General features: G+C 41.3%; 2 protein-coding genes and 1 long non-coding RNA gene across 5 annotated transcripts; 2 read left to right on the top strand and 1 right to left on the bottom strand.

Annotated features, from left to right (window-relative positions):
* Positions 1-125: 125 nt before the first annotated feature.
* PROC (protein C, inactivator of coagulation factors Va and VIIIa) lies at positions 126-9,195 on the bottom strand. Of its 3 annotated transcripts, none has more exons than XM_070381486.1 (8): positions 9,126-9,195; positions 7,536-7,702; positions 5,946-5,970; positions 5,682-5,827; positions 5,454-5,523; positions 2,943-3,091; positions 1,892-2,009; positions 126-761 (listed from the first exon to the last, which is right to left on the bottom strand). In XM_070381486.1, exons 1-8 carry the CDS (start codon positions 9,193-9,195, stop codon positions 184-186), a joined length of 1,323 nt encoding a protein of 440 aa, XP_070237587.1. In that variant the 3' UTR covers positions 126-183. The 3 variants fall into 3 exon arrangements, with proteins under 3 accessions (XP_070237587.1, XP_014333279.2, XP_070237578.1); XM_014477793.2 differs by having other exon boundaries at positions 5,454-5,588; positions 5,690-5,827; XM_070381477.1 differs by having other exon boundaries at positions 5,454-5,588; positions 5,690-5,827; positions 7,536-7,696.
* A 16,933-nt stretch (positions 9,196-26,128) lies between these two features.
* Positions 26,129-35,155, top strand: LOC138984700 (uncharacterized). Its single transcript, XR_011461971.1, has 3 exons — positions 26,129-26,427; positions 27,747-28,769; positions 30,458-35,155. It is a non-coding gene; the product is annotated as an uncharacterized lncRNA (long non-coding RNA).
* A 13,202-nt stretch (positions 35,156-48,357) lies between these two features.
* Positions 48,358-138,823, top strand: MAP3K2 (mitogen-activated protein kinase kinase kinase 2). The gene is made up of 17 exons (XM_070359768.1): positions 48,358-48,847; positions 97,294-97,362; positions 100,844-100,962; positions 101,598-101,638; positions 103,358-103,457; positions 108,785-108,898; positions 109,280-109,367; positions 112,631-112,761; positions 113,981-114,060; positions 115,273-115,340; positions 115,509-115,601; positions 116,293-116,499; positions 118,316-118,464; positions 118,839-118,970; positions 122,968-123,097; positions 127,277-127,454; positions 129,915-138,823. The coding sequence occupies exons 2-17, from the start codon at positions 97,356-97,358 to the stop codon at positions 130,138-130,140; spliced, it is 1,863 nt and encodes a 620-aa protein (XP_070215869.1). The 5' UTR covers positions 48,358-48,847; positions 97,294-97,355; the 3' UTR covers positions 130,141-138,823.
* Positions 138,824-144,179: the final 5,356 nt, after the last annotated feature.

Genomic DNA, 144,179 nt, shown 5'->3' with positions numbered 1-144,179 from the left:
GGCACGCAGTAGATGCTCCAAAAATCCTTCCCTCCAGAGCAGCCCAGAAAAGGGTTGAAAAGACAGAGCCATAGCTGGTGTGCTTGCAGCAAGCCCTTTTTAATGTCCACCATCTTGCCATTCAACAATCCAGCCCCTATCCAAGGGTGTCCTCTGGGGCCCAGACACAAGTGACGGGGGATGCTAAGGCACCTGGCTCTCAAGAGGGGCCTCCTGAGCTTTGATGTGGCCGTAGATCCAGTCAAGGTAACGGCTGACTTTGGTGTAAACGCCGTAGTTGTAGAGGCGCCCACAGCCCTCGCCCCAGCTCACCAGGCCCACCAGGAACCAGGTGCCACGGAAGAAGGTGACCATAGGCCCCCCACTGTCGCCCTCACAGGCATCCCTCGGGTCCCCGAGGATACCAGCGCACAGCATGTTCTCAGAGATCTTGTTTTCCATGGCATGGACACATGCATTGTACGGGACCACAGGGACCTTGATGAAGCTGAGGACGAAGGTGCGGTTTCTCTTGGTCTCGTCACGGTAGCCCCAGCCTGTCACCACAGTCTCCTGGCCGACCTGGGTGAGCTTGCGCTCAGAGAGGCCACTATCCGGGAGACAGATGGGCACAATGGTCTGCGAAAGAGTGGCAGGCTTGGCCAGGCGGAGCAGGGCGATGTCGTTGTCACTGGTGCTCTTGGTATAGTTAGGGTGGATGATGACCTCCTTGATGTCCAGGTCCACCTCCCAGCTCTCCCAGCGCCGCATGTCATACTCCCCTGCAGGGCAGTGGGGCTGTCAGAGTGAGCCTGGGGGAACGTCCTTCTCCAGGGGCCCCACTGAAGCTAGCAGGACTGCCCTGCTCCTGTGGGCCCTCGTGGATGGCAGGGAATGCGTCCACAGTGGGAGTGGTCACCATGCATTCCTGGCAGGTCCTGGGCCACAGGGCTGTGCCTCAGGTCCCTATCAAGGTTAACAGCCCACGAGTGTCCATCATAAAGGGGCAAACACTGGTCTGAATTCAGGACTGGCTCAGAGATGCAGCAGTGAGGCTTGGGCAGTGACCAGCAGTGGGCAGTCAGCAGGGAAGCTCCCTGGAAACCTGGGACATAGACCAGAGCCTCAAAGAGAAAATGGGGTGCCTGCTGAAGTGGGGGCAGGGCAGGAGCAGCAGGACCCAGAGGAGGGCCAGCTGCACACAGGCTCTAACCAGGGAAGAAAGATCTGGATCACACATAAGACACAAGGTCTTCTCAGGCGAGGCAGGTGGCACCTAGTAAGTGGGGGTGGGGCTCTTATTCCAAGCCCAGCCCCATGGGAGCCCACTGGCCTTTGGTTGTGCTGGACATAATGGCAGAGAGTGTGGGTCTGGTCAGTCATTCTCAATACATATCTTTTTCCTTCTTTTTGCATGATGGTTGGAGTGAGAGCCGCCACCCCCAGAAATTGGTAGAGTGGGACCCAGGCTTGGGGAGCCCTGGGCTGTTGCAGGGGAGCAACTGGCTGCTGTGGCAGATGCCAGGGCTCCCACTGCACAGTCGATCCCTGTCAATCCGTGTGAAGTGCAGCCCTGAGGCCAGGCCATGTGGACACCTCCTGGGTCTCTGCACCCAAGCGTGCTGTAGATACATACACAGAGCCTGCTCCACACAGTGAGAGTGAAGACACAGTATGTGTGTAACCCCCTCACTTGCAAACACACATATGTAAACACCTGGCCACCAGATTCAAAGAGAACCCCTTACGTGCAAACTTACCTGGTGCTGTGGTGTCTAAACTCCCACCATGGGAGGGGCGGGCTGGGAGCACACAGCCCTCTTCCCACCAGATGCCTTCTTCATGGGTTCAAGCCCCCCAGAGACCAGGCTCCCCAAACCCGGCCACCCTCCCGCCTGCTTCCAGCCCGCACCGAGCCTGACGATGAGCTTCTTGCGGCTGTCCAAGCAGTGGGCCACCGTCAGCACCCAGGAGACGTGGATTAGCACTGCCCCACAGACCAGCTTCTTCTTGGAGTCCAGCAGCACTGCCTGGAAGAGTCGGCGGGGGGGGGGTGGGCAGCAACTTCACAACACAGCTTTCTGACAGCTCCGCTTAGGCCTCTGGGGTCTTGTCACAGCCCTATGTATGGTTCTCAAGCTCAACACACTGGCTGCATAAGTAGGTCTTTCCTGGGTTCCCTGGTCACACAGCATGGACTTTTGGGCACTTTCTCCTCTGCACGTTTGATAAGAGTTTGCCTGCTCCAGGGTGTCTCCCCACATTTGCCCATGCTGTTCCTATAATCACCCTCAGCAGCATGCAAAGAGTCTTTCCTACCCTTGATGGCTAAGGCTGGGCCTCGAGTCCCCCGGGTAGCCTTTGAGGCCCCCCAGAGCCCTTGGGGGTCCCCCTCCAGGTTCCCTCAGCCCCTGTCCTGCCAGCCATCCCAGCTCTGGTCCCATTGGGTTGCCGTGTGTTTAGGATCCTGACCTTCCTAGGGGTGAGATCCCCAAGACCTACCAGTCCCCAGGTTATTGATCTCTGGGGACCCTAACCCCCAGTGCCTGGGAGTCAGACATCAAGTAAGTGTTAGTTTCCATGGGGAAGCTGGAGAGGGACTCAGGGGTCAACCCTCCCTCCTAGCCTTTTGCTATGCAAACGCTGCTCCCCTCAGGCAGGCCTCTGCCTGAAACACCACCAGCACAGCATTATCTTTCCAGCTGATTTTTAAAGCTATACTTCTTCCTGATTGCTCTGCACCCAAGGGTGCTGTAGATACAAACACCTGTGCCCACTCCACCCTGCCCAACTGCTCCTCTCTCATCAGGTTAGCACCATCTTTCTTTGGGACCCTCTACCCTTAGCACTGCCTCTCCCCACCCCGAGCAAAGGCTCACTTCCCTCCCCACTGGTGCCTCCAGAACAGGAACTGGGCTCAGTGACTCCTGACCCAGATGGTGGACTACTGCCTCTCCTCTCACCTGCCAGGGGCTCTCTCCCCATCCAGCCTCCTGCCCATCGACAATCCGTGGATCCAACTGGTCTTTTTGGTCGACTTGGTTTGTGTCACGTTTCAAGGTCTTGCGTTTCTTCTCCATTCGCTTCCCTAGCCTCCCACAAGGGAACGTCACTGAAAGCAGGAGAAAGCAGCTGAGTGCCTGCCAGGCAACTGCTCCCAAGACTGCCCCCCATGTCTGCCCACCTCCTGCCAGCAGCCTCATTTGCTGCCTTGTAGGATAAATGGAGAAGGCAATGGCACCCCACTCCAGCACTCTTGCCTGGAAAATCCCATGGACAGAGGAGCCTGGAAGGCTGCGGTCCATGAGGTCGCTAAGAGTCGGAGACGACTGAGTGACTTCACTTTGACTTTTCACTTTCATGCATTGGAGAAGGAAATGGCAACCCACTCCACTGTTCTTGCCTGGAGAATCCCAGGGATGGGGGAGCCTGGTGGGCTGCCATCTATGGGGTCGCACAGAGTCGGACACGACTGAAGTGACTTAGCAGCAGTAGCAGCAGGATAAATGATGCTTAGACATGTAGTTCTATCAACTTGCAAAGCCCCTCAGGTCAGTCAGTCGGTTAACAAACAGTGCCACTTAACGGCAAGAGTCAGACCAAGCAGCATCTCTAACCTGTGGCCTGTCCTGAGGCAGCTTGTTCAAGTTCTAGGAGTTCAGTACACACCAGGGCTGTTGGGAGTAATCCCTGGGACGCGCAGTGAGCTCTCACGCTAGGATGTTACCGAGCTCCTAACAGAGGTAAGAACTCATGGGTAGGTGGAGGTGGGCACTCCTGGAGAGCCTCAAAGTGGCTCTGAGCACAGTTGTGTGGTCCTCTGCCAGGAAGAGAGAGCATAGAACAGAACTGAGGCCAGGGCCCTTCACACTGGCTGGAGAGATTCAGACTTGCAGGAGCAAGAGGAAGCCATCAGCAGGGAGACTGAACAGTGACAGCAAATGGAGATGAGACAATAGCAACAAAGCTCCAGAAGCCGAGGGGCATTGTGACTGACTTGGTCGTCTGAGGAAGCCGAAACCTCAGCCAGTCGTAGGAGATGCAGTAGCAGGCTGCTTAGCCCCAGAGATGCCCAGGAAGCCTCCATGTGTGTCTGAGGAAGCTGTGCAGGTAGTATGGCAGGAATGTTGAGAGTTTGTCAAAGAAACTGCTAGAGCCCTAGGCTTCTGTCTCGACCCCTCATCAGTGACTTGACTGTCCTCTCTGATCCCTGCAGAAGACCCTAGGTATATTCTCTGAAGAGGGTGAACCAGAGACTGTGAGCTCAGGACTCAAGGAGACGCCACAGGAAAGACTGATACACAAGGCTGGCCAGAGAAAGTCACGCAGACACGTGCAGACTGGGCAACTGCCAGCTCCTCTCCCCTGCACCCCCACAAGGGGCTGGAAGCCAGGCTGGGACCACCCAAGCATGAGTTTGGATGATTCCTCTCAGAAAATGGCCTAAAGACCTAAGAATCTGAGCAACAGGGTTTTGTCAGTGACCTGAGCCTTCAGATGGTCTCACAGAAAAGGCCACTGGCCAACAGGCTCACCAGGCATTTCTTTGAAACTTCCTGTGACTCTCTAATTGCTTCAAAAGGAAAAGTTAGATTTTCTTTTTTTTTTTTTTTTCTTCAGTAAAAGGACTATAAAAGGACTGGACTATAGAGTCCTGGTAAGTTCTCCAAACGAAGAACACAGAATCAAAGAGATGGAAAATAGAAGAGATCATAAAACTAGAAAATCAGCCCCGGGGGAAGAGATCCGATTAGAAGACGCAGAAACGGAGAACAGAGAAAGCAGGAAGGTCAAGCCATCAAGAAAATAACGAAAGAAATATTCCTAGAAGTAGAAGATGTGAATTTCCACATGAAAAAGGCGCTACACAGTGAATGAAAGAAGATCCACACTGAGGAACGACCTGCTGAAATTCATGGTAAGAGTCGCCAAACTCCGATTGTTGTGTAAGTATATAACTCTGATAGAAATTAAAATGTATAAAAAGGAAAACAGAAAAGAAGGTTGCGCTCTCTTCAGAGAAGCCAGCGGTAAAGGGAGGTGTAAAGCCATCCAAGACGGTGGCTCAGCTGGTGAAGAATCTGGAGAAGGAAATAGCAACGTGCTCCAGGATTCTTGCCTGGGACAGAGGCAAGATTCTTCCAGGGACAGAGGAGCCTGGTGGGCTACAGTCCACGGGGTCGCAAAGAGTCAGACACGACTGAGCACACACAGGATAGATGCGGAGGGTGCTGGAGGCGCGCCCTCTACATCCGCTCATCCGAGGAGCTACCTCTGTGCTCCTGCCCCAGGAGGCGTCCCCCAGGTGAGCAGTGGCCCCTGGAGAAAGTTGGGCAAGAGAAGGAAAGAGCGGGCAGGACACCCGCGACACCCGTCGGGGACACCCTCCGTCTCCCACTCCCTTGCCTAGGGCTCAGCCCGGTGGCTCGCTCACCGCCCGGGGATCCCGTGCGGTCCCCGTTGAGGGAGCTCACCCTTGGACACGCAGAGCTGGTGGTCGTCCTCCAGCCGGTAGCCGGGCGCGCAGCTGCAGTGGCGCCGGCCCTCCTCCTCCATGCAGTAGTGGGCGCAGCCGCCGTTTTCCGCCGAGCAGTTGGAGAAGCGCACCTCTGGGCAGACACGGAGGGCACCGCGAGGGCGCCGAGGCTCTACGCGCCCCGCCGGCCAAGGGCCTGGGAAGGTCCCCGCCCCGCCGCCCCCGCCCCCTCACCGTGCAAGCAGAAGCGGCCCTCCCAGCCCTCCGCGCAGTCGCAGCGGAAGCCGCCCAGGCCATCGATGCACTTGCCGCGTCCGCAGCATGGGAGGTCGCACGGGCTCCCTGAGGGCCGGTCCTCGCACTGGTCCCCGTCTGCGACGAGGGGTGAAGAGGGCGTCACCCGGGCCGCCAGCCCGCTCCCGGTTCCTCAGCGACCCGGAGACCCCCGAGGGGCACAGGTATGGCGGCCCGAGGACTGGAGCGCACTCACCGCTATACTTGGACCAGAAGGCCATCTGCGGAGAGAAGTGGCAGCATCAGGGGCCGTCAGCCCGCCTGTGTAAATGGGGAGCCCCTGGGACCCCTCCCCGCGCTGGCCCACGTCCAGCAGAGCAGCCTCTAAGCGGGCAGGGGAGCGATTATCCCACACAAGGAGGAGTCAACCCCCTTAGCCGAGGAGGGGCGGGGCGGGGAGGCAGCTGTATCCTGAGAAATGCCAGGCTCCTCCTTGCCTCTCTGGCGATCTCCACATCCCATACCTGACCCCCGTGCCCTGGAAGCTTGCTCTGGGCAAGCCACCAAGGCAGCCACTGCAGCAGAAGGGACCCAAAAGCTCCCCCACCCCCGGAGTGCCCTGCTCTGTCTCTTTCCAGCCCCTCCCTCCTTTCTCAGCCTGTCTGGTCTCCCTGAACCGGTGTGCTCAGAGCTGAGTGACCAGAAGGACATTGGAGGTGAGACACAGCTTGCTAGTTCAAGAAGTCTGCTTTTGTAACCAGGCTTGGGCTTCCCTGGTGACTTGGTGAAGAATCTGCCATGAATTCGGGAGACCTGAGTACGATCCCTGGGTCAGGCAACCCACTATAGTATTCTTGCCTGGAAAACCCCATGGACAGAGGGGCCTGGCGGGCTACAGTCCATGGGGTCACAAGAGTTGGACAAGACTTGGTGACTGAACCACCATCCTGGTGGCACTTCTGCTGCTGGGCTGGGACCACCATTCCCTGAGATCCACTGCTTGATGCCCAGGCCACAAGCCCCCAGCTGGAGACTCGGGTTAGGTGGGTGTGATGTGCCCAGGCCATGCCTGCAGAAAGCCACCTAGGCGTCTGCTGAAGAGGCCATTTGAGGAAAGAGTCCGTGGGGATCTAATCAAGGACGTGGTAGAGGAGGGCAAGAGAAAAAGCCGCCCAGAGTTCCCCCTTCAGCCCTGAAAGCCCTGAGTGGGAGGGCATGCCTACAGACAGCTCGAGGGCCCCCCAGGTGATGGCACAGCCCCCAGGTCCTAGAAGCTAAAGTGAGCTCTTGAAGCTGGAGAGGGTCTGAGCCTTGTATCAGGAAGCGACCTCCCCTACCGAGTGCGCCTCAGGGTCTCCACCACGGAGCTCTGGGGTACAGAGGACAGACCCTTTCTTTAGATGCCCTGAGCAACCAGATTTCAGCCCTGGAGATTCTGAGGCACAGAGTGGGTGTGTGTGCAGAGACATCAGAGTCTTGGGTCACCTGATGAGCAGTTAAGCAGGGGTGCGGCGTGGAAGCAGTGGTGGCCTTTTGGCCACAGGGAGAGAGGAGAAGGAGGCAGTGGTGGCCAGTTGCAGGTGAACAGGGGCTGAACTGCCTCCTGTGGGACTGAGTGGGAACCCAGCCCAAAGCTTCCCAGACTCTTCATGCTCATTGCAGAGTTGTTTTTTGGAGTCCTGTGTGCCCTGACCAAGACCGTAGGGCCATTTACGCCACGGCTGCACCCCAGCAAGCTGGGAGGGCAAGGGGCTGGCATCCACTGCCCACCTCCCAAGGACCCCAGGCTGCTCCTCCAGGTCCCACCCCTGAGCCTCATGCTCTGCACCCAGTCGGGCGGCCTTACTGTGTCTTCCGTGTTTTGGAAAATCTCCCGAGCTTCCTCGAACTCACAGACCTCCTCTGAGCACTCACGCTCCACGTTGCCGGGCCGCAGCTCCTCCAGGAAGGAGTTGGCACGTTTGCGGATCCGCAGCACTTGGTGGGCACGCTGGCTGCTGGAGAACACTGAGTCTGGGATGGGGACGGGGAGCTGACTTTGGTGGGGGGCCTGCCGTGAGGGGCCCCCACTGGGGAGAGACCCTGGGCAGGTTTGCATCTTGGTTCCCCTCCTTCCCTGCACGCTTCCTTCTCCCGAAGGAGGTGACAGGTCATCTGAGGACAGGACACTTGACCATTCGGAGTGCGTGTGCTAAAACAGACAGACCCAACCCAATCTCCATGTGACCTTGAGCAAGCCTTTACCTCTCTTCACTTTGGTTTATTCATCAAAAGATGAGGATGAGATAATCAAGTAAAACACTTAGGACAGTGCCAAGCGCAGAAATGAGCAGCCAGTGACCAGTGCCACGTGCTACTACTATTACTGGGCTTCCCTGGTGGCTCAGCTGGTAGAACCCGCCTGCAGTGCAGGAGACCCTGGTTCCATTCCTGGGTCAGGAAGATCCCCTGGAGAAGGGAAAAGCAACCTACTCCAGTATTCTGGCCTGGAGAATTCCATAGACAGAGGAGCCGGGCAGGCTATAGTCCGTGGGGTCACAAAGAGTCTGATGCTACTGAGCGACTTTCACTCCTCTTGGTATTGTTCAACTGCAGAGTTAAATGGGCCTCATTGTTCTCCAAGTACCCCTTGAGGCACCCTATCTTGACTCCCTCCCTCCAGCCTCCCTGCTCTCCCCTCCCCCACCCCATGATGACTTTCCCATGCCCTTCCCCTTGGGCAGGAACACCTGGACAACAGCAGCGCAGCCACCCAGGGAGCACCATTATATCCCCAGGCTCTGAAAGGTGTCTGCCTTGGATGCAGGGGGATAGCTGCGGTGGAGGGACCGAGTTGGGTAGTGTAAAAGAGAGACTCCAGGATGCCGTGGCCAGGAAGGGCATCCTTGGGGAAGGAAGATGTGCTGGAACTGAGTCTGGCCTTAGGAGCCACATGGACCAGGGTTGGGGGTGGGGAGGAAGGCACCCCAGGCAGACCAGCCACTCAAGAAGAGGCAGAAATGTAAGAAACAGCCTGTTGCGGCCCCAGAAGGTGGGGGAATGGCTTGCCTAATAAGCCAGGCAGCTCATTTCTCCCACAGGCCTCCCCTCCCCCTGCATTCTGGCCTCCAGTTCGCAGGGCAGCAGATGAGCATTTTAGGAGGAGAGACTGCCCTGGGGTAGGATGGGTGGCAGCTGGGCCTGGAGTTTACACAGTTGAGGGAGGGAGTAGTGGAGAGGGAAAGCCAGGGGACTGTGTGACCACTCTCCCCCAGGGAGGAGGAAGGGCGTGCCCCAGGGGGTCATCATCTCAGTACTCAGACCCTGCATGCCCTGCTGCTCTTGCCCTCACTCACGTCCTCCCTGTTCACACCTCACCCTGAGGCTCAGAGGAGATGGAGAAAGGTATGAAGACCCCGAGGGTCCCAGGGAGCGGGGAAGGGGAGCATGGCCTTACCAGGAGGAGCTGGTGTGCTGGAAATTCCCCAGATGGTCACGAACAGTAAGAGGCTTGTAAGCTGCCACATTCTGAAGCTGCAGCCACCTGTCTGAGGAGGACTTCTGAGCTTCCAGCAGCCCCACCAGGTCCCACTCTGCCCACCGCCACGCCCTGCCCCCACCATGGGAGCTGAGTGAACAAGCCTCTGTGTGTGTGTGTGTGTGTGTGTGTGTGAGCGCTGGTCGCCAGGGCAGAAGCTGGGGTCAGGGGTCCCAGGGGTCCGCTTCTCTATACAGAGCTAAAGTCACACGCCCTGAGTCTGCAGGGTGAAGAGAGGAAGTGGAAGGGGCAGCAACCTGGGGAAGATCAAAGGGGACTCGGCACTGAAGGGTTTGTGCCCTCCCCTGATGAGGGCTTGGGGGTGGTGCCTCTGCCAGTCTACAAGTCAGGCCAAGAGTAATAACTAACATTTACTGGACACTCATGGTGCCTTTCAAGCAATTTGTACCTGGTTCAGAGGGCGGGTCACCAAGTCAGAGCGAATCCCAGCTCCAGGACAGGGTTGCTGGGCAAGACCCCTTACTGCTCCTCCGTCTCCTCGTTTGTAAAATGGATGGGAAAACTGTATTTCTGCCTTATCTGGTTCTTGTGAGAATTAAATGAGTTAATCTACATAAAGCTGTTGAATAGGTTTGTGCATAGCAAATGCTCAGTAAGCTCGAGCTACTAGTATGTCAGCTGAGGCTCACCACCACTCGAGAGAGAGGTGTTCACGGTGTCACCCCATTTCACAGAGCGGGGATTGAGGCTCGCAGGAGAGAAGTCACACATCAAACACTCCCAACCAGGAAGTGGAAGAGTTAGTACTCAAGCTCAGGCCCGTGTGGCTCCAGACCTGGAACTTTAACCCCTGCCCCAAACCACCAGGCGAGCCCCAAGGCCACAGATTGGGGCCACAGACATAGCACTTCAGGCCAGAAACCTAGGCGCCCCGCTGCCCCCCAGGCTGAGGGGGTGCCCCACCAGCACCCCCTCCCTGCTCACCTCCCACCTTCCCCTCCCACCTTTGCTGACTCCCTCTGAGGCTAGTTCTGACTTTTGTTTAAAGGGTTTAGAAGTAGAAGTGGGGGTGGGACGGGCACCCCTGGTCACCCCGGGGCTCCAGCTGCCTCTGATGATGGCTCAGATCTGGAGGCCCTCAGCCAACTCCCACCTCCCTCAGAGTCTGGGAAGAAAGCCCCTGGGAACCATGGCACCCAAGCCCGAGGAATGCCAACCAGAGCTTTGGCCTGGCTGCTGGCAGAGCTGCGATTTCCTTACGCCAAGCTCCAGCCAGCTTCTCGAACCCTGGCGAGAAGATCCCACCTTCAGGCCTGCTCCCTTCCTCCAGCCCCTGTCACAGACCTGCCTCGAAGGGGACTTACTGGGGTGGGCCACGGAGAAACTGCAAGGTTGCCCTCCTGCCGCCATGACAGCCTGGAACTCGAGTTAATCCACAACCACAAATATTTGCTTGGCCCTTGGTGCAGAGGCCTCCCCCTGCACAGATAAACAAACAAGTTCCCGGCTCAGGACAGCTCTGTTTGCCCCAAGCCCCCTGTGCCCCAGCAGTGGGAGGGAGGCGAGGGCAGGCACCTCCAGCCATGGCCTCGTTGTAGCCTCAGAGCAGCTGGCTAAAGGAGGGACACTGTCCCCTTTTCACAGATGAGGACATTTTTACCCAGTGCTATTGCCGTTTGCCTCAGATCAGCACAACTGATAATGTTATTTCACCAAATCTAAGATGCCACTGGGCTTCCCAGGTGGCGCTAGTGGTAAAACACACACACACACACACACCTGCCGATGCAGGAGACATAAGAGATACGGGTTTGATCCCTGGGTTGGGAGTGTCCCCTGAAGAAGGATATGGCAACCTACTCCAGTATCCTTGCCTGGAGAATCCCATGGACAGAGGAACCTGGCGGGCTACAGTCCACAGGGTCACAAAGAGTCAGACACAACTGAGCGGCTTAGCATGCATGCAGGATGCCATTAGTTACAAGATGCGTCTATTTTATGTGTCAGCATAAGAGAAACATTGTTACTTATTCAATGGCCTGCCTTCCTGATAACATCGTGATGTGATGTAAAAACAGTAAAAGATTTGCCTCTCAGGCTCTCTACCACATGGGTGCCAATACTCAGCTAAACCCTCAGCTCCAGCTGCTCCCCTAACTGTCACCCTCTCCCACCACACACAGCTGCACATTGCTACTTCCATAACCTCAATTTTGCAGATGAGGACACTCAGAAATCTTTTGTCATTGGACCAAATTCACGGAGCCTGTAAATGGCAGGTCTGGATTAGAACTCAGGTCTTTCCAGCACTTCGGGCACCTCTCACCTACTTTTGTGAGCAAGTGAGAAAAGTCAACAGAATTGTGGAAAGTCTGCAGTCCGTTTGTGACCAGTATGTCAGAAAGGGCAGGAGCAGAAGTAAAGGGTTTGACCTGGAACCTTGGCCCTGGCGCTGCGGTCCATCAGCCCTTATCACGCATCTTCCTTCCTGTCCTAGAAATACCCCGCTTCTTCCAAAGCCCACTTCCTCCTTGGAGGACTTGACCACACTCCTCAGAGTCCAGCCCTTGCACAGCTCATGTGACTCTGCCCTGCTGACCTCTGGTGAGAGTACCAGGAAGTCCCCTGACCCAGGAGTCAAACAGATTCTCTCCCCAAGCCTGCAGGAGTGGGGCATCAGTCTTATTCCACTGAGCACAGGACTCACAGGGTTTGAAGCCAGAGCTTAGATACACATGTCTGAACTTAAAGCAGAGGAGGCTGATGAGGAGAAAGATGTAGACGTACAGAGACAGACAGACCACGAAGACCTGGAGAGTCAGGGCAAGGGGAGCAGTAGCAGCCTACTTCATCATGACTGGGGCACAACCTATGTTTGGCTTCATGGGGGTCTCCCTGCCCTCGTGGGAAATCCCCTCTTTCCTTAAAGTCTCCTTGCAACCAGACACCTCCTCCTGGGGTACAGCACTGTTCCTGGTTGTGAAGTACAAGGCCCTTATGCTGCCCACACGGCCCACTGGAGAAAACCAGAGAAACAGGATGAACGTCTAACAAGGCAGACGCACTGTGCAGAGGCCAAGTGGCTGGTGAAGATGGCGATGCTTATGAAAGAGAGGGAAATCAGAGCGAGTAGGGTGACCAGGGAAGGCTACCTGAAGGAGTCCAGCTTCAGCTGGACATCAGAAGGCAGGCAGGACCCAGGTAAGAGAGGAAGGGCCCTCAGGCGGGGAGGAGGAAAAGACAGAGTTTGGGATGGAGCTTCTGGCAAGAGGAGAGTCAGTGGCTGTTTGTAAGGTCTGGGGCTGCTGCATGGAGAAAGGAAGTCATGGTCCTGATGACTTGGGCAGGAAGCATGAAGACCATGTGCCCAAACACACAAGAGGGGCGGCTTTCACAGCCAAGGAATGTATAAAGATGCCCCCTGCACCCCCATGCTAGCTCCAGGATCCTCCCCCATGAGTCTGCAGCATCACTTTTACCCCATAGCCTGCTATCCCTCATTTCACCTTCCAAGTGCAAGGCGCTGTGCTTGTTCACGGGGATTCCTGCCCATCTTCTCTCCCCTGCCATCTCCTTGCCTCCCGCCTGCTCCCCAGCCTAGCCCAGAAGGTCAGCTCCGTGTGAAGTTTACTTAGGGTCCACCACAAACCCTGACCAAGAATAAGGGACTCTGCCAGAGGCGCCCACCTCCAAACCAGCCGAGATGCCAAAGCATCAGTACCTAGAAGAGCCAGGGCATCTGCAGCCAGCGCAGGAGACTCGGGTCGCCTCCCTGAAGCAGAGAAGGTCAGTGCCACCAGCTCTTACCAAGTTCTGCTGACTCTGAAAGGCAGGCATCACCTGGAGTGTCCGGGTGAGTCCAGGTATGCGGCATCTCTGCTCAATTGCGACAGCCTTCCAGCAGGGGGCGCTGCCCTGGTCCCGCGGAAGGGTTCCGGCCCGGGCAGCTTCACCCGGCGTGGTGGACGTAGCCGACTGACCTTATCTGTCTCTGGGGTTGCTCTTCCTAGGTGTGAGTTGGTCCGATTCAGTCAAGTTGAGTCAGATGCTAGAGCAGAACTCAGGCATTCCGGTTAGAGACGGTTGAGAGACGGGAAGGAGTCTGCGTGCAGGGAATTGCCCGAATTTGTGAGGACGAGGGAGAAGGTACGGGAAGCAAAGGTGTGAAGTAAAAAACAAAAGCCAGAATTATCAGGTGGCATCCAGAGGTGGGACGTTCAAAAACCTCCCCTTTGGGATCAGGCTCACACAGGTTTAAACCTCATCTTGGTTCTTTCCTGGCTGGGTTAACTTCCCTGGGCCTTAGTTTCTTTTCTGGAAATGAGGCCAAGAAGAGCATCCACCCAGGGGGTTGGTATGGGGATCAAATAGTGTGTGTGTATATAGATATACGATAATATGTATATAATATATAGATGTATATTATATATGTGTGTTTATAGTTTATTTCTGGCTGCACTGGGTCTTTGCTGCTTTGCGCAGGTTTTCTCGAGTTGCAGCCAGTGGGGGCTACTCCTCACTGTGGCGCACGGGGTCCCCCTTGTGGTGACTTTTCTTGTTGTGGAATACAACCCACTCCAGTGTTCTTGCTTGGAGAATCCCGAGGGATGGTGGAGCCTGGTGGGCTGCCGTCTCTGGGGTCGCACAGAGTCGGACACGACTGAAGCGACTTAGCAGCAGCAGCAGCAGGGTACATGGGCTTTCAGATCGTTTCTACAAGGTGGACAGGGCCTGGGACTTAACAAGTGATTGAAAAGTCGAAGTGTTAGTCGCTCAGTTGTGTCCCGCTCTTTGTGATGCCATGGACTGCAGCCCGCCAGGCTCCTCTGTCCATGGAATTCTTAAGGCAAGAATACTGGAGTGGAAAAAAAAAAAGGAATACTGGAGTGGGTTGGCATTTCCTTCTCCAGGGGATCTTCCCGACTCAGGGATCAAACCGGGTCCCCTGCATTGCAGGCAGATTCTTTACCCTCTGAGCCACCAGGGAAGCCCACGTGACTGATTAACTGACAATTTTCTCTTCCCTGCTCCCCAAATATGTCAGAGAGAAGGGGAAGATCAAAGCCCAGCAGGAATGGGGTCCCCTTTCACAACTGCCAGTGGAGGCGGCGGTTAGCAGGAGAGGAAGGGCAGCTGCCATCTGTGTTGCAGGTTACCAGCCATCAGCTCTGAATGCTGAGTCACCCCAGATTCCCAAGGTCTGGCGGGCGTGCCTACCTAGTATCGGCCAACTCTGGAAACAGGTGTCAGAACCCAACGTGAGCTCACGTACTGGCGAGAGTGATTAGAGGTGTGAAGGCTTACAGGGAGCCTCTGCCCTCACCCCCTGCCTCTCCCCTTGCCTGGTGTCCATTTGTGTCTTCTGGCGTAGAAGCCAGGCTACTCAGGGCTCACCCTGGGAAGGGTGAAGAGAGGAGACAGTCCTGGGTAGGTGGGTTCCCGTTAAGAAGTGGAGATGAATAGATACAGTCCAGTGTCAACAGCACAATGGCACATTGGTTCTTTTTAATTTTATATTGGAATACGGTTAATTCACAATGCTGGGTTAGTTTTAGATGTACAGCTCATCTCACACTCTAGTAAAGTAATGCTCAAAATTCTCCAAGCCAGGCTTCAGCAATACGTGAACCATGAACTTCCAGATGTTCAAGCTGGTTTTAGAAAAGGCAGAGGAACCAGAGATCAAATTGCCAACATCCGCTGGATCATCGAAAAAGCAAGAGAGTTCCAGAAAAACATCTATTTCTGCTTTATTGACTCTGCCAACACCTTTGACTGTGTGGATCACAATAAACTGTGGAAAATTCTGAAAGAGATGGGAATACCAGACCACCTGACCTGCCTCTTGAGAAACCTATATGCAGGTCAGGAAGCAACAGTTAGAAGTGGACATGGAACAACTGACTGAATCCAAATAGGAAAAGGAGCACGTCAAGGCTGTATATTGTCACCTTGCTTATTTAACTTATATGCAGAGTACATCATGAGAAACGCTGGGCTGGAGGAAGCACAAGCTGGAATCAAGATTGCCAGGAGAAATGTCAATAACCTCAGATATGCAGATGACACCACCCTTATGGCAGAAAGTGAAGAGGAACTCAAAAGCCTCTTGATGAAAGTGAAAGTGGAGAGTGAAAAAGTTGGTAAAGCTCAACATTCAGAAAATGAAGATCATGGCATCTGATCCTATCACTTCATGGGAAATAGATGGGGAAACAGTGGAAACAGTGTCAGACTTTATTTTTTTGGGCTCCAAAATCACTGCAGATGGTGACTGCAGCCATGAAATTAAAAGATGCTTACTCCTTGGAAGAAAAGTTATGACCAAAGTTAGATAGCATATTGAAAAGCAGAGACATTACTTTGCCAACAAAGGTCCGTCTAGTCAAGGCTATGGTTTTTCCTGTGGTCATGTATGGATGTGAGAGTTGGACTGTGAAGAAAGCTGAGCATCGAAGAATTGATGCTTTTGAACTGTGGTGTTGGAGAAGACTCTTGAGAGTCCCTTGGACTGCAAGGAGATCCAACCAGTCCATTCTGAAGGAGATCAGCCCTGGGATTTCTTTGGAAGGAATGATGCTACAGCTGAAACTCCAGTACTTTGGCCACCTCATGTGAAGAGTTGACTCATTGGAAAAGACTCTGATGCTGGGAGGGATTGGGGGCAGGAGGAGAAGGGGACGACAGAGGATGAGATGGCTAGATGGCATCACTGACTCGATGGACGTGAGTCTGGGTGAACTCCGGGAGTTTGTGATGGACAGGGAGGCCTGGCATGCTGTGATTCATGGGGTCGCAAAGAGTCGGACACGACTGAGCGACGGAACTGAACTGAACTGAAAGTGATTTAATTATACATATTCATATATCTGGGTTTCCCTGGTGGCTAAGGTGGTAAAGAATCTGCCTGGGTTCGATCCCTGGGTTGGAAAGATCCCCTGGAGAAGGGAACGGCTACTCACTCTAGTATTCTGGCCTGCAGAATTCCATGAACTGTATAGTCCATAGGGTCTCAAGAAGTTGGACATGACTGAGCATCTTTCACACATTCATGCATCTATGCTTTTTCAGATTCTTTTCCCATATAGGTCATTGCAGAGTGTTGAGTATAACTGCTGGGCTCTACAGTAGGTCCTTGTTGACCTGTTTTCATTTTGAAAGAAAGAAAGTGAAGTCACTCAGTTGTATCTGACTTTTTGTGACCCCGTGGACTGTAGCCTACCAGGGCTACGTGGGATTCTCCAGGCAAGAATACTGGAGTGCGTTACCATTTCCTTCTCCAGGGGATCTTCCTGACCCAGGGATTGATCCCGGGGCTTCTGCATTGAAGGCAGACGCTTTAACCTCTGAGCCACCAGGGAAGCATTCATGTGCCAGTCCCATCCTCCCAATTCATCGCTCTCCCCAGCTTTCTGCCCTGGCAACCATAAGCCTGCCCTCTAAGTCTAGGAGTCTGTTTCTGTTCTATAAACAGGTTCATCTGCACCATTTTTTAAGATTCCACATATAAGTGACATCTTTTGCTATATGTCTTTCTCTGTCTGACTTACTTCACTTCGTATGGTAATCTCTAGGTGCATCAGTATTGCTGCAAATGGCATTATTTCATTCCTTTTTTTAAAAAAATAGGTGTGCAGTATAATTTACAAGCAGTAAAATTCACTCATCTTGAATGAACGGATCTGTTCTGACAAATGTATGTAATAGTGTAACCAGCAGCACAAGCATTAAATGGGTCATTTTTAACACCCTCACAAAGTCACCCTGTGTCTTATCCCCAGCCCCTAGCAGTCACTGATCTGATTTCTGTTGTTTTCTATAGAATGATAGAAACATGGAATCCTTACAGTATGTAACCTTTTAAAACTGGCTTTTTCATTCACCGTGAAGCTTTTCAGATTTATCCATGTTGATGTGTATATCAGTAGTTTCTTTCGGTTGCTGAGTAGTTTCCATTATACAGAACTGCCACATATTGTTATCTGTTTGCCTGTTATGGGCTATTATTAAATAAAACTGCTAGAACACTCACCGGAGAAGGCAATGGCAACCCACTCCAGTGTAATTGCCTGGAGAATCCCAGGGATGGGGGAGCCTGGTGGGCTGCCGTCTATGGGGTCGCACAGAGTCGGACACAACTGAAGCGACTTAGCAACAGTAGCAGCACACTCACACACAGGGTTTTGCGTGGGTATATGTTTTCTTTCCTTGTAGGCAAATATCTAGGAATGGGATTGCTGAGTCATATGGTAAGTACATGTTCACTTAAAAAAAAAAAAAGAGTGAAAGCAAAACTGTTTTCAAAAGTGGCTTATACCATTTTGCATCCCCACCAGCAACACTTTGTTGTTATTGTTCAGTTGCTAAGCTGTGTCTGACTCTGCAACCCCGAGGACTGTAGCACACCAAGCTCCTCTGTCCTGCACTATCTCTTGGAGTTTGCTCAAATTCATGTCCATTGAATTGGTGATGCAATCTAAACATCTCATCCTAACAGAAGCAGAAGAGCTTAAGAAGAGGTGGCAAGAATACACGGAAGAACCATGCAGAAAAGTTCTCAATGATCTGGACAACCATGGTGTGATCACTCACCTAGAGCTGGACATCCTGGAGTGTGAAGTCAAGTGGGCCCTAGGAGGCATCACTATGAGCAAAGCTAGTGGAGGTGATGGAATTCCAGCTGAGCTATTTCAAATCCTAAAAGATGATGCTATGAAAGTGCTGCACTCAGTATGCCGGCAAATTTGGAAAACTCACAACATACACATGTTCTAATTGCTCTGCATCCTCCCAGCATTTGGTGTGGTCAGTTCTTTGGGTTGTAGCTTGAATTTTTACTTCCCTAATTACTAATGATGGTAAGCATCTTTTTCATGTGCTTACCTGACATTTAGGGCTTCCCTGGTGGCTCAGAGGTTAACGTGTCTGCCTCCAATGCGGGAGACCGGGGTTCGATCCCTGGGTTGGGAAGATCCCCTGGAGAAGCAAGTGGCACCCCACTCCAGTACTCTTGCCTGGAGAATCCCACGGACGGAGGAGCCTAGTGGGCTACAGCCCATGGTGTCGCAAAGAGTCTGACGAGACTGAGCGACTTCACTTTCACCTGACATTTATATACCTTCTTTTGGTTATGTGATGGTTTAAATCTTTGACCTATTTTTTATATTGAGTTTTGAGAATTTTTATATATTCTGGCACTAAGTCTTCTGTCACATAAAATTTTCTTTCAGTCAATGGTTTGTCTTTTATTACTTAACAGTGTCTTTTCATGAGCAAATATTTTTAATTTTGATGAAGTCCAATTATCAATTTTTTTGTGTGGTTTTTGTATCCTACCTAAGAAATCTTTGCCTTAGATCATGTAGCTCACAAAGGCTTTCTCTTGTTTTCTTCTAGAAGCTTTATGGTTTTAGCTTTTGCATTTGGGTCTCCAACCCATTTGGAATTTATTAATTTTTATATATAGTCTGAGGCATAGATTAGTGCTTTAATTTTTTTCTCTATATGGATATCGAGTTGTCCCAGCAGCATTTGTGACAAACTCTGTCACTTTCCCATCAGTGTCATCACTTGATATTTTGTTAAAAATCAACTAACCATATATACATGTGTCTATATCTGCACTATATTTTTAAAAAAGATTTTATTTATCTTTGTCAACGCCAGGTCTTTGTTGCTTTGCGGGGGCTTTCTCTAGTTGCGGCAGGTGGTGGCTTCTCTCCTTGCAGAGCACCGACTTCACTTAGTTGCATAGCAGCCCCACAGCACGTGGAACCCTTTCACACCAGGGATCGAACCCACGTCCCTTGCCTTGGCAGGCGGATTCTCATCCACTACGCCACCAGGGAAGTCTATATTTTATTCTATTGATCGATCTGTTCCTCCTTATGCCTGCATCATATTGTCTTAATTTCCTGGTCACTGTTACAGGACTCTACTGAATTATGAAATCGGGTAGTGTAAATCCTCCAGCTTTTTTTTTTTTCAAAATTATTTTGGCTATTCTAGGTCCTTTGCATTTCTACACACATTTTAGAATCAATTTCTACACACATTTTATTTTTCTTAATTTTATTTTATTTTTAAACTTTACAAAATTGTATTAGTTTTGCCAAATACCGAAATGAATCCGCCACAGGTATACATGTGTTCCCCATCTGAACCCTCCTCCCTCCTCCCTCCCCATACCATCCCTCTGGGTCGTCCCAGTGCACCAGCCCCAAGCATCCAGTATCATCTACACACATTTTAGAATCAATTTCTACCTAAAGAATGCTTGCTGGAATTTTGAATGGGGTTGAGTTGACTCTATAGAACAATATGGGCAGAAGAGACATCTCAACACTGAGTCTTCTGATCTATTAGCATGGTATTTCTCTCTATTTTTTTAAAAGTCTTTGTTAATTTCTCACGAAAGTTTGATAGTTTTCAGTGTGCAGGTCTTAAATATATTGTTAAATTTATCCCTACTTAATTCATGTTTACTGCTACTGCTAACTCGCTTCAGTGTCCAGCTCTGTGCAACCCCAGAGACGGCAACCCATCAGGCTCCCCGTCCCTGGGATTCTCCAGGCAAGAACACTGGAGTGGGTTGCCATTTCCTTCTCCAATGCATGAAAGTGAAAAGTGAAAGTGAAGTCGTGTCTGACTCTTAGCGACCCCATGGACTGCAGCCTACCAGGCTCCTCTCCATGGGATTTTCCAGGCAGGAGTACTGGAGTGGGGTGCCATTGCCTCCTCCATAATTCATGTTTAAGATTTATTTATCTCCGGCTGTGCTGGGTCTTTGTGACTATGGCCTTCCTCTAGTTGCAGGGTGTGGGCTTCGCATTGTGGTGGCATCTCTTGCTGTGAGCATGGGCTCTAGGGGACCCAGTTTCAATAGTGTGGCCCATGGGCTTCCCAGGTGGCTCAGGCAGTGACGAATCTGCCTGCAATGCAGGAGACCTGGGTTCAATCCCTGGGTTGGGAAGATCCCCTGGAGGAGAGCACTACAACCCACTCCAGTATTCTTGCCTGGAGAATCCCCATGGACAGAGGAGCCTGGTGGGCTACAGTCCAAGGGTTCGCAAAGAGTTGGACACGACAGAGCGACTAAGCACAGCACAGCACATGGGCTCAGTAGTTGTGACACACAGGTTAGTTGCTCTGCAGCGTGGGATATTCTTCGACCAGGAAACAAACCCCTATCTCCTGCATCGGCAGGTGGATTCTTAACCACTGGACCACCAATGAAGCACTTATGTTTTAAAAATGTTATTATAAGTGGAATTCTAAAGATTACAATTTGGAATTGTTGGTTGCTAGTATATAGAAATACAATTGATTTTTTAATATGGAGACTTTTTTCAGTTTTATTGAAATACAGTTAACATATATTAGTTTAAGGTATACAATATGATCTGACATATATGTACATTACAAAATGATGACCACAATAAGTTTAGTAACCATCTATCACCTCATCCAGTTATAATATTTTCATTGTGATGAGAACTTTTAAGATCTAATTTCATTGCAACGTTCATACATGCAATACAGCATTGTTAACTATAGTTACCATGTTCTACATCACATCCCCAGAACTTATTTACTTATAACTGACCTCCTTCACCCATTTCTGCCCCCATCGCTTCTGACCAACCTGTTTCCTTAATCTATGAGTTGTTCTTTTTCAATTTAACACATTAGGAAGAAGCAAGAGAGTTCCAGAAAAACATCTATTTCTGCTTTATTGACTCTGCCAACACCTTTGACTGTGTGGATCATAATAAACTGTGGAAAATTCTTCAAGAGACGGGAATACCAAACCACCTGATCTGCCTCTTGAGAAATTTGTATGCACGTCAGGAAGCAACAGTTAGAACTGGACATGGAACAACAGACTGGTTCCAAATAGGAAAAGGAGTACGTCAAGTCTGTATATTGTCACCCTGCTTATTTAACTTATATGCAGAGTACATCATGAGAAACGCTGGACTGGAAGAAGCACAAGCTGGAATCAAGATTGCCGGGAGAAATGTCAATAACCTCAGATATGCAGATGACACCACCCTTATGGCAGAAAGTGAAGAGGAACTCAAAAGCCTCTTGATGAAAGTGAAAGTGGAGAGTGGAAAAGTTGGCTTAAAGCTCAACATTCAGAAAACGAAGATCATGGCATCTGGTCCCATCACTTCATGGGAAATAGATGGGGAAACAGTGGAAACAGTGTCAGACTTTATTTTTCTGGGCTCCAAAATTACTGCAGATGGTGACTGCAGCCATGAAATTAAAAGACGCTTACTCCTTGGAAGGAAAGTTATGACCAACCTAGATAGCATATTCAAAAACAGAGACATTACTTTGCCAACAAAGGTCCGTCTAGTCAAGGCTATGGTTTTTCCTGTGGTCATGTATGGATGTGACAGTTGGACTGTGAAGAAGGCTGAGCGCCGAAGAATTGATGCTTTTGAACTGTGGTGTTGGAGAAGACTCTTGAGAGTCCCTTGGACTGCAAGGAGATCCAACCAGTCCATTCTGAAGATCAGCCCTGGGATTTCTCTGGAAGGAATAATGCTACAGCTGAAACTCCAGTACTTTGGCCACCTGATGCGAAGAATTGACTCACTGGAAAAGACTCTGATGCTGGGAGGGATTGGGGGCAGGAGGAGAAGGGGACGACAGAGGATGAGATGGCTGGATGGCATCACTGACTCGATGGACGTGAGTCTGGGTGAACTCTGGGAGTTGGTGATGGACAGGGAGGCCTGGCGTGCTGCGATTCATGGGGTCGCAAAGAGTTGGACACGACTGAGCGACTGATCTGATCTGATCTGATCTGATACAGTATTTACCTTGAAGCTGAGTTCTTGATCCTGCAAGCATTTGCTATCATGAACAACCAACTCAGTTTGTCCGGGATTCTCCTTATTTTAGCAGTAAAAGTCCTACATCAGGTAAACTCTTCCCTGGGATGAGAAAATTCCAAGTTTTCAGTAATGGGCACAGAAGGTTGGGGGAAAGGTACAGCCCCCAAAGGTGACCCCAAAAAGAGAGGCTGAAAGCCATACTGATTTTAGTACCAAATGAACATGGCACTCTCCCTAGTTTCTACCACTGCTGATGGCAACCACAATTTGCAGTTCCTGATAATGGATCATTCATTATAACCATCCTTCCTGACCCAGGGATTCAACTCAGGTGCACTGTAATCTAAAGCATGAACATCCACTTTGCCTGTGAACTGACTGTTGTGATTTGTGTTGAGACAGTGCTAGTTCAATTTTTAACACGGTGAATATTGTGGCCATGTTTTTTAATAGTTCAGTTAATGAAAATGAGAATGATGACAATACCAGTCAGTGCCAGCAGGAACCAGACATGATGATCATTTAGAAGTCCAAACAACTGTAACGTTTAAAAATTACATTTATTTATTTATTTGGCTGCATTGGGTTCCAGCTGTGCTACACGGGTTCTCTGGTTGCAGTGTGTAGGCTTAGCTGCCCCACAGCATGTGGAATATTAGTTTCCCCACTGGGGATTGAACTCATGTCCCTTGCATTGGAAGGTGGTCCACCAGGAAAGACCCATAACTGTGTTACTTTGCTGACTACTGGCATAACATTGCAACTGGTTTAGGGAGGTAAATCAAAAAGGGCATGCTTCACAATATGCAGAAAAGAATCTGAGGTTGGGCATGGTTGAGAAGGCTTCCCAGGGGGCTCAAGGCAACCCACTCCAGTATTCTTGCCCGGAGAATCCCATGGATAGAGAAGCCTGGTGGAATACAGTCCATGGGGTCCCAAAGAGTTGGACATGACTGAAGCGACTAAGCATGCACACAAGCACATGGTTGAGAAAGGAATGTAAAAGTAGAAACTGATATTCACAACTCTTCAGTGAGATAGACAAGGGCTTCTAAATTCATCAAAATTGTTTTTTTGTGTGTGTGTGTGTCCCCCAACCAATTTGCAGTTGAGTATAGCGGCCACTGGAGGAAACATGCTAACTTCAGACTATACTACAAACCTACAGTAATCAAAACAGTATGGTCCTGGCACAAATACAGACACAAATCAGTGAAACAGTATAGAGAGCTCAGAAATAAACCCATTCCCTTATGGTCAATTAAGTTCTTACCTGCTGAGTGTCTTGCAAAATTGTCCACAGCACAACTATTGGAGTGTGGGTTGTTTCCTGGGATACTGAGGCTTTCACAATAAAAGGTGTGGTGACTTCTGTTTCCCCAAAACACGCAAAAGCAAAAGTTTCTAGAAACTCCAGCCACTTGGGTTTCTAGAAATGGAAGACGAGGATCTCCTACAGACATATGCCTACAAGACAGCTCTGACTGCGGTCAGTCATACACCACAGTTAACCTGCCATAGATGTGGACAGGCTATACAGAATGGATAGACAACAAAGTCCTACTTATAGCATAAGGAGCTATATTCAATATCCTGTGATAAACCATAAGGAAAAAAACATGAACAAGAATATGTATATAAAACTGAGTCACTTTGCTGTAGAGAAGTAATTAATGCAACATTGTAAATCAGCTAAAGATAGTGAAGATAGTGAAGTCACTCAGTTGTGTCCAACTCTTTGTGACCCCATGGACAGTAGCCAACCAGGCTCCTCCGTCCGTGGGATTTTCCAGGCAAGAATACTGGAGTGGGTTGCCATTTCCTTCTCCAGGGGATCTTCCCTACCCAAGGATCGAACCTGGGTCTCCGCATTGTAGGCAGACGCTTTACCATCTGAGCCACCGGGGAAGTCTTATCAACTATACTTTAATTAAAAAAAAAAACTTAGCCTTCTACAAAACCATCTTTTCAAAGTGTGGGACAAGAATAATGACTTTCTCTAACATGGGGATAGACTGAGAATGAGAATGGAGAAAAGGGTTGCAAGCAGAAATTTCTCAACTGTTCCTCTAAAACTGTTTGATCTTTGAAGAGGCCATCCAGACACTAAAAATGGGTGAGCTGACTGCACCTGATTTGTTCAGTGTGATATGTAGGTAGTGACAAAAACTCATATAACGAAAAATGACTCAGTTTGGGGGAAATAAAACAAACATCACCAGAAGAGGAAAACCAGTTTAAGCAGGACTTGATCATTTCTTTACTAAAACTGGAAATTATTTGTCATTCAACTTTAATTTCCCAAGTTCATATATCATTGTGCTTTAAAACCATTTTTCCTAACAAATAGAGGTTTCGCTTATGACATCCAGAGTGCTTCAACATGTTTAAAAAGAAGGCTATTTTAGACATGGATATCCTATACACTGAATTTATAGATGCAAAGGAGCTCACAAACAGCTGGTCTACCAAAACCAGCCTGTAGGTACAAAGTGGATGCACATTTTTGGAGAGCTGGAAACTAATCCCTACAGTCTAAAAACCTGCTGTTGTTAGTAAGACCCTAAGTATTCCCTGCTCAAATGATTTGGTGCCATCAATGGTATCTTGATGCCATTACATTGGACTGACAGCCGGAATCAGTATAAAGTTGGCTCAATAACAGCAGAGTTGCAAGTCAAAGAATTTTATGTTTAACCACATTCAGTTGGATCACTACATAAAGGAAGTGTTCCCTAAAGGCTGCAGGCAAGGAAATAGAGGTAAAAAAAAGCCTTTGTATCATAGGACAGAAATGTCACTGTTATTTTTTAACTTAAATATTGGTAATTGGTCCTATTATATTTGCTTTCTCTTTTTCAAAAGTCTTATATGTATCTTTTTTAAAAATTTATTTTTGTACAGCAGTTTTAGGTTCACAGCAAAATCCAGGGGACCCCCACACATGCATAGCCTCCCCCATTATCTACATATCTGACATAGTGGTACAATTGCTACTATGAACCTGCATTGACCCAACATCATCAGCTAAAGCCCAGAGTTTACATTAAATTCACTGTTGATGTAGTGCTTCACCTACTCATCCCTGCCACTAGCCCCACCCCCAACCCCTGGAAGCTACTGATCTTTTCATTCTTCTCACAGTTCTGCTTTTTTCCAGAATGTCATAAAGTTGCAATCATACAGTACATAACCTTTCATACATATGTATTTAATACAAAATTTAAGTAACCCATAATGGATTAAAAAAAATTGCCCTATCAGAGGACAGAAACATTCTAAAACTATTTGTATATTTCTTTCTCCTGCATATTATTTGTTTAATTCGTCCTACTATGAATTATTGCCATTGTGACTAATCCTATTGTTTAAACAACAGCACTTATGTAACAGAAAAGTAAATACAGAATATATAATTTCAAATAAACACCTATTTTTCATATTTTAATAATGTGTACTTCTAATTGTATCATTTCAAATAAATGATTTGGTCATTTTCACAAAGCGTAGAATATTTTTACATATTACTAAAGTGAAAGTGAAGTCGCTTGGTCGTGTCCGACTCTTTGCGACCCCATGGACTATATAGCCCACTAGGCTCCTCTGTCCATGGGATTTTCCAGGCAACAGTACTGGAGTGGGTTGACTATGGGTATAAGAACTGCATTTTTTACCTATTACATTATCATGGGTTTGGGCGATCTGGTACGCCTGTGTCTCAGGTGGGATCACTAAAGTTGGTTGCTCCACTACAAGTCTACCTCCTCCTGTCCCCGGGCGCTGTTTAAACCCCAGGGATTCAGAGCCTTCTGACACCCGGTCGCTGCCCTCCAGGGGCTCACAGTCTGGTGACGAAGCCAGACACAAAACAGGCAGGCGGAGAGCGAGGTCGAAGGTGCCAGGAAGGATGCCCCGGCCACCTTGAGGCGGACTCTATCTAGCTCCTAGCAGTCCGGGTGGGAAGGCTGCCTGGAGGAGACCAGCCCAGGCTGGACCGCGGGGGAAAAGGCCGGGACGGGGACGTGTGATCCGGTGGGCGGAGCCGCCGCCCGGGCCTCTCCTCACCCAGGACTGGCTCCAGGACCTGCGCAGCGGGGGTCTCCCTCCGGGTCTCCGCCCCTGTGCGCTCTGGGTGTTACGCGCTTGAGTTGCGCCAGGGGCAGTCGTAGTCCTTCCGGGCCCAGCTTCTAGCGTGGCTACTGCGCCCGGCAACGCGGGTTGCCCGGCCCCACAGAGGTCAGGATCCTGCAAAGCTGCTCCTGTGGCGGGACCTGCGCCCGGGCCCGCGCCGCTCCGACTCCCGCGCGGCAGCCGCCACGCCCCTACCTCCGCCGGCTGCGCCGCCCGCCCGGCGCCCCGCTGCCCGGCCGAGGCGTGTGCTGGATGCACGCCTGCAGCTGAGTCAGCCTGTGAGTCAGCGCCCCCTGACCGCTGGCCGCTGCGTCTGGGCTGCAGTTGGGGACCGGCGCGGGGAGCGGAGGAGGAGCGAGGGATGGGGGAGGGGGAGAGAGCGGGGAGGATAGCCGCTTCCAAAGCAAGGGTCTGCAGCCCACGGCCTGCGGGCCGAATCCGACTGTCTCGTGTTTTTTGTTCAACCCAGGAGCTAAAAATGACTTTTACATTTTTAATGGTTTTGAAGTACCAAAAAAATGATTTATTTTGTAAGAAACAAAATGACATAAAATTCAAACCTCAGCGTCCATGAAAAGTTTTATTGGAACAGCAGTGCTCATTTGTTTCTGTATTGTCCGTGGCTGCTTTGCAAGACAGCTGCAGAGCTGAGCACCCGTGAGGGGCTGTGTGGCCCCCAAAGCCTAGGCGCTTCACTTTCCGTACGTTCACAGGAGGCACGCTCAGCCCTGGCTGTTAAGGAGGTCCCTTGGTTTGCAGAGAGCAAGTCTTGGGGTGGGGGTGGGAAGGGCAAACTCAGGCCCGAGGGGGATTACCACCCTGGGAAGCTTTCCAGCCCAGCTGAGCTGCCTCAGGGTTTGTCAGCTGGCGGGAGAGCCCCCAGGCCTCTGTGGTTGAACTTGCTCTGGGATAGAGGGCTGCAGCCCTGGAAACCAGGTTTGTCCCACAGCACCCCTGGGAGCCCTAACTGCGCTGTAGCAGGGTCCCCCACGGGGCCACAGACTCCCAGCGGAGTGGTTTCTGCTCCTGGTTACCCATTAACTGGCTAGTCCTCACGTAAAATTTCAAGGAAGTCAGGCCTGCTTGTTTATTGCCAGGTGGATCCCTGGTGACGACCTACCCTATCACTTGCAGCCTGGGGAAAAGCATCCTGGAGAACCTTTATGACAGCTGTGGCTCCAGGCAGTGCTTTTCAAACTTTAAAACAAAAACAAACTCAACCCTCAGTAAGAAACATATTTTACATGGTAACAAATTTGCCCTTAGTACAGTTAACCCTTAATACAAGTTCACCCTTAATACCTTGATGCATTCTTGCCACTGTCAGTTCCTTTCTTCTTGCATCTCTCTTGAAAGAAAAGCTTGCTAGAAGATATATTTTACAGAGACTATTGTGGAAAGTCTCAAACACAGAAAAATAGAATAATATAATTGGCTTTCATGTACCAGTCCCTGAGCTTCAAGATTAAAGTTTTGTCCAACTTGTTTCATCTCTTCCCATCCTTTTTTCCCCAGAATATCTTTCCTATTTTTCAAAAATTATGATAATGAAAAAAAAATCATGAAACACTGAATTGATTTTTTGACCTACTAATAGGTTGCAGCCTGTTGCATGTGCGTGCAAGTCCCTTCAGTCATGTCCAACTGTTTGTGACCCTATGGACTACAGGCCACCAAGCTCTTCTATGCATGGAATTCTCCAGGCAAGAATACTGGAGTGCGTTGCCATGCGCTCCTCCAGGGGATCTTCCCATACCGGGAATTGACCTCCACCTCTTACATCTCCTGCATTGCAGGGGGATTCTTTACTGCTGAGTCGCAGGGGAAGCCCTGAAACCTTAGTGCAATATAAATGTGTTTGATGGCATCCAGACATATCTGTCTCTTCTCTTTTCAGTTCAGAAAAGGTCCTCCTTCGCTTACTGGAGGAGGCTTCTGGCTCTCAGTTGCCATGACCCTCCTTGACTTCCTTTGACTGAAGTCAGAGCCCTCAGCCTCTATGGGCAATAAATACATGTACCTGTTTGTTATTATCTGATGTGCATTAAATTCTTGGTAAATAACTCTGATAACCTGGGAGAGCAAGGATTCCAGAAATACATTTGCTTCATTGACTATGCTAAAGCCTTTGACTGTGTGGATCACAACAAAATGTGGAAAATTCTTAAAGAGATGAGAATACCAGACCACTTTACCTGCGTCCTGAGAAACCTGTATGCAGGTCAAGAAGCAACAGTTAGAACCGGACTAGTTCCAAATCGTAAAGGAGTACATCAAGGTCAAGGCTATATATTGTCATCCTGCTTATTTAACTTATATGTAGAGTACATCATGCAAAATGCCAGGCTGGATGAAGCACAAGCCAGATTCAAGATTGCAGGGAGAAATATCAATAACCTCAGATATGCAGATGACACCACCCTTATGGCAGAAAGCGAAGAGGAACTAAAGAACCTTTAGATGAAGGTGAAACAGGAGAGTGAAAAAGCTGGCTTAAAACTCAGCATTAAGAAAATGAAGATCATGGCATCCGATCCCATCCCTTCAGGGCAAGTAAATGGGGAAACAATGGAAACAGTGACAGACTTTATATTCTTGAGCTCCAAAATCACTGCAAACGGTGAGTGCAGCCATGAAATTTAAAGGCGCTTGCTCCTTCAAAGAAAAACTATGACCAACCTAGACAGCATATAAAAAGCAGAGACATTAATTTCCAACAAAGATCTGTGTAGTCAAAGCTATGGTTTTTCCAGTGGTCATGTATGGATGTGAGAGTTGGACTGTAAAGAAAGCTCAGCGCTGAAGAATTGATGCTTTTGACCTGTGGTGTTGGAGAAGACTCTTGAGAGTCCCTTGGAGTCCAAGGAGTACCTCAGATTAGCACTCGAACCCAGCCAAAGCCCACAGTACCTGGTTTCAGGACCCAATGAAGCTCAGATTCTTGGTGTCTCATCGCAGAAAGAATTCAGTGAGAGACAAAGTGATAGGTTCAGTTCAGTGACTCAGTCGTGTCCAATTTTTGCAATCCCATAGACTGCAGTAAGCCACCTTCACTGTCCATCATCAATTCCTGGAGCTTATTCAAACTCATGTCCATCAAGTCGTTGATGCCATCCAACCATATCAACCTCTGTTGTCCTCCTCTCTTCCCACCTTCAATCTTTCCCAGCATCAGGGTCTTTTCCAATGAGTCAGTCCTTTGTATCAGGTGGCCAAAGTATTGGAGTTTCAGCTTCAACATCAGTCCTTCCAATGAATATTCAGGATTGATTTCCTTTAGGATGGACTGATTGGATCTCCTTGCAGTCCAAGGGACTCTCAAGAGTCTTCTCCAACACCACAGTTCAAAAGCATCAATTCTTCGGTGCTCAGCTTTCTTTATAGTCCAACTCTCACATCTATATGTCATGTGAGTGTATGTTCCTCAGTTCTTTGTCTCGTCACAACAAAGATTTGGAGCGATGCTGAGAAAGATTGAGGGCGGGAGGAGAAGGGGATGACAGAGGTTGAGATGGTTGGATGGCATCACCAACTCGATGGACATGGGTTTGGGTAAGCTTCGGCAGTTGGTGAAGAACAGGGAAGCCTGGTGTGCTGCAGTCCATGGCATCGAAAAGAGGTGGACAGGACTGGGTGACCGAATGACACCCTGGGCGGGAGGGCGGGAGGAGGAAGGAGCTGGGGATAGGAAGAAGACTTTTCACTGTTGTGTTTGAATTTTGTCGCATGTATATTGCTTTGAAATTTTTATTTAAAAATATTTCCAACCTACACAAAGGTGTCAGGAACAAATGTAACACCACCAAGCCCACATACTCGGCCTTCCTCCCATTCTCCCTTCTGTCCGCCTCCCCACAGACAGCTCCAGCTAGCCTCTCTACTGCCCAGTGGAGTGGATGAAGCCAAAGAAATAGCATTCAGGGCAGCCCTGAGCTGAAAGTTACTTGCTATCTTGTAGGCTGCCCCCTCCCAACACTGTCTGCCAGCACCCAGTCTTTCTATTTTGAAAATCCCACATGTCATTTGCTTGTCTTGGCTCCTGGGTCTCCTCCCATCTGGGACAGTTCCTCAGTCCTTGTCCCTGGGGCAGTTGTTTTGTAAGCTATTCCTCACTTTGGGTTTGTCTGATGGGTTTTTTTTTTTTTTTTCCCTTACTAGATTGAGGTTATGCGTTTTAGGCATAACACCATCATACCACGGAAGTGATGGTGTGCCTGGCTCGGGATACCACATCAGGTGTTGTGTCAATTATTGCTCATTGCTTTTGTTGTACTTCACTTATGTTCCTTTTTTTTTTTTTTTTAACAGATTGAGGGTTTGTGGCAGCCCTGCATCAGGTGCCTCTGTTGCACTGTTTTTCCAACAGCGTTTGCTCACTGTGTTTCTGTGTCAGATTTTAGCAATTCTCACAATATTCCAACTTTTTCTGTATTATATTTGTTTCGGTTGTCTGTGATCAGTGACCTTTCGTGTTCCTACTACCTCTCACTAAAGGCTCAGAAGATAGTCAGCACTCCTTACAATAAAGTATCTTTAAATTAAGGTATGAACATTGTTTTTTTAGACATAGTGCTATTGCAAACTTAATAGACTAAGGTATTGTGTAAGCATAACTTTTATAGGCACTGGGAAAATAAAGTGTGACTTGCTTTATTGCGATATTTGCTTTGTTGCAGCAGTCTGGAACCCAACCCAAAATATCTCCCATGTGTGCCTGTACTAGTCATGGTAACTTTAACTTTGATCACTTAAATGTGTCCTTGAGATTTCTCCACTGTTACTGTTTTTCTTTGTAATTAATAAACATCCTGTGGGGAGAACCTTTATGACTATGTAAATATCCTGTTTCTCATGGTACTTTTCCCCCCTCTAAGTTTAGATTAGATCATACTTGTTTGCAACAGTTATTACTATAGTTTTTACCAAACGGTGGTTTTTCTAAATATTACTATTATTCTTTCTACATTGGTTCATTGGAATTCTGCTGTAAAAAAAAGAGCTGTCTCTTTCCCCCATTTATTTATGTATTCCTTTATTTCTATATTTGTATGGACTTTTGAGTGTTTTTTTCATTCTATGAGTTATCAGTTCAGTTCGGTCACTCAGTGGTGTCCAGCTCTGTGTGACCCCATGGACTGCAGCACACCAGTCCTCCCTGTCCATCACCAACTCCCTGAGTTTACTCAAACTCATGTGCGTTGAGTAGGTGATGCCATCCAACCATCTCATTCTCTGTCGTCCCCTTCTCCTGCCTCCAGTTTTTCCCAGTATCAGGGTCTTTTCCAATGAGTCAGTTCTTCGAAACAGGCGGCCAAAGTATTGTAGCTTCAGCTTCAGCATCAGTCCTTCCAATGAATATTCAGGACTGATTTCCTTTAGGATTGACTGGTTGGATCTCCTTGTAGTCCAAGGAACTCTCAAGAGTCTTCTCCAATACCACAGTTCTAAAGAATCAATTCTCCTGTGCTTAATTTTCTTTATAGTCCAACTCTCACGTCCATTCATGACTACTGGAAAAACCGTAGCTTTGACTAGATGGACCTTTGTTGGCAAAGTAATGTCTCTGCTTATTAATATGCTGTCTAGGTTGGTCATAGCTTTTCTTCCAAGGAGCAAGTGTCTTTTAGCTTCATGGCTGCACTCACCATCTGCAGTGATTTTGGAGCCCCAGAAAATAAAGTCTGTCACTGTTTCCATTGTTTCCCCATCTATTTGCCATGAAGTGGTGGGACCAGATGCCATGTTCTTAGTTTTCTGAATGTTGAGTTTTAAGCCAACTTTTCACTCTCCTCTTTCACTTTCATCAAGAAGCTCTTTAGTTCTTCTTTGCTTTCTGCCATAAGCGTGGTGTCATCTGCATATCTGAGGTTATTGACATTTCTCCCAGCAATCTTGATTCCAGCTGTGCTTCCTCCAGCACAGCGTTTCTCATGATGTACTCTGCATAGAAATTAAATAAGCAGGGTGACAACATACAGCCTTGATGTACTCCTTTCCCAATTTGGAACCAGTCTGTTGTTCCATGTCCAGTTCTAACTGTTGTTTCCTGACCTGCATATAGATTTCTCAAGAGGCAGGTCACGTGGTCTGGTATTCCCATCTCTTTAAGAATTTTCCACAGTTTGTTGTGATCCACACAGTCAATAAAGGCTTTGGCATAGTCAATAAAGCAGAAGTAGATGTTTTTCTGTAACTCTCTTGCTTTTTCAATGATCCAGCAGACGTTGGCAATTTGATCTCTGGTTCCTCTGCCTTTTCTAAAACCAGATTGAACATCTGGAATTTCATGGTTCATGTACTGTTGAAGCCTGGCTTGGAGAATTTTGAGCACTACTTTGCTAGCGTGTGAGATGAGTGCAATTGTGCAATAGTTTGAGCATTCTTTGGCATTGCCTTTCTTTGGGATTGGAATGAAAACTGACCTTTTCCACTCCTGTGGCCACTGTTGAGTTTTCCAAATTTGCTGGCATATTGAGTGCAGCACTTTCACAACATCATCTTTTAGGATTTGAAATAGTTCAGCTGGAATTTCATCACCTCCACTAACGTTTTTTGTAGTGATGCTCCCTAAGGCCCACTTGACTTTGCATTCCAGGATGTCTGGCTCTAGGTGAGTGATCACACCATCGTGATTATCTGGATCATGAAATCTTTTTTGTATAGTTCTTCTGTGTATTCTTGCCACCTCTTCTTAATATCTTCTGCTTCTGTTAGGTCCAGACCATTTCTGTCCTTTATTGAGCCCATCTTTGCACGAAATGTTCCCTTGGTATCTCTATTTTTCTTGAAGAGATCTCTAGTCTTTCCCATTCTGTTGTTTTCCTCTATTTCTTTGCGTGGATCACTGAGGAAGCCTTTCTTGTGTCTCCTTGCTATTCTTTGGAACTCTGCATTCAAATGGATATATCTTTCCTTTTCTCCTGTGCCTTTCGTTCTCTTCTTTTCACAGCTATTTGTAAGGCCTCCTCAGACAACCATTTTGCCTTTTTGCACTTCTTTTTCTTGGGGATAGTCTTCATCCCTGCCTCCTGTACAATGTCAGGAACCTCAGTCCATAGTTCTTCAGGCACCCTCTCTATCAGATCTAATCCCTTGAATCTGTTTCTTACTTCCACTATATAATCTATGGGTAATAACCCATTACTATCACACCTTTATTTTTGCTCAGATTGTACCACATTCAGCTATTGGGAACATCTTCGAGTTGGTCCCTGTGCCTGTGATGTACCCCATCTCCATTTGAGCATTTCTTTATTGTCTGACACAAGATGTTCCAGGCTCATCTTGTACTTCCCCTGTTCCAGCTTTGGGATCAACCCTTTTTCTAGGAGGTCTAGTTTGTTTCCAGAGAAGGCAATGGCACCCCACTCCAGTACTCTTGCCTGAAAAATCCCATGGACGGAGGAGCCTGGTAGGCTGCAGTCCATGGGGTCGCTAAGAGTCGGACACGACTGAGAGACTTCACTTTCACTTTTCACTTTCATGCATTGGAGAAGGAAATGGCAACCCACTCCAGTGTTCTTGCTGGAGAATCCCAGGGACGGCGGAGCCTGGTGGGCTGCCGTCTATGGGGTCGCACAGAGTCGGACACGACTGAATCGACTTAGCAGCAGTAGCAGCAGTTTTTTTCACTGGAGAACAATATTTAGAAAGTAAGATCTAGGCATGAGTCAGATTCAACTTGGTTAAATGAAAATGCAGAACTGGGCTGGCGTTGGGACAACTTGGGAAGGAGAGGGGCAAAGTGCAGGGTTGTGGAGAGAGGCAGGGGGACACAGAGACTGTGGGACTGAGAGTGAGTCACAGCTTGGCCCCTCAGTCCTTGGCTGGAAGCACCTGTGGGGCCCTGGCCTCTGAGCAGGCGAAAGGGTAAATTCAGAGCAGCAGTGCCCCTCAGTCCACTGGGCTCTACACAGAGCTTGTCTCTGGGAGTGGAAAGGGAGAGAATAATTTTTCTTTTTCTCTCTTGGCTCAGTACTATGTAAAAATTTTTTTAACCACAGCATCTATTATTTTTAAAGCAGTACAGAAAAGATCAACTATACTTTTTTTTATAGTAAGCATTTTTTTTTAACAATGTTTATATTGTTTCCTTTTCTCAAACTGAGGAACAGTGGAGGGGTTCTGGATGGATTGTTACAGCAGCGTTCACCCACCACAAAAAGTGTTTGTGGGTGGTCCACCTGCACTTCAGTTCTGAAGGAGAGGGGCTTTCGTACTCTCCTGATTGTCACCCAGAATTAAAAATATATGTTACAAAATGTCCTACCATAAAGACACACACTCAATTTAAAATTTCACAACGTAATAGTCGTGTTTTGTGTGACATTTTCTACCCAATGCAGGTTATTTCCCAGTACTTTGATTTCAGAACATACTAGCGAATGCATCAGGACCTGCAGTTTGAAAAAACACCCCTCTAGGCTGACTTGTTCTTGTGCATGGGGGGAAACAGAGGTCCTAAGAAGGGGAGTGAGTGTCCAAATGGCTGTGGCTTTTCAGGATACATTTACTTATAGCATTTAAAACTGCTTTTTTACAGCTGTTGGGGAGAAATAGGTCTGAATAATAAGACTAGATTTTTTTAAAGTGTCCAGAGCTAGATGAAAGTAGGCCAACAAGGATCATGAACCAGTGACTTCCTGCCCTTATTCCATAGTCTCAAATTCCTAATGTTGGAGGCGTTTGGCTCTTTAAAATAAATGTTTTGGGACTTTAGTAGTCCAGTAGTTACGAATCCGCCTGCCAGTGCAGAGGACATGGATTTGACCCCTGGTCCAGGAAGAGTCCTGATGCCATGGAGCAACTAAGCCTGTGCGCCGCAACTCCTGAACCTGTGCTCTAGAGCCTGCGAACTTCAACTCCTGAAGCCTGTGAGCCTAGAGCCTGTGCTCTGCAACAAGAGAAGCCACCGCAATGAGGAGCCCGAACACTGCAGCGGTGAGAGTAGCCCCGGCTCACTGCAACTAGAGAACGCCTGCATGCAGCGAACGAAGACTCAGTGCAACCAAAAATAAATACAGTTTTTAACAACAAAATAAGCATTTTGTCCTTCACCTACCCACGCATCTGCTTACTCAGCAAATATACACAGCTCGTCCTAGGCAGAAGCAGGCATGCAAGGTGAAGCTGGGGTGCTTTCCCCTTGAGGTGCTTTCGGTCTCATTGGGAGGCAGCTGTACAAGCAGCCACAGAAGACCTTGCAGTGACAGAGATGAATAGGGTGAGAGTGAAACTGTCAGCCCGGCAGGATGGGAGTGTGACTGTTGAAAAGTCATCCTTCTGAGCCTCAGTTTCCTCCCCTGTAAAATGGAGCAGTGAAGCCCTGCCTGCTTGAGTTGTACTGAGCCTGGGAAGGGCCTCAGGAGAGCATTGTCGGGAGGCCTGTGGAGGGAGTCAGGGGAGGGGAGGAGGCGTTCAGCAGGGAAACTGCAGGCCTGAAAGGTGGGGCTGGTTGAGGATTTGGGGGCTGGAGAACAGGGCATGATGAGAATAACAATGAGGGGTTGGAGATGCAGAGGCCCCAGCATGGAGGCCTTGACTGCCTGCCACACAATGGAGTTTAAACTTCATCCTATGGGCAGGGAGGCCAATGAGGTGCTCCGTGAAGGGTTGTTGAGACAGACTGGGACTTGGGACCCTTTGCTGCAGTGCTTCCATCTGGACATATATCTCCAGAGCAACCAAATGCAAAGAAACTGCAAGGGACTAAAAATAACTATATACATGTGCTGCTGCTGCTGCTGCTGCTAAGTCACTTCAGTCGTGTCCGACTCTGTGCGACCCCATAGACAGCAGCCACCAGGCTCCCCCGTCCCTGGGACTCTCCAGGCAAGAACACTGGAGCGGGTTGCCATTTCCTTCTCCAATGCATGAAAGTGAAAAGTGAAAGTGAAGTCACTCAGTTGTGTCTGACTCCCAGTGACCCATGGACTGCAGCCCACCAGGCTCCTCCATCCATGGGATTTTCCAGGCAAAGTACTGGAGTGGGGTGCCATTGCCTTCTCTGATATACATGTGCAGTTGGGACAAATTATGGACAATAAGAAACAAAAAGACCAAAAACCCCAACTGCCACTTCTGAAGAGCTGGGAGCAAAAGCAGGGGTCCAGAGCAAAAGCAGCGTACAGCGCATGTTCCCTGCACTCAACACCACCAAAGGCGGTGGGCAAACCACGAAAGCCACCCCTCTGGGCTGACCCTCACCTCATATAAGGAACCAGCTCACTTGCAAGAGAGCAAGGGAACCCATTACTTGTTCTTGCTCCCTCTTGCTGCAGTAGGGCCCCAATAAAGCCTTCCTGAATTTCTTGTCTGGCCTCTTATCAATTCCTATTGACTAAGGAGGCCAACAACCCTGGTCTGTTACAGAATGATGTGGCCAGATCTGTATCCTTTACACTGACTCAAGAGATTCCTGCAGCTGTAAGGAGACTGGTCAAAGTCTGACATCATACAGCACTTGGAAGATAGCCTATGGAGGTGAGGCAAGAACAGAAAAGGGAAACTGGTGTTTCCAGTGAGAGGAGACAGGCTGAGGCATGAAGGCAGTCACAGCCTCTCCCAGCCAAGTGCAGGGACCATCTGCAAGAGTCAGACCTGCCCCTGATGTCAGACAGAATTCTCCAGCCCTCCAGCTGTGGGACCGCCCTGGAGAACTGCTGCAGGCTGAGCCCAGGAGCTCAGTCCCTGAACCCCCGGGGCACTTGAAGTGGAATGTCACAATGAAAAGACAGGGTGCTGCACCACAGAGAACCAAGTTGGAATCCTGTTTCTACCACCTCCAATTTAGGTGATTTTAGGAAAGTTAGTTTATTTTGCCCTGGACTACAATTTCCTCATTGTCAAATTCAACAGGGAGATAAGTGTGAATGAGGTAATATGTTTAAAGTCTGTTGTAAGCCCCCAGTAAGGAGTCACTCTTAATATGATCTCATAGGCTTCCTGTCATGATGAGGAGGCTGAGGTCAGAGAGGTTAAGGTTAAGGGACTGTGTAGCCCAAGCCTACACAGCTGGCAAAACCAGGACCCCAGCAGTGGTCTGACTCTCTGTACCTGGTGTTCCTACCAGGAGCTCCTGCTGCTCCGGGCTCGGTTCCAAAGAGGAAGCCTGGCCGGCTGTACCCAGCCTGAAACCGCGTGTACCTGGTAACCTCGTCCCAGGGGCCACAGTGCGCAGGAATGAGTCACCACAACCCATTCCCGCGAGGAGACCCCCCTCCTCCCCAGCCCGCTTGCGGCCCAGACCTGGTTGCCAAGCAACAAGACACAACACACATAAACACACTGCGATCCCTCGCTGTAAGCGTGAGGCTGTCTTTGGCGCTGCTGTCTTTCCTTTGCTCCTCCCCGCCAGCCGGGGCCCTGGAGCGAAGGTTTGACCCTCGGGCTAAAGGCTTCCAGACTGGAGTGAATGTGTATTCCCTTGTGTGGGTGTGGGGCTCTGCCCTAGCGAGGAATGGGACGACGCTGCACAGGGCAGGGTGCAGGGAGGGGCAGCCGAAGGCGTGGGCGGCGGCAGGCGGCGTGAACTTTCACCATTTCGGCCCGCGGAGGTGGTGCCCAGGCAGGACTTCCTGAGTCTGAACTGGAGGATAGCAGGGTGGCTCCGCGATGAGAGTGCGTGCCCATTTCCCAGGCACGAGAAGCTTCTGATGCCCCGAGGGCGGTGACACCGTCCTGTGTGGGGCTCGGAAGCTCCACAGTCCCTCCTTTAGAATCTGCCACCCTGCGCTCTCCTTACTCCACCACTCAGTTCAGCTGAAAACGTCTTGAGAGGGTGGCTCCCCTGGGTAGCCTCTTGCCCACACATTTTGCCTGCATGGTCAAAGACTGTGTGCGTGGTTAACAGCTCTTATTTTAGATCTGCTGTCCTACTCAGGCACTGAACTGGGGGCTGCATATGTATCATTCCATTAACCCTCACAGTGACATTGTAAAGTAGGTATTTAAAAATGAGTTTTATTAGGCTTAATTTACAACAAAATCCAGCAATTTTATGTATATAATTTGATGAATTTTGACAAAAGTATACAAGCTTTTCACCACCACCACACCGCAATGTTCATGACATATTAAACAGAACATTCCTATTATCCTTCTGCAGACAAGGCTCCACTTTTGGCTCCTGGCAACCACTGATCACTATAGCTTTACCTTTTCTGCTGCTGCTGCTAAGTCGCTTCAGTTGTGTCCGACTCTGTGTGACCCCAGAGATGGCAGCCCACCAGGCTCCCCCGTCCCTGGGATTCTCCAGGCAAGAACACTGGAGTGGGTTGCCACCTCCTTCTCCAATACGTGAAAGTGAAAAGTGAAAGTGAAGTCGCTCAGTCGCATCCGACTCTTATCGACCCCATGGACTGCAGCCTACCAGGCTCCTCCGTCCATGGGATTTCCAGGCAAGAGTACTGGAGTGGGGTGCCATTGCCTTTTCTAGAATTTCATATAAATGGAATCATGCACTGTAGTCTTTTGTCTAGTTTAACTTAGCATAATGCTTTTGAAAGTCATTCAAGTGAGCCCTGGTTTTTTTCTTTCTTTGCTAACCAGTTGACGAATATTTGGGTTGTTTCCAGTTTGGGGCTATCATAAAAAAAGCAGCTGTGAACATACGTGTGCAAGTCTTTGTGTGGACCTATGTTTTCATTTCTCGTGAGAAAATACTAGGAATGGAATTGCTGATTCATTCAATGCTATGCTATGCTATGCTAAGTCACTTCAGTCGTGTCCGACTCTGTGTAACCCCATAGACTGCAGCCCATCAGGCCTCCCTGTCCCTGGGATTCTCCAGGCAAGAACACTGGAGTGGGTTGCCATTTCCTTCTCCAATGCATGAAACTGAAAAGAGAAAGTGAAGTCGCTCAGTCGTGTCCGACTCTTAGCGACCCCAAGGACTGCAGCCTACCAGGCTCCTCTATCCATGGGATTTTCCAGGCAAGAGTACTGGAGTGGGGTGCCATTGCCTTCTCTGGATTCATTCAATAGGTGTTATTATTATTATCATCTCCTTTATGCAGATGAAAGATTGAAGCTCAGAGAGGTTAAGCAGCCTGCCTGAGCTCAGTTTGGCAGAAATTCAAAGTCAAGTCTGACCTGTATGCCAAGTGGCCATCCATAGGAAACAGGTATTTATTGAGCTGAAAGTACTTCCTTGGTCAGTAATCAGTGTAGCAATGTGTACGTGGCCTGAATTCATCTGCACTCAAGTGCATAGCTTGACACTGAGCACAAGTTGCTGAGCACAGCATGTACACAGGGACAAAGGGCACCCCTCGTGGCCACTGCAGTGCTGACTTCTGGAAGCCAAAGTGGCAGAGCTGCAGGGTATTTGTGTGCTGAAGACAGTGTTTGCCAGGTTTCTCCATCGTAAAGTTACTATTTCTCCTTTGTAATCAATAATTTGAGAAGAGAAACTTTGAAAGTAAGTATTCTATTTCTCATCACGCTTTCACCCACCTGTTTGAATATGCAACATGAATTACCTAACTCCACCATTCCTTTTACTTATTAGCTGAATTCTTCTGCTATGGAGGTTTTCCCTTTATGTGTCAGTATGACTCATGGGTTATTTTATAATATGGGATAGAATTCACTGTTTTAATGTTCAACATGTCCCATATTTGGCCAGCAGCAGTTCCTTTACGCTGACTCCTGACATGCCTTTATGGTCTTCTGGGCACTTCCGTACTCTCTGATGTAAGATGGTCCAGGGCCTCGCACGTCTGCACCAGTCCTGGTCCTGTCCATGGAGAACGGCATTCAGAAACCCTACCAGGGCACTGAATATACGCATCATCACTGGGATGTCTGACTCACAGGCCCCCCTCAGGCTACCGGATCTTATGGCAGTAGAGTTAGGTGAAAGGCAGGGCACTGAGACTGGACTGGCAAGTGAATGCTCAGCAAAATCAGCCATCAGCCTGTACGGGAATTTATAGTAAAAGCCTGGTTCAGTGGCCATGGAAACCCAAGCCAGACCAATCACAGTACGGTTTCTCTGCTCAAAAATGTCTCTATAACTTTATAAGCCTCTGGGGGTAACATCTTTCAACATTTCCTGCTTTGGTGTGAATTACTTCCAGGGCAGAGGACATGAGAGCTTGGCTCTCAGGGATGGTGGAAGAGGGTTAGGGAGAGTGGGGGAAGGATGGTCTCAGGGGCTCCAGATAGTCGGCTGTGTATCCCACGGTGTAGAAAACAGCACAGATTTCTCCTGGCACAGACCCTGTTCTGTGCTGCAGGCTGACTGGCCAGTTGGCTCATCAGGGCCTGAGCATTGGTGTGAACTCCAGGAACGAGAGGTGGTGACTCACAACGTGAGGCCATAACTACACCTTCCGGTTCTGTTGGGTGCTCTCCATTCCGAAGGGCCGGCTGGCTCTGTAGTCTCCAGGGAGGGGCATGCTGGGCTTCTTGCGGGCAGCAGGTGGGGACAAGTGCTGTTGCCCAGTGGCTTTCACATGCATTAACCCACTGTGTCCACCACAACCCTGGGCCAGGATGCCTTCCCGTCTTCAGATGAGGATGCTGAGTGAAGTGGCCGAGAAGGCAGACACCAGTGTCTGCCAACTCCAGTGTTCTGTATGGTTCAGGCTGGCCCGAGCTACCAGGCCTGGCCATTGCAGAATGACTACCATTTGAGGGCACAGGGAGCCCCACTCTCTGAGACGGGTCTGAGCAGTCTGGAGGGCCTGAAGGCTCAAGTGGGACACTGAGCTCTCTCTGCTCAGCTTCAGCCAGGCTGGTCTATAGTGTAGAACCAGTTGAAGAAAGGACACCAACCCTTGTGACTTGCCTTGCAGAAATCGCTTGTGGAAGGAGCTATGTCACACTGGGTTGAGGGATATGGTGAACCTTAAGGAGGGATATGGCTAACTCTTCACTCACCTCTGCTAGTGTCAACCCACTTGATGGTATACCATTGGGGCCTAGGGTCCTGCAAAGCAGATCTGAGATGGGGCTGGGAAGGCTTGGACAGAAGGACCATGGTTTCAGGAATGGTGAGGCTGAACCTGGAGAGCAGAGCCCTGGTGCTGGGAGGGGCACAGGGCATTAGGCAAATGGAGAGAGCTGGCATCAAGGAGCCAAGTGAGACATCAGGAGCAGAGAGGGCTGGACAGGCAGACTCTAGTTCAGGGCTGCTCCATTAGATGTCCCAGGGGCCTGGTGCAGCCCAACCTTTCTCTGACAGTTTTTCCTCATAGGTGAATGAGGTATTAATTCTGCAACCTACTTCATAGGATGTTTATGAAAAATAACTAATAAAATTTGATAAAGGAGAGTGAGGTAGAGGTAGATAGAGAAGAAAAAAGTGGAACGGAAAAGAAATAAGAAGCCAGTGTTAATAAAAACAGAGGAAGGGAAGAAGCAGCCAATCCTTGTTTTGTTGACAAGTCAGAAGGGAGGAGGAGCCCATGGGCAGTGGTTCGGTTGGGGGCTGCTGCAGTGGTGGAGGCCACCAGGAGGCCCCAAACAAACAGCCACCTTCTTAAAAAATGATTATTATTGTTCACAGTGTTGTTGTTGTTGTTTAATATTTATTTGACTGTGCTGGGTCCCAGCATCTTCAATCTTCGTTGTGGCATGCGAACTCCTGGTTGCAGCATGCAGGATCTAGTTCCCTGACCAGGGATCAAATCTGGGTCCCCTGCCTTAGAAGCACAGAATCTTAACCACTGCACTACACCAGGTAAGACCACACAACTTGATGTTTTCAAAGCGTATCTTGGGGGACTTCCCTGGTGGTCCTGTGGTTAACCATCTGCCTTCCAATACAGCGTTCAGTTCAGCTCAGTCATGTCTGACTCTTTGCGACCCCATGGACTGCTGCACGCCAGGCTTCCCTGTCCATCACCAACTCCCGGAGCTTGCTCAAACTCATGTCCATCGAGTTGGTGATGTCACCCAACCATCTCTTCCTCTGTTGTCCTCTTCTCCTCCTCGGTGTTCTCAGGTTCAATCCCTGGATGGGGACTTAGGACCCCACACGCCTTGGGGCAATTAAGCCCACGAGCTGCAACTAGAGAAGCCAGAGTGCACAACTGCTGCAACTAAGACCCGACACAGCCAAAAATAAACAAATAAAAATATAGTAAAGAAAAAAGAGCATATCTTAATAAGACTGCCCTGGTGGTCCTGTGGTTAAGATTCTGAGCTCCTAATGCAGGGGGCTTGGGTTTGATCCCTGGTCAGGGAACTAGATCCCACATGCCACAAGGTACAGCCAAAAAAAAAAAAAGCATATCTTTTAACTAGATAGTCTTAGAATGCACCAACTCATATAAAACATAGGATTTAAGTACCTCTGGGTTCTTTTCCAAAACAGGATATTCTCCCCCAATGGTAATCCATAATATTCTTTTGACCTTGTAAGCAAAATTCGATCATGCTGGGCAAGGGCTAACAGAATATAAAAGGGACAGTCGTTATGTGTATGAGCTTCACTTCTCAGATCTAGCTGAGCATTGGGATCTCCTCTGGTTGCTCTCACGGCTCAGACACTAAGCGCAAAAAAAAAATCTCTAATGTGTCCCATGGTACACAAGAAGCTGTCACTGGCTCTACATATATCCATTTTATGAACATTTTTCATTAAAAAGGTTAGAATAAAGGTAAAACTTTAAGTATATATGCCAGCTGTTCAAATTTGCTTGCAAGTATAAGGGAAGATAAAGTCAGACTACTTATGCTGTGTAAGTGAAAAAAGTAGGACATAAAATTACATGTGAAATTACTTAAAAACTATCTAAAAATGTATCTAAAAGTAAAAAAAAAACACCCCTACAACAAAGCTCCACACATAGAGAAAAGATGGAATGGAAACAGAGCTACACAATGAATTAGAGGCTTTTCCCCCTTGTGTTTTCAACATTTTCTATTAATTACAGGAAATATACTACAATTTTAAAGAAATGTACGTATTAGCAACAGATAAATGAAAGAATTGGAGATGATCAGGATCACAGAAAATTCAAGATAATCCCTCTGTTAGAAATCCTTCATATGCCCTTTCACCAAACTCAGAAAACGTAAAGGGCTATTCTAAACAGCAGAAATCCCAGAAATGAGTTTTCTTTGATCGTGGAAGCACTGTGCACTTTTTATCAGAAGATTTACCTTGTTAATGTTTTGTTTTTTAAAACAGCAAAGTTGAGTTTCAACCGCAGCTGCCCTGAGGATGACAAGGATAACAAATCTCCCACAGAGCATTTACACAGTATAAGATAAGCTTAAGGGGTCCTGCTCTGGCTCTCCACATCCTGACTCTCCAAGCACTTCTCAGGTACACCCCATTGGCTACTACACAACAGCCATCCATTCCTCGACTCCCTTGCAACCTCACCCAGGTTTCTGTCCAGACATGGCCTGGCAGTGTTCCCAGTCCCAGGGCGGGCCTCCTGTGGGCTGAACCCTTTGTGGTAAAGCTGAGTCCTTTGCAGGCACAGACACAAGGCCCAGCTCCTACCAATGAGATGCTTTTAGGAGTAGGGTAGGTTCATCTACTGGCGACAAGTATTTACTCTTCTCTCTTGTGAAAGTATAGAGCCCTGGGAAGAGGGCTCTGCTTCCAGCTCCACCATTCCTGTTTTTCACTCTCCAAGAAGGCCAGGAGGTATTCCAGGATGGAGGAAGGGATGAAGACAGAGGGGCAAGAGCAGTGGTCTGTTAAGGAAAGATCTCTGAAAGCAGGTACTTGGACTAGACATTTTCATTTATTTCCTTTTAGACAGTACTTAGTCACCCAGCTATGATGAGTTGCAAGTGAGATTGGGAAATTGACTCTTTACTATGGGGCGGGGATACTATGTACTCAGGTAAAATCTGATGACTTTGGGGCCACCATTAGAAGATCCTGCTGCAAAAACAAAAGAGGCAGCCTTCTCAGGAGAGCTGATGTGAGGACATCCTCAAAAGAGAATCCCAAATATACTCAGCATCAGATCTTTGTTTCTAATGTCATTCCCCAATAAAAGGAAACAGGGCTCCTTGGAGAAATGGCTGACTCTAGGACTGGGGCAGGAAACAGTCAAGATGAATTGGCACCTCTGGTAAGGCCAGAAAGTAGGGGAGTTCTCTAAAAGTAAAAACAAAACAAAAACACTCAACATCCCAAAACAAACCAACACAAGAAAACACCCCACAATGATGGGGATATGTCAAAGGGCGACAAAAGTCAATGGAAAGAGTTCCTAATGCCCAAACTTGGAGTAACTTGAACAAAATAAATAATGTGGTATTGGATTATTGGTTCAGTTTAATCGCTCAGTCGTGTCTGACTCTTTGCGACCCCATGGACTGCAGCACGCCAGGTTTCCCTGTCTATCACCAACTCCTGGAGTTCACTCAAATTCATGTTCATTGAGTCGGTGACGCCATCCAACCATCTCATCCTCTGTCGTCCCCTTCTCCTCCCACCTTCAATCTTTCCCAGCATCAGGTCTTTTCCAGTGAGTCAGTTCTTTGAATCAGGTGGCCAAAGTACTGAAGTTTTAGCTTCAGCATCAGTCCTTCCAGTGAATATTCAGGACTGATTTCCTTTAGGATGGACTGGTTGGATCTCCTTGCAGTTCAAGGGACTCTCAAGAGTCTTCTCCAACACCACAGTGCAAAAGCATCAATTCTTCTCCACTCAGCTTTCTTTATAGTCCAATTTTTACATCCATACATGACTACTGGAAAAATCATAGCTTTGACTAGATGGACCTTTGTTGGCAAAGTAATGTCTCTGCTTTTTAATATGCTGTCTAGGTTGGTCATAGTTTTTCTTCCAAGGAGTAAGCATCTTTTAGTTTCATGGCTGCAGTCACCGTCTGCAGTGATTTTAGAGCCCCAGAAAATAAAGTCTGTCACTGTTTCCATTGTTTCCCCATGTATTTGCCATGAAGTGATGGGACTGGATGCCATGATCTTAGTTTTCTGAATGTTGAGTTTTAAGCCCACTTTTTCATTCTCCTCTTTCACTTTCAACAAGAGGTTCTTTAAACCAGAGATAACATAAAACCCATGAGTCCATAGTAACATAAATAAATGATTCCATAAGTAAGTAACTGAGGGAGAAGGGACACATCTCCCATGCAGAAGAATTCCATGGAATTCATGTCGATACTTTGTACTCCAGGGAATGGAGCCTAACTCCCCACTCTCCAGGTGTGAGAAGGGTGATTTCTTTGCAGAGAGTACTGCATGGAAAGAAGGTGAAGAAGCCTGACAAATAAAACCACAAACAGGCAATCAAGGTCAAGCTCAACAGCCATAAACCATGTGGTCAGGAATGTCCTTGATAAGGCTGTGGTGAGAATGACATGTTACCTCAGTGATCTACATCCCCCAAACCCACAACCCTGGTCAAATCACCAGAAAAACAGCAGACACACTACAGCGAAGGGATAGTCCTCAAAGCACCTGACAAGCACTCCTCAGAACTGTCAAGGTCATCAAAAACAAAGAAGTCATGGCCAAGAGGAGCCTAGGAGGCATGATGACTAAGTGTAATGCGGTATCCTGGATGGGATTCTGAAACAAGAAAAGGACATTAGGTGAAAACTAAGGAAATCTGAGTCGAGTATGGACTTCAGTTAATGATATTGTATCAATATTGGTTCCCTGATTGTGACAAATTACCATTTTCATGTAAGATATGAATTAAAGAGGAAACTGGCTGTGGGGTATATAGGAACTCTCTGTACTATCTTCTCAACTTCTCTGTAAATCTAAGACTATTCTAAAATTAAAGGTTTATTAGAGAGTGAGAAGACAAAGACTTTCTCTCCTTTCCTGAATGAGAGGTCATAATGTCTGAAGCTGAGGCAGTCATATTCTGACTGTAGAGATGACAATTCACAGCTCTAGCCCAATTTTGCATTTTTGTTATGTGAGAAAATAAACATTACTGTTTAAGCTGTTTTGTTCCTTGCAGCTGAAAAAAAAAATATTCCAAGCTCACGAATTTGTAATCATATATCCCCAAATAAGCCAGCATGCCAGAGATTTACGGTCTAAGCAAGTATCTCACCAATGTAAAAAGAGACTGGAGAAAAAGAAAAAAAGAGGCTTTTATTAATATACACGTGTGGTGGAAAATGATGGATGAAGTCCCAGTTAGGGTAGGGAGAGAAAAAGTGAGTAGAGGTATGAAGAAAAATCCATCTCCATCTTGAGATTATTTTGTAAACAAGAATTTATTGAGTACTATATGGTCAGGCTGCTGCTGCTGCTGCTGCTAAGTCGCTTCAGTCGTGTCCGACTCTGTGCGACCCCATGGACGGCAGCCTATCAGGCTCCCCCGTCCCTGAGATTCTCCAGGCAAGAACACTGGAGTGGGTTGCCATTTCCTTCTCCAATGCATGAAAGTGAAAATGAAAGTGAAGTCGCTCAGTCGTATCGAACTCTTAGCGACCCCACGGACTGCAGCCTACCAGGCTCCTCCGTCCATGGGATTTTCCAGGCAAGAGTACTGGAGTGGGGTGCCATTGCCTTGCTAGGAACCATGGAAAATAATATAAAAGTTTAAGATTTAAATCCTGCCCAAGTATATTGAGATCCTTTATTTTTCTGTGGTATATCAGGCTTGGATGTTAGAACCAAAAGCCATCTTAAAGACCCGTTTTCTGCTTAAAAGTACTCTACTTTTTAAATTAGTGGCAGCAAACTGCTTTTCTATTAGGCTTTGTATTTTTGAGGTCCTCCAGCATTAGCCTTTCTTTGTGGTGGCCGCCTAATTCTCTGCAGAGCAAATGAACCATTATTTATCCGCTCAGTCGGAGTCATTTAGATTTCCAGGCTTCACCATTACAAAAACTTGCCAATGAACATCTCTGTTCTTGCTCCTTTGACAACACCGCTAGTGTGCCTGCAATAAAAATTTCACGAAGGGGACCTAGATATTTTATTACATAACACCCTTTCCCTCAGTCCCTGCCCCACAGGTGCGATCTCCCCTGCTCTTCAGGGCAGCAAGTTGGGTAGCTGCTTACCTCTGGGTGGGCACCATGCCCATCTCTCCTATTTCAACTGTTTGAGTGGATATGAGGTCTGGAAAAGGCAGGAAACAGGTGGGATCCATAACCTACCAAGAAAGCACGCAGATACTAAAGAGGGAAGAAATGGCGCAGGAAGTTGTAAGGGGTATTTGAGGAAACAAGAGATGGGGCAGGAGAGATACTCTCTGGATCATAGTGAAAGTGAAAGTGAAGTCACTCAGTCGTGTCCGACTCTTTGCGACCCCGTGGACTGTAGACTACCAGGCTCCTCCCTCCATGGGATTCTCCATGGCAAGAATACTGGAGTGGGTTGCCATTTCCTTCTCCAGGGTATCTTCCCGACCCAGGGATCGAACCCGGGTCTCCTGAATTCCAGGCAGACGCTTTAACCTCTGAGCCACCAGTCATAGTAGTTTGGGCTAAAGACAATGCAGAATGCAGGTCAGTCACATGACAGAGGCCTCCAACGCTAAAGCGAGGAATTTGTACTTAGTACTGCGGGGCTACGGGGAGTGAAGAAAAGACTCAGTGAAAGCGACTGGGTTTTAGACTCTGTCACAAGTCCTGGGGGTGGAGTGTCAACTCATCTTCCTGCACCGAGATTTCCACATTTGTTAACAATTAAAAAGTAATTGCTGGGCCGACCTCGCATACATACAAGTAAACCGTGAACTGTAAAACTTAGAAGGCCGATCTCCAGGGTAGTGGTTTACGGTCAGGTGACAGGTCGACAAAAATTTCTTAAGTTTTTTAGGAAAAAATGCTGAAACCAGATCCCAAAACGAAATCTTTTCGCCTGCAAACGACTTGCTATGGACTCGAAGTGGGTCGCAGCCTCTTCTTGCTCTGCTGCTCTCGCTCTGCCAGAAGCCCACGCGGGAGACCATTTTCGAGGTTTGTTTTGGCGTCTCGGCGCCAAGGACTCCCGTAAGGGAACTGAGGTGCATGTGTGTGCGTGAGAGCACAGGCCCGGAGCCGGCTGCCACGAGCTATCGGCAAAGTGGCGCAACAGCCCTGGCAGGCCAGGAATCTCCGCACTACTGAGCCGGCGGGTGCAACCGGGCGTGCGTGGGCGCAGCCAGCCACTGCGCAGGCGCGGACTCGCTCCCCCTCGGCCTCCGCGCGGCGCTCTGGGTGAGCGCGCGCTCCCGGCGGGTTCCGCTCCCGACAGGCGGAGGGCTGCGTGCGCACGAGAGAGCCGGCCGTGACGTGCACCGCGCTACGCCCGACGTCACGGGTCCGTGTGTAGTGGCGGCCGGGCTGCCCTCAGCAGCGGCTCCCGACGAGGGTGGTGCGGTCGCTGGGTGCGGTGTTCGGGGGTCCTGCGGCCCGCAGCGGCAGCGGCGACGACGACGACTACCGGGAGGCCCGGCGCTCCCAGCCGCGGAGTCGTCGCTCCCGCCCCTTCTCCGGCCTCGGCGGCACCCGGCCCGCGGCTTCCTCCTTTTCTGCCCAGCTTCCCGCGGGCCTCGGGGCCGCGGCGGCGAGAAGGAACGAGGGGCGCCGAGAGGCCCCGGCCGGCCGCCACGGTCCACGCTGCGCCCGGCGCAGGCTCCATGTGAAGGAAGGCCGGGCCTGGCCCCCGGCCCGCGCCCGACTCCTCGTGCGCCCCTCCGGTCCCCGGGGGCCCGCAGCCTCCCTCGACCGGGGGGCGCGGTGACAGGCCGCGCGGGTGCGGAGGGGTGGGTCTGCGGCTCCCTACGTCCCCGCGGAGCGGCGGGTAAGTGCGTGTGTGTGTGTGTGTGTGTGTGTGTGTGTGTGTGTGTGTCTGTGTGTGTGTGAGCGCGCGCGCGCGCGCCCGCACAAATGTGTGGCGGTAGGGGTGGGGGAGCGGGGAGGGGGCCGGACGTGAGGAGGGGGCCGTTACCGGCCTGGGCGCAGCCCCTGGGGCGGAGATTTCGCTAGGTTGTTGCCTCGCTTGGGGTGGGCGGACCTTGGGTCCCTTGCATCCAGTCCCGAAGTCCAGGTCCGAGCGAAGTAGACCGCTGGGCGGTGGAGCTGTCAAGACGCGTACTCCGCCGGGTTTTGGAAGGAAGATTGCGCCTGGTCCTTGGGAGACGCAGAAATGTTACATGCAGGAAGCGAGAAAGTGCTTGTCTTTGCCCCGCTGTATCGTCGTGCACTAGTGTTAGGGTTGATGCCCTTTTCTCTTTATGGACCGTTTAGCGAGCACTTGTTACGCCCCCGGTACTTACCGTGCATCGCTCACCTCACCTTCGAAGCCCAGTGAGGTGATACTGTCTTCATTTTACGGTTGAAAACATCGAGGCTCAGATTGAGGAACTTGCCCAAGGTCACGCAGCTTGGTAATCTGGGAAAGCCTTGGTTCGAATATGATGTCCTTTCTGTAGAAGTGTATTTCTCTAGTTCAGATCTTGCGAAAATAAATATGTGAGGAAAATGAGAAAACATGAAAAGTTTTTTCTTGGGAGTAAAATCTAAATATTTACAAAAGTAGATCGAGCTTACATGCCCGTATTGTAGGTTGTTCAGTGTGTTTTGCCTGCAGCCTAGCCAAATGATTTTCTTGATTCTTTCCCCCCAAAAATTACTTTTAAAAGGTGACTCCAGGCACCTTTACCTTTTTCTTTTTTTGCGGTGGAACTGACCGAACAGAAAATATTTCCCCTCTTATCAAAAAGAAGAAATGGATTTAGTTAAACTCCGTATTTCTTGAAAAGTTACAATTTGTGCAATTTATTCTTGATGCATACAGGGAACTCACAGTTGGGTTATTTGCTTGAGATTTCCTTATTGCAAAATTTGTCTCTGGATTATGTGGCAATGACAACATGCTTAGTAATTTGTGCATTAACTTGTGCAATAGCTCTGAGTGGAGTGCCAGAATTTAATGTGTAGAGTTGCACAAAGTTATCTTTTAATGATGTGATTGTTTTCTTTCGTATTTATGTAGAAAACTAATGAGTATTTATAAAACTAACTGAAATTCTCCTTTTAGCATTGACCTATACTCTGTTTCTTGGATTATGATTAAAGTTAGAGCCTTTACATTTCTCTTTGCAGAAGAAAGTGTTGATAAAATTCTCTTGAGTAACTTAAGTTTCATGTTTAGTTGTAAATGTTTAAGAAATCTATTGATGCCCCAAATTGTAGTATTTTATAATTTTTTAAATGTATTATCAGGTTTAAGAAAATTTGTAGTTGAATGTCTTTGTAATGTCTGTAGAGAAAAAGTTGAATTATAGAGTTAAGAAGTGGATGGTTCACAGATTAATTTGTTGTTTGCTTAAAATATAAACATATGTTGAGTCTTGTTGAATGTAGTATCATTATAGAATGGTTATCTAGTCATGCTCTCCATGAATCTCTCTTGAAAGAAATAACTATTAAAGATTTATTGTAAATAATTTTATGATTAATTGTAGGCTCAGTCTTTTAAGTGTTTTAATTGGAACTTTCTTCCCTTGTTTACCTTATTGCTACCACAGGGGTAAACTATATTTAATAGATGCTGTATTAAAATGGAATTGTGTTTGGTTCTAGACAAGTCCCACAGCTTTAGTATCAGATTGATTTTATTTTTCCTTGTAGAATTGGAGCTAAGCTCCCTCCCACCTGCCCCCCAACCCAGCCCCAGCTTTTTATTATGAAACAGTTTTAAGTACACAGGAATTTGGTAATATCAAACACCCATATAGTAATCCTATAGATTGACTTATTGGCATCTTGCCATAATGTGTACATTATTTTTGGCCATGCGTACCTGTGTGCTCAGTCACTCAGTCAGGTCCCAGTCTTTGTCACCCCATGGACTGTAGTCCGCTGGGCTCTGTCCATGGGATTTTCCAGGCAAGAATATTGAAATTGATTGCCATTTCCTCCTTCAGGGGATCTTCCCAACCCAGGGATTGAATCACTATCTCCTGTGTGTCTCTCGCATTGGCAGGCAGCTTCTTTACTACTGAGCCACGTGGGAAGAATTTTTAGCTATACTATTTGAAAACTAAACTGTGGACACTATGACACTTTACCCCTAAATATGCCAAATTGCATTTTCAAAGATAAGGACATTTTCTTACACAGCCAAAATATTATTGTTAAGTTTCTGATTAATAGTTTCTTATTGTTAATTTCTTAATGTAATCTAGTATCCATCCATGTTTAAATCTCCCCATTTGTGCTGGAAAGATCTTTTTTGGCTTTTTATACTTACTCCCACCAAACCAGGATCCTATCAAGGTTTATTCACTACATTTGGAAGTCTCTTTGATCTCTTCCAGTCTAAAACAATATCACCTCTCCATTTTATTTATTTTTTTATCTTTTGGCCATGCCACACAGTATGTGGGATCTTAGTTTCCCAACCAGGGATTGAACCTATGGCCCCTGCTGTGGAAGCACAGTTTTAACCACTGGATGCCTTGGAAGTCCCATCATCTCTCTATTTTATAAAATGGATTTTTTTTTTAATAAAAGAGATCAAGCCAGTTATCTTATAAAACCAGTCACATTCTGGATTTGTCTGATTCCCCCCCCCCCCCCCATGGTGTCATTTAGCATGTTCCTCTTTGCCTCCTGCGTTAGCTAACTGTAAGCTAGATTTAAAGAATCATTAGTTTCAGGTTAAATATTTTGGGCAAGAATAACTACTGAATGTTTCTGTGTACTTTATATTGCTCCCCATTGGGGTCATATATTGTTAAGTCCTATTTGTGATCCTGAGTTTGATCACTTGGTTATGGGGGTTGTTGTTGTTCAGTTGCTAAGTCATGTTTTTGCGACTCCATGGACTGCAACACTCCAGGCTTCCCTGTCTTTCACTATCTCCCTAAGTTTGCTCAAACTCACGTCCGTTGAGTCAGTGATGCCATCCAACCATCTCATCCTCTGTTACCCCCTTCTCCTGCTGCCCTCAGTCTTTCCCAGCATCAGGGTCTTTTCCAGTGAGTCAGCTCTTCCCATTAGGTGGCTAAAGTATTGGAGTTTCAGCTTCAGCATCAGTCCTTTCAATGAATATTCAGGGCTGATTTCCTTTAGGATTTACTGGTTTGATCTCCTTGCTGTCCAAGGGACTCTCAATAGTCCTCTGCAGAACCACAGTTTGAAAGCATCAGTTCTTAGGCGCTGAGCCTTCTTTATGGTTCAACTCTCACATCCCTACATGATTACGGGAAAGACCACAGCCTTGACTAGATGGACCTTTGTCAGCAAAGTGATGTCTCTGCTTTTTAATATGTTGTCTAGGTTTGTCATAGCTTTCCTTCCAAGGAGCAAGCATCTCTTAATTTTGTGGCTGCAGTCACCCTCTGCAGTGATTTTGGAGCCCAAGAAAATAAAATCTGCCTCCGTTTCCACTTTTTTCCCATCTGTTTGCTATGAAGTGATGGGACCAGATACCATGATCTTAGTTTTTTGAATGTTGAGTTTTAAACCCGCTCTTTCACTCTCCTCTTTCAGTCAGTTCAGTCGTGTCCGACTCTTTTTGACCCCGTGGACTGCAGCATGCCAAGCTTCTCTGTCCATCACGAACTCCTGGAGTTTACTCAAACTCCTATCCATCGAGTTGATGATGCCATCCAACCATCTCATCCTCTGTCATCCCCTTCTCCTGCCTTCGGTCTTTCCCAGCATCAGGGTCTTTTCTAGCGAGTCAGTTCTTTGCATCAGCTGGCCAAAGTACTGGAGTTTCAGCTTCAGCTCTCCTCTTTAGGTGAGGTATATTTTCCCCACTGCAACTGGCATGTGTTCTCCAGTAATCTTTAAGTTTTCAGTAGATAGTAATATTGATTGCTGCATCTGTTGGCAAGCTGACTTCTGAATTTCAATGCTAACAATCTTTTGTTGGTCTGTAGACAGCAACAGAACCGCAGGAATTGTAAAAATATTCTGTGTAGCTGTATTAATCAGGTTCTGATTTTGCAGCTGTATTAATCAGGTTTTGATTTGGGGGATTTTTAAGTATTTTTAATAATGAATTCAAGGTTATCGCCAGTTATGAATAAAAAGAGACCTGACTTGAGAGAACAGAGGACAATTCAGTTCCTGTCTTTTCCTGTACTCTCTCAAGGAGTGTGTGTGTGTGTGTGTGTGTTTTGGCTGTACTGTGAGGCTTGTGTGGCTCGTGAGATATTAGTCATCACTGAACCTCAGTCCTTGGCAGTAAAGTCGAGGAGTCCCTATCACTGGGCTATCAGGGAATTCCCTCAAATAATATGTTTCTTTTAAGTCTTAGCCAATATTTGTTGCTCAGGAATAGCTGAAATATAAAAGGAGAGCTACTTTACTAAAGAATATTTTGAGAAAACTGTTTTCTGGTGTCATGCAAAGGAGAACTGGATTGAGAATCAGAAGGTCTAAACCCTAGGCTTAATTCAACTGTTATATGAAGTTCAAGGATTATAAACTTTTTAACTTCACTCTGTATTCTCATGTCATAGTGATTGTTAGTAAACATGGTCGTAAACATGTCAGGAGGATAGGAATAGATTCTTCTTTGGTGTTCTTCCCATAACTAGCCCACCACCTTTCTTGTAAGTGCTCAAGAATGTTATGCTTGAGATTCATAGTGCTATAAATTTAAAAAGCATTCTGTAGTTTATAAACTTTGGAAGTTTTTTCTAGGGTAATTTCCCCCCATTTATACAGTTAGTCATTTAGTATGGACTTTAATAAATTAATAGTGACAAATTAAAAGAGTAGTTTAAGATACAATTTTATCAGCATTCTTTCAATAATTCCCAGATTGTGCCTGCTCAGCGCCACTGCCTCAGGCAGGCTTCCCATTGAGCGCCCTGTGTTCGCCTCTGCCACCCTCGCCTCTGCCACCCTCTGACTGCACGGCACCCGCGGTTGTCTCTGTGTCCTCCGCGGAGAAATTAGCTCTTCAAGCACAGAGGCAGTGCTGTGTTGATTGTGGTGCCCCAACGCCTAGCACAATACCTGTTGCCAAACGTTTATTACATGGATAGGTAATTGACAAGAGGCCTCCTTCAGTGTTCTCAGATTCTTAAAAGATGGCAGCTACATTAGTGGAACAGGGTGGGGAAGTTCAATAAAATGTTTCTGTACCCTCAGAGAAAATCAAGCATTTGTGGAAAGCTCTACCACAGAGGCAAGGTAGTAGAAAAGTTTCTGAAAATTATTAATAGGAATCAGTGGGAGAATGTGAGATAATACTTATTATTTCTGAAAGTCTTTTCAGAGAACAGTTCTGCAGTCTAAGCCGAAATAAAATTTCAATTCTTTCTGTGCTATTTAGTAATAGTTATATGCTCCCAACTCATATTGTATTTTAGATTTGTGACTTGAAGATGTTTCATTATCATCATTATTGTTTGATAAGTTTGTCATTACCCTAAATTTGACTGACTTAGCTACATTTTAATGATATTTATGGAGCTTTAACTCAAAATACTTTGTTCTTTTGTTTTAATATGAAAGGAATGAGACCAATGTTCTCCAACTAAATTTTGCGGAGAGATTAATATCATGATTTATATGATGCTTTAATGCATTTTAAAATCAGTTTAGGCATTTTTAGACCTGTTGACTGCTTTGTAAAATTAGTAATAGTTATTATATGATATGACATAATATATAAAAACAGTATGTCAAAGAACATTTACAAACTTTCTTGTTTGTTTAGATATTACAAGGAAATGAAACAAGTAGAAGGTAGCTAGCTCAGCCTTGATGTTGATAAAGATTTACTTTGAGAGATGGTGTATCATTAACCATCCAGTCTGTTAGCAGTACCTGACTGCATTCAGTTGACTTCACCCCCAAACCACCATATACCTTCATTATAAATCTTTCCCCATGATTTGAGAAAGAGTAGATTAATTTTGTGTTCTGAGATCATGTAATGTGTATTAATCAGCATCTCAAAGTTTTGTCCCATAGTTATGGACTGTTGCATACTGCCTTAAGGTTAGAAGGTTTACTCAGGGATGTACCTGAAGAGTTTCTTGCCTAGAACGTTCCTGAAGTGAATACACAGACTGCAAACTGTATTTCATACTGTTTGTTGAACACTGATAGTAGATGGAAAGCCTGATTTCAGTCTTAAATCTGCCATTAATTAGAAGTTGACTGTGACAAAGTGACTTCAGTAATTTTTTAAAAAACATTATCTTAGCACATAGCAGGTATGTGCAGGTCTTCGCTGTGTCATGTGAGATCTTTCTTTGTAGCACACGGACTCTTAAGTTGTGGTCCACGGGCTCAGTACTTGTTGTGCTTTGGCTTAGTTGCTCCACACCATGTGGGATCTTAGCCCCCAAACTAGGAATCCGCTCTGCACCCCCTGCATTGCAAGGTGGATTCTTAACCACTGGACCACGAAGGAAGTCCCTAGTTCAACATTTCTGAATTTGAAAAAGTTGCTCTAGTTGATTTCTTTTTTTAAAAAGATTTATTTATTTTTTGGCTATGGTGGGTCTTTTTTGCTGCATGGGGACTACTTTTTCTTGCAGTGCCTGGGCTGCTGCTTGCAGTGGTTACTCTTGTTGTGGAGCACAGCCTCGAGGTTCGTGGGCTCGGTAGTTGCAGCTCCCGGCCTCCAACTCAGGCTCAGTAGTTGTGTGCACAGGCTTAGTCGCTCTGCAGCACACGATCTTCCCCAGCCAGGTATTGAATTGACGTCCCTTGCATCACCAGGTGGATTCTTAAACACTGAGCCACCAGGGAATCGCCCCCCGCCCCCCACCCCACCTAGTTGATTTCTTAAGGACCTATCTAATCTATGATTCTGTGAGATCCACAGCATCATAGAAAATAATAGAGTCAAGAGAGATTCAAGTTTTCTTGCTTGGGAGATTGTTAAGATGACAACTGTCCAGGGAAGATTTGTTATAGGGCAGCATTTGGAAGATAAATAGCTCTGTTTAAATGTGATTAATTTGTCAGAATGACATCTTTTACTTAAAGATGTTTTATAGCCAGGTAGCTTGTGTTGAACTGTGATAATCTATAGTAGGTTCGCAGTAAATACTTGTTGAAAGAGTAGATGAATAACTTCAGGACTGATACGATTAAAATCAGAATCACCTGATGATATTTTAGTGATGAAAATCCAGGATAATAACCACTGAATTCTAGAAAAGAACTAAATTATTCTCGTAAATGGGCACCCAAGACTAGTGAAATACATTTTTTGAAATACTTTAGCCAAAAGTGAGGGAAGATCTTTTTGGAAAAGAAAAAAAAAAGAAGTATTGGAAAAATTTTACCTGCAGTCTATGCCCGCTAGAAATTTTAAAATAATTTTATGGATGTACTGGATAAACCCCAAATGATTACATTAAAAAAAAAATTCTTACTTCCCAATGGAAAAAAAACATTTGGGGCAAACCATACATCAGCAAAAAAAAATTTAATATATATATTTATTTTTGCGAGGCTGTGTGGGATCTTAGTTCCCTAACAAGGAACTGAACCTGTGCCCCCTGCATTGGGAATGTGGAGTCTTAACCATTGGACCACAGGGAAGTCCCAGCAAATTTTTTTTCAGAATCTTTCTGCTTCTTTATTCTTCATTTCTTCCATCTTCGCATCTCTAACCAAAGCATAGAAGTACATTAAGTGTTGTTAGCTTATTTTGTTTTTAGGTAATAAATTGGTATTGGCATTTGTTAAACTAGAGCTTCCCTTATGCTCAGATGTTAAAGAAACTACCTGCAGTGCTGGAGACCTGGGTTCAATCCCTGCAGTCTGTGGGGTCACAAAGAGTTGGACACGACTGAGCGACTAACACTTTCGTTAATCTGATACCCACTCTAGTTTTTTCTCTCATATAAATCTTGCTCTTTTGCAAATGGGAGGATCAAGTTTGGATGATATGGCTTCATAGAATGAGGGCGCTTCATCCTGTTTTCAAAGATTGGCAGCTCAGAACTGATAAAAGAAGGCTTGATTGGAGATTATAAAAGACTAAGTGGCTTAAATTTGGTTATGCAGGAAGGTCTCTAGAGGGAAAGTTGCAGAGATCTAGATCAGTAGGTGGAGGGGGGGCTTGAGTAGTTGCATGAGTTAGGGTTCAGTCACAGAGGAAGAACGAACTGCTGTGGTATCATGGAATTAAGGAATTTATGAAAGATAAAAGACCTTATGGAGTTGTGGGAGAAGCTTGGAAACCAAAGTCTGTAAGGGGGAATTGGCAGATCAGAGAAATCACTAATCAGCCTTCCTGAAGCAGTGGTGCAGTGGGCAAGTCAGAGTTTGCAGGGGAATTTGAGAAGCTAGTTATGCCCAGCTACTGAAGTGTGGGCCCACACAGTAGAGCTGGTGGAAAGTATAGAACGCTGTTGTCTCTACATAGCTACCTCTTCTGTGGTCTTCAGTCAGGCTTTTGATGGTGGGCCTGAGGTTGCTGTTTGGTTGGCAGGGTTGACAATAAGAAAGAGCTACATGCAATACAGTGGAGAGCAGAGACACAGTGAAATACTCTGTCAGCTCTATATCCATCTAACCATAATCTTCAGAGAGTAACTTCCGTCTTTGACCATTTCTAACCAGGAACCTGGTGGGAAAAGGATTCTGGAAATGTAGTTTGAACTTAAAAGTTGAAATGGTACAAACTGTCACCGGGGGTGAGAGTGGAGGGTGGGTGGGAAATCACAGTGAGGGCTGTGATCGCTGTGGTAGTCCACAGTGACGTTACATCTTCTGTGAGAGAGCAAGTGCTTTAAAATCTCCAAGCCTTTCTCTTCCTCTGTAAGATGGGAAGATAATACCTACAGGAGGGATTATTGTGAGCATTAAATAAAATGTTTTGTATTTAGCAGACTGTCAGCACAGTGTAAAATAACGTAAATAATAGCTTTTATTAGTAGTAGTAATTGTGGTAGTAAAGAGGATGGATTGAGAAATAGGAAGGGTGTATTTTGAAAGAGAGGGGAGAAGTAGAGAAGATGAATGGAGATAAGAATGAAGTAGAAGACATAGTTCCTGTAATTGAAAATGCAATAATCAAGCTGCGGAGGACACATGCCAGCCTAGAGCAAGGTTGGGAAGGTGTTAAATCAGATAATATCCTTTGAGACAAATGACCCTGCCATGATGAGTGGAGAAACGACGAATGCTGTCGTCCCGGCACGCTCATGCTCCATCGTCCATTTAAGTCCGACTCTTTGTGACCCTGTGGACTATAGCCCGCTAGGCTCCTCTGTCCATGGGAGTTTCCAGGCAGGAATACTGGAGTAGGTTGCCATTTCCTTCTCCAGGGTGTAGTTAAGATTAAAAGTGGTAGTGTAAAATTCCTAGTACACTGTCAGTCCTCAGAGGTTATTTTTCACTTCTTTATCATTTAGAAAGATGGACAGATGAAGGGAGTAGAGAAGGCTGAAACTGGGTCCTTGTTTAGACAAGAAGGAAAGGAGGACACATTTCAGATAGCAGAAATAGGAGGAGGCATCATCATGGCATGCAGCACTTCATAAGACGAGTTGGTACCTACTGGCTCCTACTCTGTGCTTTTGATAGCCTGTTTGTAGTTTCTTGATTTTGATTTTGAAGGATTGCTTATGCTTGTATCACTGCAAACAACCAGTACCCAGTAATTGTGTAGCACATAATGATACTTACTGTACAACAAAGCCTGAGTTTTTACCAACTGTAAACCCCTAGACTTAGGTGTCTCCCTCCTCATCCATAATCTATACCATGGCGTTTTCTCTTCACACTCAGTAGATTCATAAGGTCATTTACCTTTAGTGACTCCACTTGCTTACAGTATGAAATGATGAAGGTTGATAAAAGGAGAGATTACATTTTTAAAAAATAAATAATAAAGAAGAAAAAAGCAAAGCTTAAAAGAAACAGCAGCTCTAATTTATTCGTGAGTCTCAGGGCTCCTTAAATGTTTTACTATTTTGGCTTTTCAAATCTAGCCTAAGCTAAAATGATGAGGTGTGGTAGATGCTGTTAGACATACTCACAGTTCCCAAAGACCCCAGTAGAGTAAAGACCAAAAGAAAACAAAACTAAAAGAAGATAAAACAGGAGAGCTGGGTTTGATCCTTGGGTTGGAAAGATCCCCTGGAGAAGGAAATGGCAACCCACTCCAGTATTCTTGCCTGGAGAATTCCATGGAGCAAACACCCTCTTCAAAGAACACAAGAGAAGACTCTGCACATGGACATCACCAGATGGTCAACACCAAAATCAACACCGATTGATTATATTCTTTGCAGCCAAAGGTGGAGAAGCTCTATATAGTCAGCAAAAACAAGACCGGGAGCTGACCGTGTGGCTCAGATCATGAACTCCTCATTGCCAAGTTCAGACTTAAGTTGAAGAAAGTAGGGAAAACCACTAGACCATTCAGGTATAACCTAAATCAAATCCCTTACGATTGTACAGTGAAAGTGAGAAATAGATTTAAGGGACTAGATCTGATAGACAGAGTGCCTGATGAACTATGGATGGAGGTTCGTGACATTGTACAGGAGACAGGGATCAAGACCATCCCCAAGAAAAAGAAATGCAAAAAGGCAAAATGGCTGCCTGAGGAGGCCTTACAAATAGCTTTGAAAAGAAGAGAAATGAAAAGCAAAGGAGAAAAGGAAAGATATACCCAAAGAATAGATATATAGATATGGAAAGATATATCCAAAGAATAGCAAGGAGAGATAAGAAAGCCTTTCTCAGTGATCAGTGCAAAGAAATAGAGGAAAACAACAGAATGGGAAAGACTAGAGATCTCTTCAACAAAATTAGAGATACCAAGGGAACATTTCATGCAAAGATGGGCTCGATAAAGGACAGAAATAGTATGGACCTAACAGAAGCAGAAGATATTATGAAGAGGTAACAAACAGAAGAACTATACAAAAAAGATCTTCACGACCCAGATAATCATGATGGTGTGATTACTCACTAGAGCCAGACATCCTGGAGTGTGAAGTCAAGTGGGCCTTAGGAAGCATCACTAGGAACAAAGCTAGTGAAGGTGATGGAATTCCAGTTGAGCTATTTCAAATCCTCAAAGATGATGCTGTGAAAGTGCTGCACTCAGTACGCCAGCAAATTTGGAAAACTCAGCAGTGGCCACAGGACTGGAAAAGGTCAGTTTTCATTCCAATCCCAAAGAAAGGCAATGCCAAAGAATGCTCAAACTACCGCACAGTTGCACTCATCTCACATGCTAGTAAAGTAATGCTCAAAATTCTCCAAGCCAGGCTTCAGCAATACATGAACCGTGAACTTCCAGATGTTCAAGCTGTTTTTAGAAAAAGCAGAGGAACCAGAGGTCAAATTGCCAATATCTGCTGGATCGTTGAAAAAGCAAGAGTTCCGAAAAAACATCTATTTCTGCTTTATTGACTATGCCAAAGTCTTTGACTGTGTGGATCACAACAAACTGTGGAAAATTCTTAAAGAGATGGGAATAACCAGACCGCCTGACCTGCCTCTTGAGAAATCTGTATGCAGATCAGGAAGCAGCCGTTAGAACTGGGCATGGAACAACAGACTGGTTCCAAATAGAAAAAGGAGTATGTCAAGGCTGTATATTGTCACCCTGCTTATTTAACTTGTATGCAGAGTACATCTTAAGAAGTGCTGGGCTGGAAGAAGCACAAGGTGGAATCAAGATTGCCGGGAGAAATGTCAATAACCTCAGATATGCGGATGACACCAGCCTTACGGCAGAAAGTGAAGAAGAACTAAAGAGCCTCTTGATGAAAGTGAAAGAGGAGAGTGAAAAAGTTGACTTAAAGCTCAACATTCAGAAAACTAAGATCATGGCATCCAGTCCCATCACTTCATGGCAAATAGATGTGGAAACAGTGGCTGACTTTATTTTGGGGGCTCCACAATCACTGCAGATGGTGACTTGCAGCCATGAAAATTTTAAAATTACTTACGCTTACTCCTTGGAAGAAAAGCTATGATCAACCTAGACAGCGTATTAAAAAGCAGAGACATTACTTTGCCAACAAAGGTCCGTCTAGTCAATGCTATGGTTTTTCCAGTGGTCATGTATGGATGTAAGAGTTGGACTAGAAAGAAAGCTGAGCACCGAAGAATTGATGCTTTTGCACTGTGGTGTTGGAGAAGACTCTTGAGAGTCCCTTGGACTGCAAGGAGATCCAGCCAGTCCATCCTGCAGGAGATCAGTCCTGGGTGTTCATTGGAAGGACTGATGTTGAAGCTGAAACTCCAATCCTTTGGCCACCTGATGTGAAGAGCTGACTCATTTGAAAAGACCCTGATGCTGGGAAAGATTGAAGGTGGGAAGAGAAGGGGACAACAGAGGTTGAGATGGTTGGATGGCATCACCAACTCGATGGACATGAGTTTCAGTAAAGTCTGGGAGTTGGTGATGGACAGCGAGGCCTGGCGTGGTGCAGTCCATGGGGTTGCAAAGAATTGGACGTGACTGAGCGACTGAACTGAACTGATGGGCTACAGTCCATGGGGTTGCAAAGAGTCAGACATGACTGAAGCAACTTTTATACTTGTAGTTTCTAAAGATTGTCCATGTTTACTCCTATTTGGGCCAGTTGCGCACCTCTGGACCATCTGTTTTGGTGAGGGACCACACTGAGCTAATTTGGTGACATTTAGTAATCAAATGGGTGGTTGGAGGTTGTGTTTGTAGAAGGGATAAGCTTCCAAAAGAAGGCCACTAGAGTGAATCACTTAATTCAGTATATTAATTGATTAATTGGTCAGTTCAGTATAATCTACCTTGTTATTTTCAAGTTCTTCGAATGAAGCGTTTTATTTTAATACAATCAATATGCAAGTTAAGTTTCTTTTCTTCACCTTTTCATCAATTTCTTGCTAGCTTTTGTTCTACTGGAATCGCTTTCCTTCTTCATGAAGTAATATCCTTTATCGTGGCCTTCTTAAAAATATTTATTGATTGTATTCGGTTGCCCAGGGGGCTTTGTTGCCTGGTTTTCTCTAGTGGTGAGTGGGGGCTTCCCTCTAGTTGTGGTGCCCAGGCTTCTCACTGCAGTGGCTTCTCTTCTTGAGGAGCACAGGCTCTCGGTGCAAGGGCTTTAGTAGTTATGGCATGCAGGCTCAGGAGTTATGGCACATGGACTTAAGTTACTCTGAGGCATGTGGAATTTTCCTGGACCAGGGACCGAACCTGGGAAAATTCCATGTGCCTCAAGAGTAACCAAGTCCACGTGCCAAAACTATTGAGCCTGGGACCAGGGATCAAAGCCAAGGAGGGCATGGCAACCCACTTCAGTATTCTTGCCTGGAGAATCCCCATGGACAGAGGAGCCTGCTGGGCCAGAGTCCATGGGATTGCAGAGTTGGACATGACTGAGAGACTAAGCACAGCACAGGGATGGAACCCATACCCTGCACTGGCTAGTGAATTCTGAACCACTGGACCACCAGGGAAGTCCAAAACCCACGGTCTTTTGTTTGTTTGTTTTTAAACTTTTTATTTTGTATTGGGATATAACTGACTAGCAAACAATGTTGTGGTAGTTTCAGGTGAACAGTGAAGGGACTTAGTCATTCATATACATGTGTCCATTTCCCCCCACATCCCCTCCCATCCAGGCTGCCACATAGTTGAGCAGAGTTCCAAGACCTATGGTCTTTTAACTGAGATCACACACCAGGTTTTGCCTTAATGAAGCTCAGATTCTTGATGTCTCATCACAGAAAGCAGTCAATGAGAGACGGAGTGATAGGTAAGAAGAGTATTTTATTTATAGAAAAACACACTCTACATGGAGTATGGGCCATCTCGAAGGCTAGAGTGGCCATGAATTATATCCTGTTGAAGTTCCTAGACTAAGGGTCTCTTGGTGACAAATTACAGTTTTTGTTGGAAATCTTTAGCTCGTGTTCTTGAAGCTATTTTAGTTGTGAATGAAAGTCTAGACTGGCAGTTATTTTTCCCTCAACATTTTGAAGATATTATTCCATCCTGTTTTCTACTGTATAATCAGATCTAAAAGACTGTATGGATATGGGGGTTTTTTTGAGTATTTTTATTTATTTTTGATTCAGAATTTTTTTTTTTTTTTTTTTAGTATATACTTATTTATTTGACTGCATCAAGTTTTAGTTGCATCATGTGGGCTCCAAAGTGCACGGGCTTAGTTGCTCCACAGCATGTGGCATCTTAGTTCCCCAACCAGGGATTGAACCCACATCCCTTGCATGGCAAGGCAGATTCTTAACTACTGGACCACCAGGGAAGTCCCTGGATGTTTTATTAATAATAATTTTTTATTGTGTTGTTAGAGTATATAATTGACTTTTTAATGGAAATATTCACATTGGTTTTTATTTTTTCTACTTTAATTTTTAAATTCATTTAACGCTTATTGAAAATCTTAGGAATGTCTTAGGAATCAGTAAAATAAGCCTTTAATAAATTTGTTGTTGAGTTTTAATTGTTGGTGGGCACAATTATTAGTAAAATGTTTGACTTCCTTCTGTGTGTTAGCACTGAAGATAAATGAATCGGTCATTGTTTCTATAATTATAGAGCTCCATTCTAATGTGGGAGGGAGACAGACATACCTTGCCTCATAATTTGTTAGGGCTTCCTAGGTGGCTCAGCTGGTAAAGAATCCACCTGCAATGCAGGAGACCTGGGTTTGATTGCTGGGTTGGGAAGATCCCCTGGAGAAGGGAATGACTACCCACTTCAGTATTCTGGTCTGGAGAGTTCCATGGAGAGTCCATGAGGTCACAAAGAGGTGAACACAACTGAGTGACTTTCAATTTTCACCCAGGTGGCTCAGTTCAGTTTAGTCTGTCAGTCATGTCCAACTCTTTGCGCCCCCATGGACTGTAGCCTATCAGGCTTCTCAGTCCATGGAATTTTCCAGGCAAGAGTACTGGAGTGGGTTGCCGTTTCCTTCTCCAGGGGATCTTCCCAATCCAGGGATCGAACTCGGGTCTCCCGCACTGCGGGCAGATGCTTTACCGTCTGAACCACCAGGGAAGCCTTGGTACACATAACCTTTCTACAAAACTTGAAAGGGACTTTGGGAATTGATTTGATGAAAACTGGGTAGCCTTGGGTTTTGTGTTTTGGTTTGTTTGTTTTTGGTTTTGTTGAGTCTTTTGCTGCAAGGGCTTTACTCTAGTTGTGGTGAGGGGTGTACGTTCTAGTTTCGGTGTGCGAGCTCAGTTGCAGTTGCTTTTGTTGCGTAACAACATGCTCTAGGGCATGTGGGCTTCAGTAGCTGTGGCTCCTGGGCTCAGAGCACAGTCTTAGTTGCTCCACAGTGTGTGAAATTCTCCCAGATCAGGGATCGAACCCTTGTCTCTGGTACTGTCAGGCGATTCTTCACCACAGAGCCACCAGGGAAACCTGGCTGTAGGGTTTTATGTTAGAGTTTGAGGTTCCTGGCAATATATACTGACTTCAAGAGTTCTGACTGAGAAGTACTGTATTTCATATTTCTTGGCAGCTTTGATTCATATGACAAGCAATAGAAAGTGTTTGACTCCTGCCAGCAAAATGAGTATGCTGAACATAATCCTATTTTGACTATAACCCTGGCCATCATTTTACTCTACCAGTATAGGGTATACTTGTTTGCGTACTTTTTAAGGTTTGGGTAGATTTTAGAATTTTAAAGAGACATTAATATTTTAGAACTTGGTATTTTGTTATTTTTTTGAATCCAGGAGCTTAGCCGGTGGAGCATATTGGTACACATTAGGCATGGGCTAAGTGTTGGTTGAGCAAATGAGAGGCAATATAATGTAGCATGTCAGAGTGGATTGCAAATAAGACTGTCTTGAGTTCCAAAGCTGAACTTATTATAAGTAAACTTAGCTCTTACTATTTTTTGAGTGTTCACTGTGCTTTATTTTTCAAAGTGCTTAATAAGTAATATTTCATTTATGCCTTACAATATTTACATAAAATAGGTACAGTTACTGTTCCCATTTTATAGATGAGGAATTGGGCACTGAGAGCCATCATTATCATTATTATCAATGAATTTTGAGAGGTATTTTTGGTAAACTAATGATATTTTTTTCTCTCTGGTACCTGATAGAAATATCAGGGAATGACAATTACTTCTTCATCAGCCTGCAGTAATTTAAGTTTGAACAAAAGCCTAAATTTCTTACAAGTGTTGACTGAAGAGTTACCTCATTCTCCGTTAAGATCCATTTAATAAAATGTAGAAAATAATTAAGATGTGTAGACATTTAAATTCCCCTACATGTATATGTATGGCTGAGGCCTTTTGCTGTCCGCCTGAAACTATCACAGCATTGTTAATTGGCTATACTCCAATACAAATAAAAAGTTTTTAAAAAGTTAAAAAAAAAACACCAGTATTCTCAATTTGATTTAAGAACTAAGGAAGAGGAAAAAAAAAACTCAGGAGATATCAACTTACTTTTAACAAACATTTGCATAATTATTACCAATATGCTAGGCCCATTCTAGGCACTTTACAAACATTAACTTGTTTAATCTCCATGGTGATCTGGTGATGATTATAACTATATAATCATTCTAGGAGGCTATGTATTTTTTGTTACTACTTTTATAAAATTACTTAAAATGTTTTAGGAACACTTTTAAAGCGCACACTCTTTTTTTTTGTCTATGCCATGTGGCATGTGGGATCTTAGTTCCCTGACCAGGGATCAGACCCACACCCCTTGCAGTCCCTCCAGTTCTCTTTAAATTTGAATTCTATATGGTTTTGAGTAGATAATCTGGTACAAAGTTCAGAAACTATGAATAGATAAACAATGCAGGTCTGCCTCCCCAGCTACCCAGTTCTTCCTAACTGGAAGTGACCAGTGTTACTAGGCAAATACTCCCTTGAAATTGTCTTTAGAATTTTTGAATACCTGAAATTGGGATGTGTCTGACACATGATGACAGATTTTATTTTTTAAAGTCAGAATTCATTTGTAGTCTGGCAAATAAAGGGGCTACTGCTCTGTGTAATATTTTTGTAAATCAAAAGCAAGGGGTGTCCGTAAGGTAATGAGACTCGTGTAACTTATAAATTGGCTTAAGGTCAGTAGTCATAGATGCAGTGCTAGTAGCATTATAGAATAAAATTTGTAGCTAGATTGAGATAATCGACAGACTACACATTTAAGGTATGTGATTTGGCAAAATCAGATATGTGTATATACACGTGAAACCACAACCTCATCAAGATGGTGACCATACCCACCGCCCCCAGGAGCTTCTTCATGCCCTTCTGTACTCCCATCACTGTCTTGCCTCTTTTTATTGTCCCTAGGCAACCAGTGATCTGCTTTTTGTTATCATAAACTAGCTGTTCAGCTGGTAATGGGCATTTGAGTCTCCAGTTTGGGGCTATCACACAGTAATGCTACAAACATTTGTATACAAGTATTTGTGTGGACAGTCCATGGGGTCGCAAAGAATCAGACACAGCTTAGCAGCTGAACATCAGTGAACAGTTTGTGTGGACTTACACTTTCATTTTTCTCGAGTAAATATCTAGGAGTGGAATGGGTGGGTCATAAGATTTTGCCAAACTGTTTCATAAAGTGGTTATACCATTGGACATTTGACATTCTTACCAGCACTGTGAACATTTTCATTGCACAGCATCCTTGCCAACACTTCATATGACCATTCTTTTGGAATCTCATTGTATTTTTTTCCCCCTCCCCTCTTTTCCAAAGGTGAAAAGGAAGGAATTTTAAGGTGGTTTTTTTTTTTTTTTTTTGAGCAGTTTTAGATTTACAGAAAAATTGAGCGTTGAGTTCCCATTTACCCTCTCCCTTGCTCCAAGTTTTCCCTATTATTAACATTTTGCATTAGTGTGATACATTTGTTACCTTTCATGAGCCTGTATTGATATATTCTTATTAACTGAAGTTCATAGTTTACATTAGGGTACACTTTTTGTGTTATTTATTGTATGAGTTCTGACAAATGTTTAATGACATGTATCTACCATTCTTACAGTATCATGGGAAATAGTCTCACTGCCCCAAAAATCTGTGGTCCTCTTACTCATCCCTCCCTCCCTGGCTGCCATGCCAGCCACAGACCTTTTGCTTGTCTCCTTAGTTTTGCCTTATCCAGAATGTAGTATGGTTGGCGGAGAAGGCAATGGCACCCCACTCCAGTACTCCTGCCTGGAAAATCCCATGGACAGAGGAGCCTGGTAGGCTGCAGTCCATGGGGTCGCTACAAGTCGGACATGACTGGGCGACTTCACTTTCACTTTTCACTTTCATGCATTAGAGAAGGAAGTGGCAACCCACTCCAGAATTCTTGCCTGGAGAATCCCAGGGATGGGGGAGCCTGGTGGGCTGCCGTCTATGGTCGCACAGAGTCGGACACGACTGAAGTGACTCAGCAGCAGCAGCATGGTTGGAGGCATACAATATATAACTCTTTCACATTGGCTTCTTTCACTTTGTAATGTGCATTTAAGTTTCCTTTAAGGTCTTTTTCATGGCTTGAGAGCTCATTTCCTTTCAGCACTGAGTGTTCTACTGCTCAAATATATCAGTTTATTTATCCACCAACTTAAAAAAAAATTTAACTTTCATCACTCTTTGAAGGTTTGGAGTGAAAACAGGCTGATTAGATGGGAAGGTATTGGAGATAACCCCAGGCAAGAGATAGTATCATGCCTCTGAGTGGAGTGGTAGTAGTGGAAATGTGTATTTAAAGAAAAGCTAACAGGATTTGCTGATCCAGGCGTGAATGTAGAAAGAAGGAATAAGAGGAATTAAGGCTGTCCCAAAATTTTTGTCTTGAACAACTAGAAAAGTAGAGAATTTTTTGTGTGTGTGTGATAGTAAAGACTGGGGAGGAATACTAATGTTTATTTTCCAAACTTTGTTAAACATTTTTTCTTTAGAAATTTTCAGAAGTTGAGGAATTTCTTTTCTTTTCATTTGAGAGTAAATTGCCAGTATGAGGCCCCATGACCTCAGAACACTTTAGTTTGTAATTGCTGTCAGCAAGGAAATTTTCTCACATATCTGGAAAGAAACCATCAAATCATGAAGTTAGCATTAATGGAATTGGTATCATCTAATCCACAGAACCCATTCAGGTTTTGTCAGTGGTTTCAGTAATGTCCATTTTAGCAAAATAATTCAGTCTAGGGCCGTATTTTGTTTTTAGTGTCTCTTTAGTGTTTTTCGTTCTGGAACTGTTCTTTCATGTTTTGTTTTTTTTTTTCCAATTTATTTTTAATTGAAGGATAATTGCTTTACAGAATTGTGTTGTTTTCTGTCAAACCTCAACATGAATCAGCCATAGGTATACATATATCCCCTCCCTTTTGAACTTCCCTCCCATCCCCCCGCCCCATCCCTCCCCTCTAGATTGATACAGAGCCCCTGTTTGAGTTTCCTGAGCCGTTTAGCACATTCCCATTGGCTATTTTACATACGGTAATGTAAGTTTGCATGTTACTCTTTCCATACATCTCACCCTCTCCTCCCCTCTCCCCATGTCCGTAAGTCTGGTCTGTTCTTTATGTCTTTTTCTCCATTGCTGCCCTGCAGATAAATTCTTCAGTACCATTTTTCTAGATTTCGTATATATGTGTTGCTGCTGCTAAGTCGCTTCAGTCATGTCCGACTCTGTGCGACCGCATAGACAACAGCCCACCAGGCTCCCCCGTCCCTGGGATTCTCTAGGCGAGAACACTGGAGTGGGTTGCCATTTCCTTCTCCAATGCATGAAAGTGAAAGTGAAGTCGCCCAGTCATGTCCGACTTTTCGTGACCCCATGGACTGCAGCCTACCAGGCTCCTCTGTCCATGGGATTTTCCAGGCAAGAGTACTGGAGTGGGGTGCCATCACCTTCTCCAATATATGCGTTAGAATATGACATCTATCTTACTTTTTCTGACTCACTTCATTCTATATAATAGGTTCTGGGTTCATCCACTTCATCAGAACTGACTCAAAGGTGTTCCTATATTTATGGCTGAGTAATATTCCATTGTGTATAGGTACCACAACTTCTTTATCCATTCATCTATCAATGGACATCTAGGTTGCTTCCATGTTCTAGCTATTGTAAATAGTGCTGCAGTGAACAATGGGATATTTGTGTCTTTTTCAATTTTAGTTTCCTCAGGGTATATGCCTAGGAGTGGGATTGCTGGGTCATATGGTGGTTTTATTTTTAGTTTGTTAAGGAATCTCTATACCATCTTCCATATGGCTGTATCAGTTTACACTCCCACCCACAGTGCAAGAGCGTTCCCTTTTCTCCACTCCCTGTCCAGCATTTATTGTTTGTGGACTTTTGGGCGATGGCCGTTCTGACTGGTGTGAGGTGATATCTCATCGTAGTTTTGATTTGCATTTCTCTAATAATGAGCGATGTTGAGCATCTTTTCATGTGTTTGCTAGCCATCTGTATGTCTTCTTTGGAGAAATGTCTGTTTCAGTCTTTTTCCCACTTTCTGATTGGGTTATTTGTTTTTCTGGCATTGAGTTGTATGAGCTGCTTGTATATTTTGGAAATTAATCCTTTGTCAGTTGTTTCATTTGCTATTATCTTCTCCCATTCTGAGGGTTGTCTTTTCAGCTTGCTAATAGTTTCCTTTGCTGTGTAAAAGCTTGTAAGTTTAATCAGGTCCCACTTGCTTGCTTTTGTTTTTATTTCTGTTAACTCTCGGAGGTGGGTCATAGAGGATCTTGCTTTGATTTATGTCATCGAATGTTCTGCCTATGTTTTCCTCTAAGAGTTTTATAGTTTCTGGTCTTACATTTATAGTTTCTGGTCTTTAATTCATTTTGAGTTTATCTTTGTGTATGTTCTTAGGAAGTATTCTAATTTCATTCTTTTACGTGTAGCTTTCCAGTTTTCCCAGCAGCATTTATTGAAGAGGCTGTCTTTGCCCCATTGTAAATTCTTGCCTCCTTTGTCAAAAATAAGGTACCCATGGGTGCATGGGTTTATTTCTGGGCTTTTTATTTTGTTCCATTGATCTATATTTCTGTTTTTGTGCCAGTACCATACTGTCTTGATGACTGTGGCCTTGTAGTATAGTCTGAAGTCAGGAAGGTTGATTCCTCCAGGTCCATTCTTCTTTCTCAGGACTGCTTTGGCTATTCGGGGTCTTTTGTGTTTCTATATGAATTGTGAAATTTTTTGTTCTAGCTCTGTGAAAAATGCCATTGTTAATTTGATAGGGATTGCACTGAATCTGTAGATTGTGTTTGGCAGTGTAGTCATTTTCACAGTATTGATTCTTCCTGCCCAGGAACATGGACTGTCTCTCCGTCTTGGGACAGTTCTTTCATGTTTGCCTGACGTTCATGATCTTGACAGTTTTGAAATTTATAGAATAGTTGACTCTTAAAATATTCCTCAGTTAAGGTTTGTCTTATGCTTCCCCTGTAATTCAACTTAGGTTATATATTTTTGGCAGAAACATTACAGAAGTGATGTGATAGTCTTCTCAGTACATCCTGTCAGGTGCAAGTGATTTTAATTTGCCCATCACTGGTGATCTTGATCACTTAAGCATTCTGCCAGATTTCTACACTAAAAAATACTTTTTTCCTTTATAATTAATAAATATTAGGAGGAAAAGTATTTTGAGACTGAGTATTTCATTCCTTATCACTTCACCTGCTAGTTTTAGCAGTTACTGATTTTTTTGGCTGAATTACTATTATTGATGATTGCCAACTAATTATTTTATAACTTCATTAATTATAATTTATTAATTAACACTCAAATACCTATGCCTTGAATGTCAAAAAAAGATAAAGCTTCTTTCTCTTCTCCCATTTACTGATTCATTTTTTAATTGTATATCTGTAGACTTGTGGGTTCCCTTTTTTTGTTGTCATTCAATGGGTTGTAGTTTATCATTATTTGTTTTGAAACCCAAATTGTCCCATATTTGGCCAGTGGGAGCCCATTTAGAGTGGTTTTTGTGTCCTTTTGACATGTCCCGTGATTCTTTGTATACTTATATTCTGGTACAGTAAGATGTTCTCGGGTTACCTTGCAGTTACATGGAAATAACCCGTATTTTCAAGGAGTCCTCATTCCTCTTAGTGGAGATTGATATTTAGAAACTGGTATCTAGCAGATGTACTCATTGTGAGTAGGATGTCACTGCTTCCAGGTCTCCATAGCCAAAGCTGTAAAACACATATGGGTACAAATGTGTATGTTTGTGTACATCTGTTTCTTTACATATTTCAAAACTGTGGTCTCATGATGATACCTTCAGTTCCAGTTCCACACCACAGAGTTCATTCTTAACCTTACCCCTTTCCATGTTTTCAAGAGCCCAAAGGACATTAGATGGGGCAACTGTTGCATGGTGGGAGGTGGGTGTAATGGCAACACAGAGTGGTCCTGTAAATCTTCCTCTTATCACTTCCTTACCTGCATTTTATATGATGTAACATGTTATATTTTTATTTAGTTGTGTATACTTAAAAATTTGTTGAGACTTTCTCGTTTAGCTGCAGATTATTCTTTACGTATGTTGTTTCACTTCCAAATGTTTGGAGATTTTTCCTGTTGTCTTTCTGTTATTACTTACTGCATTGCTTCCATTATGATCAGAAAACATAGTTTATATGATTTTAAGTCTTTTAAGTGTGTTATAATTTATTTTGTGGCTCAGGATATAGCCCAGGTCTACCTGGGTTAATGTTCTGTGGATGCTTGAGAAGAATGTGTAATCTGCCATTAGCCATTAATGGGTGGAATGATATGTGTGTGTGTATGTGTGAACTAGCTGTATACAGTCAAATTTTTTTAAGGAGCTCAAGAGGAGGAAAAATACTAATCTTTGAACTTACTCTTAAATTTAATTCTTTTGATTTGAATGTTCTTCAGTTTGTCTGCTGGATTTGAGTTTCCTCCTCTAATGTCACTTCTCAGTCTGAAGAACTCCCCTTAGTATTTCTTATAAGGCGGTTTTTGCAAAGAGTTCTCTCAGTTTCTGTTTATCTAGGAATATATTTATTTCGTTTTCTGTTTTGAAGGATAGTCTTGTTGAATATATGATTCTTGCTTGATATTTTTGTTTTGTTTCTCTCATTGCACATTTCATTGCACCTTCTTCTGACTCAGTTATTTATGCTAGAAGTCAGTAGTTAATTGTATTTTTTCCCTGTAGCAAAATGAGTTATTTTTCTGCTTTTAAGATTTTATTTATCTTTGGCTTTCTATAGTTTAACCATGATGTGTATCTAGGTGTGGTTCTCTCTCTCTCTTTTCTTTTTTTTTTTTTAATTTTTCAAATGGTATTTAAAAAGATTTAGGTAGAGATCTCTTGATATTTATTGTGTTTCAGGTTTATTGAGCTTCTTGGATCTTTAGATTCCTGTTTTTCATGAAATTCGGCTACTTTTCAGCCATTGTTTTCTTCAGATATTTTTTTCTGTCTACATTTTTCTTTTTTCCTTGTGGGACACACATTAAGTGTTGGTCTTCTAAGTGTCTCATAGGTTTCTGAGACTTCGGTGATTTTCCTTCAGTCTTTTTTCTCTCTGTTCTTCAGATTGTTGACTACTGTTGATCTTTTTGTGGAGTTTAATTTTTTCTTCTGCCATCTCAGATTTACTAGTGAGTCCATCTGATATATTTTAGCTTTGGATATGGTATTTTTCAACTCTAGAATTTGCATTTTTTTTTATAGTTTATTGATATTTCCTATTTGTGGAATAATTTTCACCAGATTTTCCTTTAATTCTTTTAAATGTATTTATGATAGCTACTTTGAAGTCTTTAGGCTTCCCAGGTGGCTCAGATGGTAAAGAATCCACCTGCAGTGTGGGAGACCTGGGTTTGATCCCTGGGTTGGGAAGATCCCCTGGAGGAGGGCATGGCAACCCACCTCAGTATTTTTGCCTGGAGAATCCCCATGGACAGAGGAACCTGGCAGGCGATAGTCCATGGGGTTGCAAAGAGTTGGACATGACTGAGCGACTAAGCACAAATTCCAACATCTTGACCTACCCAGAGTTTGTCTCTACTGACAGCTTTTTAAAAAAAATCTTAAGTGTGGGTCCCACTTTACTCTTTGTTTGCTTGCCTTACTTTTTTTTTTTTGAAAACTAGACAGATAATGTAGGAATTTTGGATTGGGCTTTTTAAAAAAAAAAAAAAACAAGTTTATTTTTTTTTAATTTATTTATTTTAATTGGAGGCTAATAACTTTACAATATTGTAGTGGTTTTTGCCATACACTGACATGAATCAGCCATGGATGTACATGTGTTCCCCATCCTGAACCCCCCTCCCACCTCCCTCCCCATCCCATCCCTCGGGGTTATTCCAGTGCACCAGCCTTGAGCACCCTGTCTCATGCATTGAACCTGGACTGGCGCTCTGTTTCACATATTGTAATATACATGTTTTATTGTGTGATCTGTTTACTAACCAAAATGTATGATTGAGAGAATGTAAACACAAATGAGAATATACATGTTTTAATGCTGTTCTCTCAAATCATCCCACCCTCGCCTTCTCCTACAGAGTCCAAAAGATTGTTCAATACATCTGTGTCTTCTTAAAACCAACTTTAAATTTAAATGTGGAATACATCATTGGCCATGCTTGTTGGGCTGTTATTATATTTGTTTAGTTATTTTTTGTTTGTTTTTCTGTCTGTATCTTTTAAGCCAGACTTCCTAGGGGTTACCCTGTAATTGTGTAACTTGGTGGTCAGGCGGTGATTGGGCAGAGGTTGCATTCAAATACCTCAAACCTAAAGATGACTTCAGCCATCTTCTGGTGGGTGTGTATGAATTGGCGAGCACAAATTTAAGGCAATAGCCAAGTGGACCTTAGTTTTTATTTTGTACCTGGCCGTTTTGGGCATATTCATGTCTTGGGTCTATGCATTCATGTCTCTGCGTGCTCATAGTTTCCTCCTCAGCCGGAGATTTGTAGAGTCCATCGAGCACTTCTGTGGCTCTCTGATTTTCAAGATCTTCCCATTAAATTTTTGGCCAGTCTGCCTTTGCCTTCACCTGAGACATTTTTCTTCCTCCTCCTAATAGAGTTACTGGTTTTCCCCATTCATTTTTACTGTGTTTTTTCCTTTTATTGTTGGTGTCGGTATTTAGCGTGACTTTTCATCTTTCACTCCAAATCACGTCAACCCCTCTAGCAAGAGTTGCTGAATTTCAAAACTGTTGAAAGTTCTTATGTAGACCAAGCTAGGTTAGTGTTGGGAATCTACTGACTCCCACTGCTTTACCTGAGGGTCTGGTAGTTTTCCATGAATAAATACTTCTCAATTTGTTGTTTTATCTTTTGGTAAGTTCCAAATCCCTGAAATAGTTTTTGGCAATTTGTCCAGTTTTATTCTTATTTTTGGAGAAGAGGATTTGCTGACTTCAGTATTCTGCATTAACTGGAAGTCCCAAATTCTTTTTTTTTTTTTTTTAATAATTTTATTTATTCATTTATTTTTGGCTGTGGGGGTCTTGTTGCTGTACGGGACTTTTCTCTATAGCTGTGGTGACCAGGGGCTACCCTTCATTGCAGTGTGCAGGCAGAGCACAGGCTCTAGGGTGTGTGGACTTCACTAGTTGTGGAATGTGGGCTCTGGAGCGCAGGCTCAGTAGTCACGGCGCGTGGGCTTGGTTGTTCCACAGGATGGGGAATCTTCCTGGACCAGGGATCGAACCCCTGTCTCCTCCATTGGATGGTGGATTCTTTACCACTGAGCCACCAGAGAAGCCCCCCAAGTTCTTTTTATTCTGTCTTCAAAATATGCCTTGAATCCATCTTTTTTTCTCCATCTTCCCTGCTGCTATTTTATTCTCAACATTTTAATGTATCATCGTCTCTTTCTGGACCTGAGTAATCCTATAACCAGTTTTTGCTGCTTCTGTTCCTTTTACAGTTCATTCTTTAAATAATTTTTTGAGTTTGCAAATGTTCTAGATTTATAGGAGAGTTTTAAAATAGTTAAGAGGGTTCTTGTACTCTGTATCCAGTTTCCCTAGTGTTAGCATCTTATGTATACATCTGTCACAAGTAAGGGAGCAATATTGATTGTTTTTGTTGTTTAGTTGCTAAGTTGCATCTGATTCTTTGCAACTCCATGGTCTGTAGCCTGCCAGGCTCCTCTTTCCATGGGATTTCCCAGGCAAGAACACTGGAGTGGGTTGCCATTTCCTTCTCCAAGCATTATTGATACATCATTATTAACCTCATACTTCATTAAGATTTCATTGTCCTTTCTCCATTGCAGGATCTCATCGAGGATACAACATTGCATTTGCTTTTGTAATGCTTTAATTCCTCTGGATTGTGGCAGTTTCTCAAACATTCCTTGTTTTTAATGACCTTGACAGTTTTGAAGAATATTGATCAGGTGTTTCATTGACTGTCTCTCATATTTCATTTTGATTAATGTTTTCTTATGTTACTTAGTTTTTGAGTTCTTGGAGGAAGATCACAAAGATAAAGTGCTATTTTCATCACATTTTATAACATCGTATTAAAGGCTGAGTATGACATGACCGAATAAATGGACACGAACTTGGGCAAACTCCAGGAGATGATGAGGGACAGGGAAGCGTGGTGTGCTCCACGGGGTTGTGAAGAGTCAGGCACAACTTGGTGACTGAACCACAGCATAAACATGAATTCATCACTGTAGTGTTGGTATTGGTCACTGAGCGGAGGCAGTATTTATTGTATTTCTGCTCCGTAAAGTTACTCCTCCCCTCTTTTACAGATGAAAACACACTAAGGATTCTTTTTTGTTTGCTTTTTTGCTCAACATATGTTTTTAACTTTAAGCATTTTTTGCTCAATAGGAATTAATACCCATGTTTTATAACATGTATATGTAGTAAAGCAAATGAACAAACTAACATTCAGTGTTTGAATTTATAATGTATCCTGTCTATGCCTGATACACATTTTGGCTATTTACTGAGCAGCCAATGTGACATTTAAGAACAGATGAAAAAACAGAAACAAAACCCAACCAACCAAACAGAAAAAAACCCTCAAATCAAATGATGTCGTATCTTTGCTTAAAACCATTATCGACCTACTGTTGTATTACATAGGATATCTAGATTCCTTTATGACCTTCCTTGGTTGTAGTTCTGGCTTACATTTTCAGTTTATTTATTGTCACTCCCTCTTTGCTTTGTAAAACGCTGATCACACAGTTCTTGCTATAGTTCCTGGGACATGCTGAGCTTTTTGGGCATTTGCGTGTGCTTTTTTTCGGCCTTGAGAGCTTTCCCACTGAGTCTTCTTAAGATTAATACCTTCTCAGTTTTAGAGGTTTTACATGTTTTCTCATTCACTGAGTTCATTTTCTTCATTGGCACTTTGTAGTCACATGTTTGTCTTCCTCATTAAAGTGTAAGCCCCAAGAGTACAGCAGTATATGTGGCGCATAGTGAGTAGACACTTAATAAAATGTTTTTTGTTTGTTTTTTAAGAAACTAGTGAATAGTAGTCCTCAAAAAGTGTTTGAAATGGAGAAATTTACAGTGTTAGTAGATCATTGGAAATACACAGTAAATTCCTACATTGAAAAAGTAAATGATTGCATTTGAAGGAAAGGACAGTGTAGGATCATTAGATTTTAGAGTTGAGTCTTGTCGGCATTTTGCAAGAAATAAGGTTTTGGGGGGGTTTTCTTGGTATTTTTATAAATTGTGGTGGTGGTTTAGTTGCTAAGTCATGCCTGACTCTTGCAACCCCATGAACTGTGTAGCCTGCCAGGCTCCTTAGTCCATGGGATTTCCCAGGCAAGAATACTGGAGCAGGTTGTTTAAAATTGTGGTAAAATACAAATAACTTAAATTTACCATCCTCACTATTTTTTTAAACTGTATAGCACAGTGACATTAAATATACTAGCATTCTTACGTAACATTGCTAGTATATTTCACTGTCACCACCATCCATTTCTAGAACTCTTTCATCTTGCAAAACTGAAACTCTAGATTCATTAGACAAGACTCCTCCTTTTCCTCTGACCCTAGCTCCTGACAACTTTCTTTCTACTTTCTGTCTGTGTGAATTTGACTTAAATAAGTAGAATCATACACTATATTTTTGTTGACTGGCTTATTTCATTTAGTAAAATGTCCTTAAAATTTATCCCTGTTGTAGCGTATGTAAAGATCTAATTCCTTTTTAAGGCTGACTAATTCTCCATTATATATATGCTTCCCTGATAGCTCAGTTGGTAAAGAATCCATCTGCAATGCAGGAGACTCCAGTTAGATTCCTGGGTCGGGAATATCTGCTGGAGAAGGGATAGGCTACCCACTCCGGTATTCTGGGGCTTCCCTGGTGGCTCAGATGGTAAAGAATCTGCCTGCACTGTGGGAAACCTGTGTTTGATCCCTGAGTTGGGAAGATCCCCTGGAGGAGGGCATGGCAACCCACTCAAATATTCTTGCCTGGAGAATCCCCACGGACAGAGGAGCCTGGTGGGCTACAGTCCGTGGGGTTGCAAATAGTCAGACACGACTGAGCGACTAAGCACAGCACAGAATGGTAACTTAGTTTTTAATTTCTGAGGACCCACCATACTCTTTTCCATAGTGACTGCACATTCCTACCAACAGTATACAGGAGTTCCAAATTTTCCACATTTTGCCAACATTTATTTTCATTTTTCTTAACAGTAGCCATTGTATGGGTGTGAGATGATACTTCATTGTTTTGATTTGTGTTTGTTTCCCTAATGATTAGTGATATTCTTTGGAGAATGAGTCCTTTGTCCATTTTTTAGTCTTGTTTTTTTGTTGAATTGTAAGAGTAACTGATAAATTTGGACATTAACCTCTTATCAGATAAATGATTTGCAATATTTTCTCCCATTCCATGGATTATCTTTTCACCCTGCTGATTGTGTCCTTTGATGCACAGAAGTTTAAAATTTTTAAAGTTTTATTGAGGTGTAACTGATAAAATAACTGCACATTTTTAATGTATAGAGGTTTTGAGTTTGGACATAAATGAACACTCGTGATGCTGTCGCCACAATTGGAGTAATAGAAATGTGCAGTGCCTCCCCAAATTCCTTGTGTCCCTTTCCCTGCTTTCTTTTTTTGGTGGTGGGAAAGGAGTAAGTCAAGGCTATATATTGTCATCCTGCTTATTTAACTTAAATGCAGAGTACATCATGCAAAATACTGGGCTGGATGAATCACAGACTGGAATCAAGATTGCAGGGAGAAATATCAACAACCTCAGATATGCAGATGATATCACTCTTATGGCAGAAAACAAAGAGGAGCTAAAGAGCCTCTTGATGGGGGTGAAAGAGGAGAGTGAAAAAACTGGCTTAGAATTCAGCATTCAAAAGACAGAAATCATGACATCTGGTCTCATTACTTCATGGCAAACAGGGGAAAAGTGGAAACAGTGACAGATTTTATTTTATTTTCTTGGAGTCCAAAATCACTGCAGATGGTAACTGCAGCCATGAAATTAAAAGATGCTTTCTCCTTGAAAGAAAAGCTATGACAAAACTATGCAGCATATTAAAAAGCAGAGACATCACTTTGCTGACAAAAGTCCATATAGTCAAAGCAATGGTTTTTCCAATAGTCATGTGTGGATGTGAGTTGGACCAAAAAGAAGGCTGAGTGCCAAAGAATTGATGCTTTCAAACTGTGGTGCTGAAGAAGACTCTTGAAAGATCAAACCAGTCAATTCTTAAAGGAAGTCAGTCTTAAATATTCATTGAAAGGACTGCTGCTGAAGCTGAAGCTCCAATACTTTGGCCACCTGATGAGAAGATCTAACTCATCGGAAAAGACCCTGATGCTGGAAAATATTGAGGCCAAGAGAGAAGGGGGCGGCAGAGGATGAGATGGTTAGATAGCATCACTGACTCAATGGACATGAGTTTGAGCAAGCTCCAGAAGATAGCTGAAGGACAGGGAAGCCTGGTGTGCTGCAGTTTATGGGGTCACAAAGAGTTGGATATGACTTACCAACTGAATAACAACAAGAATACTTCCCATGACATCTACCTTCTTAACAAAATTTGAAGTGCCCAATACCATATTAATAACTTCAGGCAATATGTTTTACAGAGGATCTCTAGAACTTAAATCATCAGCATAAACGAAATTTTACATACATTGAATAAAAATGCCCCATTTTTGCTACCTGACAACCCCCCGAACCCAACAGCCACAGTTTTATTCTCTGTTTCTATAAATTTGACTATTTTAGATACCTCATGTAAGTGGAATCATGCATTATTTACCTTTCTATACCTGAATTATTTCACTTAACATAATGTCCTCTGGGTTTATCCATGAGGTGTTTTAAATTTTGATTAACTCCAGTTTACCTATTTTTTTCTCTTGTTGACTGAGCTTTTGATGTCACATTCAAGAGATTGTTGCAAAAATGGTTTCCCTCTATACTTTGAAGAGTTCTGTAGTTTTAGCTTTTACATTTAGGTTTATGATCCATTTTAAGGTAATTTTTGTATCTGGTGTAAAATACCAGCTACTTTTTTTTTGCGTGTGGATATCCAGTTTTCCCATCACCATATTATTAAAACACTATGCTTTCCCTCTTAAATAGTCTTGGCACTCTTGTCAAAAATTATTTGACCAAATATGCAAGGGTATAATCCTGGGCTCTGCTCCATTGGTCTTTATGCCAGTGCTGTGTTGTTATGGTTACTGTAACTTTGTAGTGAGTTTTAAAATCAGAAAGTGTGAGTCCTCTAGTTTTGTTTCTTTTCAGGAGTGTTTTGATTATTTGGGATCCCTTGAGATTTCGTATGAACTTTTGGATGGATTTTTCTGTTTCTGCAAAAAATGTCATTGGGATTTTGATAGGGTTTACATCAAATCTATTGATCATTTTGTGTAGTATTGACATCTTAGTATTTTAAGTCTTCTAATTCATGGACATGGGATAAGTTTCATTTATTTGTATCGTTTTAATTTATTTCAGCAGCATTCTGTAGTTTTCATTGTATAAGTCTTTTAGTACCTTGGTTAATTCATAAGTACTTTATTCTTTTTGATGCTATTGTAAATGGGATTTTTGTAGTTTCATTTTCTGATTGTTCATAGTGTGTAGAAATTTAATTGGTTTTTGTGTGTTGATTTGTAACAGTACGCACAGTGTTGTTGAATGTGTTAGCTTCAGCACCATGTCTTTAGGCATTTCTGTATTTGAGATTATGTCACCTTCAAATAGAGATAATTTTGCTTCTTTGATGCTGATTTGGAAGTCTGTCTGTTTCCATTCCTGTTGCTCCTACTAGAACTCCCAACACTGTGCTGAGTAAGAGTGGCCAAGTGGACGTCTGAGTCTTGTCCTTGGTCTGGACAGGAAAGGCGTAGGGAGAAGCCTTCAGTGGTTTGCCCTGAGTGTGATGTCAGGTATGCTGCTGCTGCTGCTGCTGCTAAGTCGCTTCAGTCGTGTCCGACTTTGTGCGACCCCATAGACAGCAGCCCACCAGGCTCTGCCGTCCCTGGGATTCTCCAGGCAAGGACACTGGAGTGGGTTGCCATTTCCTTTTCCAATGCATGAAAGTGAAAAGTGAAAGTGAAGTCGCTCAGTCGTGTCTGACCCTCAGTGACCCCATGGACTGCAGCCTTCCAGGCTCCTCCATCCATGGGATTTTCCAGGCAAGAGTACTGGAGTGGGGTGCCATTGCCTTCTCCAGATGTCAGGTATAGGCTCTTCTTATATGACCTTCATTATGCTCAGGGAATTTCCTTCTGTTGCTAGTTTCCTGAGTGTTTCATCATGAAAGAGTATTAAATTTTGTTAAATGGTTTTTATGCTTTAATGGAGAGGACTGTTTTTTCCCCTTTCTTCCCTTAATGTGATTTATTACGTTGATTTTTTCATGTGTTGAATCATCCTTATCTTTTAATAAACAATCCCATTTGATTGTGATGCATAATCCTTTTCATATGCTGCTTAGTTTTGTTTCCTAGTATTTTGTTAAAGATTTTTGCATCAGTATTCATAAGAGATAATTGGTCTGTAGTTTTCCTGTAATGACTTTGTCTGGCTTTGGTATCAGGCTAATGTTGGCCTCATCCAATGAGTTAGTAGATTTTCCTTCCTCTTCAGTTTTTTGGAAGAATTTCTTCTAATGTAGAATATTACCAGTGAAACCGTCTGGACCTAGACTTTTCTTTTTAGGAGGTTTCTGTTTATTCATTTGGGTTTTTTGTTGTTGTTGTTTGTTTGTTTGTTTAGCTGTGCCACGTGGCATATGGGATCTTGGTTTCCCAACCAGAGATTGAACCTGTGTACCTCCTGCAGAGGAAGTGTGGTGTCCTAACCACTGGACTGCTAAGGAATTCTCTGATTATTTTTACTTCTGTAATGTTTCCTCTTTCATTTTTGATCTTAGTTTGACTCTTTTCTCTCTTCTTAGTCTAGCTAAAATTTTGCCCATTTTGTTGATCTTTTTGAAGAATCAACTCTTGGTTTTATTGATTTTTCTTTTATTATTTATCTCTTTATTTTGCTTCTCTCTGCTCTAATCTTTATTATTTCTTTTCTTCTGCTAGCTTTGGGTTTAGTTTGTTCCTTTTCTGGTTCCTTAAGATGTAAAGTTAGGTTGCTGATTTGAAATCTTCTTTTTTAACATGTACATTTACAGATATAAATTTCTCTCTTACCACTGCTTTCACTTCATAATTGCTATACATTTTTCTTTTAGCACTGCTTTTACATATGGTAGTGTGTGTTTCCATACTGCTGTCTCCATTCATCCCACCCTCTCCTTCCCAACCCTCACCCCATGTCCATAAGTCTGTTCTTTATGTCTGCATCTCCTCTGCTGCCAAACAGATAGAATCATTAGTACCATCTTTCTAGATTCCATATATGTGGATTAATATATGATACTTGTTTTTCTCTTCTGACATACTTCATTCTGGATAATAGTCTCCAGGTTCATCCACCTCAGTAGAACTAACTCAAGTGCATTCCTTTTTTATGGCTGAGTAATATTCCATTGTGTATATGTACCACAGCTTCTTAATCCATTCATCTGTCGATGGACATCTAGGTTGCTTCTACGTCCTAGCTACTGTAGATAGTACTGCAGTGAACATTGGGGTAAATGTATCTTTTTCAGTTACGGTTTTCTCAGGGTATATGCCCAATAGTGGGATTTTGGGGTCATATGGTAGTTTCATTCCTGTTTTTTTAAGGACTGTCCATAGTTGTCCATAGTGGCTGTATTGATTTACATTCCTTCCAAGAGTGGAAGACGGTTCCCCTTTCTTCACATGTTCTCCAGCATTTATTGTTTGTAAATTTTTTGATGATGGCCATTCTGACCAGTGTGAGGTGATATCTCATTGTAGTTTTCATTATTGCATTTGTCTAATAATAAGCAATGTTGGGCATCTTTTCATGTGTTTATTAGCCATCTGCATGTTTTCGTTGGAGAAATGTCTGTTTAGGTCTTTTGCCCACTTTTTGATTGGATTGTTTGTTTTTCTGGTTTTGACTTGTATGAGCTGCTTGAATATTTTGGAAATAATCCTTTGTCAGTTGTTTGATTTGCTGTTGTTTTCTCCCATTCTGAGGGTTGTCTTTTCACCTTGTTTTTAGTTTCCTTTGCTGTGAAAAAGCTTTTAAGTTTAATTAGGCCCCACTTGTTTATTTTTGTTTTTATTTCATTACTCTAGGAGGTGGGTCATAGAGGATCTTGCTGTGCCTATGTTTCCCTGTAAGAGTTTTATACTTTCTGGTCTTAAATTTAGGTCTTTAATCCACTTTGAATTTATCTTTGTATACGGTGTAAGGAAGTGTTCTAATTTCATTCTTTTACATGTAGCTTTCCGGTTTTCCCAGCACCACTTATTGAAGAGGCTGTCTTTTTCCAGTGTATATTCTTTCCTCCTTTGTCAAAGATAAGGTGCCCATAGGTGTGTGGGTTTATGTCTGGGCTTTCTGTCTTGTTCCATTGGTCTATATGTCTTTTTTTGTGCTGGTACCATATAGTTTTGACTGCTGTAGCTTTGTAGTACAGTCTGAAGTCAGGAAACGTCCAGATCCATTCTTCTTTCTCAAGATTTCTTTGGCTGTTTGGGGTCTTTTGTGTTTCCATACGAATTATGGAATTTTTTGCTCTAGTTCTGTGGAAAATGCCATTGGTTATTTGATGAGGACTGCATTGCATCTGTGGAGTGCATTTGGTAGTGTAGTCATTTTCACAGCTTTGATTCTCCCACCCCAGGAACATGGACGCTCTCTATCTGTTTCTGTGACCTTGATTCCCTTCATCAGCGTGTTACAGTTTTCTGTGTGCAGCTCTTTGTCTCCTTGGGTAGGTTTATTCCTAGGCATTTTATACTTTATGTTGCAGTGGCATAATGGGCTTGATTCCTTAATTTCTTTTTCTGATATCTCATTGTTCATGTATAGGAATGCAAGTGATTTCTGTGTATTGATTTTTGTATCCTGCAACTTTACTAAATTCACCAATTAGCTCTAGTAATTTTCTGATAGTATCTTTAGGGTTTTCTGTGTATAGTATTGTGTTGTTTGCAAACAAGAGTTTTACCTCCTTTCCAATCTGGCTTCCTTTTATTTCTTTTTCTTCTCTGATTGCCTTAGCTAGGACTTCCAAAACTGTGCTGAATAATAGTGGCATGAGTAGGCACCCTTTTCTTATTCCTGATCATAGATCTCTTTTAACTTACAATTTATTCATATCAGGATACAGTCTGCTAATCATTATTCATTTCTTATAAATGTGAAAGTCATTAAAATCTTGTTAGAATGGTTTGATGTATTTAGATTGAGTACCACTTTTGACTGTCATTTTTACGTGAAGACAGAGATACATAACATTTGGTTTGATCTCAATTCATACTTTACTTGGGGATGGGGGAAATGCACTTACTCTAAGTTATTAATGGTTGGAGGACAGTATGGCAGATACTGTCACACAGTGGGCTGTTTCTTAACCTGTATTTTAATGACATCTCTCTGTTAAAATCCATAATACTACAGCAGTGTCTTTTTCTCTTTTCTTTATTGGTCCATGGGCTTTTTGAGTGTGGAGTACAAAACTGTCTTGCTAATGTCTTACTCATTTTCTTAGTATCTGAGCATTTGTGTAGACCTCCCCACCCCCGCAAACCCATTCTTTTAGAGTTAGTTTTTTGATCTTTGCAAGATAACTCCTGTCTTCTCTTATTCTTCACCTCCCACTTTTTAAAATGTTCTCTTTTATTCTGAAATACCCAGCACCTTCTATGAGCCATGCAGTATTCTGTGCATCAGAGGTGCAGTGATCAATGATACCAACAGAGTCTCTGTTCTTAAGGCTACCGTGTGCCAGTGGGGATGGAGGTGCAATAAATAAGTAAATTGACTAAAAGAATTTTTATGTGATGATGTGTTTTATCAAGAAGCAAAAATAGGATGATGTAAAAAAAATAAATAATTGGGTGAATGAGGGAAATGTTTTCTATTAGATGGTCAGTAGACCTTAGCAGCCACTTAAAGACTTGGGGGGAAAGACCCTTAAATGTAGCAAAAGTGAGTCAGGAGGCCCTAAGTTGGCTGTTGTGAATTGAACAAAGTCTAATTGGTTATGCACAATTTATTGTGTTATTTTAGGTAAATAAATATATAGCAGTCAGTGAAGTTAAGTGAATATCAGCTGCTTTCATATAATCTATTGGCTTATAGTGAAAGTAAACCTTAGACCAAATCCTTCCAAATGCAGTAGACTTTTATTTTGCCATCATTTATTAGCAAGCAAGTTCAAAAATAGTAAGTGCCATCTGCTTTGTAAACATGTGAACTCCTCAGCTTCCTTATCTTTAAGGTACTTCAGCCATACCTTGTGTGAAAGATTCAGTTGATTTACAGATGTAACAAAATTGTAGACGCAGGAGTTGGTTAATCTTATTGGTGGCATTAAATAACCAGACTCCTCAAAATGAATGACTGGCCTTGACACTGTCTTTAAGAAGATAGGCTTTTATAGAAATAAACCACGTACCTACAGTCAGTTAATCTAACAAAGGAGGCAAGAATATACAGTGGGAAAAAGTTAGTCTCTTCAGCAAGTGTGGTGTTGGGAACACTGGACAGCCACATGTACATGAGTGAAGTTAGAACACACCTTCACACCATAGACAAAAATAAACTCAAAACGGCTTAGAAACTTAAATATGATACACGATACTGTAAAACTCCTAGAAGAGAACACAAGCAAAACATTCTCTGATGTAAATTGTGCCATTGTTTTCTTCGGTCAGTCTCCCAAGACAATAGATGTAAAAGCAAAATTAAGCAAATGGGACCTAATCAAACTTAAAAGCTTTTGCATAACAAAAGAAACAAAAAACAAAATGGAAAGACAACCTACGGACTGGGAGAAAATATTTTCAAATGATGCGACCAACCAAGGCTTAATTCCCAAAATATGCAGTCAGCTGTACAGCCCCATAACAGAAAAACAACCCAATCAAAAAATGGGCAGAAGACCTAAATACACATTTCTCCAAAGAAGACATCCAGATGACCAGTAGACGCATGAAGACATGTTCAACATTGCCAGTTACTAGAGAGATGGAAATCAGAACAACAATGAGGTACCACCTCACACCAATCATAATGTCCACCTTTAAAAAGTCTACAGATAATAAATGCTAGAGAGAATGTAGAGAAAAGGGAATGTAAATTGGCACAGCAACTATGGAAAACAGTATGGAGTTTCCTTAAAAAACTAAAACTAGAGTTGCCATATGATCCAGCAGTCCCACTCCTGGGCATATATTGGGAGAAAACTCTTAATTTGAAAAGATAGATGCACCCCAGTGTTCATAGCAGCACATTTACAATAGCCAGGACATGGAAGCAGCTTAAATGTCCATTGACAGATGTAAGGATAAAGAAAATGTGGGATATATATGTGTATATATATGTATACACACACGAATACTCAATTCAGTTCAGTCGCTCAGTTGTGTCCGACTCTGTGACCCCATGAATTGCAGCACGCCAGGCCTCCCTGTCCATCACCAACTCCCGGAGTTCACCCAAACTCATGTTCATTGAGTCGGTGATGCCATCCAGCCATCTCATCCTCTGTCGTCCCCTTCTCCTCCTGCCCCCAATCCCTCCCCAAATCAGGGCCTTTTCCAATGAGTCAGTTCTTCACATGAAGTGGCCAAAGTATTGGAGTTTCAGCCTCAGCATCAGTCCATCCAATGAATACCCAGAACTGGTCTCCTTTAGGATGGACTGGTTGGATCTCCTTGCAGTCCAGGGGACTTGCAAGAGTCTTCTCCAACTTCTCCACAGTTCAAAAGCATCAATTCTTCGGCGCTCAGCCTTCTTCACAGTCCAACTCTCACATCCATACATGACCACTGGAAAAACCACAGCCTTGACTAGACGGACCTTTGTTGGCAAAGTAATGTCTCTGCTTTTTAATATGCTATCTAGGTTGGTCATATTACTCAGCCTTAAAAAAAGAATAAAATAATGCTATTTGCAGCAACAAGAATAGACCTATAGATTATCATACTAAGTAAAGTCAGTCACATACAGAAACAAAAATATCGTATGATATTACTTACATGTGTAATCTAAAATATGACACAGATGAATCTGCTTACAAAACAGAAACAGACTCACAGATATAGAAAAATAGAAAGCAAGCTTGTTTACCAAAGGGTGGGAGAGGGATAAATTAGGAATTTGGAATTAACTGTTAGAAGCTTCTGTGTTTAAAATTAAAGTTGTAGCGCCAGTACTTTGACGACCTGATGTGAAGAGCCAACTCATTGGAAAAGGCCCTGATGCTGGGAAAGATAGAAGACAAAAGAGGAGGGTGACAGAGGATAACATCATTATCTCGGTGGACATGAATTTGAGCAACCTCTGGGAGATAGTGAAGGACAGGTAAGCCTGATGTGCTGCAGCCCATGGGGTTGCAAAGAGTCAGACACGACTTAACAGCAACAGCAATGTAAAAAATAGATAAAAAGCAAGGTGTAGTAGTACAGGGAATTCCAGTTGAGCTATTTCAACTCCTAAAAGATTTGTGAAAGTCCTAAAAGATGCTGTGAAAGTGCTATACTCAATATGTCAGCAAATCTGGAAAACTCAGCAGTGGCCACAGGACTGGAAAAGGCCAGTTTTCATTCCAATCCCAGAGAAAAGCAATGCCAGAGAAGGTTCACACTACCATACAATTGCACTCATGTCACACACTAGCAAAATAATGCTCAAAATTCTTCAAGCCAGGCTTCAGCAGTACGTGAACCGTGAACTTCCAGATGTTCAAACTGGATTTAGAAAAGGCATAGAAACCAGAGATCAAATTGCCAACATCTGCTGGATCATTGAAAAAGCAAGAGAGTTCCAGAAAAACATGTACTTTTGCTTTATTGACTATGCCAAAGTCTTTGACAGTGGATCACAACAAACTGCGGAAAATTCTTCAAGGGATAGGAATACCAGACCACCTGCCCTTCCTCCTGAGAAATCTGTATGCAGGTCAAGAAGCAACAGTTAGGACATGTTGGACATGGAACAGCAGACTGGTTCCAAACAGGAAAAGGAGTACGTCAAGGCTGTATATTGTCACCCTGCTTATTTAACTTATATGCAGAGTATTTCATGAAAAATGCTGGGCTGATGAAGCACAAGCTGGAATCAGGATTGCTGGGAGAAATATCAATAACCTCAGATACACAGATGACACCACTCTTATGGCAGAAAGCAAAGAAGAACTAAAGAGCCTCTTGATAAAGTGAAGGAAGAAAGTGAAAAAGTTGGGTTAAAGTTCAACACTCAGAAAACTAAGATCATGTCATCTGGTCCCATCACTTCATGGCAAATAGGTGGGGAAACAATGGAAACAGTGATAGACTTTATTTTTTTGGTCTCCAAAATCACTGCAGATGACGACTGCAGCCATGAAATTAAAAGACGCTCCTTGGAAGAAAAGCTATGACCAACCTAGACAGCATATTAAAAAGCAGAGACATACTTTGCCAACAAAGGTCCGTTTAGTCAAAGCTATGGTTTTTCCCGTAGTTATGTATGGATGTGAGAGTTGGACTATAAAGAAAGCTGAGTGCTGAAGAATCGATGCTTTTGAACTGTGATGTTGGAGAAGACTGTTGAAGAGTCCCTTGGACTACAAGGAGATCTAATCAGTCCATCCTGAAGGAAATTAGTCCTGTATATTCATTGGAAAGACTGATGCTGAAACTGAAACTCCGATACTTTGGCCACCTGATGAGAAGAACTGACTCATTTGAAAAGACCCTGATGCTGGGAGGGATTGGGGGCAGGAGGAGAAGGGGACGACAGAGGATGAGATGGTTGGATGGCATCACCGATTCGATGGACATGAGTTTGGGTAAACTCCGGGAGTTGGTGATGGACAGGGAAGCCTGGCATGCTGTGGTTCATGGGGTCACAAAGAGTTGAACGCGACTGAACTGAACTTATAGTATAGGGAACTATATTCAGTGTCCTGTAATAAACCATAATGAGAAAGAATATGAAAAAGAATATGTGTATAAATGTATAACAGAATCACTTTGCTGTACACCAGAAACTAACACAATGTAGTAAATCAACTGTACTTCAATAAGAAAATTTTTTTTTTAATTAAACAATAAAGAATATAGGGTTTTATATTTTGTTCATGCAGAGTAGCAGAGTGTTTCTCTGGTGTTTTAGGCAGTCCATATATTTGAATTCCCACCAGTTTTGTGGATTAAAAACTCATTACTAATATGTCTTTTATGCCAGTTAATAATCACTAGAACACACATGCACATTTTTATCATAGCATAAAAATAGGAGGATAGCAGAGACAGTAGTAACTGGAATGTAGACTTTCTGAAGAAATAATTCCTATACATATTCCAATTTCATCATTTGACCTGATAATGGCCTATATAGCCGTTTCTCTCTGGTGCAGGATCCAGTCTAGGTTTAGGAATGATCAAGTTGCTGTGTCTCTTTACTCTCCTTGAATCTGCAACATTTTCATAGCCTTTCTTTGACTTTTATTTGATTGACATTTTGAGGAATGCCATCTCCGTTTTTGTTTAAATGCAATGTTTCTCATTTTGTCTGAGTTTTCTTTAATTATATTTAGGTTATACAGTCTCAGAAAGCTGCTTAGTTTATGCTGTTTCCTTCTCAGAGTATTAAACCTTGAGACACAGAATGTCCATCTGTCTTTTATATGTGATGCTAATCTTAATCACCTCATTAAGGAGTTGCCCAAATTCTCTGCTGTATACTTACTGACTACATTAGATTTGTTAGAGTGAAGATACCATAAACAAAGTGTAAAGCTAAGACATAGACCGTAGACCATAATGAACATATCCAACAGAGTTCTTGTATTTAAAATTTTTAAATGTGCAAAAGGCTTGTTAAATAGCCACTTTACAAAAGAGGATATCAGAATGGCCAGTAAACCAATGAAAATGGTTTTCAACATCATTAATCACCAGATAAGTGTAAATTAAAACTATAGTGATAAATACATTACACAGCCACCAGAATGGCTGCTAGGGTTGGTGAGGATGTGGAAGAACTGGAACTCTCTTCCATTACTGATGAGAGTATCTGTGTTTAACACAGTCGCTTTGAAGAAATGTTCCTCCATAAGTGCTGAAGGTAATTATATGCATGTCTTGGAGATTTAGCAGTTCCCTCCTTGGATATATATCCAACAGAAATATGTGTGTATGTTTACTGAAAGGCATGTTCAAGAGGTTCATAGAGCTTTTATTTGTAATAGCCAGTAACTGGAGACAGCCTTCATGTCCACCAGTAGTAGAATGGGTGAATTAGTCGAGGTATAAGCTTATAATGGAATATTGCACAGTGATGAAAGTGAATAAAATACTTGTACAGAGTATGTTGAAGAATTCCAGAGACATAAGATATCAAGTGAAAATAGATACAGGCAGTTCCATGGTGGTCCAGTGGTTAGGGCTTCACGGGCTTTCACTGCCAAGGGCATGGGTTCAGCTCCTGGTCGGTGAGCTAAAATCCTGTAAATTGTGTAGCACAACCAAAAACATAAAATAAAAAAGAAAAATACAAAGAATATGTCTTGTATGTTTCAATTAGCATGAAATGTTAAAAGGCAAAACTAATCTATGGCAGTAAATGTCAAGATGAAGGTTCCCTTATGGGGTAATGGTGGCTGACAGGGGACAGGTACAAGGGAGTCTTCATGGGTCCTGGGAATGTCTATATTTTTATCTGTTGTGGTTATTTGGGTGAATGCATATGTAAAATGTATATTAAAAATGTGTGCCCTTTAGGTAAGTTCTGCAGGGTGGTAGGTAAAAAATGATGTTTATACCTCTGTTCCCTTCTAAGAGTTTTATACATTTAGCTTTTCCATTTTGTGTTTGATCCATGTTGAATTAATTTTTGTATAATGTGTGAGGTAGGAGTCTAACTTCTTGTTTTGGCGTGTGGATATCTAGTTGTCCAGTACCATTTATTGATGATTATTATTTCCCCATTCTCTTGGCACTCATTTAACTATGGATGTTGGAGTTTATTTCTGAACTCTCCCTTCTGTTTCACCAGTCTCCCTCCTTATTTCTGTACTCCCACTGCTTTGATTGCCATAACTTTGTAGTAATTTTTAAAATCAAGAGCGTGTGAGTCCTCCAACTTTATTTTTCTTTTTCACTATTGTTTTGGCTCTTCAGGGTCTCTTTTAGTTCCATATGCATTTAAATATCACTTTTTTCATTGCTGTAAAGAAAGGTCATTGGAATTTTGATAGAGATTACATTGAATCTGTAGGTGACTTTGAGAGTTTTACCATCTTAAAAACATTTCTTCCAATCCTTGAACATGGAATGTCTTTCCAGATACTTAGGTCTGTTGTAATGTTTTTCAGAAGCGTTTTATAGTTTTCAGTGTACAAGACTTGTTGTTGTTAAATATATTCCTAAGAATTATATTATTTTGATGGTAATATAAGTGGAATTTATTTGTAAATTTTAGTTCTATATTATTCATGGCTTGTGTGTAGAAATACAACTGATTTTTTAAAATTATTTTTTATTGAAGGATAATTGCTTTACAGAATTTTGTTGCTTTCTGTCAGACCTCAACTTGAATCAGACATAGGTTTACAACTGGTAATTTTAAATGTTGATCTTGTATCCTGCAACTGTGCTGACCTCTTTCATTAACCCTAATACTGTTTTTGTGAACTTAGATTTTCTGTATACAAGGTTGTCGTCTGCAAATAGGTATAGTTTTGCTTCTTATTGAGTCTGAATTCCTTTTATCAAATATTTCATTTTCTTGCCTCATTTTCTGACTAGGACTCTAGTACAATATTAAATAAGACTGGCAAGACTAGAATCCTTGTCTCTGATCTTAGGAGGCACATATCCAGTTTTTTATCATAAAATATGTTAGCTGCAGATTTTTCATGGTTGCCCTGATCAGCTGCAGGAAGCTCCCTTCTCTTCCTTATCTTCTGAGTAGGCAGTTGGATTTTGGCACTTGCATTTTCTTTGTCTATTGAGGTGATTATGTATCTTTCTTTTATCTGTATTTTATTACATTGATGTTGTATGCTGAATCCACCTTGCTTTTGTGGGATATATCCTATATGTTTCTGGTGTAGAATCCCTCTTTTTAATGTTCTGGATTAGATTTGTTAGTGTTTTGTTAGTATTTTTCTATATTCACAAAGTTATCAATCTGTAGTTTTCTCAAAATATCTTTGATTTGATTATCAGAGTAATCCTGGGTAATAAAATATTAATAATTGGTGGTAATTCTTCCTTAAATGCTTGAGCCATCTATCTGGGTTAGGACTTTTTATTTGTGAAAAGCTTTAAAATGTCTGATTCAGTCACTTTATTTCCTCCACGTGGTCTTATTCACTGATGTACAATTATTCATAGTGTTCGCTTTTCCTTTTTGTTTCTGTAAGGTTGGTAGTAATTCTCCTTTAATTCCTGAGTTTAGATATTTGAATCCTCCTCCTTTTTTTTTCTTGGTTAATCTTGCTAAAAATTTGTCAGTTTTTTTGATCTTTTCATGTAACCAACTTTTTGTTTCATTGATTTAAAAAATTTGTGAGTTTATTTTCTGGTTTGTTTCCATTTCTAATCCTTATTGTTTCTTTCCTTCTACTTGCTTTGGACTTAACATGCTCTTACATCTTTTAAGGTAGAAGTTTAGGTTACTGATTTGAGATCTTTCTTATTTTTTAATATAAACATTAACAGTTATAAATTTGTCTCTGATTTTTTGGGGAAGGGGCATGCTGTGTGGCTTGTGGGATCTTGCTTCGCTGACCAGGGATTGAACTCAACATTGAGAGAGTTGAGTCCTAACCACTGGACTACCAGCAAATTCCCAGCAGTTACAAGTTTACCTCTAAATTATACTTTAGATGCAGCTGATACTTTTCAGTATGTTTTAAAATTTTCATTCATTTCAAAGCATTTTCTAATTTTGCATGTTACTTCTTTTTTGTCTTATTAGTTCTTTAGGAGTGTGTTTAATTTTCATGTTTGTAAATCCCCCAGATTTCCTTCTGTTAACAATTTCTCATTTCATTGTTGTCAGGGAACATACATTGTGTATCTTTTTTCTTTTATTTCTATTCAATTATATTTTTATTCTCTTGACCAAAAGGAGGAAAAATCTGTTTGGCTTTATGGTTTGCCTTTTATGCATATGGTTGTCTAAAGTTCTATATTCAAAGTTATAAATTTCTACAGTTAGGAAAGGCTTGATAACATTTTGTTTTAATAGATATTTTATAAATATTCATGATTATGATTTACCTGTACTTTTTGTTGTCATTCCTGCACATTCATTTACTTATTTTTTGTCTTTTGAGCTTTTTCTTTTATACTGAAGTACTCTTGCCTAGAAAATCCCATGGATGGAAGAGCCTGGTAGGCTGCAGTCCATGGGGTCTCTAGGAGTCAGACACGACTGAGCGACTTCACTTTCCCTTTTCACTTTCATGCATTGGAGAAGGAAATGGCAACCCACTCCAGTGTTCTTGCCTGGAGAATCCCAGGGATGGGGGAGCCTGGTGGGCTGCCGTCAATGGGGTTGCACAGAGTGAACCCGACTTCAGTTGGGTCCGACCGACTGAAGCAACTTAGCAGCAGCAGCAGCATAGCCAATGAGGGCCTCCCTGGTGGCTCAGACAGTAAAGAATCTTCCTGCAATGCAGGAGACCTGAGTTGATCCCTGGGTTGGGAAAGATCCCTTGGAGAAGGGAATGGTTACTCACTGCAGTATTCTTGGCTGGAGAATTCCATAAACAGAGGAGACTGGTGGGCGATAGTCCTTAGGGTCACAAAGAGTTGGACAAGACTAAGCGACTGACGGAGAAGGCAATGGCAACCCACTCCAGTACTCTTGCCTAGAAAATGGACGGAGGAAATGAAAATGCTTCTCCTGCCATGGACGGAGGAGCCTGGTAGGCTGCAGTCCATGGGGCTGCTAAGAGTCAAACACGACTGAGCGACTTCACTTTCACTTTACACTTTCATGCGTTGGAGGAGGAAATGGCAACCCACTCCAGCGTTCTTGCCTGGAGAATCCCAGGGACGGCGGGGCCTGGTGGGCTGCTGTCTATGGGGTCGCATAGAGTTGGACATGACTGAAGCGACTTAGCAGCAAGCGACTGACACATTCACTCACTACTATAGCTGATTAACACTTTATAAGTTTCAGGTGGACAGCAAAGGGACTCACCTATACATGTACCATTCTCCCCCAAACTCCTCTCCCATCCAGGCTGCCACATAACATGGGGCAGATTTCCTTGTGCTACATTTGGACCTGCTTGGTTATCCATTTTAAATACAGCAGTGTGTACATGTCGATCCAAAACTCCCTAACTATTCCTTCCCCGAATTTTTCACCCCTGGCAACCATAAGTTTGTTCTCCAAGTCTGTGAGTCTATTTCTGTTTTGTAAATAAGTTCATTTGTATCGTTTCTTTTTAGATTCTGCATATAAGGGATGTCATATGATATTTCACCTTCTCTGTCTGACTTCACTCATTATGACAATATGTGGGTCCATCCATGTTTCTGCAAATGGCATTATTTCATTCTTTTCAATGATTGAGTGATATTCCATTGTATATATGAACCACATCTTCTGTATCCATTCCACTGTTGGTGGACATTTAGGTTGCTTCTGAGTCTTGGCTATTGTAAACAGTGCTGCAGTGAACATTGGGATGCATGTATCCTTTCAGACCATGCTTTTCTCTGGGGTATATGCCAAGAATATTTCTTAAATCTATTTATACTTACTGAGATAAGTTTTATTGCCTAACATGTGATCTGTCCTGGAAAATGTTCTACATGCATTTGAGAAAAATGTGTATTTTGCTCTTTTGGGGTTGAGTGTACTATAGATATGCTCTATATCTAAATAGAATTATTTTATCTATATAGCATATTATAGCATTACTTAAATCTTTAGTTTCTCATTGATATTTCTGTGTACTTGTTTATCCTTTATTGAAAATGAGGCATTGAAATCTCCAACTGTCCTACTTTAATTATTTCATATCTTTTTTCATGTATTTTGAGAGTCTGTTGTTACATGCATACATGTTTACAATTATGTATCTTGTTGATAAGTTGGCCATTTTTTCACTGTAGATATCCTTCGTTGCCATTAATAACCATTTTGTAATATATTCCATTTTTCTGCTAATAGTATAGCCTTTTGGCTACTGTTTGCATGGTATTTTTTAGTCTTTTAATCTATTTTGTGCTTGAATCTAAAATGTGTCTGCTGTAGATAGTATGTAGTTGTCAAGTTTTTTAACCTAGTCTGCTCATTTCTGCCTTTGTTCGTTCTGCTTACATATATATATATATATATATATATATATATATATATATAATTATGCAAAAGGGAAGATTACTTCTGCCATTTTTGCCAGGTGTGTTCTGTGTGTTTTATATCTTTCTTTGTTCCTCATTCCTTCATTAGTGCCTTCTTTTTGTTAAATAGATATTTTCTAGTGTGCTTTTTAATTCTCTTGTTTCTTTTGCCATTTAAATAAATGTGCACTTCAGTGGTTGACCTGGGGATTAAAATCAACATCTCAACCTACAACAATATAGTTTGAGTTAATACCACTTAATTATAGTGGCATACAAAACTTTCCTTCTGACTCCATCCCTTGTCTGTCTTTTGTGCTATTGTTGTTATATAAACTACATCTACATAATACACACCGAACAGCATGCTTATAATTATTGATTATGCAGTTTCTTTAAACTTGTCTATTAATTTCCTCCTGCTGCTTGTGTAAAAAAGAGTTACAGTAGACCTTGCTCCTTATCCTTGAAATAACTGCTTATGAGGCCTGCTCATTGCTGGCATCTGAAAACTTGGATTTCAGGAGGGTTCCCACCTGCCTAACTGACACGAATGGCTTACTGTGCCTAAACTGCTTGTACAAACAATGTAGTTCGTGCTGAAGGGAATCTGGAATTTTGATACAGATCTAGTTAGTCTGACATTTGGGCTTCTTCAGGGTCGGTTTCTGTTGATTGCTTTTTCTCTGTGTATGGACCAATGTCTTTTTTTTTTTTTTCCCTTGAAAACTGGACATTTAAAATATTTTAATGTACCACCTCTGGAAATCTGGTTCTTCTCCCTCCCCTGTATTTCTTTTGTTGTTATAGTTTGTTTGTTTAATGACATTTCAGAACTCATTTTTAAAGTCTGTATTCTGTTGTATGTGGTCCCTGAAGACTGCTCCTAGTTTAGTTGTCAGCTCGTGATTAGACACATTTCCTTAAATACTTGGAACCTTTAAGTCTCACAGTCTTTCAAGGGGTGTGTGTGTGTGTCAGGCATTTACAGTTTGGCCTCGTGCTTCACTTAATGCTGCACAAAGCCTCAAAGTTAGCCAGAGGTGAAAGGCCTTTCTTGACTGTGCAACAGCCTTGGGCGTTTGCATAACTTCTAGATTTCTAGGAATCTGTAGGAGATTTTCAGAGTTCCCTACTGACATCTCATTCCTCAGCTTTTCTAGAAAATTTTTTTCTTAATGTATTGCCTGCCCCAACTATTTTTTCCCCAACCTCTGACAGTTGAGATATGTAACGGTTGTCCTTGATTGATTTTCAGTAAATACCCCAAGCTCTTCGCGTTGGAAAAGCTTTAAGTCAGGTTAAATAAAGGCAGCCGTTCAAATGGGGGTCTATCAGCAAACCATTAGATAGGTCAAATATAATAATTTTGGGGGAATTCATTCTGCCTTCAGTGGCTGCCAGGCTGCTCATTTTCATGGGGACTTTGGGCTTGTTGGGGCTTTTTGTTTTGGGGCCACATTCTAGCATGTGGAATCTTAGTTCCCAGTTGTATGTATGTGCTCAGTTGTATCTAACTCTTTGTGACCCCACGGACTGTAGCCTGCCAGGCTTCTCTGTTTATAGAATTTCCCAGACAAGAATACTGGAGTGGGCTGCCATTTCCTATTCCAAGGGATCTTCCCAATGCAGGGATCAGACCTGCATCTCTTGATGTCTCCTGCTTTGGCAAGCGGATTCTTTACCACTGTGCCACCTAGGAGTCCCCTTAGTTCCCTGACCAGGGATCAAACCTGCACTCCTGCATTGCAAGTACAGAGTCTTAACCACTGGACTGTCTGGGAAATCTCTGGGCTTGTTGGTTTAAATTGCTAATTTGGAGCTGGAAGTAAAGGGTGGAAAGATAAGAATAGGGAAGGCCAAAACACCACAAGGCTTTCTGTTTTTATTGAGACTACAGAATTTCTTCCCAGATGGCCGCAAACTTTTGGTTAATTCCTTTGTGTTGATTCTGATAATTTTTTCTTTTATGGAGGAGAGAATTTTTGTAGGCTTTTACTACTTTATTGATATCCTCCTTTTTGTCTCTGAACATGACCTTTTCCATTCATCTTTATGTGCCTCTGCCTTGTGGGAGCTTGAGTTTATTCAATTATCTCTTAAGCTTTTTAACTGTCAACAATTGTTCCATTTTGTTTTGCTTTAGTTTAGATAGACAGGAATCTGAACAATATTGAAATAAATTTAATATGAAGTCATAATGATTTTTAGTTCATTCTCAATAATTGAATATCTGGGAAGAATAAGGCACTTTCCCCATAAAAATGTGTAAAAATATTAATATTGTACATTCTCATTAGTGGTACTTGTAGATTTTTTTTTTTTATGGCTCCCTCTTCTCTTCCTTCTTACTATTACCGTGTTCATTTTTTACCTCCTTAGGCCACAGAGAATGCTGATGGGAGAACCATTTCCCTAATTTCCAAGTAGTCAAGCTGATTGCCATGATGGGTGAGTTCCAACTAAAAGCATTTCTCATCTATAATTAAAGGATAATATGGGGTGGGGGCTTTCTCTGTGTGTATGATGAGCTTCTTAGGAAGAAATCTTATGATTTAGTAGGTTTATATAATGTTTTACATTTATTTACTTAATAGATTTTCGATTAAAGCACTTACTGTGTTGACTTTTACAGTTTTGGGATAACCAATTTGTGCAGGACATGATGTGGACATTCAAAATAAACTGTTAAGATGGATTGTGATTTTTTCTTTCTTTCTTTTATTTATTTATTTTTTTGGATTGTGATTTTCTTAGAGTCTGATGGCCAGATAAAGTTTTTGGTAAAGAAACCTGACTTTTAAAGATTGAGTAAAGGCTGAGGAATGAATTATTATATAATTACTCAGCAGTATAGTCGTATAGATAGACTAAAGAAAATAGCTGCATAAAAATAGTGAATCATAAAACTTTATAACAGAATCGAGGAGTAAATCATTGGTGCTCAAGGAGGATATGTTTTACAACTCTTGTGAGTTTTCTGTGGTGTCATATAATGTTAATGGAAAGGAAGGCCAAAGTATGGGAATGGATTGTGGGGTTAAGTTTATATATCTTTTTGTTTTCTTCTGTACTTTCTTTTTTCCCCCTCCTTTTCTCCTTGGAGTTGAGGGTTCCAATGTGAGGCAGGGATTAGACAGGGAAAAACTAGAAAGAAATGGAGCAAATGGCCCATCCTATCCTAATGGGGAAAAATAGACTGTGTAGTTGGAAGCTGAGGTTTTAAATTTAGACCAGTATCTTATACCAGTATCTTAATTCTGACATGTATTTGCCAATGTTTGTCTTTGTCACAGTGTTCCTATCCCTTGCTTAACAAAGATATTATTCAGTCTTATATGTATATACATGACATTAGAGCCAAAGAGCTTAAATTTGTCCATGTTCTTCACTGGAAGGGCTAGCACACATCAGTGTGTCTGTTGTGGTAAATGTGTAGGCAAAACCCCCACCTTCCTACTTTTTAAATTTCTCTTCCGTTTCCTCTTTTTGTAACGAGGAGTGCAGTGCCATCAGGTGGTCCAGATGCTCCACTTTTGTCACCTTCACCTCCAGTTCCAAATTGGAACTTTTACTGAATTCGTACCAGCTTTTCATTTTTGTTGCTCTCACCATAGTATGCAAAGTACAGTCATTGCTTAAAAACATTTACAGAGGTAGTCTCAAGAAACTGTGACTATTTAGAAGGATGCATCACAGATACTTGAATTTTAATTGAAGATTTTCTCCTGTAAATACTTTTTTAAGTATAATGAATGAACCATAAAAGCTAATAAATTAAGCATTTCTGATAAATCTTTTATTTGAAATTATTACCTCCCAAACATTTTCTGTGTTTGTGCTCAACAATGAAACGTCCTCTTAATGTGTGTCAGAAATTCACTGCTGCTTCTGTGTGACTCTTGGTCAGACTGTGGGATCCTCTGAGCAGCCTCTCTGCCACATAGAGCAACTCATGATCCTGTGATGTTTATAACCTGTCTAATCTTGCTGGTACCTGTAACCACCATAGAGATTCTTAATAGAGTAAAATGGTCTAGAATTGTTAGAGCAGTGCTTGTAGTATAAGTTCACCACTTTGCTTGATCCTTTGGGCATTTGTTAGCTTATATCTTATCAAAAGCAAGTTTCCTGTTGGGTACTTATGTAGCATCTGATTCTCCTTCAAACCAGAAAAAAGAAGGAACTCGGTTAAGTAACCCTTCATTTGTATGTCGTCTCCCTGAGAAGTTACTTTTATTCAGTGGCCCTCTCTACTTTTTTACATGTACAATGGCAAATGGTATTCATTTCTTTAAACTCAGTACATGTAATATACTGAGTATATATTACATGTACTGAGTTAATATATGTAAACGTGATAAGAGATTTAAGCCAAAGCCTTCCCAAGAATTTATTTTGGTGTTATAATATTAAACATGTAATGTTGAACATGAAATATGGTGAAAATGCCTAAATTCACATGCTTAAAGAAGAAAATAATTAGGACATAGATACGTGTAGGTATTAAAAGTTTTCCTCTCCCCAGTGTAGAATTACGGGTCTTACTTTTCATAAGAAAGTTATATCAGATAATTTCATTCCAGTTCATAGTATTTTCAGCTTATTCTTTTTCTAAGGAAGGATTTATATTTTATCAATAAATGACATAGTCTGGCTTGGACCCATATACAGCACACATGTTGTAATTACGTTATAGACCCATTTGGCTCAGTTACTGTTTGGCTAAGCTAATATTATGTAGAAATTATATTTCACAAACAATACTTCTTGAAGGATTAAAATTTTCTCTTGACCTGGAATTTGTTAACAAAACCTTTGGAGCCATAATTTTAATTTTAGTATGCAAGTAGTTTCACCATAGAACAGAATATATTGAGTGTTGTAAAAAAATTAAATGTTAGAGAAATAAGCAATTTGTGTGTTCAAAAGACTGATAAAGCCATTAACTTGCCAAATTCTTTTTAATGATCTCCCTTTACAGGATAAAGCATGTTTTAATTACTACTGCTGTGGAACATAAATTATTATTACCAAAAATGGTTACATTGTAAAATGTAAGCTGTAAAGTCCCTCAGTTCCTTTATTGACCAATTGTTGATTATCATTAGTAGAATTGATTTACTAGTGAAAAATCAATTAAATTGTCCAGAGATCATATAATTATCATTACTAGGATGCTCATGCTTATATAGTCTTAGAAAGAAATCTTTGGTATGTTTGGAAAAGATTAAAAGTTCATGGTTCATGATCGTTTCAGTTTTATGGATTCAGTACTTTTTTCTAAGAAGTGAATTTTTCTTGCATTGATACCTGTTAAGTTGTTAGTGGTTGAGGTCATTAGTCTGTTAATGTAGTCTTGTTGAACCTTATGGTAAAGATATTAAAAAAAAAAAAACCACATCCAAATATCAGTAGCCCTTTATCTACAGATACAGCTTTTCTTTGTTTCTGACTTGAAGTACTGATGAAAGAGAAAAACTCTGAAAGGAATTCTGTATTTTAAACATACATGCTAAATAATGATAGTATTTAGAGAAAGGTATTTATTTTTTCCCCACTTGTTTTAATTAAGATTTTAGATGTCTTGTTGATGTTTTGTTTAGGAGTCATAGAAAAGAATTTGTTATAACAGGGTTGTTTTGACCCATATCCGAGGATGTTACATCAGGAGAAGAGTCAGGACTGTACTTGCCTTATAAATGTCTTGTGTGAACACCTAGTGTGAGGCAGGCGCTTGATATAGTACAGTTTTAATGTTATTTATGTTCAGTTTTTAAATAACTAAGCTTTTCTTTCACCAAAAAAACCAATGCAGGCCTTAAAAGTGTTCTAGATGCATTGAGTTGTATTATAAATTTTGTATTGATGTCTATGATAAATACATATTGAAATCACAGTTCTGTGTGTGTTTTATTTTTAAAATACCTAGATGATCAGCAAGCTTTGAACTCAATCATGCAAGATTTGGCTGTTCTTCATAAGGCCAGTCGACCAGCATTATCCTTACAGGAAACCAGAAAAACAAAGTCCTCATCACCAAAAAAGCAGGTATTTGTCTCAGTAATATTTTAGTAAATATGTATTTGTTCTGTGAATTATCTTCTTTGAATATCCTAATTGTATAGAGTACTTGTTTGAAGTGATTAGCTTTTATACTTTTGAATCAAGTATTTTGTTGTTTGTCATACATTTTTCTCTAAGGGTGTCAGTTTTTTTTTTTTAATGATAGTTTCATTTGTGGTAACTTCTCTCTAGAGTAGATACCTCATCCAATTCCTAAGGCATGTAACACACACAAATGGCTTTTACTTAAATAACTGACTATTCTCTGTATTTACAGATGAAGATAATTTTGATTCTCATACATGAAATTTATTTGGAACATCTAACATAGATAGTGGAAGTGTAGTATTCTGTATTGCTCTCTAACAGAATTAGTAAATGTCTCATACTGGGGATGCCATCACTAATAGATCTTGGTGCTCTTTCCTGTTGAGCCCAGATTAAGCAACCTAATTCTCAACTCAGCTCTTTGGTAGAAACTGTCAGGTGATTGAAGTTGACACTGATTGAAATCTCCTTCCCCCTCTGCTCTATCTTAAATGAGTGACTAAAAAGAAAAGTGATTTAGAAATTCTGGGAATTTTATCTCATCTCTGACATGACTTATCATTTCATTACAGAATGATGTTCGAGTCAAATTTGAACACAGAGGAGAAAAAAGGTAAGGAAGGAAGCATTATATGTCAGTTCATTGATTTAATCAAATGCATGGCCTGCTTAAGATAGTAGAGGTTCTTTGTAGATTTTAATGTAGGTTCTCATGGCTTACAAATTGAGAATGGAATAGTCCTTGTTGGTAACTGTAATGTGTACTTGTACTTAAGATAGAGTCTATCAAATTTCAGGCTAAGCATCAGAAGTGAATCATGTTTTTACTTTGCAGTATTAGGAAATAAGTCAGGTCATTGTGTAATGCAACTTTAAATATTACCATTTAAAAACATTTTTACTCAGTGGAAATTAAATATTTTTCTCCTTATAATTCTATCATCTCTTCAGATACTATACAGATTTTAGGTGTATGGATTTAAATTCACAATTTTGAGTATTCTGAAAAAACTTGAATCATTTGACCTTTATTAGTAACATTGAGAAAAGTGTTGGACTGGTGACTGTAAATTATTTAGCAAAGGTGGACGACTACCCTTCACCTGGGCGTTTGTATCTCAGTGGAATGGTGGAAATGGTCGCAGTGGTGGGTGGTTGACGACAGAATTGCTGACAAGACCTCGTAGATGTTAAAGAAGATAGAATTTTATTTCTATTATTAGTGTCTCATTAATGTAATGAAAGATCTATCCGTCTTAAGGATTTTAAAAAGCTCACAGATCATATAACCTGAAGATGTAAAAATGTTTTACACAGAGATTAAAAAAAAAAAAAGAGGTGGAGAGTCTTCCCTGGCGGTCCAGTGGTTAAGACTGCACTTCGAATGCGGGGACTGTGTATTTGATCCTGGTCAGGGAGCTAAGATCCTACATGCCTTAGGGCCAAAAAACCAAAACATAAACAGAAGCAATATTGTAACAAATTCAATAAGGACTTTAACAAATAAGTAAACTTAAAGAAAAGAAGGGAGTAGGGGATGCAGATACATCATATAAGTATTGTCCTGTCTACTTTTTCCTGTTTACAACTTTTATGGATATATTCTCAATTTTGTTATAGTTCATTGAGCACTGTTTATTGAGTACTTACTATATGCTGGGCTATAAAGGGAATAAAGTTAAGTGAAATATGCATGATCCCTCCTGTTACAAAACTTACAAGTCTAGTAGATAATCTCCAAGCTTAGAGGCATGGTCCCTAGGGGCAACACAAGTCAATCCTTTGTGAAATAAGAAGAAAATTCTAGGATTAAAAATTTTTAATTCTTTAAAAATATTTATTTGGGATGTGTATGCTTACGTGATATATATGTGTGTATGTGTGTTTGTGTGTGTGTGCATGCACATGCACTCAGAAATACTGAGTTGATAAGAGTTCAGAAATCAGAACTTGGATTCCCAGAGAACAACTTTATTCTTTTAACAGTTTCATCGTATGGCCATGATGTAGTTATTAATCACTTTCCAAAATGAACATTTTACATTGTTATTTAGTATTCTTATAAATAACAGTGCAAATTATAAACTGCAGAGTATTTTGAGTATTTCCTTTTTATAATTTTTATTAGGCTAGAACAGACTTCAGAGTTCTTGAACTTTGTGTTAAAATGTTAGTGCACCTGATCAGAAATGAGCCATTGTAATGTGTAAGTAAAGTGAATATTTATATTTTAACTTGATTTTGTATTTCTGTATTCAGGAGATAACTGTTACGATTAAGTTATTTAACTGTGCATAAGAAAATAAAATATATTAAAATTCTGTTTACATAGAATCCTTCAGTTCCCCAGACCAGTTAAACTGGAAGACCTGAGGTCTAAAGCTAAAATTGCCTTTGGACAGTCTATGGATCTGCATTATACCAATAATGAGGTAAACATGTGCACATTAACTTTCAAGTTCTTTTTTTGGAAAAATAGTGTGTTTATTTAAGAGATTGTTTTAGGATGATTGTGCTTTTATTTGGGCATCGATACAGATGTGCTATTTTAGAGGAATAAGATATCAGTAGTAAATTTTAACTCATTAAAATGCATTTTTTCATCGTGGAAGGTACTGAAAGGTGCTGCTGTGCAACAGTTGAGAATCTGTTAAAGGAGGAAATGCATGTATCGCCTAGAAGTTTGCTGCTTGTTTATGTTTTATTTTTGTTCTTTGTTCTTTATTGATGAACTCTGTCCTTTTCATACTGTATACTTTTCTACAGAGACAACAGGGCTTTGGTAGTTGGACAGTTTAGTTAAAGCTTAAAGGATTGCTTTCATACTGGTAAGGATGTGATTAGATTATGTTTGGGAGTCAGTATGTAATCTCAGGGGCTCACTATGACACTAAGGAGCTCTGTGTTCTGGGGAATCCCTTTTGAGCCTTCTGTAAAATTTGGATTGCAAATCTCTGAGATTTTTTTCAGATCCTGTGATCTCAGATCAAGATCTTGAGATTTAAAAATTTCTAGGGACAGTTTAGTTAATTGGTTAATTTATTTTCTTTTCCCTCTCAGAAATATCTGTTGAATTTGCAAGGCATGATGGTTATGATTTATGAATTGCAGCCCCTAGTGAATTTTATAGACTTGTAGTAGAGGTAGACAGTTAATAATTGAATTGTTTAAATATGTGAATTCTTTGAAGGAAATGCATAAAATATTATGATAAAGGATAAAGGCAAGGGCAGTATATGTCTTATTTAGTTAATAATAAGGAAGAGCTAAATGAGGTCGTAATACTTGATTGTTGAGATTTGAAGTATGATAAGCCAACCCTACAAAGAATTTGAGGGGAATAACATTCATGGTAGAGAGCAGCTTGAGAGCAGAGCGTACAGAGATCCTGGGAAGGAAAAGACTTGTGTGTCAGGAATAGAAAAAAATGTCAGTGGTAATGGAGTGACAGTGGGAAGTTTAGTAAAAATTAGAAAATGTGCAAGTACTTTGCAAATGTTAAAGCATTGTGCTAATAAAAATATTTGAAATATTAGATTTTCTAATGAATTACTGTCATTTTAAAGCAAGAGAACATGCAAATATGGCTTGTCTAAAGATATCACTCATAAAGTGGAAAGTATTTTGAATAAGTAAAAATCCGTATCCAAACAAACAGTGTTTCTGAACAAAGTGATGAGTACCATACTATAGTAATACCTTAAAATATCATTTTTCAAATACTTTTTGGGTTTTTGGTTAGCTATGAACACCTCTTCTTGCCTGGCCCTGTCTTGACACTTATTTGTGTCTGTGCTGGCCTGATTTCCAACTGCCTGCCCCTGAGATTCTGAGGACTTCTCAGAGATACGACTGTAGGGTGTAACCTGAGTACATAAGGGAGGGAATGGGGATTGGTGATACGAGGCTCAAGGATGTGGTGGGAGATGGGGATGGATGGGCCCCACTTGCCCACCGTGCCAACTTGCTGGGTGGTACACCCTTTATGGACCTCCTCTCTTCCTTGTCTTCCCGATTACCCTGCCAGTGTTTCCTAGTATCTTTTATAAACATACCTGAATCTTTATCTCATGGTACGATTCTGGGGAACCCAGATATATCTTTGTTTTGGTTTTGTTTGGTCTAAAATTGTGTCATGGAAAACTTTCAAATGCCAAGGTACATTGACTACAATATTTCCTTGACCTGTGAGCCTAGTATGTCTGTCAAGAAAATTAGGTTAGTTTTGCATGATTTGTTCATATTATTCCTGTCTGAGCTCTTAAAATTGCCATTTCCTTTTCTGAGTTCTCCCAGTTTGTTTACAGACATACCTTGTAGATACTGCAGGTTCAGTCTAGACCTCTACAATAAAGTGACTGTTGCAATAGAACCAGTCACATGAATTGTTTTCCCAGTACAGTTATGCATGTGTTATAGTCTCTCAAGTGTGTGATATTAAAAAATACTTTATAGTTAAAAATGCTAGCCATCATTGTAAGCTTCAGCAAATTATAATCCTTTTGCAATAGTAACATCAAAGATCACTGATCATAGATCACCATAACAGTTACAATAATAATGAAAACAGTTGAAATATTTGGAAGAATTACCAGAAAGTAACATAGAGACACAGGGGAGTAAATGCTGTTGGAAAAATGGTGCCAATAGACTTGAGGCAGGGTTGCCACAAACCTTCACTTTGTGAAAAAACAGAATCTGTGAAGAGCATAGGTGATGTGCTCTAAAGCAGGGGTGCCTGCATATAATATTTTCTAGGGTTTTCTTGAGGATTGACGTAGAGCTGATTGACTAGGTTTTAGCAACTTGCTCCCATTTTCCAAAAATTGGGAAATTTCTCCGTATCAGCTTCTTTTTCTCATGCTTTCTGAAGGATTCTTAGAGTGGTTTTGCTGTTTATATCTGGGTGTCCTCTTGGCAAAAGTATGGTAGAGGAGGCATTAGGGTACAACATTACATTGCTTAACGTTTTCCTGCCGCTCTGAGTTCCTGTGAGAGTCTGTGATTTTTGAGTTAGCTATGTTCTGATTCACAAAATGACAAGCCTGGTGTGTGTTCTTGGACAGTGGGGGTACTAGGGAGAGACTTAAAAGAGGTGTTAGTTTTATGGACCTGTAGATATGCAGAAAACTCACTGATACTGTTTTTATTCCGGTTCTATAAATATTTTTTTTTCTGTGTAGTACAAAATCCTCTGTTCTAAAAGAATTTTTTGGTTTACCAGAATTGAAACAATTTAAGCTGGGATTGGATCTTTATCTTATACAGTGTCAGGCAGGTATGTATTGTCACAGGGCATAGACGGGGATGTGCAGGCCAAGTGGATTTTCTAAGACTTTCTCCATTTTAGATAGGTAGACGGTGAACCTTTTTATGAACTGTTTTCATGTTTCACTATGTAAAGTTAAAAGATAATTCATTTATTTCAAATTTAGGTTCTATTTAATGAGATTTTTGGACTCAATTTTTGTTTCCTTTCCAGAAATTATTTTTATTAACATACAACTGATTTACCTGTAATAAGCTTGAGGGAAATAGATTTTATGAATGAGACTGAAGTGAACTCACCAAACAAGAAAATATTGGGTAATTTATTTAGTATAATTTAGAAAAGGTGAAACTTGTTCTCGACTTTTAGTTCTTGTTTTAAAATTTGTAACAGGTGCCGTTAGCACATATGAGAGATTACATCAGAGCTATAGACCAAGGTGCCACTCCAGGCTCCTCCAGAATGTCCAGATTTCACTCTAGCAAGCTGTAGAATCATTTATGTTAATATTCTGTTACTGTGATTTAAACTAGTATCTTTTCCTTGGAGAAGTAAACAATACAATTATAAATAATGTGTAGTTAAAGTAAATATTCAGGTTTTCTCCTTAAGTGAAAATTGGCAGAACAATCCTTATCATTGCTTTAAAATGTTTTCTAGTATTTAAAATTTAATTTAAAAGCTATTAAAGATGGGAACAAAGGGTTCATGATTGATAGAAAAGTGAAAGGAATTTAATTAAGTAGATCAGACTTGTTTTTTGATATCAGTTACTATTCTGTTTGTTTGTTTGTTTGTTTTAAGAAAAAATTCTCAGGAAAAAAAAGGGCCTAATAGTAGATAAGTTGTAACAGTATAAAATTTGCTATGAACAGAAACTGGGAATATAATTTCAAGTACTGAGAGAGGGTAGGCAGATTGTATGATGTAATTCACATTAGTCTGCCTTGTATTTGTGTCTGGCAGCCTTTCTTAAACAAGGGGTAGTTTTCATAAAAGAAATCGACAGAGAACGAGTTCACACCATGTCAGCTAGTGGGTTTGAGTACAGATGAAGCTTTACCCTATGATATTTATTAGACAGACAGTATTTACCAAGAAGTTGCTTTCTGCTGTGCTCTGCCTTCACTGCTAGTTTAGGGGAAACCCTTGTCTGCTGGGTGTTCATACTGCACAACACCCTTACCTAGTTCACTGGCCCTTTACGTTCGCATGGCCTGTATACTGCTTGTGTTAGTGCAGGCTCACAAGTGTGGAGTACGTTTGCTTGTTTTCATTCTGTCCTTTTAATGAAATGGAATGTACTTTGAAGATTATTGACAGAGTTGTCTTTAGCTAGTAAATTTACATTTTTTTTGTTACTTTTTTATCTTTATTTGTATTGGTTTTGCCATACATCAACATGCATCCGTCACGGGTGTGCACGTGTTCCCTATCCTGAGGCCCCTCCCACCTCCCTCCCCATACCATTCCTCTGGGTCATCCCAGTGCACCAGCCCCAAGCTTCCTGTATCTTGCATTGAACCTGGGCTGGTGATTCGTTTCTTACATGATATTATACATGTTTTAATGCTATTCTCCCAAATCATCCCCCCCTCCCCCAAAAGACTGTTCTATACATCTGTGTCTCTTTTGCTGTCTGAGCCTATTATACAGAGTGAAGTAAGCCAGAAAGAAAAACACCAAAACAGTATACTAACGCATATATATGGAATTTAGAAAGATGGTAACGACAGCCCTGTATGCGAGACAGTAAATTTACATTTAAAACAAGTATTTTGTTAAGTAGTGTGAAGCTTGCTTTTCCCTCACGGACTGTTTAGGTGCTTCTGTCGCTTATAACGTCTGATCCGTAAGAGGACTGATGAAAGCAGAGTGCAGCATCCAGGGCTTACTGAGGGTGGCTCACCTGTTCAGCTTACTGCTTTAGATGGCGGTGGCCACGTTGCCATGGTCAGGGACAGCAGTGCAAGGTGGGCTATAGACTGCGGGCACGGTACTGGTGGCACCCCGCCACGGCATCTGCCACCAGTGCTTAGTTGCGTGTTATATGTTGGTAAGTACACTGGTGAGAATGCATTTCTCTGGTTATTATTTTTAAAAAATAAAAATTTCATCAGTGCAGGTGAAAGATAATACTTTTATATAGTTTTTGTTTATGTTCCTTAATGCTGTTTTGAGGTGAAGAGACTATAACTTAAGTTTAACGATATTGTGGAAATATCCTAGAAAATTGATCTTTAATCTTTAAATATGTTTTCTAGAAAAATTTAATGTATAAGAAAGCAAAAAATTTATTCATATTCATTTTATGATTTCAGTGATGGTAGGATGAGAAGAAAAAAACCTAGATACATGTATTCATTCAGAATTTCATTATACTGACAAGGAGCAAAGTATTTTGAGGTTGATAATTCCATAATAATGGAGATACTCCTGGAAGGACTTGATGAGATGGCTACACAATTCCTTATGTTCCTTTTTGTTTAGTTGGTAATTCCATTAACCACCCAAGATGACTTGGACAAGGCTGTGGAACTGCTGGATCGTAGTATTCATATGAAGAGCCTCAAAATATTACTTGTAATAAATGGAAGTGCACAGGTATGAACTGGGAATTTTTTTCAGTGAGGATTATAGGATATATGCCTGTAAGAAGACAATGTATGAAACATAGTTATATTCTATAATCATTGATATATTTTCAGTATGATTAAATTTAAACTTAAACATTGTAATTGCTATAGTTCAGTATCCTTGCTCCTCAAAACTATATAGCCAAAATTACAAATAAGTATAATATACTGTACACATGATGTTAATAGCAGCTGAGAACCTGGGAAGAATTACATTAGATTTAAAATTTCAAAGAGTAAATTTGCTAAGACCCAGACAGAGAATACTTGGGTTGTATTTGATAGGGAAGGAGTCTGATTAAAACCCTAAAGGAGAAGAATAACATTCATCTTCCTTTTTTCTCTTTAGGCTACTAATTTAGAGCCATTGCCATCACTAGAAGATTTGGATAACACAGTATTTGGAGCAGAGAGGAAAAAAGGACTTTCTGTAGTAGGTAAGAAAGCTCGAGTGTAAATCATGAAATGGGTTATTCTCAGCTTCATCTCCATTCTTTAATGTAGGGCAACACCTGTACATAATCCTGATAAATAGTTTATCTTTTTACTCCTTGTAGTTTATTGCAGTTAACTACATTCTAGTATCTGATGTCCCTTGAAAAGTTACTTCAAGTATTAACAGGATTAGCAGTCACCAGTTTAAATATTTCCTTTCTGTATATACATGGGGTATTTTGATTTTTAAAAAATTAAAACCTAAAAAATGTTTTAATTGTAAAAATAAAGGGAAAAAATTAAAAGTAATTCCAATATATTAAAGTTAATGGATGGACTAATAAGTTCATAGGCCTTTCTCTAAGTTTTAATTATTGCCAGGAATGCTGTCAAAATAAAGATTGCTAAGAATTTGCAGATTATGCTTTATAATTACTTTAGTAGTCATTAAAAATACACTTATAATTAAGCTTATGATAGAAAAATGGATCCTATGTGCAATTTTTTTTTTTAAAGGAGGCTTATTAGAGAAACATAGGCTGGGCAGAGGTGCTCTGAACTCGCCAGTTCTGTGAATCTTCTTGAGTTTGTATAAAACATTGATATTCTACATTTTTATATGATAAAAACATTATATTGCTCAAAAAACATTGATATAAATGTTTTTAACAGATAGGGCAGTGAATATGGGCATTAAAGGTAGCATGAAAACATGAGAGATGGATTTAAAGAAGGAAGGTAGAAGGAGATAAAAACAGATGAACAGGGAGAAAGCGAAAGGGAATCTAAGACTGGTGATAGAAGAGGATTGTTAGTAATGAAAGAAAAGGTTAAATTGGCGTGTGAACAAACCAAAACATTTATGAATTTGTTACTCATCTTCTGTCTTGTCCCCCCAAACTATTTATGACTTGCTGCTGCGTGCGTGCATGCGTGCTCAGTCATGTCTTGACTCTTCATGGCCCCATGCACTGTACCCTGCCAGGCTCCTCTGTCCACGGAATTCTCTAGGCAAGAGTATTAGGATGGGTAGTCATTCCCTTCTCCAGGGAATCTTCCTGGCCCAGGGATCACACCTGAGTCTCCTACATTGCAGACGGGTTCCTTACCATCTGAGCCATCAGAGAAGCCCATTTTACATCTGCATCCTTCCAAGTGTCTGTTTTATGTTAAATCTCACTTTGGGTTTCCAAAGTGTTAGAAATATGAGCAGCAGAGATAATATACAAGTAAAATAATAATAGTTGCTTATCTTCATTTGTATTTATTTTTATATAATTTTTGATAAAAGAATATTACAAGTATCTGAGTTCAAATTCTAGCTCTCTAATTAACCAGCAGCCAGTAACATGGTCCTCATCTTTAAATCATGGGATTATTGCAGCAGACAGTTGAGAGAACACTTTAAAGTACATTTAGCTTTTCAAACTAGAAAGCATGACGGTTATTAATCATCGATTTCTTTCTGTATTCCCTTTTCTTATCATTATAGTACCTATCATTTTAAAGCAAAAAAATGCCGGTTCACCTTAGTTGTATTAGATAGAACAAGCTAAATACATTAGTTAAATTGGCAGTTTTAATTCATTTTCATTTAAAACTGTGCTGAATGCCTCACTTTTACTCTGCTAATAAATATTCTTATTTGACTTCAGTGCCAGTATAAAAGAAACGGAAATTGTAAAGTATAATACTACTAGTCTTTTCTTGGCACCTCTTTAAGCTTGAAGTGGGCTTGATAGATATGACCATTATCTTTTCCCTTTGTTTATTAAAAATTATTTCCTTTAATTATTTTCACAAAAGATAGAAGAAGAACTTCTTTGGGACAGGAGTATATGCTGGTGTGAAGGTCTTGACCATTGAAATATCCAGTACTAACAAAGTTTCAAAAATATAGGTTATCAAGTAAGGAGATAAAGAAATTTTCAAAGCCTTTTTTCTTCCCTGTTGTGCTTTGAGAAATGAGTGTATTTATCTTCTTTTGTAAATAAGAGCTTATGGAAGGAATAAAAACATTAGGGACATTGTGATCATAGTTGTTGCAAAGTCCAAATCAATTCCTGGCTCAGAGGTTTCCTAATAATTTTAGAATCAAGTGTAGAATATTATCTTTTTTTATGCGTATCTCTTGGTAATCATTTTGTTCTCTTTCTCCCTCTCTCTCCACTAACAAATGCCAACATGTGTTTAGTGACCCCTTTACATGAGGCAAGAGGCTTTTTTGCTTGAAATTTGACCAGAATGCAAATGCTCACATAACTTCCTCAAATCTCTTTTTTAATTTCAAAAAATTAGGAGGAAAGCACAGAAACTGTGTTAATAAACATAGCACAATGAGATGAGCTATTTTAGTGTCTCTAATTCTCTAAACTATGAAGAAATTTAAATTCCAGGAATGTGGCTTGCCACCAGAAGCCTAATTTTAAGTATCCAAGGATAAAATCCAGCATTCCAAATTGGAAACATTCTAATATTGGCTAAATGACTAAGAAGTAAATCTCACTTTAGATTTCTAAAGATTAAAGAGAGGCAGTGCAAAGAACATCCTGTAGACAAATGTGCACGGCGTATGTTCATTAGGAATAGTTTTGCCATCACAGCACCTTTGCAAAGGAAAGCTTTAGTCCCATGTTTACAGATGAGGAAACAGGTTCAAGGAGATTAGATAGCTTTTCCAAAGACAGAGCTGGTAAATAACTGGAACTAGAATTTAAACTGAGGTTGGACTGTGAAGTTCACATACTTTCACATGATCACATAGATCATGATGCCTTTCATAAATTACATTAAAGGGTAACATATATCAGGGTACCAGTGACCTTTGGAAATGAAGAAGCAGTGGCATTTATCTAAAAATATAAGATCCCCTGGAATGGCTACTCACTCCAATGTCATTCCCTGGAGAATTCCTTATACAGAGGAGCCTGGCAGACTATATAATGGGGTTGCAAAGATTCAGATACGACTGAACAACTTTCTTTTCTTTTTGTTTTTCATTGTGTTATCAACCTCATAATGCAGTTGTCAGCAGGCAGAAGAACATACTACCTAACAAGTATAAATGACTATTACATTAAGGTGGGAGTTTAGAAAAGAGTAAAAAACATTTGAAGTTTTACAGACATGAGTGCTCTGATAACTTTTAATCAAAATTGGAGATCAGTTGCTAAAATCAATCATTAAGTTCTGAGTGTATATTTAATTAAAATAAGAATTGGTCCCCTGATAGAATTTATAAAATCTATAATTTTTCTCTCTTGAGGTCCCACTAGTAGAGATAGAAGCTCCCCTCCCCCTGGATACATTCCAGATGAGTTACACCAGGTTGCCCGGAATGGGTCATTTACCAGTATCAACAGTGAAGGAGAGTTCATCCCAGAGAGCATGGACCAAGTAAGCAAAATTTGAATGTTGTTTTTCATTTCATTTAAAGGGATATTGTCAGGGGATAGTGTGGTTTGGCAGGTATATGGAGGAAGGTATTTGTTTTACCTCTTGTCCAGTCCCATATCTTCCTTTTCAAGTGAGCAAAACAGGGGAAATACAGGAAAATACCCACTAATTTACATGTGTCTGTATTCATATATAAAGAAAGGTGGTATAAGGCTGATTTTCTTATGTTCATAAATGAATGAATGCATTTGTTTATAATCCTGATATTAACATTCAATTTAATAAATGTTTAACTTTGTGAAGTTGAGGTTTGTCTACTAGGATTCCTAAAACATTGAAAAAAATTTTTTTAATCTTTTTAAAAAAGATTTACTTTTTAATTTGTATCTTTGTTTTTGGCTGCACTGGGTCTGAGTTGCCACAGACTTTCTCTAGTTGCTGCTAGCAGTGGCTGTGCTTTGTTGTGATGCGTGGGCTTCCCGTTGCAGAGCACAGGCTCTAGAGCACGCCTGCTTCGGTAGTTGTGGTTCGCAGGCTCAGTAGCTTTCGGGTTTAGTAATTATAGCGCATGGGCTGAGTTGCCCTGCGGTCTATGGGATCTTCCTGGACCAGGAATCGAACTCCTGTCTTCTGCATTAGCAGGTGGATTCTTAACCACTGGACCACATGGAAGGCCTTAAAATGTTTTTTTAAAGTTTTGTAGTAGTGAAGTATTTTTATGGAGTTGCTGTTGTTCTCTTATCATTACATTGGCTGCTTGTATTATTACAGGAGTTCACATTTTCTAATAATGTAGCAGTCATGGTGTCATTTATTTCAGTTTGGGTGGTGCTGTTGTTCAGTTTTCAGTAGACAAAATTATGTGAAGTGTTTAGCTTTTAATTATTTAGATGATAATCCAGAGCGGAAGATATAGAAAATTCCTATTTTTCTATTAGTAAATTTTGCAGTTTTAGTCCACCTACAGGGGACAGCTACTTTTAGAACATTTAAATAGGGTGGCTGCTATTGGATATGGAGTTTATTTTTTGGGTACTGAAAGTGTTCTGCGATTTTGGTGAAAGTTATACATTCTGCTATTAAGCACTGAATTGCACTATATGCTTTAAAATGGGTGAATTTTATGATACATGAATTATAGCCCAACAAAGTTATTTTTAAAAAACAGTAACTTCGGTTATATTCATGTAGAATCAAGGTGGACTTTTTATTTTTCTAGATGCTGGACCCATTATCTTTAAGCAGCCCTGAAAATTCTGGCTCAGGAAGTTGTCCATCACTTGATAGCCCTCTGGATGGGTAATGTTGATTGTAGTTTTTGTTTTTTAATATACATGGGTAAATATGCATATGTATTAATAGCACGTTGAAGTAGCACATCAACTCTTCTGTGCTACATTCAGAGGAATGTAGTTCATACTCATGTATACTTAATGGCAAATTGATTTTTCCAGTCATCAGGCTCAGTATCTTTTTTACTTAAAATGATTTCTGATGATAATATTTTGTTTCCTTCTTGGTAAATTTACTTTTAAACCTGTGTTGGTGAAACTGCTGTCAAATGTTTCATAATAGGTTTAATTTTGGAGATTCTTTAATTTCTGTTGTTCAGAATTATTTTTATTCTGGTACCAAATTATAAGTACTGTACATTCTTGGTAATTATGTCCCAGTTTTGGTTGTCAGTTAAAATTTAAGTACTTTTTGTGAGGAATATACTTTTGTTCAGGAATATAAGCATGGTCAAGTTGCATCTGTGAATTTTTGTTACAAGTGCTCCCTCTCTCCTGGTCTCAGCAGGACTGTTTTCACTTGTAGCGTGCAAAGTCAGTACCTATTTACTCTCCTCTGAGACTGCTTTTGAAAGTAACTTCTGAAAATGCAACTACTATTGTATGGAAATATACATTTAATTTTCTATTAATCATGTATATGAAACCATTGTCTGTGCCCATGTCTGTCTCAAGATAGATACTTAAAACATTTAAGGAATTCAGGGGAATGAATAGTGATGTGAAAGCTACATATTGAGTACTTAGTATTTGAAAGACAGTGTCCTGAGATAGACAAGTATAAAATTGCTGAGTTAGTATTATCTCCTTGTTATAAATGTGGAAATCATTTCAGAAAGATGATTTGCCAGGGTTGCAATAACTAGTTTAAGTGGCAGAGCTAGGATTGAAACACAGGTTTTTCCATGTATCTATAATGCCAAAATGTATCTTTCTTAACCACTGTACTCTGTAGGTCAGTTTTAAAAACCAGGCTTTTTGTGTGCGTGTATCAAATAAGTGTTTGAAAAAAGTTTCCTTTTTTCAGTTAATGTTTCAGAGAGAGTGCTGTACCTGTGTATGTATATATTATATATATATAAAATATGTATATTTGTGTGTATATATTTCAAATACCTATATATCTATACATACATATAGATACTGATATTGCATAAAGATTTTTTAAAATATCTTAAATACTTTCTCTTAAAATAATGACACTTTTTCTACTTTTTAGAGAGAGCTATCCAAAATCACGAATGCCTAGGGCACAGAGCTACCCAGATAATCATCAGGAATTTTCAGGTTAGACTGTTCACATTCTAAATGTTTAAATATTTATGTCATTGAATAATATTTTGGCTGGGTGGGAGAGAGAAATTTTTTTAAAAATCCAAAAATGTGTAAATGTGTTTTTCATGATCAGAAATATTTGATTTTTTAAATATATAACTTTCTTATGTATCTTAATAGACTATGATAACCCTATCTTTGAAAAATTTGGAAAAGGAGGAACTTATCCAAGAAGGTATCATATTTCTTATCACCATCAAGACTATAATGATGGTAAGTTTATTAGGTCAACAACAGTTGTTAAAAATCTCGCAGACAAAAATAAGTTTGTTCCTGTATGACTTAGTTTTCTACTTAAAACTTTTTAAAAAGACTTTGGATCATAACTACAATAGCATTTTAGCTTTATGCCAGCTTACCTCTTGAGACATGTCTTTCCTTAGAAAAAAAAGAAGTAGTTAAAAATGGTACTAATTAAAATTACTCCTTTAGTGATGAAATGCATACTGTATTTTTTTTTTTTTGTATTGTCCTTTTAAGGAGAAAAAGTACTTCCTATTAACTTTACAGTTTTTGTTTATATTTTAAATCATTACTGAAAATGAAAATAAAATATTTTTCTCCTTTTTATACAAAGTGAGAGAGTTCTGTCTGTGCTTTTATGAATGTGTGAGCACACAAGTTATTTGAACTTATATTCAGACTCTGTTTCTTTTTTCCCCATTTTTCATTTCTACTTATACCTTTTTTTTTTTTTTCGTGATTCAGTGTTAGCTAGGGTAGTTCCTTGAACTCTTAAAAATACTGTTCTTAAGTTTAAAACGTAAAATCAAATAATCATTGCTGTTTTAGCTTCTTATCCTAGTCACAGAACAAATTCTGTTCCTTATGCTACAAATTTTAAATACTTTGAATTACGATATATTATTACAAGTTGCAAGGTAATTCTGTTTTCATTTTGTAGGTCGTAAAACTTTTCCAAGAGCTAGAAGGACCCAGGGGACCAGCTTCCGATCTCCTGTGAGTTTCAGTCCTACTGACCACTCCTTAAGCACCAGTAGTGGAAGCAGTATCTTTACCCCGGAGTACGATGAGAGTCGAATAAGAAGAAGGGGAAGTGACATAGACAATCCTACTTTGACTGTAATGGACATTAGCCCACCCAGCCGCTGTGAGTAATAGAAATTGGCATAGTGAAATGTGTGGCAGAACCTGTGCAGAATTTTATAATATTAATAGGAGCAAATATAACGAAGCCAGTCCTCAGGGTGCAAGCAGGTTTTCAAAAGAGGTAAAAATGATATTTCTAATGTGTTTATAATGTTGGGTAAAAGCATGGTATTACTGCTAATTACTTTAAATGATTTACTATCTTTTGCTTTTTTTGGGAAAATTGTTACCAGTTACTCATTCGTTCATTCCACATATTCTTATTGAATGCTTAGTTCTGAGAAATTTTAAATATGACCTCCAAGATGTAATCTAATGGGGAGAATGATGTGTGGAGAAATAATTATAGTATAGTGTCTAATCAAGACCTTTAATGTGAGGAGGAATTCACTAGTTAAATAGGTGACATATACAGGAGGCCATGACATATTTTGGGCTTCCCTGGTAGCTCAGCTGGTAAAGAATCCTCCTGCAATGCAGGAGACCCTGGTTCAATTCCTGGGTTAGGAAGATCCCCTGGAGAAGGGATAGGCTACCTTCTTCAGTATTCTTGGGCTTCCATGGTGGCTCAGATGGTAAAGAATCCACCTGCAATGTGGGAGACCTGGGTTCGATCCCTGGGTTGGGAAGATCCCCTGGAGGAGGGCAACCCACTGGAGTATTCTTGCCTGGAGAATCCCCATGGACAGAGGAGCCCGGCGGGCTACGGTCCATGGGGTCTCAAAGAGCTGGACATGACTGAGTGACTGTGCACACATGACATATTCTGAAAATGAGAAATAGTTCTTTTTTGGCTGAGGTGGAGGATATCTTACTTGAAGCAGCAGAAATAGAACTAGAATGGTAACTAAGGCCAGATTGTGGAGTATGTGACCTTTATCTTGTAAGCAATATATAAAAGATTCATGCTCAAGGGTATTTTTTGCAACAATATTTGTATACTCTGAATTCCTTGCTTTTGTGCTCGTGTTGTCGTATTTTACTTTTACACCTGCAACTTCCATTACATTGCTGCTATTTTTGGCTTAGGCAACTATATTTTAAAGTAATTAAAATAAGAGATGAATGTCTTTTATATTTACCTCCAGCTTATTTCTATAGATCTTTATTTATGTTGATCCAGGATTCTGTTAGGTATCATATCCCTTTTGCCTGAAGAATTGTTTTTAACCTTTATTCTAATATGAGTCTACTGGTAACAAATTCTTTCAGCTTTTGTTTGAAAAACTTTTATTTCTTTATTTTTGAAAGATACATATATTTTTCAGGGTATAGAATTCTGGACATTTTAATTTTTTTCTTTCAGCACTTTAAAACTGTTTCTCCATTGTCTTCTGGCTTATATACTTGCTGAGAAGTCTGCTGTATTTCTTACCTTTGTTCCCTTGTATGTAATGTGCTTTTTTTCTCCCACTGGCTGCTTTAAAGATTTCCTCTTATTAGAATGAGAGTGATGGTCTTCCAGCTTTCTGCACTGTAGGCAGATGGAAAAACTTATTACAAATATTACTGCAATAAAGATTAGAAATAGCACATCTTATATAATCAGTGGCATTTTAAATTGTGTGAAAGATGCTATTATATTTATAATCAGGTAAAAAAAAGCCTCATTGGAAAAAATTAGTCCTAGGAATCTGAACCATGTTTGGATTTAGAATTCTTACAGTTTTCAAAGATGATGATCATTATGAATTTGGATGAACATGATTTTCTCTTAATATCCAAGCATATTCAATTAAAGATATCACCAATGCAATAGTCCTTAACCATTGTGTGCCATTGGGCTACTCCCATTTTAAGAAAATGTTCTTTTTTAGCACCTCGTGCTCCAACCAACTGGAGATTGGGCAAATTACTTGGCCAGGGAGCCTTTGGCAGGGTCTACCTCTGTTACGATGTTGATACAGGAAGAGAATTGGCTGTTAAACAAGTTCAGTTTGACCCAGATAGTCCTGAGACCAGCAAGGTAAGAATCATTGAACAAGCAACTTTGTCACATTATAAGAACCATTTTTACTAAAATAAATATAACACACCATAGAATTTTTTGTTTTTCCTCAATGCAAATTATTTGAAAAAAATAGATAATGGATATGTTTACTTGCTGTGTACTCTGGATTTTCTGTTTTAGTACTCAGTTGTATTCTTAATCTGATTTAGTGTTGGTTTAGCATACCATCAAGGACTGTTACAGAATTATTGCCTAGAGACTTTAAAATGTTTATTCTTTGGGAAGTGGAAATTTCAGAATGAAATCACCTTGATGGTCTATGATGTTTGCATTTTTTTTGCTTTTACTAGCAATGCTATAAAGACTTAACAATGAGTTCTGTCTTTCAGGAAGTAAATGCACTTGAGTGTGAAATTCAGTTGTTGAAAAACTTGCTGCATGAGCGAATTGTTCAGTATTATGGCTGTTTGAGGGATCCCCAAGAAAAAACACTTTCCATATTTATGGAATATATGCCAGGGGTAAGTTAGTACATCCTTTGAAATTAGAGATACTCTATTTAAAGTCTTAGTTGAGGATAAAGAAAAACAACAACTTTGATTATAAAATGTTATGGACATTTTGGAAGAGTTTAAATTTAATATAATTTTATTTTTCTGTCTTCTTCACTTATCTTTGTATTTTTTTTTAAATACTAAAGTATACTAAAATAGGTTATAAACATCAGAGCAGTCTATACTCAGATTTCCCTAAGTGCACTAAAAATAACACACAAGTGGTTTATCCAAACCAGGATTCAGCCCAGGACCACACCTTACATTTTGCTACTATGTCTCTTACCCCTCTTTTAACATAAAACAATTTTTAGGTGACATAGATTTGACAAAGAGACCAAGCTAGTTGTTCTGTTGACAGTCTCATCTCATAGACTTCTCTGATCACATCCTCATGGTAGTATTTAGTTTGTTCCTTTGTCTGCATATTTCCTATAAACTCCAACTTAGATCTAAAATCTAAATTATATTCAAATTCAGCTTTTACCAGCATGCATCCCAGATGATGCTGTGCATCCCATTAGAAGACACACAGTTTCTGGTGGTTCTGATAGTGATGTTAAGATTGACGGCTTAATTAGGGTGATTGACATCCTGTTTTCTCCATTGTAAAGTTTTTTTTTTCTGAAGACCAGAAAGTAATCTGAGCGGTAGCAGTGGCACATGGGAATATCCAGTTCCTTTTCAATCATCTACCTAAATGTTTTTAACACAGATTAATAAGAATTGCCTGAGTCATTCATTTCATTAGGAGGTGAAAATGTGATTTGCAAAAAACTCTTTCATTCCTTCTACATTATTTTTAGTATATGTAGAGTACATTCTAATACTAATGATTTTCAACATGGTGGTATATTTACTCACTTAAAAATACATTCATTCTCATAATAGGTGATATGTGTTAGAAAAAGATTTGTGGATCTTTAAGGAAAAAGCTTATTAGAATTGTATGTAAAATAAAATATACATATTGCAGCTTAATCTTATGGATCAACAAAACCGTGGACCAGTATCTGATAGTACAGTTGTCCTTTGGTATCCCCGGGGGATAGTCAGGCCCTCCCACAGATATCAGAATCCAAGTATGCTCACGTCCCTTATCTAAGGGTATAGTATTTGCGTATAACCTGCATACATCCTTCCATATACATTGTCATCTCTAAATTACTTATACTACCTAGTACACTGTAAAATGCTACATAAATAGTTGCCAGTGCAGCAAATTCAAGTTTTGCTTTATGGAACTTTCTGGAAATTTTTTTTCCAAATATTTTCAATGAGTAGTTGGTTGAATCTGGAGATGTGGAGTCCAAGAATATAGAGAACTGATTGTAATGGTTTTAACCATCCTCAGTCTTACAAGAGCAACAGTAAACTTTGATTTTTATCTTCATGAATAATTGTTTATAGTGACATCATTGTTATTCATCATTGCTGCTGTTTTATTTTCAAAGATTTATCTTGGCAGTGTAAAAATTGTTCTTTAAAATTCAGTCTACAGAAATAATTCAAAAGAAGACGAAAGTTGTGTACCTTTGTTTTAGTACTGTCTGTAATGGCAAAAGTGGAAATATCAGTTCACTCAGTGGGAGTAAATTATGATGACATTGTCCAAGAGAATATATATTTAAAATTGTGAAAACCAAGTAACAAAGTTGGAGGAAGTAGGAGTACTTTGAGAACGAAAAAGAATATAAAATGCTTTTTAATATTGGTAATGGTATTTTAAAAGTATCTGTATTTGAAAAATAACAGAAGAAACTAAAAAATGAAAATGTAATATGTTGGTGTTGTGATTGATTTTTCTTTTATTCAGATTTCCATTACTGTTTGTGCAGTAAAGATGTAAATTAAATACCTATGAATAAATGTGACTAGAGATGGAGATTATTGAATATAAAGTTAATTAAATTGGTTTGTTGGCTAGAACCAATTTATGTCACAAATAGAGATGTAAGTCCTCTTTATATATTTAGCCATCTTAAGACTAAACTAGGACTATTCAGGAAAAGGTATTAGATCATATTTCTGATTAGATTTTGTAAAGATAGCTATCTTTTCAAAGTATAGGTTATCAGTCCTTGAATTTGAAAAGCATGTTACTAGATTAATTACAGTTCTCGTATGATAAACCTATGGCATATATGGACTGGACATAAGTGTTCCTAGACTTTGCTGAATCTCCAGGTCTGTGAATTCTGTATAATTTCCATCAGTAGATTTGGTATAATGGGCCCCTTTATGCCCTAGATTCAAGCTTTGCCAGAAACATCATTCTTCAATTTTCCCAAAAATAGCATTTCATTTTTTAGTTAATCTAGAACTATTTTCATATTAGAACTGTAAGTTTCTTTTATCTCCAGTGCCTGGATTAGCAGTTGACTTCTGTTACTCTTACTTACACACACAGTTTATCTGGCACAGTGCTTTCCAGCCCACTCCAGTTGTTCACACCAAAGAAGGTAACATTTTCATGTTACATAGCAGTATACACACTACATTGAGAGAGCTGTTAGCACCATGGGCCACTGGCCTAGCTGCCTGAGGACCCAGAGGATGCAAAAGTCTGGCAGTCATTTGCAGCCTACAGGTATCTGGGGGCTTATGATTTGGAAAGCTCAGTTCTAGCTCTGTTATTTTGTGCATTACTACAAGAGAGACATAGTAAGTTGACTGAACAAAAAGCCACATTGAGTTATAGGTATGCCTGGTTGCCTAGCTTGAGTCACTGTCTAAGGCTTTCAATACATGTCTGCAAGTCAGGGTTAGCAGGACTGCATCTTGCTGTCCCTTCAGGGATTGCTCAGAATAGTGGAAACAGCATATGGCTAAGTCTGCAAAATCCAAGGATCTATTTTTATATGACAGAGTATACAGTTTACAAGAATTGAAAGAAAGACAGGAACATTTGGATATATTTTTTCTTTAAAGGAAAAGATTTTGTCCCTCAGGAAGCATTTTATTTCTATCTTTTAAAGTGGTGATTGTCAAATTTGCACGTTGGAATTATCAGAGAAGCTTTTTCAAAATTCAGATGCCCATGTCTTACCTCAGATTGATTCTCTGTTCTCAGAAATAGCACCTGCCTAAAAAGACTTCAAAAAATTAGAAATCCCTTTTTAATATACTTTTCTCATGTTTTGAGCTAAAATGGTGAGTATATAAAAGAAAAACTTTAAAATCTTATATGTGTTCTGATCTTCTAATCATACCCATTCTTTCTCCTGAGAAGTAATTTTTCAGATATCAATAAAACAGTGTTTTAAAAACAAAGTAAGAACAAAATAAATAAATTTAAAGTAGGACATACATAGAAGAGCAAGTAGGAAAATAAAAAAAATGTATTCAGGGCAAAAACAAGCAAGACAAAGGTACTGGAGAATTTTAAAAATTGTAATTAGCAAGAGAACAGGAGATAGAACCAGTGCAGTCACAGAAACAAGGATATCAGTCAAAAATAATTTAAAGGCTTTCTTCAGCTATGCCATATACTCTTTCACAGTTCTAGTCCAGAAATACAGTAGAGTTTTGTGTTAAATTAATGGCATATAATGTCCTTTCTAAGAATTCCTGTGTTCTCCAATTAGAGCCTTCTAGTCATTGATTAGAATTCTCTAAATTAAAACATCTAGTTTTAAATAAGTAAGTCATGGGATGTAATATACAGCATAAGGAATATAGTCAAATAATACTGTAATGACTTTGTACCGAGGTAGATGGTTACCAGGAATGATCACAGTGGTGATCATTTTGTAATGTATTTAAATGTTGAGTCATTATGTTACATACCTGAAACTAACATGACATTGTATGTCAACTAAGCTTCAAGTAAATAAAATAAAGAGCACTTCATTCAGTCAATAAGAATAATAGATAAATATAGGTACACAGATCTTAAAAATATTTACCAGTGCTTTTCCTTTCCAACCATACTCTAGTTTTCTTTTGTTTTCTCTTTTCCTAGGGCTCCATTAAGGACCAATTAAAAGCATATGGAGCTCTTACTGAGAATGTGACCCGGAAATACACCCGTCAGATTCTTGAGGGAGTTCATTATTTGCACAGTAATATGATTGTTCATAGAGATATAAAAGGTAAGTAGTGAGGTGTTTTTTAAGTACTCAGTTGTTTTGTTTTTTTTTTTTTTTAATGAAAATGTGCTATGGTTAAGAAATTTAACATTTAAATTAATTCATCTGCCTCTACAATGCCATAGGAAAACAATTCCAGCTAGTCCTGTTGTTCAGGTTTCCAAAAGGGAAGCTGTCCTGTGGAGGTTCACAGAATCAGTAAAGTTCAAATGAACATAAGAATGAGACATATTTTCATACACAGCACACAGGCTTAGAACATAGTGGTTAGGAATAGGGGGTCTTGGGGTAAGGAGAGAGTGGGACAAATTGAGAAAGGAGCATTGAAACATACACATTACCAGGTGTCAAACAGACAGCCGGTGGGGAGCTGCAGTGTAACACAGTGGTCACAGCCTGGAGCTCTGTGACGACATAGAGGGGTATGGGAGACACGTTCAACGGGGAAGGGGTATATGTATAGTTATGGCTGACTTACGTTGTATGGCAGAGACAACACAGATTATAAAACATCCTCCAATTAAAAATAAGAAAAAAAAGGGGGGCTCAAATTTGACCCAGTTCGCATTCAGGCTTTATCCATCATCACATGTGTAATCTTGGACAAGACACTTAGTCTTTCTATGCCTCGGCTCCTCAGTTTTTAAACATTAATTTGGCCGATCTGGATCTTCGTTGCTGCACTTGAACTTTCTCTAGTTGTGGCAAGCAGGGGCTGCTCTTAGTTGAGGTGCATGGGCTTCTCATTGTGGTGGCTTCTCTTGTTTTGGAGCACGGGTTCTAGGTACACAGGCTCAGCAGTTGTGGCACATGGGCTTAGTTGCTAAGGCGTGTGGAATCTTCCCTGATTGGGGATTAAACCCGTGTCCCCTACATTGGCGGGAAAATTGTTACTCACTGCACCCCCAGGGAAGTCCCAGAAGGAGCAGTGTTTAAATGGCAAAGGAAAAAGAAAGCTAGTTGCTTACTTTTAAGTTTATACTCATGAGTTCATAATGAAAAGTAGGGAACCAGCTCATTATTTCGTAATAGGGTTTCTTTATTTGACCTTTCTTTTATGAACTATACTGCTGCTGCTGCTGCTGCTGCTAAGACGCTTCAGTTGTGTCTGACTCTGTGCGACCCTGTAGACGGCAGCCCACCAGGCTCCTCTGTCCCTGGGGTTCTCCAGGCAAGAACACTGGAGTGGGTTAAAAGTGAAAGTGAAGTCACTCAGTCCTGAGAACTCTTAGCGACCCCATGGACTGCAGCCTACCAGGCTCCTCTGTCCATTGGATTTTCCAGGGAAGAGTACTGGAGTGGGGTGCCATTGCCTTCTCTACTGAGGACTAAATAGAGGATGACCTTTATAAAAATATTTTGGCTAACAAAGAGGGAATGATAGAATAGTACCATTTTACAACTACTAATGGGATTAATAGATATATGCACTAAACATTAATGGTTGCTAACATCACCTCACAGAGACAGTCTGTCATTGCATACTTCCTATTTGTAGACTATATCTACAAAGCAGTTTCCTACCCACCCACCCCCAAATTCTTTTTGAACCTGAGTCTGATCAAGCCTCTAGATTCAGCTACCAAATTGGAAAATTATGGAACATTTATAGAGAACAGATCAGCATGTTAAATGACTCCTTAGGATGGGCTCGGCAGAACCTAGACCATAAGAAAGCTGTAGGCAGACAACTTAGATTCTTCATAAACTGCAAAGAAAAAAAAAGATTGGAAGGAACTTTAGGAAAGACCTAAAAGATGTATCAGTGATTCTCAACATAAGGTCCTTGTTTGGATTTGGATTTTTTTGGGAAAAAAAAAAAAAAACTTAAAACCCCACTGACTATATATTTAATAATGTCAAGGAATTATTATCTGTGGTCTTATGTGTGATAAGAGTCCTTGTCTTTTAAAGATGTGTACTGAACTGTTTATTGATCATGATGTCTTTAATTCAATTCAGATAATATGAGGGGAAGGAGTGGCTAGTAGTGTGGTTCGAAGAGGTTGCCCAGATGATTGCTGGGATTGGGTGAGAGGGCCGTGCAGTGTTCTGTCTGCTTTTGTGTGTCTTTGAAAAGTCTCCTTAACAGTTTACTTTTAACGTATCCAAAGTAAGGTTTTAAAAAGTTAGGTAACTATATTGGGAACCTGGTATGTACATTTTCTCCTCAGCCCTTTGTATGGATGAGCATTGATTCAGCATTGGTGATGACTCCCCAGTGATAGCTCTCCTTGTCTACCTGCCTGGGACTGTTTCTGCCCAGGTGGTAACCATTAAAAACTGGCTTGTTGGTTGTCCTTCCCCAGCTTAAATATTTTAGACACAGTGGTGTGGGTTTTTTTGACAGAGTCCTTCTTTAAGTATTGGACAGCAAGAGGTGTCAAAAAGGCAGTGCTGTTTTAGAGAATCATTGGTACCAAGGCATACTTTGGCTTATGCATGCAGAGAATGAATCCTTGACTCTCCCCTCAAGACAGGCCTTAATTGACTAGACTGGGAAATTTGCTGGAGAACAGAAGACAGGGCCAGAAGTTCATGGTAGGGATGGACAATTTGCATTCTCTCCAGTCTATAATATACGTTTTTCTCCACTATTCACATTCCTTCTTAGAGGCTGTTTTTAAAAAAGAAAAAGAAGGTAGGAATCTTTTTTTTAATCTAAAATATGCTGAAGGTTAGGAAGATTTTAGGTAAAGTTTAGAAACTAAAATTAGATAAGTCGATAAAATACTTGTTTAAAAACAGCAACTTAGCTGGAACAACATGAGCAAAAAAAATAATAAAGTCATTGGTTTATAATCAAAGTGCAAAATAAATATCCGTGTATTCATACTGGTAGAAATGGATGGTTGAATAGGTAGGAAAAAAGAGACAAATCTCCTACGCAGAATAATTCCAAATAATATATGTAACTACTTAAAAAATGGTAGTTTTTTAGAAATAATTTATATATGAAGAAACTAGACTTATAATCCTAGAAAAAAGGTTGAGTTTAAAGAATGGTAAAGGGGAAAATAGAGAATAAAAATAAATGAACCTAGCTCCTAGATTGCTGGTTTCTGATACCATTCTCCACTAGAAGGAACTAGTGTCCCTTGGAGAAATGGCTGACTGTAGAGCCGGTGCAGGAGGTGCAGAGTGAGCATGGGGCATCTTCTGGTTCCAGAATGTAAGGCAGTGCTGACACAAACAGTCCAGAAATCCAAACAAGTGAGAACACGATGACTGAATTATGGCAGTGGGACACAGGCGTCAACAGAGAGGACTCCCAATGGACAAAGCTGTAAACAACATGAGCAAAAACAAAACAAAAATAATAATAAAGTCATTGTTTATAACCCAAAGTACAAAATAAATATCCACATATTCAGATTGGTAGAAATGGATGGTCAAATAAATAGGAAAGAAGAGACAAATCTCCCATGCAGAATAATTCCAAATAATATATGTAACTACTAAGCCTAGAGCATAATTTCTCACTCACTTATACGTAGTGAACTTCTTCCAGAGAGCTGAGTATGGAAAGGGGGAAAGAGTAACTTTACACTGGAGGACTCTGTAAACACTTTCTCAGCTAAGCAGTCGTGGTCAGTTTATAATAAATAAAGTTAGAAGTTTGTTATAGAAGCAAATGAAATTTTAAAACAGAAACCTTGAAGCTTGCTTAGATTAGATTTAAAATGTACTATATAGAAGTTGAGGAGAAATTTTGATTCTGGAGGTTCCTGAGGAGAGGCTAGGTTCACAGGGAAGTAATCTTGTAGACATGGGCTTCTTGCTTTATAACAGAGAGGCTGGGGCCAAGAGCCTGCTATTGCTTTCATCATCCTTCCCTGAACTTCCCGTTCCTTTTTTTTGAACTTCCCATTCTTAGTCCTTTTCCCCTTTCACTTCTTTTTCATCCTCACCTCCCACTTGCACCAGCCCTTTTCAGTGGGGGAACCTTTTCTTAGGTCTTGAAGCACACACAGTGACACTAAATTTTCATTGTTCCATGTAAGAAATCTTTAATACACACTGACCTTACACCTAGCATTATGCTAGGTACTATTCAGAGGTGCAAAGCAGCCTGATTTTGGAGACAGATTGAAGAGTCTAAGTAATTTTTTGCCATTTTCTTTTACGTTATATTCCAGATTACCAATAAAAATAATGAAATGAGGATATTTCTTGTTTTAGGCGCAAATATTCTGCGAGATTCAACAGGCAACGTCAAACTAGGAGATTTTGGGGCCAGCAAACGGCTTCAAACCATCTGTCTTTCAGGGACGGGAATGAAGTCTGTGACAGGCACACCGTATTGGATGAGCCCTGAAGTGATTAGTGGAGAAGGCTATGGCAGAAAAGCAGATATCTGGTAGGTTTTGACGCGGGATTTGCCTGAAAACACATACCTTATTAACATATTTCCACTCAGGATGGAAATTATTGAAATGAACTTAAATTCTTTTTTGTATTTTTGAAATAAAATGTCAGGATTACAAGGATTGATATCATTTTAATTATGCCCTTTGAGGCTTAATAACTGACCAAATAAATAAAGCTTTCGAACCATTTTTTCATTCTTTGAGAAGAATTTCATCTTAAGAAAATTTCAGCATTAGAAAGCTGTCTTCATTTTATTTCCCGGATGAACTTCTAAAGTAATTAATGTTTATTGCTAGTCTTACAAGTCATTTAACCTTTAATTGCTTAATAATTTTAAGTTAGAACATAAAACGGCCATTTCCTACTTCCCACTGAGAAAAGTGGTTTTTTCCCTTCGGTGTTTATTGGTATTTGTTGAAGTGGCAAAGAGAAGGTTTCTCTCTGTGACCAGTGCAGAGCTAGGAAGTGAGGGAGGGGAGTCTCTGTTCCTCCTCTTGCCGTTCAATAAAGGTCACTCTGGTTCCTCCTTAACCAAGTTCTCACTGCCTGCCAGCTCCTGAGCCTGAGATTGGGCACCCTGAGAGGTCAGCAGTTCTCTAAACCCTTTCTATTGTGCAGCTCGGGAGTCTCTCCTGCCTGCTTCTCAGCCCCAGCTACTTATATGAGTTCTTTTGAGTAAAGTTGTTAATAGGTATTCGTTTTAGGCACCTAAAGACAAAGAATTTCTAATGTTTCTATTCTTTGTGAGATAAAGACAAAAAAAACACTTACATTCAGTGGCAGGCTAGAGAATTATATGGAGCAAAACTTATGAATAATATTCTGTGCCTAACAAATTTGAGAGCTTAAATTGTAGTTTGTTTTCATTGATTTTTATGTTTAAAGTACAGGTTTGGGTTTTTGTTTTTAGCTCAAACATAAGCTGCTTATTTTTTTAACAAGATAATAACACAGTAATTTAGTTGTAACAAAGCCATCAACAGAGCCATATAGAAACAAAACTAAATGTATTGCTTTAAATTGATGATCTCCTTTAAATAGGAAAAATTTAACCTGTTAGTCTAGTGGTTCTCAAACATATCCACACATTTGAGAAATGGAGGGAAGAAGGAGGAATAAAGTTAACTATACCCAGAGCTCATCTCAGAACTATTATATGTGAGTATCTCAAGAGTGGGGCCCAGGCAAAGATTTCTGAAGTGTTGTCAGGTTTGAGAAGTACAAGTCTAAAGTAATAAGCAATAAAAATTATGCCTTAAAAGCAATTCAAAAACACAAAGTTAAAAAAAGAAATATGGTAAATTTCTTTTCTCTTACCCTAGCAAAAGGAGGAGGAAAGCACCAATTCATTTCTCATTATTTTTTATCCGTTTTTGATTGCCCAGAGTGGAGTTTAACAAACATCAAATATTGAAAGTTATACAAATGTATTATATGCTACAGTTTTCACTACTTTACATTTGGAAAGCTCTTCTAAGACAGTACCAGCTTTCAGAAAGAAAATCACTTTTTAAAATTTGCATAGATGTTTAAGTTGGCTGTTGGTTCAACTAAGAGTTGATATAATGCACTAAAAGGCATTTTATTAGTAATAGTTATTATAAAACAATTCATGTACCACAAATTTAACTTTTTGGTGCAACAAGAAGAATATTTGTTTCCCATTTATTTCTACAGCTGTTAGAATTCATTGAAATGCAGACTTAAAACATAAATTTTTCTTCGAGACTGCATACATAAAATACTTTTCCTATAACTACACTATATCCCTGACAGATCCCTACGGGGGAGTTCAGTAGTGACTACAGGCATATTTATCTTTAAAGCAATTTTTTTCTCATTGTTTGGGTTTGGGATTGATACCAAGTTTGGAAAAAGATGTTTCTTTAAGATTACATAAATTCACTTAAAAATGTCTCCTCAAATTTAAAAGCCCTGTTTTCTTCAGCTCCTTCTGTCAGGTCTCCATGTCAGTCGATCTAAACCACATCATTCTTGCCCTGAAGTGCTCTTCTCTCAGGTTGTCTTCATTTGACCTTCCGTGGATTCTCCTCCAGGGCTGGGAGGGGGCCTGGTGGCTGGGAGCAGGTGTCCCGGCCATCACGCGGTTGGCCAGGCCAACTGAGGCCTCAGTCACCCCTGCGTCTTTTTGGCGCTTCACAGGGGCTCCAAGACCCCTCAGGGCTGCTGGGGAAACGGACAGTCCAGAGCAGGAGCCCTTCAGAGGCACGTAGAATGTCAGCCTCAGAGCCCAGCGGCTCCATGAGGGCGCCGAGGGCCGTGACCCCAGTTCCAGCTGTCAATGGTGACAGCCTTGTAATGAAGTTTTACACTTGAAACCAAGTCATGTTTAAATGTATATGAACTTCACACGTTTCTCATTTCGTAGGTAGTTAACTGACTTTCATGATGATGTTGTTTGTGTAAGGTGTTTTTTTTCCCCTCTTAGGAGCGTGGGCTGTACTGTGGTAGAAATGCTAACTGAAAAGCCTCCTTGGGCCGAGTTTGAAGCGATGGCTGCCATCTTTAAAATCGCCACTCAGCCAACGAACCCAAAGCTGCCACCTCATGTCTCCGACTATACTCGAGACTTCCTCAAACGGATTTTTGTAGAGGCCAAACTGAGGCCGCCCGCCGACGACCTGCTGAGGCACACGTTTGTGCACTGCCACTAGCGGCCGGGGCCTCTGTGCGCCTGCCCAGCTCCCTGCTGTCCACGCACCCTCTCTCTGACTGCACTTTTCCTTGTTTATAACAGAGAGATGCGGAGGGAAAAAGACAAGAGGGAAAAGTGTTTCTCTTGATTCTTGGTTAAATTTGATTACTAATAATAATAGTAACCTAAATTTTTTATATTTAATCTTTTTTTTCCCTTATAAGAACTTGAAGCTTTTTTTTTTTTTTTAATTTTTATAATGTACTGATGTGGTTCAGAGACATACAGCACTTTAGTACATAGTCACTCTTTTTAGTACAAAAAAATCATTGGAATACCTAAAGATTGTAGAGTCTTTCCCTGTGTCACTGACGGATTGGCAGTGATGGGGAGACAAGGAAAACGAGAAGAAAAAAATGATGTATAATTTGTAGATTTTAGTGATAGTATTTAAAATAGATTCTCGTTTGTGGGGTTGAGCCCTAAACTTGAGTTTAGGATAGGTACTCAACTGAAAGAATATAGGTTTCTTCTTGTATCTGTATTCTTTAGATCCTAACCTCTGTCTACCAAGCTTTTTGCTCAGTAGGAATCTTGATAGAAAATATGAATCTCTAGAGGAATGTTTATTTGTTAATCCTAACCAGTATAATAAGCAAATACACTATAATAGATCCATATTACTGGAATCTATCAACCTTGAGGGATAGCTTTCTGCTTTAAAAAAAAAAAAAAAGATACTGTTTTATTTTAAAGCAGATATGTGAAGTCAATAAGCAAATTCAAATTAAAAGATAGAAGACTGCTCTAATTAAATGTCTGAGAGTAGAAGAGGCCACATTTGCCAGTCAGCAGAAATGAAAAGAACCGAGTGTGGTTTAGTGCATGTTAAACTGCGTTCTTTACCTGAGGGGGAAGCCCCAAAATCAAGGGGAAGGAGAAGTGAAATCATGCATACTGTATCTTTGCAGTTCCAGCTCCTGATTCCCCGCAGGTAAACATCTTGAGGAACTGAGAGTTTAACCTGCAGTATCCATGTCTTAAAAGCTAATGTTGTGAGAGAAAACCCTTGTTCTTTGGATCACAGAGGACTAAAGTACCTCAGAAAACAGTTACCATGTAAAACAGTGGTTTTCATGGCTGGGGTGGGGATAGTTTTACCTGGCATTTGGCAATGCCTGGAGACATTTTTGGTTGTCATAAAAAAGAGGATGCTAGAGGCATCTAGTGGTTAGAGGTCATGGATGCTGCTAAACAAACTAGAATACACAAGAACAGCACCTCCCTTCCCCATCAAAGCGTTATCCTCCTCAAATATTAAAAGTGCTGAAGTTGAGAATCCCTGAGATCAATACTAGCCCTGGTTATAAACCAAAAATGGCTATGTACAAAGCAGGTTCCTTGCAAAAAGTAAATTTCAGAGAGTGATATAGTGCATAATGAGGGTTTTACAAGAGCAGAGATCACTACTTCAAGTCAAGGGTGAATGATCTGTACAAACAGCAAGGAGCAATCCTTTTCTTACCAGCTGCATATTGCACCCAAATCAGTAACTTTCATTTTGGAAATAAAATTAACTTAAACATGGAGCCTGTTGAACTCAGCCATCTGTATGTATGTATTCTTTCCTCGGAAGTCAGTTCATTCATAATTGTGGGAAAAGAAAGGCATATTAAAACAAAGTATTAACTACTTTAAACGAAGGTTAAAAACTGCCAGATATTTCTAGTATAAGAGCCAAGGACATTAAGCAGAAAGAGACTGCTGGGAAACTCCCACTATCTCTGATGGACCTGTGCTACTGAAAAACGTGAATGATACAGTGATTTGGCCACTTGCAATGTTTTCAGCATATTAGAGCAAGGGCTGAGTACTTTAAGGGTCTAGAAAATAGTATTCTTCCTGGAGGCCCTCAGTGTGATGCCTTTCATGGGATTCATAAGGGACTTGGGTATTTTATTTTCTGCTGAAAGGTATGCTTGTTTAGGAATCGTTTTAAAATACTTTGTTTCTGAAGTTAAGTAGATGTTGGTTTACTGTATCAAGGTCCTATCTGGCATTCCCTGTAGGAATATTTGAAATTCCACTAGCTAGTCTGAGAAGAAGTCAAAGCACAAATACAGCTGTTAAAGCTTCTCCTATTCCCGTATAATGAAAGGAAGCAGCTTGCAAGGAAGAATATGAATTAGTAGCCTACCTCCCACCCCCCAGAAAATCAACTGCCAAATCTTGTGCTATAAACATAGTCCCCAAGGATGTGGATCTATTATAATTTCTTCATCTTTTATGAGTGAAGGCATCTCTTCTACTTGAGCAAGACCATGGTATCTGGACCAGTGGGCTTTTCCTTCCCTTGTGCTGTGTGCTTGTGATTTTCTTTTGGCTCAATTTTGGTCTGTCAGGGTAATCAGCAGTGCAGAATATGAGACAAGTGCTCTTTAAAGAGAAACCTTGGGAGACTGTGAAACCCAAAGCAAAATGTTTGCTTTTTTCAGTCTCTCTCTCTTTCCAAAATGCTATAGAAAATAAAATCACCTGAAAAGAAACTACTATGTTAACACTGCTGCGTAAGACCTTTGTTTTATAAGAAAAATATTAGCTATGGAAAAGTATTGTTCTCTATGTAAAGACTTAAGAATAGATAATAGTTTACAGAGCTATATAAAAATGTGATGTGAATTTATTTCATACAAGTTGTTAAAGGTACCAAAAACACAAAAAAGTTAATATATATAAAAACTACTAGAACAAAAAAGCTTAAAGTGGGGTGAGGTATGGAAGATCAAAATTAAATTTAAAAAAGAAAAATTTGAAAGGAAACACATCTATCAGGGGCTGTAACACTCCATTTTTTTTTCTTTCTAATAATGCTATGGATCAACAAATGAAATTTGAACTTTTTAGGATGACTATAAATGTGTTTTGTTTTTTAAATGCACAGCCTGATTCTTCTATACTGTAATGTTTCTTTGCTGAGGCTGGAAAATGACCAGACTGCTAACTTTGTGCCTTTAAAATGCGTTCTGCTTTGATAGTGGCAGACTTTTTGGTGCTGGAGAAGATTCACTAGCAGTCTTTTATGTGCTTTTCAGGATATACCTTTCTACTTAGGCCTTGAGAGATTCAAGATGGCATGACTTAGGCTTGGACCAAATACAAGATCTTTTACATTGCACTCAAATTATATTGAATAAAAGGGTTTAAAAATATCATAATGACTAATAGAAATTTTGATGATAATTCTTTAAAATGTATTTTAAAATATACAGACTTTGAAAGTTTCAATATGATGATCTTTAATTTTCCTCATTTACAAAACATGTTTCTAACCTGAGAAACAGTTGAAGACTACTGCCTTAGAAAAGTTTTCAAAGGCATGACAACCTTACATAATTTATATGGATTGAAATGTTAATGCATAGGCTGAACTAGAAAAGAAAAATTAAAACTTATTTCATAGTAAATTGAATTGGCTTTGAAGGAGTCTTTATCTTATTTCCAATAGAAGCTACATTTAAAAGGTGAAATTATTTCTTTAGAGTAGCTTTCTCTGCTACTTCAGTTCTTGTATATGTCAGGTCTGGTGTGTAATATTTCTGAGATGGAAGTATAATAAGGTACATGAAATTACTGAGAAAATACAATTTGAACAGTTTATAGGGACAACCAAGCTTGGGAGCAAAAGCAAATACATTTGCCAGATGCAAACTCCTTGGCCCACAGCAGAGTTCTTTGTCATTGATTTCATTTGGGACCAATAGTTCAATATAAAATCACCTAGTGTCAGCCAAGTATAGGGATCTATCTATTTTTTTTTTAACATGGTGAGTCTTTTTCATTTACTTATTCAATATTGTGACTTACTATGTCAGGTATTAAGTTAACTTGTCCTTAAGGAGGTCACAGTCTAGGAGGAAAAAATGGGCAAACAATTGTTTTTTTTGACATATCTTAACTCTGAAAAGTTCGTCAATGATGTTTTAAACTGTTATTACTTATAAGGTGAGGGGAAAGCGATTTTGGGTGGCCATTGGCTGTGATAAACTGAACAGCAGACAGCAGAAGCGCCCCAGCTGGAGAGATCTGCCACAGGTCAGGCCCCCTCTCGCTCAGGACTCTGAAAACCCAGCCTCTGTTCAGACAGTCCCAGTGATGGGGCATTTATTCCATCACATGGCACTTTTTTTTCCCCTGCTTTTTTCTTTTAAAGAAAATATTTTCTTTTGGTCTGAATTATTAAAATACCCAAAACATTTGATAGAAACTGAATTCTGCCAACAGTGTTTTTTATACTAAGATCAGGAAAATCTTGAGATCTTACTGTTTTATATGAAGTTTGGCCTTTGTTACACATGTAATGTTCATATTTATTTGAATCTTAAGATTGGTTAAAATGTTAATGAAAAGCAGTTTAATTGTTAATTTTTCGTAGTGCCTTTTTCTCTGTATGCCTTAATTTTGTTTTATATCAATAATAATTCACATTACCCACCGCAATGAAAGTTTCTCCAAAATCAGTAGGCTTCAGGAGTTCCTTTGGCCTTAGACTGTGTACTGGCCATTAAACTTTTCTTAATGCCTGCTTCCTCCTACCCTTTTCTACCTCTTTTTTTTAAAATATGTTAGAAGAGAAACATTAACATTGTTTTGTGATAGACACATTGCAGTTTTACTAGACACAAATTTCTAAGATAAGGATAGAAAGATATTTTAATTCTAAAGAGACATAGTAAATTATTTTCCAAGTTGATTAGTTGATTTTTCAATCACATTGGCACTGTTCAAATTCTTTGCATATCATGTTTCAGTTAACGATTTTCAAAGAAGAACTGGAATGGTGGTTTTTGTCCTAAAGAGATCATTTGAATGGTTTACAAATGTTAAGGCAATGAGACTTAGGGCAATGAGCAAGAAATCCAGGGATAGCAAATTCTAATCCTTACTTTTAAGCTAGCATTTTGACTAAAACTCTAGCTTTTCTGTGAAGAGTGTGTGTCTGTGTGTGTGTGTGTGTGTGTGTGTGTGTGGAGTTGGGGCAGGGGTGGGAAGGAAGGAAAGGTGTGAATGTCCAATTAGATTAGTCTCTGTTCTTGGAAGAACAATTTAAATATGTATAACCTACTGATGTTGGAATGCCAGCACATTTTCCAAAAGTAGCTAGTACAAACAGTTGTTTAATAAAGGTATTTATTGTAAATTGCCAAGCTCTTGGTTGCTAAAAGTAGATTAAAATTGAATTTGTATGTGTGTATAATAGCTTATATATAATTCCTAAATAGAAAGTAATTGGTTTTGCATAGTTCTTCATGAGCTCTTTGGAATAGAAATTCTGCCAGACATTATCAAAACAAGCATCCTTAGCTTACCAAGTGTTCAAAAGGAAATTGTTTTATACCTCTTTTTGGTTGGCTAGGGAAGGCGTGCTGTGAAGCTACTGTTCCTACTTGATAGTCACCTTTAGCTTTGCTTTGACTTCTGCCGCGACCTGGACAGGATGCCATAATAGTTGTGGGAGTTATCGTGCCTACTGACTCTGTGTTCACCTTTCAGAGCTGTAGCGGGTAGTGCGCTCTTAGGGCAGTTTAGAGAACCTTCTCTCGATGGTAGTGAGAGTGGACATGGTTTAGTTTCAGAAAGTTGAGGGAGGAGTCATAGCTATAGTAAAGAATAAACTTTATCTTTGCTTTGTATTACAGTCTCATGTAATTCTTCATATTTTTCAAAATTGTGCATTTTAATTGACAGTAATGCTATTTTTGTTAATAGAAAAGGCGTTAAATCAGTGATTACTATTATTCCCTATGCCTAATGACTTCTTGTTTGTATTTACAATCTGTATTATCAGAATCACTTTAAACCAAAGCTTTTATATTCTCTGCACACATAGCCAAAATGATTAGCACTGTTACTTCTGCCCAATTGTAAGCTAATAGTGTAAAAATGATAAAACAGGTACTAGTAGAATTTGTATCTCAGTCTATCCTTCAAGTTAAAGGACAGGTGCTCGGTGTTTGCATTTAGACATGCAGAATTTACTTCAACTATTATGGAACTATATAGACATTACAGACTTGAGCTTGTACACGTGCCAATCTTATTAATGTCACTTGACCACAGATGCATATACATACACATCGACACACATGCCTCAGGTTGGGGGCGTACTTTCTTCTTAATGTCTTGACATTTATGAACTTGTGTTTGACTTGAGGGGCATTCCAGGAAAGTTTTGCAGAAAAGTAGGTTATGGACTTTTTGTGCCATAGACATTTTGGAAGACAAGGACAAGTCTGCTCTCCAGCATACATGCAGAATTTGTCCCCAAGTAGGATTTCTGAGTCCCTTAATGCCAGTTGAGGACAGTAAAGTTTGTGACTGTACTGAAAAGCACTTTTGTCTTCACTTATTTGTGTAATTAACTGTTGGTGATTTAGCATTAGCATTGCTTGGAGGGGAGAGATAAGTAACAAAATTACATCTAACTCTGTTAGACACTTAGGCTTCAAAATAGATTTGTCATGTTCTCATTTTTCCAAAGACTTTTTTTCCACCTGGAATAAGAAAGAACTAGTGGAAACATTTGCGCTGGAAAGGTTTACAGGCAAAAGAAAGTAGGCCAAACCCTTGGAATATACCCCATTCAAGTGAAAGTGCAGTGTCTAAGGATAAGAATACTTCTTTAAAAAACAAGCACTTGTTTTTAATACAGTCTTAGTAAGTAAAAGGTTTACATTTTTTCTATTGCTGTTGGTTTTAAAATTTGCTACCCTGCATTCTGAAATATTATAAAAGAGTTAATACCAAAAATACTTTTAATGTCTGACATCTCTTACATTTCACATGGTTCTTTTTATTCAGATATCATTGTAAATAAAAGTAAACTTGGATAAATATGAGAATAAACTTTTAATTGTTGCAAATTCTGATTATCAATTTGTAAATTTACCCTTTGACCTAATGTACATTTTTAAATGTAGCCATTAAATTCTCTATATTTAATCTGTTAGTTTCTCTCTGTAAATGTTTTTAATCTCAGTTAAATGCTGGGCAGTTTATGTACAGAGGTGTTCTTTTCCTATCAAGGTTGACTTTTTTGCACATTTTTGGAAATGTTTATTTGTACACTGATTTACTACTCTGACCAATAATTGTTGATGGGTGTGTGAGCATCGTGAATGCGTGCATTGAACTACTGTCTGTGTCTCTATGTTTAAACTTCTTTCAAGATGTAGCCATCAGTAACTGCATTGCTATTACTGATTTAGATGGACTTTCATGCTTTTACAAAGTATACTTATCTATGGTTCTATCTTTGTTGAGAACTCAGGAGTTCAACATCACTTTCTGATTTTATGTGTATTCTAAAATCCATGACTAAGTTGAAAGTATGCTTGTAACTCTGTGTATTGGGGGATGTGTGTGTGGAGATGTCTTTTTCTGTCTGTAGGTATGTGTATATATCCCAGTAATTTCTTATTTTCATTTCTACATTTTTATGAACTTGTTTTATAAGGGTACTGTTTAGTTAGAATAATTAAATATATATAAAGCTTTCTGAGAGATTATTTACTATATGAATATATTTTCAGCTGGCTGATCAAAACTATTTTCTTAATTTTGTTTTTACCATTCAAAATGTATTTGTATTTCCACAGTTGATTGCAGATTTACTTAGATATCTATCAATTAAAATACTCTTGCAGAGAACATTGAATTCTCATTGAGAATTCTATGAAATGCAAATTAAGGGGAAAAAATAGGTTTTAAGCAGTAGCAAAAACACTGTCCACTAAAACAACCTTTGAATTCTCAGAGCTATGAAAAAATGTGAGAAACTAAATTATCTTGAAGAGATGTCAAGGCTTTTATATCTCCAGTTGCTGTTCGCCTGTCCTACTGTTTTTGAATATTTCCTTTATTCTACCCCAAAGATTTCAACTTTCAGTTTTCTTCTTACTGGGCAAGGTCAGACCTCACTCATAAAACAATATATTAAAAAATTGTGATTCTCTGTGATTAACTATAAATTGGTTTAGAAATGTCCAAACATACATTATTGTGTCTTTACACCGTATTTTGTATTTTAAGTAACTGGCAGAAAACGAATTGGGAATTAAATTTCCAATCTGACAATGTTGTTGTACTTAAGGAGAACCTTGTTTTTAATATGCGGTATCATGTGAAATTACTTATGTTAGGAATAGAGTCCACTGTTGAAGTTGAATGTCACTAAGCTTATGTTATAAGGAGCCGATATGATTAGAAAAACCTACCAGAAGCCAGATACAGTGTGGTATGTGCCACATTTCATGCACATTTGACTTTGTGTTCATTCAAAATTGTGCTTGTAAAAATGTATAAAATTTTTGAGTTTTACAGTTTTTATGTACTTGTTTTTTCTTGCTGGTAAATAGCTTTTTTTTTTAATCTAATGTGAAAGAAACCATGTTTATATTTTGTTAGTGATCAATGACTTTGTTTATATGGAAATTTGTATATGGTTGGCACACATCTTTGTTTAGATTTATCGTGCATGAAGGCCTGCAATAATTAGCACAATGAAAATTGCTTTTTCTTACATGTTCATTTTTTGAAAGATTGTGGTGCAAAGGCTTACTCTAAGTAACCTTCTGGACTATGGAATGAATATAAATGAATGGCACTTTGAGTGTTAATAAAGCTGATATTTATTTCCACTGTGATTGCTTTGTCCACAGCTCTTCTTGGACACACTGTTGTCTCTCCTCTGCCTGCTTTGATCACTCTCTAGGAGACAGCCTAGAAACATTGCAACTAAATCTTCCCAAGATACAAGTCTGTAATGTTCTCCTCAACGTGCTCTGGCATATTTCTCTAGATACTTTGATTACCCAAATCAGAAATTAACAGTGACTAAAAACAAAAAGACTACTGTCAGAGGGTAGAGAATGGACACTCCCACAGTACTGGAGATCATTTAAGTTAACACTGTCATATACAGGGCAGCCTAGCAACACCAAGTCAAAAGCCTTAGAGTCTTGTATATCCTCTGACCCATCAGTTTTGTGTGTAGGAATATGATTGCAGATGTGCAAGAATATATCTATAAAAGCCCCAAATTGAGTTCTCCATGTTCAGTACTGGGGGCTGTTGTAACAAAGCACTGCAAACTGGCTGGCTTGTTTTGCTGTAGAGGCAATAAGGCCGAAGTTAAGGTGGGCTTCTCAGGTGGCTCAGTGTAAAGAATCTACCTTCAGTGCAGAAGACATGAGTTTGATTCCTGGGTCCAGAAGATCCCCTAAAGGAGGAAATGGCAACCCACTCCGTTATTCTTGCCAGGAAAATCCCATGGACAGAGGAGCCTGGGGCCATGGGGGAGTCTACAGTCTGTGGGGACATGACTGAGCATAAGCACACACAGCAACACGCACAAGGCATCATCAGGCCCGTGCTCCCCCTTAAACCTGCAGGGGAGTCCTTCCTTGCCTGTTTCGAGCTTCTGGTGGCCCCAGGCATTCTTGGCATGTGGCTATGTGGTGGTCTCCCTCTTGTTTCTTTTTTTTAAGTAAGGACACCAGTCATGCAGTATCAGGGCCCACTGTAATGACCTCGTTTTAACTTGATTACCTCTAAAGACTGTATTTCCAAATAAGGTCACATTCTGAGGTACTGGAGGTTAGGATTTCAAAATATCTTTTTGTGGGAAACACAAAACATACTGCAGTCTGCCCTATGGCTCCTGAAAATTCATATTTTTCCCAGGTACCAAATACTTTGACCTCATCCCAACTTTCACCCCATCCCAACTTCCCCCAAAGTCTTATTCTAACATCAACTCTAAGTCCGTACATGTTACTAAACTTCCGTTCATTCAGTTCAGTCGCTCAGTCATGTCTGACTTTGCAGCCCCCACAGACTGCAAAACACCAGGCTTCCCTGTCCATCAGCAGCTCCCAGAGCTTGCTCACATTCATGTCCATCCGGTTGGTGATGCCATCCAACTCATCCTCAGGAAAATTAACCGGGTTTGGCAGTTAGAGCATAAATGCTGTATATTCAAGGTCATTTTTTGTTTTTCTTTGGCTGCTCCACATGGCTTGCGGGATCTTGGTTCCCCAACCAAGGATCAAACCCAGGCCTTCCACAGTGGAAGTGCAGAGTCGTAACCACTGGACCACCAGGGAACTCCCAAGCCATTATTTCTGTTTACCAAAATTTGTCTTAAGTTCAAGATGCAGTTAAAGATTAGTATCTGACAATACTCTATAGAGCGATTTACAATAGGGTAAGTTAGAACCGGTCATGGAACAACAGACTGTTTCCAAATAGGAAAAGGAGTATGTCAAGGCTGTATATTGTCACCCTGCTTATTTAACTTGTATGCAGAGTACATCATGAGAAACGCTGGGCTGGAAGAAGCACAAGCTGGAAACAAGACTGCCAGAAGAAATATCAATAACCTCAGATATGCAGATGACACCACCCTTATGGCAGAAAGTGAAGAAGAACTAAAAAGCCTCTTGCTGAAAGTGAAAGAGGAGAGTGAAAAAGTTGGCTTAAAGCTCAACATTCAGAAAACTAAGATCATGGCATCTGGTCTCGTCACTTCATGGCAAATAGATGGGGAAACAGTGGAAACAGTGTCAAACTTGATTTTTTGGGGCTCCAAAATCACTGCAGATGGTGATTGCAGCCATGAAATTAAAAGACGCTTACTCCTTGGAAGGAAGGTTATGACCAACCTAGATAGCATATTAAAAAGCAGAGATAAATTACTTTGCTAACAAAGGTCCTTCTAGTCAAGGCTATGGTTTTTCCAATGGTCACATATGGATGTGAGAGTTGGACTGTGATGAAAGCTGAGTGCCGAAGAATCGATGCTTGTGAACTGTGGTGTTGGAGAAGAGAGTCCCTTGGACTGCAAGGAGATCCAACCAGTATATTCTAAAGGAGATCAGTCCTGGGTGTTCTTTGGAAGGAATGATGCTGAAGCTGAAACTCCAATACTTTGGCCACCTGATGGGAAGAGTTGACTCATTGGAAAAGACCCTGATTCTGGGAGGGATTAGGGGCAAGAGGAGAAGGGGATGACAGAGGATGAGATGGCTGGATGGCATCACCGACTTGATGGACATGAGTTTGAGTGAACTCCGGGAATTGGTGATGGACAGTGAGGCCTGGGGTCACAAAGAGTCAGACACGACTGAGCAACTGAACTGAACTGAACCTGGAACTAACTATTCCAATACCCCCAAATTAGGGTTTGACTAAATAAATTATGACTGTTGTTTTTCAGTTGCCAAGTCATGTCCAACTCTTTGTGACCTGATGAACTGCAGCAGGCTGGGCTTTCTTGTCCTTCACTATGTCCCAGAGTTTGCTCAAACTCAGGTCCATCCAGTCGGTGATGCCTTCCAACCATCTCATCCTCTTTCATTCCCTTCTGCTCCTGCCTTCAATCTTTCCCAGCATCAGGGTCTTTTCCAATGAGTCAGCTCTTCTCATCAGGTGGCCTAACTATTTAAACTTCATTAAATAGTCATTAAACATTCATTTTTGAATGTTTTTCTAGTAGTCATGTATGGTTGTGAGAGTTGGACCATAAAGAAGGCTGAGCGCTGAAGAATTGATGCTTTTGAACTGTGGTGTTGGAGAAGACTCCTGAGAGTCCCTTGGACTGTAGGTAGATCAAACTGCTGCTGCTGCTGCTAAGTCACTTTAGTCGTGTCCAACTCTGTGTGACCCCATAGACCGCAGCCCACCAGGCTCCTCTGTCCCTGGGATTCTCTAGGTAAGAATACTGGAGTGGGTTGCCATTTCCTTCTCCAGTGCATAAAAGTGAAAAGTGAAAGTGAAGTTGCTCAGTCGTGTCCGACTCTTCACGACCCCATGGACTGTAGCCTACCAGGCTCCTCCATCCATGGGATTTTCCAGGCAAGAGTACTGGAATGGGTTGCCATTTCCTTCTCCAAGATCAAACTAGTCAATCCTAAAGGAGATCAGTCCTGGGTGTTCATCGGAAGGACTGATGTTGAAGCTTAAACTCCCAGTACTTTGGCCACCTCATGTGAAGAGCTGACTCATTGGAAAAGACCCTGATGCTGGGAAAGATTGAGGGCAGGAGGAGAAGGGGACAACAGAGGATGAGATGGTTGGATGGCATCACTGACTCAATGGACATGAGTTTGAGTAAACTCTGGGAGTTGGTGATGGACAGGGAGGCCTGGTATGCTGCGGTCCATGGGGTCACAAAGAGTCAAACACGACTGAGTGACTGAACTGAAAGCTTATGTTAAGATTTTTTTTTTTTAAAGATAAAAAAAATTCTATGTCCAAGCAACATCTTGATGTTAAAAAAACACCTACTCACAGGAAAAAAAGCCTGGGGAAAAAAAGCCAAAATATAGATGGCTAGGGTTGTGTTAGGTATGATTTAAATAGCCTTCACTATACTTTTCCCTGTTTTCACATGGAAATGATTAATCAGAGGGAAAATGTAAACCTGCCAAAGAAAGTTTTAGTGGTGTTTCCTCCATTTCTTAAAAAGTGAAATTCATTTAGAGCAGGGAACAACAAAGCTTCAATTTACTGAAGGTCATTTATCTGAGAACTGATCTTCTACATTGCAGATTTTGTGGCTGAGTCTGTCTTCAATTTGCTCAGCTGATCAGCAGCATCTAACACAGCAGATCACTTCCTTGACCCTGAAATGAGATGAATAAAAGGATTTCCAGGATTCCTGATTTTCCTATCTCACTGGCTGTTCTTCATTCATCTGGTTTTGAAGAATTCACCATTTTCCAGCCTCTTGACTGTAAAATGTTCCCAGACGTTTTTTTTACCTACATTTGTTCCCTGGGTAACTTTAATCAGTCCTATAGCTTCAATATCATAGATATGTGATGGCAGTTCTCAGACATATTTTAGGTCCCTGAACTTCAGATTTCCACCCAACTGTCAACTTGACATTTCGTTTATTTATGTAATAGGCTGCTTGTAGGAATTGCATCGTCCCCTGAATTTGTACACTGAAGATTTAACTCCCAACGTGACTGTATTTGAAGACAGAGCCTGTGAGGAGGTGATAAAAGTTAAATGAGGTCATATGGTTAAGGCCCTAATCTGAGAAAACTGGTGCCCTTATGTGAAGAAAAGACACCAGAGTTTTCCCTTCCCTCAGTCCCTGTGTGAGGACATAGCACGAAGGTGGCCATCTTCAAGCCAGGAAGAGAGCAGGATCCTAACCTTGGACTTCCAGCCTCCAGAATTGTGACAAAATAAGTTTCACTGTTGGAGTCATATAGTCTGTGGTGTTTCGTTATGGCACTCAAGCAGGCTAGTATAGCCACTCACATTCAATATATCCAGAACCACTCTTCAAATCTGTACCTTTTGAGGTGGGAGGAAGCAGTTTGGGAGCCTTTGGGAGAGGACAGTGCTTAGCCATCTGGGGGCTGATCCCACAGATTGGTTCCTTTGGGTTTTTCCAAGGTTTGGGAAAAGGTGCAGCCCAGCAGGGACCCATAGTTTCTGGAAGGATGGTATGGTCTCGTCCAATGGTGTAGTACAGGATGAAGTAGTACACTGCGCGACTTGGCAGTAGCATACCTCCACAGAGCTTTCTCAGTAGAGACCATGGTCCCCCAGTGGTAGGGGTGCCCAGCGCTGGACAGCAGCAGGCTGGTACCAGGCTGAGCGCTGCTCAGTCACCCTTATTTAAAAAAAAATCTGTACCTTCCCTGAGGTACATCATTTTTACAGTTGCTCAGGTCAAAAACGTTGCAGTTTTCCTTTACTCCTCTCACTCACCTTCCAGAGCTAGTCAGCAAATCCTGTGCTGTCTTTAACATATATTCAGAATGGAACCACTGTGCATCAACTTTACCCTTATCACCCGGATAAAGCCAGTGACTTCTCAACTGGAGCCCTGCAGTAGCTGCCCTTGACTTTGTAAAATCCATCTTCAACAATGCATCTAGTGCAGAGTGACCCTTTAATACTAAATCAGACTGTCATTTCTCTGCTCAAAAATTCCCCAGTAGCTCCCTATAATAAAATCCAAAGTTTTTGCAATGACCT

Source organism: Bos mutus, chromosome 2, assembly GCF_027580195.1.
Source record: "Bos mutus isolate GX-2022 chromosome 2, NWIPB_WYAK_1.1, whole genome shotgun sequence".
Taxonomy (NCBI): domain Eukaryota; kingdom Metazoa; phylum Chordata; class Mammalia; order Artiodactyla; family Bovidae; genus Bos; species Bos mutus.
Note: the sequence above shows the minus strand (reverse complement) of the source record. Positions and strands in the feature narration are given on the sequence as shown.

Bases quoted from the DNA above. Each gene is read 5' to 3' on its own strand.
- PROC (XM_014477793.2), bottom strand. From the start codon at position 9,195: ATGTGGCAGCTTACAAGCCTCTTACTGTTCGTGACCATCTGGGGAATT. The intron at 7,703-9,125 runs GTAAGGCCATGC...TCCCCATCCCAG, and splicing joins CAGCACACCAGCTCCTCCTG to ACTCAGTGTTCTCCAGCAGC. The intron at 5,828-5,945 runs GTGAGTGCGCTC...CCCTCGTCGCAG, and splicing joins CTTCTGGTCCAAGTATAGCG to ACGGGGACCAGTGCGAGGAC.
- MAP3K2 (XM_070359768.1), top strand. The intron at 101,639-103,357 runs GTAAGGAAGGAA...CTGTTTACATAG, and splicing joins GAACACAGAGGAGAAAAAAG to AATCCTTCAGTTCCCCAGAC. The intron at 109,368-112,630 runs GTAAGAAAGCTC...TTCTCTCTTGAG, and splicing joins AAAAGGACTTTCTGTAGTAG to GTCCCACTAGTAGAGATAGA.